General features: G+C 38.5%; 1 protein-coding gene and 1 pseudogene across 3 annotated transcripts; both read right to left on the bottom strand.

The window, feature by feature from the left end:
• Positions 1–35,364: 35,364 nt before the first annotated feature.
• LOC105733180 (regulator of microtubule dynamics protein 2) lies at positions 35,365–110,692 on the bottom strand. 3 transcript variants are annotated; one of them, XM_012475480.3, is made up of 11 exons: positions 110,550–110,692; positions 102,440–102,913; positions 72,136–72,310; positions 70,878–70,980; positions 68,348–68,408; positions 63,585–63,660; positions 62,230–62,307; positions 55,995–56,093; positions 49,554–49,607; positions 49,377–49,457; positions 35,365–35,772 (listed from the first exon to the last, which is right to left on the bottom strand). In XM_012475480.3, the coding sequence occupies exons 2-11, from the start codon at positions 102,889–102,891 to the stop codon at positions 35,677–35,679; spliced, it is 1,275 nt and encodes a 424-aa protein (XP_012330903.2). In that variant the 5' UTR covers positions 102,892–102,913; positions 110,550–110,692; the 3' UTR covers positions 35,365–35,676. The 3 variants fall into 3 exon arrangements, with proteins under 3 accessions (XP_012330903.2, XP_012330901.2, XP_012330902.2); XM_012475478.3 differs by lacking the exon at positions 110,550–110,692 and adding an exon at positions 105,943–106,388; XM_012475479.3 differs by lacking the exons at positions 35,365–35,772; positions 110,550–110,692 and adding exons at positions 38,616–38,986; positions 105,943–106,311.
• Positions 89,086–90,736, bottom strand: LOC110569037 (uncharacterized; annotated as a pseudogene).
• Positions 110,693–144,179: the final 33,487 nt, after the last annotated feature.

Raw genomic sequence — 144,179 nt, 5'->3', positions numbered from 1 at the left:
GCTTGGGAACTTCACTTTAGCAGCCAGAAGATATGGCTATGGAGTGGTTTAAGAGAATATTCACTAGTTTTCCATATGGATAACAGTAAGATCTTGGAAATGTCAGGACAGTTCAGAATAAGTGAAGGAAATATTTTCATGGGAAAAATATTCCTTTAAATAATTATAATTGGGGCCAGGGTTTGCAAAACTGTCTAGCAGAATTGGATTCTACCGAATCAATCCAACAGAGTACAAGACCGGAGTACAGGGTGGGAAATGAATGCAGCTTTGGACATAAGTAAGACAGGCGTGGTTGTTGGAAACTTACAGAGGTTGTTTCTTCAACCTCAAAGCCAGTCTATTTTTCTGCACAAGTGCAACAGAAGTTAACTGGCTGTTAACTCTCCGTTTTTGGCTCAGTAACTCTCACATGCTCTTTGCTCTCCAGTTTCAGTCTATTAACTAATAAATCTCAGAAAAAGAAAAGGAAAGAAGAAAAAAAGATTAAATATATTCAAATACATTCAAAAGCAATTATTTTTAACCTGAAATTGTGAAGGAAAATAATCTAGTTTACATAGATATGGACACGCTATAGGTAACAGCTCATGCTCGTAGCCCCTCTGCGAAGCTACATACAGGCTTTGAGGATGAATGCTGTGTTCTTCATGCACATTTTTCAACATGTGTCAGGTATGCAGGGAAGAAATGGAACTAAGATGTGTTGAGCACTTACAATTTTTGCATCACTGTGCTAAACTCTCTAATGCACTATTGCACAACAGTCTTCTGGGGAATGTGATAAAGTAATGGGCCAAAATTGCATATTTAGAAGTATTCTTATCCAGATTTTCCCTGGAGATGAACTAATTCAAAGCCCATTGTCTTTGTACCCCAGTTTGTCCCTTCCTAATGTGCCTGTGCTTGGATTTATTTACAGGATAGTACATCTATTTTTTTTTAGGCCTTAAGATCCTGGGAGTTTCGCCAGCAATTTACTTCCTTTGTCTAAGGCACATTCCACCACACTACAGTCGGAGTAACTGACATTGTGTGGGAGTCCTCACCATAGTGCTCTCTTCTGAGAAAAGCCCCTTTAAACTGTTCCTTAAGCAAAGACAAAAACCAACCATACAGTCATGCTTTGTCTTATAATCCTAAAACTTTTGTCCTAGAACCTGTCTGGACCAAGGATCCTTGTTGGAACCAGGGCCATCCATAGGCTGGCCCAGTTTCCTGGGACATGGCCTGTCTGTCTGATAGCACATCACACTAGGTGTTGGTGCAAGTGGCTCATCAGAACCCTTCTGTCTCTCAGAGCCTGTGAGTGCTGGCCAGAGTGAGAGACAAGAACCAAGGCATGAAACAGGCCTTTTGATGGGAAGTTTGCCTTTGCAAACAGAATTGACTGGACCTACCAGAACTAGTTTTGAATCACTTGAGGCCCCTTAGGTGGGACAATGTTATATAGCAGAAGCCTATCAGGTCTAAGATCCTTTTGGTTCAGAGCTAAAAGTCACTGAGCAAGCCTGAAAAATCAGCTAGCCTCTTTTTTTTTTTTTTAATTTATTCCTATTTCTTTACATTTGTTTCTCTCCCTCTCAATGGATAAGTATTACAGTGTGCTTAATGTGCACTTTTTCTTTGCATGTTCCAGCAACATTTGTAATATTGTTTTGCATATAAATGTTTTGCTTTATGTAAGTGTTGTACATATCTCATCCTGTTGCTTAATCTTTTCTCAGCATAATATTTTTAAGCTCCATCCCTGTGTAATTCCATAGCGCCTAACTGCTGCCTAGTACTCCGTGGTACTCATCCACCACATTTTCTCTATCCACTCTCTTGGGAATAGATACCTGGATAACTTCCAACTTCATGAGGATCCTTTATGAGAACTGCATGTTCTACAGAGAGATGGAAGGGTTCTGATGAGCCACTTGCACCAATGCTGCTATCAGACAGACAGGCCATGTCCCAGGAAACTGGACCAGCCTATGGATGGCCCTGGCTCCAATAAGGATCCCTAAATGATGGAGCAAGGAACAGCTTGGTATGTGTTTCCTTGCAGACCTATGTAAACTTTGTAATGTATGCCATACCCATGATTAGAAGTGTTGGGTCAGCAAGTGAGTGCGTACGTAATTTAAATATTGCATGTTCTCCAGAATGCCAAATCTGTCCACCCTCCTATCAGCTGCGCATGAGGGGAAGCTGTACCCACTTCCCCACCAACACATGGCATGGCCTCTTCATTTTATTTTATTTATTTTTTTTGAGATGGAGTTTTCCTCTTGTTGCCCAGGCTGGAGTGCAATGGTGCAATCTCGGCTCACTGCAACCTCCGCCTCCCGGGTTCAAGTGATTCTCCTGCCTCAGCCTCCTGAGTAGCTGGGATTACAGGCATGCACCACCACGGCCAGCTAATTTTGTATTTTTAGTAGAGACGGGGTTTCTCCATGTTGGTCAGGCTGGTCTTGAACTCCTGACCTCAGGTGATCTGCCCGCCTCAGCCTCCCAAAGTGTTGGGATTACAGGTGTGAGCCACTGCGTCTGGCCATGACCTCTTTATTTTTAAATGAAATATGTTCTCTTGGGAGAGAGGTGCATTACATAGAAATTTTTTTTAATGAGGAAAAAGACATCTACACTAATTTTTCAATACTTCCCATAGCCATACTTGTGTTTACATTGTATCTCCTCTATTAGATTGTATATTCATTGAAAAGCAGGGACTAAGTCCCAACAATTTTGTTATGGAACCATATTGTATATACAGAAGCATGGGTGAAAAAAGTGGAGTGAGTTCTGTCGAGCCTGCTTCTCAGCACTGATGATCTCTTCACCTTCCCCGTGACTCAGTTTTCAATTGGTACCCTTGAAGTCTAATCTCAGTTTCTTTTCCTTGCTTGTAAATTGAGCTTATTCAAGGTTTTTAGGTTTCTGCTTAGTCACTATGAAGAAAGCAGAAATACCAACTCAATAGCTTTCAAGTTTTTTAAACCATAACCTCACAGTATGAAATATATTTTACATGCTTTAGTACATATCTATGCATGTGATTGTGCGTATTTCATACATATATATATACACACATATACACATACACAAATAGGATTCACTATTGTTTTCTGTGATATAATTTATTTTTAAAATTTTTTCATAAAAATGCAGCACAATGAAATATTACTACAAACCTATCATAGTGTGTAAATTTTTTAAGAAATGACAAAACTGATAATATATACCAAGTACTGGAGAGGATGTGAACCTACTAGAACTTCCATCCCTTGCTTGTGGGAGTGCAAAATGCTACAGTTTGATGCCCCTCCTGGATATTTACCCTAGAGAAATGAAAACACATTCGCACAAAAGCTACACATGAATGTGTACAGCAGCTGCATTCATCACGACCTCAAACTGAAAGCAACCTGAATTTCCTTCCAATTAGTTCAAAGAGTTATACAAAATCTGCTACATCCACCCAAAGGAATACTACTCAGCAATAAATAAAATGAACCACTGATACACACAACAACTTGAATGGGTCTCAAGGGAATTATGTTGAGTAAAAGAAGTCAGCCTCAAAAGGTACAATTCCATTGCTATGACAGCCTGTGAGAGACAAAAGTGTCATGATGGAGAGTAGATCAGTGGTTGTTGAGGGTTAGGGGGGAAGGAGGGTATGATTACAAGGGGATAGCCTGGTGGGGTTTTGGGGGTTTTCTTATTGCGGCAGTGGTTACATGCATGTATACATATGTTAAAATTCATACAACTACACCAAAAAGTGATGAAAAAATGTTAAAAGGGGGGTTGGTGCAAATGAGCATAAGTGAAACTGAACCGAAGTTGGCAGGTAGCACGGCAGCTGCTGGAAGACAAGGAACGAGATGGCAACACTGAACGAAGAAAGTCAAGCCCAGATGTGTGAACAAGGATCATGGCCTGTGCTGAAGTCCTTGCAGGGGAGGTAAGGGTGGTGCCAGATTCTCGGGGCAGAACAGGAAGCAGAACATCAGCCTCTGGAATGAGCAAGAGTTGGAACCTTCCAGCTGAGGCAATTTTAATTCAATGCCATAAATGTTAATTGATCACCTATTAGTTGGCAGACACTGTTGGGGTACTGATGATATAATAATGAACAAGGCACCCAGGCCCTGACCTCATGGAGCTGATATTCTAGTGGGATGGATGTGGGAGGAGAGAAAATAAGGTTTCAGTTAACTGTAAGTGCTGTAGAGACAAAACAAAGTGGGGTGTGTGTGTGTGTGTGTGTGTGTGTATGTGTACTGTGTGTGAGGGGGCACCGTTTAGAATGTGTAGACTGAGTAGTCAGGGAAGCCTTTCTGAAGGAGGCAATACCAAGGAGCGGGCATTAAGGACAAGCTTCCTCTTATATCCTCCCCATGTGAAGGAAATACAGGCACTGAGTTATCAGATAATATAATTACCTTAAAAGCTGGTTGCAATTCATTAAATTGATTTTTATGGTCACAAAATCAGGGCAGTCTGAAGTAAAACAATCTCAGCACACTCCACGGCAGATGACACAGGCCCATAATCAGCACTGGCTTCTGTCTTGGCCGATGGCATTGGTGGGTCCAGACCATTTCCTGCCAATGGCTCCCAAGCTCACTCCCAGTTATGATCCCCCTGGAGCACTGAAGCAAGTCTGAAAACTCAGTGCCTGTATTTCCTTCACACGGGGAGGATGTAAGAGGAAGTTTGTACTTAATACCCACTCCTCGGTATTGCCTCCTTCAGAAAGGCTTCCCTGACTACTCATTTGCTCTTAAAGTATAACCAGAGAGGCTGGGCGCAGTTGCTCACGCTTGTAATCCCAGCACTTTGGGAGGCCGAGGCGAGCAGATCACAAGGTCAGGAGATTGAGACCATCCTGGCCAGCATAGTGAAACCTTGTCTTTACTAAAAATACAAAAATTAGCCGAGTGCGGGTGGTGCGTGCCTGTAGTCCCCGCTGCTCGGGAGGCTGAGGCAGAAGAATCACTTGAACCCGGGAGGCAGAGGTTGTGGTGACCTGAGATCGCACTACTGCACTCCAGCCTGGTGACAGAGCAAGATTCCAACTCAAAAAAAAAAAAAAAAAAAGGAATAACCAGGGAACAGACTCCTGGAATGAACATACTTTTCAACAATGCCTTTACATACAATTTAAAATGGCCTGCTGATTCTTTAATTTTATGTGCACCAAAGGACTCCCCATTGATTCTTTTAAGCACTTAATGGAACTTCTTCTGGAACATTTTATAGACTATGTCTAGCCTTTGAGTCAAAGTTTTATTACATCTGATTGAAAAGGATTTCCACCCTCATCTCAGTGGGATTGCTGAGAAAAGCAGGCAGCCTCATGTTCAGTTTGGGGGATCTCCTATCCCCTAATGTTGTACTGTGTACTCAGCATGCTTTTCTGGCTGTCTCTAGCTTTCTTGTTTAACCCCACAGCCCTTGGCTATTGTCTAGGCCTTTGGACCCCACAGGTCAGGTCACATCAGCTTTGAGAGCACCACCCAGCTCCCATACCCACATTACTGAAAGCTGCTGACGTCCACTGGATCTGGTGGATGTTTGCGAATCCCAGGATGCTCTGAGCTTGCCTTTCCTGCACCTCCTCTGTCACTCTCCCCATTCACATTCAGGAAGGCCAAAGGGCCACCTCTGTTCTCTTACTGCATATCCCAGCAATCAGTATTTAAATTTAAGACTCTGCTTCTGCAATTTCCACAGCCCACAAGCAAATCCAGTTGGCATTCTAGAAGTTGGCACTGACATTGAGGAAAAAGGTGGGGAAACACAGGCTGGACAAAACGGTGGAAGAGTAAGTTTGACTTTTCACTGTGTGTTTTCCAGGAACCTATTGCCGTAAAAACAGGGCAAGCCTGCTTGCTGCCTTGTTTTGATTTCTAACTTCAAGAGGTGGCTCTGGAAACATTTATCAAGGCTTTGTTAATAAAAAACAAAATAACTGTTCTTCTTCAGTGCCCCGCCAGGGCTTATTTTCTTTCTGACAGAGTGTAGGGTAGTTTAGGTGATGATACAGATCTGCCCTTGGCTCTGCAGAGGTCAGCACCTTTCTCATTTTCTTTGCTCAAGTCCCTACATCCATCTAGCTTGAGTTCATCTCTCATCTCTTCAATGAAGCCTCCTCTGATCACACTGTTTAATACTTAGCCTGCCTCCATAAGCTCTCTCAACATGCCTACTTGCTCTACTTTTTCTGTTCCCTATGCCCCCAACACATAAAACATTTATTCCCTGTTAATATAATAACCTTTAAATTTTAATGATGGTTTACTGTCTGTCTCCATCCCCACTCCAGTCCCCAGGATATAAACTCCACAGGGGTGGACATTTTTACATTCCTTGGAAAGTGGAATATCCAATCATTTTGCCGGATTTTCTATACAATATCCAACCATTGGTTTGCGTTATATTTTAAATTCCGATGGTATGATCACCGCCCAAATAATCTACTCACAAAAAGAAATTAGTTAAACCAGCTGTTTATTGTCCTATTGACCTGTGCTGTACAATGTAGTAGTCACTAGTCACATGTGGCTATTTAAATTTAAATTAATTAAAATTAAACAAAATTTAAAAATCAATTCCTTATTCACACCGGCCTTATTTCAGGTGCTTGGAAGCCACATGTGGATAGTGGCTACTGTTGTGAGAGGCACAGATACAAAAGGCTTCCATCATAGTGGAAAGTTCTATCAGACAGTGCTGCTATAATTGAATCAATTTCAATTTATTGGATGTTTTACTTTTATTCTGTTGGTAACTATTTATTATTACTTTGGGTAAAACACCATGATAAGAATCATGAGAAATAGGGAGGATTCAGGGGCCCTGCCTCTGAGTATGTGAGTGTGAAGATCGATAAAATAAATATAAAGATACATACAAAGGGTCTTCAGGTAGTTTCCAAAACGTGCTTCAAGGAAATGAGAGATTTGCATTTTCCATTTCAGGATAGGGAATTTTAAAAAAGCTTCTTGGAGGAGGTAGGTCTGAAATGGAAAACTGCCCATAACCTGAGTTCTGAAGCACAGAAAACTCAACACCTTGATGTAAGTAAAGAAGAGAATACACATAAGGTTATATTCTGGTGCAAAAGTTAACTCCAAACAAGGAAATCCAAAGCTATGGTTTCCTGTGTTCCATGGGCTCTGCTGTTGCTTCTCCCTCATCTTTGCCTTGGGACAAGCAGCCCCCACACTTGCAGAAACAAATACTTCTGGTCCTGATGCCCCCTGCCTGAGCAGAGCTGAGAAAAGCTCATGGGGGCTAACAGAATCTGGATGGTTGCTTCTCCAAGCCTTCCCTTCCAAGGCTAGGAATTAAAGTTCAAAGAGGGTCTTCCCCTCATGCCACTTATTCCTGCAAGGCAAAGCTTGAAGGCTTGACCTAAAGAGCTATGTCGATGGATAATGAGTGATTGAATGTGATTTTTCAGATACCTGAAACTTTCCTTCCTGGGCTCCTTCACTCCTTTCCCTAGCCCACAGGGCTGACTCATATGGACCTGCCTTTTCCCCATAGGCAGAGGAGCCAACATCTCCAGTGGAAGATAAACTCAGGTCAAAAGAACAAGGCGTGTGAGGAGCACAATTATTTCCAATGAAAAAAATTAAATTTCCAAGAGTTAAGGTGGCTTTCTAATGCTGCTATTATGAGTCGGACATTTTCCTGGGTAATTACTCTGATACTGTTCAGATGGCCTCAGTGGGCTCTGTATTAGTGCGTTCTCACACTCCTATAAAGAAATACCTGAGACTGGGTAATTTATATAGCATAGAGATTTAATTGGCTCACCATTCTGCAGGCTGTACAGAAAGTATAGCAGCAGCTTCTGCTTCTGGGGAGGCCTCAGGAAACTTACAATCATGGCAGAAAGCAAAGGAGAAGCAGGCATGTCTTACACAGCTGGAGCAGAAGGAAGAGAGCAGGGGAAGGTGCTACACACTTTTCAACAACCAGATCTCTTGAGAACCCACTCAGAGGGATGGTACTGAACTATTCATGAGAACTCCACTCCATGATCCAATCACCTCCCACCGTACTCCACCACCAACACTGGGGATTACTATTGAACACGAGATTTGAAAAAAGGTTGTAATTCCAGGATTTAAAGCCCTTGCTTAATTATTTTCTTCTTCCTAATTGGGTCTCCATCATTTTGTATGGGGACATAGATCTAAACCAAATCAAATAAAGTGATTTGGGCATTAGGCTCCACTGGCTACCAGCATCTTGGTAAGATGAATCTCCTGTGGTTTACAGCAGAGGTCAGCAAACTATGGCACATGGTCCAAATCTGGTCCACCACCCGTTTTCCATAGTTTGTGAGCTATGAATTATTTTTACACTTTTAAATATTAGAAAGAAATCAAAAGAGGAAAAGTATTTTATGACATATGAACATTTTATGAAATCCAAATTTTAGTATCCATAAATAAAGTTACACTGGAACACAGCCATACTCATTTGACTACCTTAGTGCCTATGGCAGCTTTTGTACTATAGCAGCAGAGTTGGCTATTTGTAACAAAGACCATGTGGCCTGCAAAGCCTGAAATATTTACTACCTGGCTCTTTACAGGAAAAATTTGCCAATCCTGGTCTGTGCCATCTATTTCTCGCAGCACCAACTAATAATGGTAACAACCTCTTTGTGTTTCTAAAGCCCTTTATGGCTGACAAATCACTTCTATGTGCATCATTTCCACCTCCATTCTGAATGACCCTGGACTGTGCTACAGCTCTTGATAGCTGATACTGCTTCACAGACAGACATGAACCCACAAAGCCAAGGCCCCAAATAAGACACTAGGAAGCAGAAACAGGTCAAAGGCATTTTTCACAAAGGCAGTATTCCATTTTGCAAGCGGAGGCATTTTAGAATAGCCTAGAGAACACAGCAGTTAAATAAAGGGAAAAATTCAGACCCATGCAGTATAATAATATAACTAAAACAAAATTGGAAAAAGGTTGTAATTTCAGGACTCAAAGCCCTTGCTTAATTATTTTCTTCTTCCTAATTGGGTCTCCATCATTTTGTATCATTTAGGAGTATGTCATAGTTTCACAATTCTTACACGTAGCCTAAGATAATGCAACAAATCAAACAAAATTCATCCTCTTATCTAGTCACATGAGACACCCTGAAATAAGTTTGGGAGAATTATCATATGTTCTTACATGCAGAGCACGGTAAATCAAGTATAATATAGTTTTATGTACATTCAGATCATCCAGGCCATCATTTATTCAGCATCTATTATGTCTCTAAGCATTGTTAAGCACTACTAAATACTATTCTAAGATAAAATTGTTATAAAAATAAATACATGACCTGATTCAGAGGTGTTCATTCCCTGTCTGAGAAGACACACTGGCATGCCCCAACACAGTGTGATTGAAGTTGTAACAAGTGGTGTATGAGGTGCTTTGGGAACAAAGATTAAGAAATACATAATTCTCCTAGAAATTGTGTGGACATGAGGGCTAGGAAAGGCTCCATAGAGGAGATGCCCTATGAGCTGGGCCAACATGCTTAGGGGTTGACTAGAGAGACGCAATACCAGGGAGGGAGGATGACAGCATCCTGGACAAGGCCCTCAGTGATGAAAGGGCTTGCTCCCCACCGGATCCCTGGTACATGGCACAGTGCTGCCCCCTCATATGTACTCAGTCATAAAATATCTGTTGAATGAATGAATATGATGTGCTTGGGAGTGGCAATGATCCAGGTGAGATGAAGAGAACACATATATGTTTGCAGGCAGTGCATGTGCATATTTTTATGTGTGTTGCAATGGGGGAGTGTGGCAGGCACTATTAATGTCTACCCAATATCCATCACCCTACTTGTTAACAGAACCTTGATTTTTCTCCAGTTATCCAGTCTTCAGGGAAGATGATTCTGTCTCAGCTCAGAGTAAATCCTGACTAGCCTAAATCAATCATAAAATTCCTATCCCCCTTGCAGTAACTGGCCTAGACAGGGGCATGTAATCCATTCTGGCTGATGAGTTGCAAGGGGAAGGTCTATTAAAGTGCTGCTTGAAGGGTTTCATTGTTCTTTAAAGAGACACACACGCAAGTAAGAGACATTGTCGAATGCTATTGTGTCTGGGTGTGACTCCTGCAGTGATCTTGTAGTTATGAAGGGTGCTAACCTGAGGACCAAGCTGATACTTCAAAAATGACTGTATGAAAAGACGCAAAGATCTTGTCCTTGATGGGGTCGGTCATCAAGCCATTAAGTAAACCAACTTAGAGCTCCCTACACTTCTGATTTTCCTTCAAGGTGAGACAACTAATTTCCTCCTTTATAGGACACAACTGAGTGAGGATTTTCTATTTCTGGTTCTGAAGGCCAAAGATATTTTAACAGACGAGTCAGCTGCATATATAGGGTGAAGGTGATTGGATATCATAAATACCCTGATTTGATTATTACATATTGTATACATGTATCACAATATCAGATGTACCCCATAAATTTGTACAAATATTATGAATCGATAAAAAATTTAAAAAAAGAAAGGTCACTCAAAATTTTTCCTTCCCTCTGATTGCATTGTACACAGGGAATTTGAAATTCTATCACCATTCACAAGTGCTTCCAGACACATTCCAGTTGAACATGAGGGCTGTAGTATGTCTTAAACACTCCTTTTACAATTTTGTTTTTATGGTGAATTTGCATGACTCTGAAGAAAGGGTTGGCAGACTCAGTCTAGTTGCATAAATTCCAGATTAATGAAGCCTGAGTTATTGAGGTTTCATGCCCTCAAGTCTAGCTTAATCCTTGTCACCAGTGTCAGTGATGTCTTTCCTAAAGAGGCTCATTCCTCGGGGCACAGCCAGACCCACTAGGCCATGTTGCAACTTGCTCTTCCTTCTCCACAACTCATATTCTAGCACTTGTACATAATGTGCCCTTCATGACACTTTCCAGGTAATTTTTCCAGGTGGAAGATTCACAAAAGCAAAGGATTGCTCGTGCTCCTTCTTCGTGTGGTGCCTTCTCTCTTTTATCACCTCTGACTCAGGCATCACCCATTCTTGCCCAGCTTGAGTTCTAAAATCCAATGAATCGCTCTCATACCTAGGAAGCTGGATTCATTCACATAAAGAATTACAATTCAGCCAGGTGTGGTGGCTCATGCCTCTAATCCCAGCACTTTGGTAGGTCGAGGTGGGCGGACCACCTGAGGTCGGGAGTTTGAGGCCAGCCTGGCCAACATGGTAAAACCCTGTCTCTACTAAAAATACAAAATAAATTAGCTGGGCATGGTAATGCATGCTTGTAATCCCAGCTACCTGGGAGGCTGAGGCAAGAAAATCGCTTGAACCTGGGAGGCGGAGGTTGCAGTGAGTGGATATCGTGCCACTGCACTCCAGCCTGGGTGACAGTGAGACTGCATCTCAAAAAAAAAAAAAAAAAAAAAAAAAGAACTACAATTCTATTTCAAATTCTGATGCTTCTGTTAGAATACTTTAGGAAGAAAATAGTAAATTAAAAATATCGGCATAGTCACCAAAAATGAAATAAGAACCTGTTTCAGTTTCTTAAACTCATGTCTTTTAATTTGTATCTTCTTTTCTGAGAGTATGCCTAATTCTTAAAAGTCTTTTTATATTTGTTGCCTAATTTTATCTTTACATAGCTCCTGTAGATTACAACATAAATCATAACAATTCAATAGAATACTGTTATTATATAAATTCAATAGATGAGGTTAATTGTTAAAACCATATAGTGAGATTGTTCTTTGTTCTTATATTAATATATGTGTTCATGAAGAATTGTGTTTTCTCTCAACTCTAAGTTCTTAGGAGCTCTATTGGAAACTGAACCATGGTATAATATCTAGGTCAGCTCTTCTGCCCAACTAAAACTATATTGCATCCCAGCCTGGCAGCACATAGGTCCTATGGGCTTTTTAAGGCTCTGCAAAAATGTCTGGGACCTGAAAAACATATAATGGGCTAGTGACATTGTTTGCTTTTTCTGGAACGCAAGAGAAGAATGAGAGAAATTGGGGCTATATGTGGGAATATGATCAGGGAAGGTATTTCTTTTTTTTTTCAAAATAGGAGATACTTAGGCATGTGAGTACACTGGTGAGATTGGTGCAGCAGGGACAGAAGAAAGGATGAGGCAGGACAGAGAAAAATTGGTTGTAGGAGTTAAGTCCCTGAGAAGGCATGAGAGGAGGGGAGGCATGTCAGGTGGGGCCAGGGTGCGAGGTCTCATAGAGTTTACATAATGTAGGCTTAAAACCTTTCTCAAATCTTGAGTTCAAATCCTCTCTGCCAATTTGTAGAAATGTGTGAATTTGTGCAAGTGAACCTCTTCAAGTGGCTGTTCCCTCATGTGTAAAATAGAGATAAATAAGGTCCCAAATTCATTGATTGATGCGAATATTCAAGTTAATAATACACACTATTAGCTTAAACACAGTACTTACAATAAAGTAAGTGTGCAGCAATGATTAGCAGTAACAATAATAATTATTGATAGTATTAGGCACAGGGTTGGGGAAGCAAGATGATTAAAAAAATGTATGAACCACCAATAATCTTGGAATCACTTACAGTCCTAGCATTTTGGGAGGCTGATGTGGGAGGATCACTTGAGGCCAGGAGTTTGAGACTAGTCTGGCAACATAGTAAGACTCCATCTTTACAAAATAAAAAATTAGCTGGGCATGGTGGCATGTGCGTATAGTTCTAGCTACTTGAGAAACTGAAACAGGAGGACTGTTTGAGCCCTGGAGTTTGAGGCTGCAGTAGGCTATAATTATACTACTGCACTCCAGGCTAGGTGACAGAGTGAGACCTTGTCTCTAAGGTGAAATAAAAAATTTAAAAATGATATTTAAACCACAGAACCATGGTCTTTGACTGAGGATGTGAAAATACAGTGTTTGAGAGAAATGTGTAATAAGTGGTAATACAAAACAGAATTAAATCATCACTTCGACAGCCTTCACATTTCACTCTTAGCAGGGATTTGAATGTCTGTGAGAAGCCTGGGCTGTCATCTCTGAGGACACAGGACAGGGCCTCTGGGTGTCCATTTGATCTTCCTCTTTCCCATTCATAGTGGAATGGTGCAGTCCACCGTGAGAGCTTTGCTGCTCTTGCTGGTTCTCTGCTTGATGACCCTAACTTTCCTTCCTACTTCCCTTCCTTCCTCCTACTCCCTTTTCTTTCTACTCCATGGAGGGGGAAGCCTCCTAATGATGTAGATTTTCCAGGTTTGACTTGCTCCATCCTAGGTGACTGTGTAATAAGAAACAATCCCTCAAACTAAGAGGGAACTAGACTTGTTTGACAACCAGCTTCCTGGGAAACAAATGGGACTATATTTTCCATATTTTATAGACTAGAAAATAAACAGAATGATTTAAAATGTCAACAAGCATGCTCCTAAATAGCATTGGCTAAGTTTAATTCATCTTACAGCCCTATCACCAAATACCATGTCTAACAGTAAGCAGGTACTCAGTACCTGTTTGTGGAATGATGATTATGAGTTAGTCAATCAATTAAAGCCATATATAAAATCTTTTGTGCAACTGCACATGGAACTCAGGTTTGCCAACTCATAGATTTGTACTTCTTCCTGCATCTAAGTTGCAACAGTGCTAATAATCCCCACCCCTTCTGTATCATCCATGTGGGATGGTGAAATCCAGATGTTTCTATGACTTGCTTCTTCTGCAGATCAGTCCCTAAGGTAGCAGATTTCACTGGGAAGGATCCCTGACTACCTGGTGATTCTATTGTTTGTTGGAAGTTGTTTTCCAGATGTGTTGACTCCAACTCTGAGTCCTCAGATTTCTGTTTACAGATGTGGTCTAGATCCATACTTTCACAGATCAGCTCTGGGCCTGCTGTACAGGAGAAGGGCAGGGCCAGTTCACATGCCAGGTAATTTCTAGGACACATTGGTTTTCCTGTGCCCCTCTCTGGAGCATGAAGCCACAGTAATACTGAAAGCTTCCTGAACTCTCTGGCAGCTGTTTACCTTTCTCCTTTGGGGGCCACAGAGGAGACAGGGAATGGGAACAAGTAGAAATTTGTAAAGTCCTGCCCAAGAAGTAGCCACTTCAGCAAAGCCTGGTGTTCTTCTAGGGCCCTGATCCCAGGCCTGTTATTGGTTTATGTTTTAGCACCTGCTGTATACACTCAAACCAAAATGGACCCAATTATTTCACTCTACCTTTAGGAAGAAGGAGTGTAAGAAAATGCAGCACATACAGGAGTCCCAGGCGGGGAGGACTGTAGCAAAGCCAATTTTACTGCCGCCTATATATCCTAGCATCTCATTTCACACAAACATATTTGCCAAAGAAGGAGAAATGAAGTTTAGAATGATAGATCTGATACTTTTACCTCAGCAAAAGGAAGTTGTGTTACATCTCAGGTAATCAGTACATTTGGCTAACCTCAACCCTTCATTTCAATGAATTTTCTGATTAAAATGAAAGCGAGCAGAGTATTTTTGGTAAGAAATAGCAGACAAAATTTCTGTCCCCCACAAGTGCAGTGAACCACGTAAGGAACGGGTGGGGGATATAGCTGACTTGAAACAGCACTGGCAATCATCTTGATATAAATGATATAGAATTCTCCATCCAATACAGCAGAATATACATTTTTCTCTAGGTCATATGGAACATTCACTGAGAGAGACCACACTCTAGGCCATATATATACCTTAACAAATTAAAAAATTTTAAATAATACAAGCATATTCACAGACCATAATGGAATGAAGCTAAAAATGAATAACAGAAAGATAACTGGATAATCCCAAATATTTAGGAATAAATTAAACATTTATAAATAACAAAGTAATTAAAGAAGATATCTCAGAGAAATTTTAAAGTATTTTGAACTAAATGATTTTAAAGGGGTCAATTCTCCAAGAAGAATGAAATGAACATAATATTAAATGAAATGAAAATAAAATTAATCAAAAATGAAATGAAATAAAAATGAAAATAAAATTAATCAAAACTTGTGGGATGCAGTGAAAACTGTGCTTAGAGGGAAATTTATAGCACTGAATGCATATATTACAAAAGAATAAAGATCTAAAATCAGCAATCTAAGCTTCCACCTTATGACACTAGAGAAAGAAAAGCAATATAAACTCAAAGAAAACAGAAGAAAAATAATAATAATAATTAGAGTAGAAACAAATACTGGTGTTAAAAAAATAGAGAAAATGAATTAAACCAAATCCCAGTGTTGGGTGTGTGTGTGTGTGTGTGTGTGTGTGTGTGTGTGTGTGTGTGTTGTTTTTTGGAAAAGATCAATAAGATTGATACCTCTCTGGCCAGGTTTACCAAGAGAAAAATCAGAGAAGATACAAATAACTAATATCAGAGATTGAGGAGGGCTTATCAGTACTGATCGAGAGGCATTTAAAGGACAGTAAAGAAGTAGAATAAATAGCTTTCTGCCTACACATTTGATAACTTAGATGAACTGGACCAATTCTTTGAAAAACACAAACTATCAAAACACACACAAAGAGAAATAAATAATTTAAGTAGGCCTATATTTACTAGAGAAATGCAATAAATAATAAATAACCTTCTGAAGCATATGGAAGCAGACTCAGATGGTTTCTCTGGTTAAATTTACCAAACATTCAAAGAAAAAAATTATACCAATTTTATACAAGCTTTTGTAGAATACAGAAGGAACACTTCCTAACTTATTCTATGAGGCCAGAATTTCCAAGTATCAAAGTCAGACAAAGATAGTACAAGAAAGAAAAACAACAAATGAATATCTTTTATGAAAATGATAAAATAATCCTTAAGAAGATATAAGCAAATTGAATCTAACATTGTATAAAAACAACTACAACTATACTCTGTGGCCAAGTGAAGTTTACTCAAAGTTTGCAAGGCTTAATTTACATTTAAAAAGTAATTAATACAATCCACCACATTAATGCACTAAAAAGAAAAATTCATATAATCATATCAATCAATGCAGAAAAACCATCTGACAAAATCCAAATGATAAAATCTGTCAGCAGAAACTCTCAGTAAAAAGGAGAAATTTTCTCATCTTGATAAAGATCTACAAAAGGCCTACAGTTAACATCATAGTTAATCGTAAGAAACTGGGTACTTTCTCTCCAATATTGGGAACAAAGCATATATGTATCCTCTCACTAGTCTTATTCAACATCAATTGGAAGTCCTACTTAGTACAATATGTCAAAAAACCAAATAAACAAAACCACAAATGAGGAAGGAAGAAATAAAACTGTCTTTGTAGATGACATATCTGACTCTAATGCATCATGGACATAAGTATAAAATTTGAAACTATAAAACGTCTAAAAGAAAACAGGAAAAAATCAAGGAGGAATAGATGCTAAGAAGTAGTAGAAGGAGGGGGGCAGATAATAGATACAGTGTTCATTTATCAGACATTTTGCTGGGTACCTTAGTGTTTATTGTCTCATTTAATTCTTATAGCAAGGCCTGATTCTTGACATCCTGGATCAGATGGTGAAATTGGAGAAGTTAGTCTATGTAGAAAACCCCCCAAAATGGACCAAAAACTCCTGCAACAAATAAACAATTATAGCAGGATACAGGTTAATATACAAAAGTCAATTGCTTTCCTATATACTTGTAATAAACAATTGGAATTTGAAATTAAAAACACAATAGCATTTCCAGTAGTACAAAAATGAAATAACTAGGTAAAAATCTAACAAAATGTGTACACCATCTATATGTGCAAAAGTACAAAACTCTGATGAAAGAAAAAAATATAAATAAATGAAGAGATATCCCATGTTCATAGATTAAAAGACTCAATAGTGTTAAGATGTTAATTCTTCCTAACTTGATCTGTAGATTTAATACTATTCCACTCCAAATCTAGGCAAACTATTTTTAAATAATGACATTCTGATTCTAAAGTTTATGTGGAAAGGTAAAAGACCCAGAATAGCCAGTACAATACTGAAGAATGATGTTAAGAACTAAAATTACCTGACTTTAGGACTGTCTTAGTGTGTTTGGCTATTGTAATAAAACACCTTAGACTAACTAGTAATTTATAAACAACATAAACTTATTGTCTACAGTTCTGGAGGCTGGGAAGTCCAAGATCGAGGTACCAGAAGATTTGGTATCTGGTGAGGACTTGCTCTCCTTCATAGATGGCACCTTCTTGCCTTGGCCTTACATAGTGGAAGGTACAAAGGAGCTTGCTTTAATAAGGGCACTAATCCTATTCATGAGAGTAGAACCCTCATGACTTAATGACTCTCCAAAGGCTCCACTTCTTAATACCATCACATTGGGCATTAAGTTCCAGCATGTGAACTTTAGGGGGATGTCAACAGTCAGACCATAGCTTAAAGTAACTATACAGCTATAACGTTATAAAGACAGCATGGTATTGATAAAAGAATAGACACATAAATCAATGGAAGAAGCAAGAAAGTTTAGAAATAGACACACAAATATAGTCAACTGATCTTTGACAAATAATGAAAGGCAATTCAATAAAGACTGGCCTTTTAACAAACAGTACTAGAAAAATTGGATGTCCATATGCAAAAAAGTAATAATGAATGTAACACAGACCTTACACCATTCACAAACATTGACTCAAAATGCATCATGGACCTAAATGTAAAATTCAAAACTATACAACTTCTAGAAGAAAACAGGAGAAAATCAAAGAGGAGGAGATGCTAAAAAGTAGTAGGAAGGGGCAGGTAGGGAACACAGCGTGCATTTGTCAGACACTGTGCTGGGTACCTTCGTGCTTATTGTTTCATTTGATCCTTATAGCACGATCTGATTCTTGACATCCTGGGTCAGATGGTGACACTGGAAAAGTTAAGATTCATGAGAGGGCAGAGCCAGTCTGGCACCCTTTCCCTCTGTCCCTTCTGACCCCATGCACACCTTCACTTCCTTCAGGGAACCCATTCTGCAGCCTCAGACATTGGATAATTTTCTGGCAAGGGAGTGAGATATTCCTTCTTCCGTTCTCAAACCTAATTTCTCTCCAACTGGAGTCAGGGCCTTCTACTTAATGATAGAAGTGAAAAGGAAGAAAAACGACAAAAATCAGGGTGAGAGTGAATGTTCCCATCAAAGCAGAAATAATATATCAGAACCTTTTGTATTTTCCCAGAGAAGCAAGGGCCGTAGATAGCAGGGAATGTGCTCTTTAAATAAAAGAAGGGTCAGCGACTTCTGAGAAGAAAATGGAGTGCCTGGGAGTGCCCAAGAAAAACTGAAAAGACTGTATGTTGGCTTCCATCCGAGGCTGATCTATGAGCTTTGGAACCAGCCAAGTGTGAGTTTGAATCCCGTTTCTCTGACTCACTGGTTGTGTGAATTTAGGCAAGTTCCTTATTCTCTCTGAGCCATAGTTTTCTCATTTGCAAAATAAGGACAATCCCAAGTGACTAAATGATTTTAGGATAATCATATGGATTAAAGCTAATCCATATGATTATAGTTAAAATTATATAAATATATAATCAATACATGAACATATAAGGTAATCAGTGTGTGTGTGCGCGTGCGTGCGCGTGTGTATGTGTGTATACCATCTGGCTTTTAAACTGTTGCTCAAAAAATATTATTATTCATTGTCACTTGCAAAGTTCAAATCAAAACTGGGCAGAAGGGAACTCCCTTCCCTGTTTGGCTGCCAGGCGCTACACCTCTATGGGAACCACTAGCCTGGCCCTCCGGGTGCTGAAAGTGGCGGAACCTCTCAGGGCAGGGATGGGATGGGAGACGCCAAGAAATGACCCAGTGGTCCTCCCCAGGATCTGATCTGGCCAGCCCAAAATGTCTCTGCCCTTACTAATGCCAGAATACTTGTACTTGCCAGTCCCAATCCTGTGGGCTGTGAGAAGCACCCAGTGTAATCAACGCACCTTCCATTCTGAGTCCAAAAGGCTTTTACTGGGTGCCTGCCATGTGGCAGGTTTTATTCTAGATGCTGTGAATAGAGGTTGATAATGCGTGGTTGGCTCGGCGCTAGCATAGCTCAGCAACACACAAGAGTGCAAACTACGCCTTCAAAAGCTGAGGCTTTAGCTCCCGGCGCAGCGGGCTCCCCGGCGGGGGTTGCAGGCAGCGGTAACCGGGCCTGAACTGTGCAGGAGACAGTTCAGAGTTTCCCAGAAAACAGCTTGCTAAATACGGGGTATCAGTTTTCCTCCTGGCACTTTCCGCTTTGTATCGAGATAACTGAACCAGCAACGCAGAACTCAGCTTATTTAATTGTTGGGGAATCCCAAAAACACCCCAAGGGAGAGAAAGACAAACTACTGCACAAAGAGATTCGCAGTCAGCGTCCGCCCTCGCTTGACCGCGTCCCCCTTGCGCCCCGGGGACACTGCGCTCCCTCCAGGAGGGACAGCTGTGTCTAAGCCGAAAAGCCTCCTGTGGAAAGTCCCCGAAGCCCTCCCCTGGGCTTGAGATTTTTGCTGGCTGAAATGGAGCCTGGAAGTGCTTTTCTGTGGTTTAGATGGGGAAGAAACGGGGGAAAGAAAAGGTTGGGGAAAGGGGAGAATGGAGGTGAGAAGAGGGAAGGAAGGTGGCAGGAGCCCCGGAGGTCGGGCTTACAAACAAAGTAAGCAAACACCAGGCCCCAGAGGCTTTTGTAGGCTACAGAACACCGAGTTTCGAGAGTATTGTATGTTTATCTTTTCTTAAAATTCTCATTCTGAACCATCTGGATGTGACTCAACTCACGCAGTCGCTAGCTGTGGCGCCGTATGAGCTACTTAACCTCAGGGGGCTTGCGTTTCATCACTTGTAAAACGGGCATCATGACATTGTGGAGAGGATTAAAAAAGCCAAAGTGCGTAAAGCTCACGCGGTATCGTTTATAAGCAGTTTGTGGGTTTCCTTCCTTGAATTTCTTTCAAGCTCCCGATAGCCAATAGGAAGCTGAACACACTATCACACTAAAAATGGGAATTCAGGGACGTATCACCAGATTCTCTACTATGTTTTAAGACTTCAATTAAGTAAAGAAACAAAACAAAACAGAGTCACCATCTCATGGGTGTGCAGCACGTGCGAGGGGCAGTTTGCTGTGTGATGACTTGAACGACAGCTCCTCTCTCCTGGGACTTGCATAAAGTTTCCCTGCTGTTGCCACACACTGATGGGATTCTCCACAATGAGCCCACTGCTGAGCCTGTTTCTGCAGATGTTTCTTAAACAAGCAGAATCTAGGGGAATAGTCAGCAAGCATTTACCAAGTTCTTGCATGTGGGCAGCTTTTGTGTTGTGGCCAGGGTATGAGGATAAAAAGCAACTTGGAAAAATCGGGAGAATTTAAATAGCTGAAAGAGTCTCTTGTTCCAGAAGAGGAAAGCTGAGAAATTGTTTCCATATTTATGTGTCAATTGCTTTACATCTATTTATTTCATCTCTTTTACAAAATCTTGCAGAGTAGAAAATTTTATCCTCATTTTACAGATGAGGAAACTGAAGCTTAGAGAGCCTAGGTCATTTGCCTAAGTGCATCCAGGTAGCAAAGTGTCAGGTCTGGATTTAAATCAGGTCAGGTTAAGAGTCCAGTACCTTTTTTTTTTTTTTTTTAATATCATGCTGCCTTTCCCTAAAAGCCAAAATTTCTAGGAAATAAATGGACTGCAGTGACAAAGCAGCACATTTTCTCATGTTCTTTGCTCTTTATTCCTACCTACTCTTTTCCCAGAAATAGGCAATAAAGCCACCAAGATACCTGAGACAGCCCTGGTCATCTTTGTATTGTAGCCAGCACAGTGGATTTTTGCCTAGTTACTTTCCCATCTGATTTTAACAGAAAGAACACTGTATTTGCCAGCTAAGTACAGCATATCTCTGGCTCTGTTTTTTCCCCAGTAGGAACCCGAGGGTCTGTCTCTGTATGTGTTATCATCAGACTGGCTAAAGAGTTACATGTGTCAGCACAGAAGAACAGAGCTTTGATGTGAGTTCAGCATGTAAGAAAGTCTTCACTGCTGTCATGTTCTGGCTTGAGCTCTTTCATCAGATTCCCCATGACCCATCACTGCCTACTAAGATGAATGTAAATGAAGCAGAAGGTTCACAAGGTAAATTCACCTTCCCAAGACCTGCAATTGGACAGGGCAGCAAGGAGATGCTGATCATTCCATGGCTCCCAGCTTAATTTCCCTTGGGGAAGGGCATGTGGGCTCTTGCTAGACATACATAGTCCATATCATGCAGGACTCCTGTGAACGTAAAAGTCAACAACAGTGAAGTGAGTACATGTTACAAACAAGGCTCAACTCAAAGCTAACAATTCTTCATTTGGATACCACTGATCAGAGCTGCATATTCACATTTGTCATTTCATGTCATTCTTACATAAATCCTGTAGCTGGGCACAGCAGGAAGAAGCATTCTCATCATGGGCACATGGCTTGCTTGAGACTACACAGAGCCATGCCTCTGGGTTCCTGGTGCAGTGCTCCTGCAGGTGACGGACGCTCCTGGGTGGCACATCATGGATCTCTCTGAGATGAGATCTTCATGATTCTATATCATAGGCACCTCTTTCTTTATCTTCAAGTTAGGCAACATCAACAAGGTTCCCATGAGTATGTGTCCAGCGAGTCTTTTCTGTTCTTCTCATCTTTTTATTCCTACGCATCCTAATTTTTCCTGAGTTTGTATTTACTTCCTCGTTGGCATACCTTTCCCTGCTGTGGTATTCAGAGCTAAATAGTGCTAAATAGTGTGTGCACCTATTACCTCTACAGAGTAATTCCTGTTTGGTACCACGGTAGACTTACTGTGTCCAGATACAGTTGTGAATGCTTGGAATGCACTGTTGGGAAAGACAGAATTATTGCTTGTAAGTGGATTTGTGGACATCATGGTGCTAAGAGAAAACGGAGATGCTCTTGCATCTTGCTGGTTAAACTAGATGTAAACCAGTTGCTTAATAATTCATAGCCTATCCCATCTGTTTCCTACCCTCCTTATCTTCCAGGGACTCAATTACTAAATAACTCATTTCACATGCCTCTTTTATCATATACATTTTTATGTGTAATAGGATGTATTTGTGGACTTTATATTCTATTTCAATGATTTGTCTATGCATTCATGATATTTTTTGAGTTTGATAGCTTTATGTATTTTTTCATATATAGTAGGTATCGTTGCCCCTCATTGCTTGACTTTTTCAGAATTTTCACAACTACTCTTAGTTGTTTGATTTTCCATTTGAACCTTAGAACATAAAAAGAATCTTGTTGGTATCTGTATTGGATTTATATCAAATTTGTAGATTAATTGAAGGATATTGGATAATTTTAGCCTGCTGTCTTCCTAATCAAAATATAATATGTCTTTTTATTTGTTCAAACCCTTGGGGTTCCTTCAATTTCTGCTTGCTTATCAGGCATGATTCTAAAGTTTATTCCTAGATATTTCGTCTTGTTTTGCTGTTAGGGTAAATGAGGTATATCTTCAAACTGGCAGTCATCTGTATTTGTCATGGCTATTGATTCCTATATATTAATTCTTTTATTGTGGGAGATCATTTTGCAGTTAGTTCTTTCAGGTTTTTCACGCATGTGAGTTTATTTGCCAACATAAATGATACTTACCATACTCTGTTAATACTTTCAAATATTCTAATTTATTTGTCTTTTCTAATTAGAGCTAGTATATCTAGAACAATATTAAATAATAGTAGTGGTAGTGTTATTTTTCCTGTCCTTACTTCAGCATAAATGCTTCTAAATACGTTGTTAGTAGGCATGATGCTCAGATAGAAACCTTTTTTTTTTTTTTTTTAGATGGAAACTTGCTCTGCCGCCAGGCTGGAGTGCAGCGGCATGATCTTGGCTCACTGCAACCTCTGCTTCCTGGGTTCAAGCGATTCCCCTGCCCCAGCCTCCTGAGTAGCTGGGACTACAGGTGTGCACCACCACGCTCAGCTAATTTTTTGTATTTTTTTTTTAGTAGAGATGGTGTTTCACCATGTTGGTCAGGATGGTCTCAATCTCCTGACCTCGTGATCTGCCTGCCTTGGCCTCCCAAAGTGCTGGGATTACAGGCATGAGCCACTGTGCTTGGCCAAAATGCTTTTTTCATAATAAAATGGTATTCCTTTATTTCTACTATAGGAAATTTTAAAATCAATAAAACATATTCTTGCCCTTTAAAATGTTTTTATATTTGTGTATGTTTCATTACAAACATTTTAGTAGGGTATTAATATGTATAATTTATAAATAAATATAAATATATTAGGGGATGCCAATTTTAAAAACTGATTCAAGCATACAATAAGAAAGTTTGGAGACTATAGGTTTAGAGGATTATAATACATTTTTTAAGTTAAAATATCATTGTTTATCACATACAATGGTATCTTCCACATTTTTGATAATGTGGAAGATACTTCAGGATCTTGAATGCTTTAGGATCAGCATTAGGGATATTGTTTATCTTATCAGTTGGTTGCAGGTTGGTTAACTGAGAATAAGTCACTGGAAGTTCACCTGTTTGCCTCTGAAAAAGTCTGATGTTCATGGCCCTCTGAATGTCTTCCTCTATGCCAGACAGTTCCAATAAAGAGGCTGTAACCGGGCTCCCCTAACCCTCCTGATCGCCCCATTATGCAGGAACCTAAATATGTCCAAGATAGTGGTAGAGGGTGAGCCTATGTGGCCTGGGCCCACCTCTCTGGATCATCCTCATACAAGTTGAGTGTTATGGCTGAAGAATGCTCTTCTCGGCAGAAGTAGGGTAAGAGCTAACATGTCTACAGGCAGAGCAAAGGGTGGGAAGAAACCAGACCTCCTAAAGACACACTGACTTGTCTCAGCACAGTGGTGACTTCCTGTCGAGGCCACTGCTAGAAAATTCTGAGGAGATGATCTGAAAAGTAAAGAAACACTAATATTCTTTGTAGTTACAAAAAAGGAAAATTTAGCTGGAGGGATAAACATCAATGGATTCTTTTTATGGGATGTCTGGCTTTCTACAAATTTTTACTGAACCAAGACATGAGTTCTTGGTAGATTAATACATGCAGTGAAAAAACTCAAAATAATATGCTGATATATTCCGTAAAGATAATTCCCAGGCTAACTGTGGTTTGTTTTACATTGTCAGCAAGAGCAGGAGGTTTGGGGAGGAATCTCATGAACTCCTGGACGGGGAAAGTTTGGATTCCCATGAAATAACTGATCTGAAATCTAGAGTAAATTTCATCTCAAATTCACTCTCTCTTAATTATGTAACGAATATTGCGAATTCAATTCAACTTTAAAAGTATTTATTTATACCTGTGAAAACACAGAAGCAAGATCAGATGTAGTGTTTTAATCTATATGGGGAATGAATATGTGTCCATATGGAGTAGATAACAATTCAAAAATATAGAATTGGATTACAATGTAAGAGACACAGATGGTGTTGTGAAAGGTCACAGAACTCATGACTGATTGATTGATGGGACTGTATCACTAGAAGTTTATTTAAGTACGGCAGAGTGAGAGAGGAAGGACAGATGACTTTCATGTCCCTTCCATCAACAATGTTCTGAGACCACAGGCTCAATCTACCTGCTTGAATTTCTATAGAGGGGGTTTCTGAAGGTCTGTTTTGATGATCTCACCCTGGGATGGGAAGGAAAGGAGAGCTACTTTTAGCTAGTTTATGTACTGCCAGTGTTAAGGAAAGAAAGAGAAAGTAAAAATCTACTAGCAACTGACGAAGGTGCTTTTGGCTGTAGAATTATCACATTTGGTGTCACTGAAACTCAATGAGCACATGAAAGGATGCTTGACATCACTGGTCAGGGAAGTATGAATAAACCACAGTGAGATACTACTATATATTTGTTAGAATGGCTAAAATTAAAGACTAATGCTGGCCATAGCGAGTGTTGATGAGAATATGGAGCAACTAAAACTCTCATATATTTTCAATGGGAATGTAAAATGGTATAGCAGTTTGGCAGCTTATTATAAAGCTAATGTATACTTACCATGTGACACAACAATGCCACTTCAGGGTTTTTATGTTCCCCCTCCCCCACCCCAACCCAAACTAAAAACATGTCTGCAGAAATAATCATATGTTAATTTTTTTTCTTTTTGAGACAGAGTCTCACTCTGTTGCCCAGGCTATAGTGCAGTGGCCTGATCTTGGCTCACTGCAACCTCTATTTCCTGATTCTCCTGCTTCAGTCTCCTGAGTAGCTGGGATTACAGGCATCCACCATCATGCCTGGCTAATTTTTGTATTTTTGTAGAGACAGAGTTTCACCATGTTGGCCATGCTGGTCTTGAACTCCTGACCGCAGGTGATCCGTCCACCTCGGCCTCCCAAAGTGCTGGGATTACAGGCATGAGCCACTGTGCCCACGCTGTATGTGAATGTTTATGTCAACTTTATCATAATAATGCCAAACTGTAAACCCCAAACAGGTGAATTTATAATAAAATTATGATACATTCAAGCTATGCAATACTACTGAGCAACAAAATGGAATGAACTATTGATATACACAATATCATAGATGAATCTCTAAAAAATGTTCAGCAAATGAAGACAGACTTAAAAGAGTGCACATTGTATAATTCTATTTATATGGTATTGTAAAAAATAATCTATAGTGACAGAAAGCAGATGTGTGGGTGCCTGAGACTGGGGTGCAGGTAGGTAGGAAAGCAAGTGGGAAGGAAGCCAAAGGAAGTTTTTGGAGTAATGTTCATGCTTTATATCTTGACTGTGGTAGGGAGTTTGATGTGTAATTTACACGGGTGTCTAAATTTGCCCAAACCCATCAAACTGTAAAATTAAAATGTGTGCAATTTACTGTCTATAATTTACACCTCAAAAAAGTTAATGTAAACAAAACAAGGCACTCTTTCTATGAATGGGTTTTTGGGAAAGGTAAACTAGTGAGAGAGAGTGTGCACCCACTTTTTTTTTTTTTTTTTTTAAGACGACTGAGGCTGAGTTATAGGCAGGGCCACTGTTGTGCACAATCTGCTTTGTTGTATGATTCTTTTGAGACCTGACTCAGTTTACGGGCTTCTTCCTTGGACAAGAAACTTAAGTTGGGGTCTTACTATTGTGTTCTGGGAGTGTTAGGTCACCGAATTCCTCATGGGCTCCAGGCGTCCCAAGGAAGGCATCTGCTCAGGAAGCATGCCAGCCTTGAGAAGGGAGGTCAAAAGAGGATGTGCAGCTACTGCTTCTGCACCTCCAGTGAGTTATCCTCTTTATAAAGAAGCCAGGTGTTAATAATAGTCACTAATACTTAGTTGAGTAGATGTAGAAAACCCCAGATAAACTTTCTTCTCACCCCCAGATTTCTCCAGCCAGTTCAGGGAGACAAATGGAAGAGTTCAAGTTTAGGGGAGGGGATTTGTGATGGTTAGGTAGATCATAATCTCAACTATTTTAAGAAATGTAAATTACAGTTCTGTAAAAGTGATAATTCACATCATTACATTGAAATAAAAGAGGAAACAAAGCCCTGGTGGGGGAGGCTGGGAGGTGGGAAAGGGACCTGTAGTTCCAGCTACTTGGAGGCTGAGGTGGGAGGATCACTTTAGCCCAGGAGTTCAAGGCTGCAGTGAGCTAGGATTGCATCTGTGAATAGCCATTGCACTCCAGCCTGGGCAACATGGCAAGAGCCCATCTCTTAAAAAAAAAAAAAAAAGAAATGAAGTATGACTATGAACAACAACTTCTTGTGGAGGAATGGCCAGCATCATGTGCAAGTAAGGGTTCCTTAAGTAGTACAAGGCACCTTACTAGGCCATTCTCATGAATTTATCTCATATAGAAACCAAATTTCCTAACCAAGGCCCATCTTAAATTACTGTTTTCCATTCCAATGAACCATTCTGTCTCCCTATGGGAGAAACTTGAATGTTCTTGGCCAATTAAACAAATTTTAAGAAGTCTATTTTTTTAGAAGTCTATCTTTTTTAGCTGCCTTAAGCACTTTTTAGAAAAATGAAAATAAAGGAAAAGGAAACAAATAAGAAGGCCCTAAGGACATTAAATGTTAAGTAATTTAAGACGTTGTATGGCTCTGAATGTGATTATTTCCTTGCTGCACAGGCCAGAGCTGGAAGTCAGTCACCTGGCTTGGTCTTCACTATCTTAGGAACAAAGTGTGTGATCTTCAGAAAATCTAACCTTTGTGCCACTGTTCTCCATGTCAAATGATGGTGATATCATTTTCTTAACCTATCTTCGTGAGTAAAAAGGTTTCATTGAAATACTGGATGTGGTAACACTTTGAAAATTAAATGTTTAATAAAAATTCATACAAACTGAGTTTTTTGCATTTAAAAGAAAATCTTTAACATGTTATAAACATAAATATATGCGCTTTCACTATATGGACTGGATCTCTAAAGCAATAAAATCATCAGTCATCTTTTACTTTTCCAATACTCTTAATAGGTTGTTAAGAATGATCCTCTGTGACTGCACTAAATCTTTTTTAAGTTTCATACTGAAGTGTTGCAGAAGTTACTTTATTATTAAAACAATAGATTGGGAACTGAAGCCTAGAAATGGGATAAGAATTATAATTTCAAGACAGAAGAAAGCAACTGGGTCATAGAAATGATACAATGATTAACCTTCATATGTGGTCTGTACTCCATTCAATGAAGGCTGTAGCAGTAAAACATAAAGTAGAATGTACACAGATCTGTACTGTTTTGGGGGGGAGTAAGAGCATCATGAATTTGGTCTAAGGTTGGCACTGGCATTGTCACGGACTCACTGATATGGCTTGGCTGTGTCCCCCCCGCCAAATTTCATCTTGAATTGTAGCTCCCATAATTCCCATGTGTTGTGGGAGGAACCTGGCGGGAGATAAATGAATCATGGGGTAGGTTCCACCATACGGTTCTCACTGTAGTGAATAAGTCTCACGAGATCTGATGGTTTTATAAGGGAAAACCCCTTTTGGTTGGCTCTCATTCTCTCTTGCTTGCCACCATGTAAGATGTGCCTTTTGCCTTCCGCCTTCTGCCATGATTGTGAGGACTCCCAGCCACGTGGAACTGTGCATCCCTTAAACTTCTTTTTCTTTATAAATTATCTAGTCTCAGGTATGTCTTTATCAGCAGCATGAAAACAGACAAATACACTGTCTCTTGTGCCTGATCTGCTAGGCTTCCCCACTTCCTGCCCCATCCTCCCCTCCACTCACCCTGCTACCTAGTCCTCCTCTCCCTCTTTCTCTACTCTCTTCTTGTCACATCACATCAGAGGGTAGAAATTACTTTTACTTTTTTTTTTTAAGGAAACTTAGGAACACATGGAATGTTTTTCTTTTTCTTGAGTTGTTTTATTTGGCTTAACAAATGTTAATTGAGCACACGCTGCCAGGCAGGAGATACAAGGTAAATAATACGAGGTACTTGTCCTCACCTTACTGAAAATCTTAGGGTAAGTCAAGCTAAATAAAGATGCAAAAAAGTGCTCCAGGGCATTGAGGTGGGTGAGAGCACAACTGGCTAGGTAGATCAGAAGGTTTTGTGGCAAAGCTTCCATCCCTTGGGTCAGGCCTTGAGTGGGAGGGGAGATTTCCCTGAGTGGGCACGGGGGATGGCAGAATAAAAACCAAGCAAAGGGCAGCACTCAATCCAGTGTGCCTGGAAGGTAGACAGTGTGTATGTGCGCAGTTGGGGTTGCTGGAGATCTGCTGAAAAGGCAGACTGGGTGGGAGTGTGGGGTACACGAAAGCCTTGCTGTAGGCAGTGTGGAAGAAGATGGCAAGATATTGCTGTTAGTGTGCTCTTACTCACAAGACTTTATTTGCATGGGTATGTGCCCACCCAGTCTCCTGTTCTTTGCCTTCCTGCCCCACATAAAAACAGCTGCAGCCTCAGGAAAGTGGTTTGAGAGAGCCATGGCAGATTTGGCTCTGGGGATGATCAGCAGGCAGTTTCCAACCTCCACAGCAGCTGGCTCTAGTTACAGCTTGTTTCTGGGGGCCTGCATTGAGCTTCAGACACTGACTTTGAAGGATATAAAGAGGGACTTGCTTGGTTCCCTGCTCAGAGCCCACAATGACTAAGGCTCCAAGGCTCACTGGAATCCACCCACAATTGGAGGTGAGATGGGCACCTCTCACTGGAGGTGCAGAGGCTGGGCAGAGCTGGACTAGGGGTTGCAGCAGGGCCATCTGATGCACCCAGCTCAATGGACTCGAAGGGCTGGAGTTCTTGGAGGGCTCACCCTGGGGAGACGGGCTGCTGAGGAAGTTGCTGCACACTATTACCAACAAGAAGTGAGGCTAAGAGGAGCTTTTCTAAATGATCCATAATAAGAAAAAAAAAGTCAATTAATTGTGTTAGTGGAAAAACCAATATTTCATCCTCTATTCTTTCAATAGAAAATGACATTAAAAATTAATGCCATATGATGAAGTGAACAAAGAGCATGTGGCAAAATGTAGAAGAAAGTATTCTAGAATTGTACTATGCAGTTATTAAATAATAATAAAATGTTATTTTTCTGGATGTGGTAATTGTGGTATTTGTCAGCTTTGAAAATTTTATAATTTGTCATGATGTCTTTCGCATTCTAAACAATAGTCACTTTCATACTTAATTTTCTGTTTGTAATTTTGTTTTCTTTTTCTTAAAGATTCTCCAACTTGTGTAAGCTTTGGGATCCCTGAAACTTGGATCAGCCTCTGAATGGTCTCCATAATTTTGGCTCAATAAATGTTTGATTAATTACGATTACAAAGTACACTGAGCTCCGAGAACTGAAGAACACAAGGGAAATAAAATGCATTTCAAACTAAGAGACAAAATATATAAATGAATTAGTGGCTTGGCTGGAAAATCATTGTCGTTGTAACCGGGACGTTTTAAAGATCAGGACAGTCCATGTTGGGCTCCAGATGAATTCCACACCCTACATGGTGGGGCCTGTCTGCCTGACTGAGAGTGGCTGTCCACTTAGGGCTTAGCTAGTAATGCCACAGTCATGTGCAATGATAATTTCCAATGGCATTTCCACATGCAATTTTCAGCAAATTATTTTCCCAATTAGGTTTCCCAATTTTAAATTAGGTGGGTTGTGTAAACACAAAGTATTCAAGAAGGAGGAAAACTATAATTTAACTCTCCACATGCAATTTTGCCAAAGCACAAGGTTACTACTAAAAAATGTAGAAATGAAAAGTTTTCTCAGGGCTCTAACCAGAGTCTAATTTAATAAGTAATTCCATAGTACAAGTCTGTCAATTTGCTTTTTTTTTTAGCCTAGGGGAAGCATTTGAAACATTGCAAAAACTTGTTTAAAAAAGAAATGTGATACTTTTGAAGTTTTTTTAAATCTATAAAATAATGGTTTATAGGACTGGAAAGTGTGGTGAGGAGTTGATTTTTAAAATATTACAATGCTGCAAAGTTACAACTTTCAAAAGTTACAACTTCTGGATTTCAAAATCTAAAACAGAGACAAAACGTAAAACCAATGGTTTTCAAGATATCGGACAGCAAGAAAGAAAGTACAGTGAGCCCTGAGAGACGAGTAACAAAAAGTTGAACCTCCCGATTGCCCCAGCTTACTGCTTCAAGAGAGCTTCCAGGTTAGTGTATGGAGCAGGAGCACAAAAGGAGTCCAGCAAGCTCTTTGTGCTGAGGAGAGACAGAGCTGAGACTATGGGGAGACCAAAGCAGGTAGAGGGCTTGAAAGACACTTGATATAATTCACCTTTAAAGAATATGCATTCTGTTTCAGTGTACATGGAATGTTTACCAAAATAGAACATATTCTGGGCCATGGAACAAGTCTTAACAAGTTTGAACAGATTCAAGTCATACAAACTGTTTGCTGACCACGATGAAATTAAATTAGAAATCAATTACAGAAAGATACTTGGAAAAAAAAAAGCTGAAAACAGACTTTTAAATAACCCATGAGTGAAAGAAAAGAGCAAAATGGAAATTAGAAATTATTTTTCAATGAATGAACATGAAAACATAACATATTAAAATTTGTAGGATACTGCTAAAGTGGTACTTAGGAATTTATAGCACTAAATGCTTGTAATAGAAAAGAAGTGGCCGGGCGCGGTGGCTCACGCCTGTAATCCCAGCACTTTGGGAGGCCGAGGCGGGTGGATCACGAGGTTAATAGATCGAGACCATCCTGGTCAACATGGTGAAACCCCTTCTCTACTAAAAATACAAAAAATTAGCTGGGCATGGTGGCGCGTGCCTGTAATCCCAGCTACTCAGGAGGCTGAGGTAGGAGAATTGCCTGAACCCAGGAGGCGGAGGTTGCGGTGAGTCAAGATCCCACCATTGCACTCCAGCCTGGGTAAAAAGAGTGAAACTCCGTCTCAAAAAAAAAAAAAAAAAAAAAAAAAAGAGAAAAGAAAAGAAGTAAAGTCTTACATCAATGACTTCAACTCCCACCTTAAGAAATTAGAAGCATAAATAAAACCCAAAGAAAGGAGAAGGAAGAAAATAATAAAGTTGAGAATGGAAATCAATAGAATAGACAATAGAAAAAGAGCAAATCAATGAAACCGAAAGCCATTTCTTTGAGAAGCTCAATAACATCGATAAACTTCCAGCCATTGGTTATAGTGTTACCTGTAGGTTTTTTTGTAGGAAGAAACAAACATGAAACAGGAAAGAGAATAAACACAGATTACGAATATCAGGAATGAGAGAGGTGGCATCACTACAGATTTTATAGATAATAAAAGAATAATAAGGGAATATTATTACATTTGTGCCAATAAATTTGACAACTTAGATGAAATAGAAATATAGACAAATTCTTTGAAAGATATAAACTACCAAAGATCATTTCAGAAGGAAGATAATCTAAATAGCCCTGTATTTCTTAAAAGAATTGAAGTTGAAATTGTAGTTGAAAACTCCCCCCAACAAAGAAAACTCCAGGTCCAGATGGGTTCACTAGTGAATTCCACTAACTATTTAAGGGAGAAACAATATCAATTCTACATAAAGTTTTCAAGGAAAATGAAGAAGAGTGGATACTTCTCAACTCATTCTCTGAAGCCAGAATTACTCTGATACCAAAATCAGAAAAATACTTTATAAGAAAACTACAGACCAATATAAATTATAAATATTTATGCAAAAAATTAAAATAAAATTTTAGCAAATCCACTGGTACAATAAAAAGAATAATACATTAGGACTAAGTTCATTTTATCCCAGGAATGCAAGGCTGCCTTAATATTTAAAAATACAATCAAATATAATTCATCATATAAACAAACTAAAACAGCAAAACCATACGATCATCTCAATGAACACGTTTGACAAAATTCAGCATTAATTCCATTAAAAAACTCAGCAAAATAAGAACAAAAGAGAACTTCTCAACCTGTAAAATGTTATCTAAAAAAACCTGCAGATAACATTATAATCAATGGCAAAAAATGGCATCTTTCCCCTCAGATCAGAAATAAAATAAGAATGTTTGCTTTCTTCTATTCAATGGTGTATTGAAAGTTCTAGCCTGTGCAATAAGGGAAAAATGAAACAAAACCTTCAGATTAGAAAGAAGTAAAAATGTCTTTATTCACAACTGACATAATCACAGTAGTAGAAAATCTAATGGAATCTACAAAAAAGCTACTAGAAGTAATAAGTGAGTTTAAAGAGGCCACAGGATGCAAGATGAGTGTACACAAATAAATAGCATTTCTATATACAATAAAAAATCAGAAATTAAAATTAAAAATAGATAATAGCATCAAAATATGAAATACTTAGGAATGAGTGTGACAAAAATGTGAAAGACTTGTATATTGAAAGCTGCACAACATTGCTGAAAGGAAATAAAGACCTAAATAAATTCAGAGGTATACCATATTCCTGGGTTGAAAGATTTAAAATTAATAAGATGTCAATTTAAATTGATCAATGCAATCCCAATCAAAATCACAGCCACTTTTTTCTTGATGGAAATTTAAAAAAACTAATTCTAAAATTCATATCTAAATGCAAATAACCTAGAGTACTAAAAACAAAACAAAAACAAGGTTGGAGGAGTAACACTACCTGGTTTCAAATCTATAAAGCTACATTAATCAACACAGTATGGTATTGGTGTTGAGATCAATAAATAGATCAATGGAATGAAATATAAAGTCCAGAAACAGACCCGTGCATATATGAAAAGCTGATTTTGACAAAGGTACAAAGACGACTCAGTGGAGAAACAATAGTCTTTTCAACAGGTTTGGAGGCATAACTTTGTTAGATATGTTATATAGAGTATTAGATAGATTGCCAGTTTGTAAATGTAAATGCTGAAATAATTAGATATCCAAGTAATATAACAAATGAACTTCAAGTCATACTCCAAATTATATACAAAAACCAAAACATCTCAATTTAAATCATGGTCAAAATATTTGAATAAATACTTCACCAAAGAAGATATACCAATGGCAAATAAATGCATGAAAAAATGCTCAACATCATTTGTCATTAGAGAAATACAAATTAAAACCCCAATCAGATATACTACACACTTAGTGCAGTAGCTAAAATTAAAAAGACTGACCCTATCAAGTATTGTTAAGAAAGTCAAGCAAGCAGAACTCTCAGACACTCTTGGCGAGAACGTAAAATGGTAAAACCACTTTGGAAAACAGTTTGAGCGTTTTGTAAAACGGTAGATATATATCTACCATACTTTCTACTCCTGGGTATTTATCCAAGAGAAATGAAAGCATATGTACATTCAAAGATATTTATGTGAATGTTCATAGATGATTTGTTTGTTATAATCAAATACTGAGAACAGCCCAAATGTCTATTAATAGATGAGTGGAGAAAAAAACTGGTATATTTCTGTTATAAAATACTACTCAGAAATGAAAAGGAATGAACTATTAGTACATGCTACCACATGGATAAATCCCAAAATAGTTATGCTGAGTGAAAGAAGTCAGATAAAGGGTACATAATGATAATTCTACTTATATAAAATACTAGAAAATGTAATCCATAATGACAGAAAGCAGATCAGTGACTACTTGGAATGGGGGTCAGAGAGAGAGACGCAAGAGGGAGAGATTACCAAGGGGCATGAAGAAACACTTGAGGTGCTGAAAATGTTTGTTACCTTAACTGTGGTGATGGTTTTGTGGATGTACACATGTCAACATTTATCAAATGATACACTTTAAATACTTGCAATTTTTTGTATATCAATTGTATCTCAATATTTTTAAAAACCAAATCTTACGATTTGGCTTCAAGTATCTAAAGCAAAATATAGGTCGAGGGGCTCCAAAATCACAATACTCAAAGTATTAACTTTATTGGTTTTAAAATGCATCTTGTGTTTGTGAAATCAACTACTCTTGTTAATTTCCCAGTCTACAGGCCACAAAGTCCATAACCAAAGCTTTCTCAACACACTCAGTTCAAGTAGATCAAGTCCTTAAAAACAGGCTTCACTACCCCATTTTTCTCTTTCCTTATCTTGAGGAGGGGAAGGAAGAGGCGTATGAAAAAAATATAAGGTAAGATATAAAAGAGGTTGGTGGAAATTTACGATGGAATACTAGAAAATGTCTATCAATATCCAAAATATAAGATTTTTCTTTACCTTTTCTCCTCGTTTTCCTTCTTTATTGCCCTCTGCTTTTAAAAATTCTTTTTCCTTTCCTTTGTTTCCTTTTTTACCTTCTGTCTTTCCACTTTCTTTCACTTCCCACATTTCAATTCCCCCATTTGCTGGCAGGATTGTACGGTGGCTGGCCACAGCATGGACTATGGAGCAGTCTGCCCAAGTTCAAATCCCTTGCTCACAGTGTTAGGCATGGTAATATCCTGCACTTTAGCTCCCCTATCTTAAATGGGGTAATATCAAATGTTCCTTCCTTATAGGTTGCTGTGAGGATTAAATATATCAATATAGGAAAAACACTTGGAATAGGTAATCACCAGGTAAGTGTTGTCATTCTAAGAGCCACCATTATACATCAGACACACTGGACTCCAATCAATTAAACATAAACAGCCCCAGGCTCAAAGAAAGCAGAAGTGAGGTTCCAAGGGCTGGAACCCAGTCCTGACTTGGTCATTACAGTTCTCTGACCCTGACCCTGTTACACATCAACGCTTAAACTGTTTATTGGTAAAATGAGAAGTTTAGTGTAAAAGCTGGTTCCATTCAGCTTGTACCACTGGTTTTTGAAATCCAACAGTATAAAAAATATTAACAAATGAAAAGCCTTTTGATAACTTTTAGGCACAAATGAGAAGTGGCATGGATTTTCATATTAAAATAAAGACCTTTTTTATTTAGTAAGAAAGATAACATCACAATTACATGGACATCATCAAAATTTTAGTGGACCACTAAATTACCTCTTTAATGTTTTATGAAAAATTGCAACATACAGTTTGATTCTTATCTTCTGGAATCAAACATATTCAAAGTTTGGGTCAGAACTCCCCCCTTTCCAAAGTTGTACATGAAGTCTCTTGAGAAGTTAGCAGCTTGTGTACTTCATCTGTGAGTAGAGAATGTACCATCAGCTTGGACTTTGTGATCCAGCAGGAACAATCCTCATTTCAGGAACACTCTGCAGCTATTCTGTCTTCTCTGAGTTGTCAAGCAGCATGAGTGGTGAGTGAAGTAACCATTGAAAACCAGAGTCCTCATGGCTCACTTTGTGTGAAATTCCCTGGAGTAAGTGTAATATTCTACATGAAATCCTGTCATTCAAGAAATCACTCAGTAGGGTTATTTAATACAGAAACTGTTTTTACTTGGCCTCATTACACATAACTTTTTTTTGTTTCCTTGTTTTTATCTATACAGTACCTTTCATATATCTGCTGTGAGTAACTAAGACTAGATTAAGGAGTCAAAATAAGCCATGTTTAAGTACCAACTCTTTCTACTTGTTAAGAAAGGCCTGTGGCAAGTTATTTATCTATTCCAAGCCTCAGTTATGTCATTACCTATATGGAAACAATAACACCTCCCTCACTGGATTGGACTGAGGATTAAATGAACAAAATATCATATGTATCCTCTATAGCAGGGATCCCCAACCCCTCAACTGAGGCCACAGACTGGTCCTGGTACTAGCAACTGGCTGGTGGCCTGTTAGGAACTGGGCCTCACAGCAGGAGATGAGTGGTGGGCAAGTGAGCAAAGCTTCATCTATATTTATAGCTGCTCCCCATTGCTCATCTTACCACCTGAACTCCTCCTCCTGTCAGATCAGTGGTGGCATTTGTAGGGCGAACCCTACTGTGAACTGTGCATGCAAGGTATGTACGTTGCAAACTCTTTATGAGAATCTATTGCCTGATGGGTCTGTCACTGTCTCCCTTCACCCCCAGATGGGACCTTCTAGTTGCAGGAAAACAAGTTCAGGGCTCCCACTGGTTCTACATTATGGTGGGTTGTATAATTATTTCATTATATATTACACTTTAATCATAATAGAAATAAAGTACACACTAAATGAAATCCATTTGAATCATCCCGAAACCAGGGAAATATTGTCTTCCATGAAACTAGTCCCTGGTGCCAAAAAGGTTGGGGACCACTGTTCTATAGCACATCCTTCTAGGTTATCAGATTCTAGTCCTGTTCATGGGTTTTGAGCTATTTAGCAATTATTTGCAATGTTTTTAATTTTAAAAAATTATTTTTAAATTAAAAAAATTTTTTTGAAAGAGTCTCACTCTGTCACCAGGCTGGAGTACAGTGGCACAATTATAGCTCACCACAGCCTTGATCTCCTGGGTTCAAGTGATCCTCCCACTCAGCCTCCTGAGTAGCTGGATCTATAAGTGTGCACCACCATGCTCAGCTAATTTTTATAGAGATGGGATTTCACCATGTTGCCCAGGCTGGTCTTGAACTCCTAAGCTCAAGCAATTCTCTTGCCTCGACCTTCCAAATGTAACTTCTCTGATTATATGGCTTTATGAGGACTACAGATTGATGACAGTGTAACTCTGGAAGGGGGCATACAGCAGGGAGTTAATGCTCCTTTGAAGGGTTATTTCCATGATGATGAGGGGAATTCCTGCTTTTTATACTCATTTGGAGAAATTGCTAAATATGTCAGAAACTTCTAATTCTCTAAAGATTGAATTAGGAGTACTACATTTCCATTGGGTCAAGCTCATATCCAGAAACTACTACACTGATTACCCAGTCAATAGGCATCAACTTGTCAATTGAAGACATATGAGAAACAATTAAGAATTTTGTCAAAATATAATAAACACTGATTAGGTCTTATGTCAGGTTCCAATTATGAGTCAAATCCCACTGTTGCCCACCAGGAATGTTTCTTGATAGTCCTCATAATTCCTAGAGGAAGTGTTTACACCACTCTGCTGGAATGAGTTGCTCCCACGAAACCTACAACATGGTTGATTCTATGTCATTTGCTGCTAGTTGGATTCACCTTTCTATACTTACATATTCCTTTAGCTGTTTAGAGATGGTCAGAGGTATCCACAGCCTCTCTGCATATCCATGAGAGAACCTGCAAGACTCTTGTCCCATCTAGCCATGAGTTTTGACATTAGACCAGTTGTCAGAGGAAAGTGGGTGAGAACTAGCTGGACTGATTCAGTATCTTGATTGACCATTATAGAAGATGGGGTTAGAGGGTAGCTTAATTTACCTAACTAGAATGTCTACATTAGGGCTTAAAATTTTGAGTGTGTGTGTGCGCACACCCATGTATTTGGAACAATAAACAGAAAATCCAAGTTTTTACTCTGATTTCCAAGATGAGGCTGATTAAGAGGTAGCAGGGAATCTTTATAACTCACTGCTAAGTACAACCTAAAAAATAATTTTATTACTAAAAACTGGAAAATGTAGGAAATAAAATACAGCTCCACAGAAATATAAACTACTACTATTTTAGTGTATTCCCTACTAGATGCTCTTCTGTGCTTATTTTTATATTGTTGAGATCCTATGTATGTGGTATTTTTAACTTGTACTTGCACTTAAGATGTTCTGTGCATTTGCCTATATGTGTAATTATTTTTAATGGCAAAATGTTATTCAATTGTAGTTATATTTCAATGTAGTTAACTGCTTTCTTTTTGTTGGACATAGTATTATGTTGTTATGACTATCTGTACGTCAGTCATTGCAGTTTTCTCTTTACGATTATTTCCATAAGAGGCTCTCAATAAATTTTACCAAAGGCTTGTGCCAAAATACTCTTTAAAAAAATTTTAAAAATATTTTTATATTTAGTTTACCCAAGTGACAAAATATTCTCCTGCTAACTGTGTATGAGAACGCTCCATGTCATGTCAATATTGTCAGCATTAAATGCTTCTGGAACAAAGAAAAAAGTCCTTGCTAGTTTGATGGTAGAACAGTATTTTATTGTAATTTTATTTACATCTTTTGATTACCAGTTACATTTCTTTTTTCTCTTCTGCCAACAACTTGTTCATGTCCTTTGCTGTTTTCCATTTTTCATCCACATTAATGAAATTATTTTGTTTTATTAAGTCTCAATTGAAACAGTACTTATGAAAGTTTGTTTTATTGGATTTAAATATTTTATTTAAACAAATATTCTGAAGGCTGCAGTTTATTGATAAGAAAAATATAAAGCATACATGTTTGTAGATTATGTATTGACATTATAGTATATAGATTCTCCAAATAACATAATTTTGTAGTGCTACTAGTGGAATGCATTCTGTGGAAACATGCCTTTACCTTCAAATCTGAGCACAATACCCTTACATCAAAAATGAACAAAAGGATAATAAAAGCACGACTTTGATTAGTTTAAGTTTTGGTAGACCATATCTGATTTGTTGAAGAGTAAATTCATTTATTTACCTCTTCAAGGAAGTCATTATTTTTTGCATTTCTTTCTGTGCCTCTTTATCCTATAAAGAAAATACAAATACATAATGAAATTTCATGCATTCATCTTGATACTCTAGTGTGCTGAAATAGACTTTTGTTTTGAAAGACCATTACAAAGAGACCAGCTGGGTGCAGTGGCTCACACCTACAATCCCAGCATTTTGGGAGGCCAAGGCAGGGGGACTGCTCTAGCCCAGCAGTTCAAAACCAGCCTGGGCAACATAGTGAGACCCTGTATCTACCAAAAAATAAAAAAAAGAAAAAAAATTATCCGGGCATGGTGGCATGCACCTGGTAGTCCCAGCTACTTGGGAGGCTGAAGTGGGAGGATCGCTTGAGCCTGGAAGGCTGAGGCTGTAGTGAGCCATGATCACACCACTGCACTCCAGCATGGGTGAGTGAGATCCTGTCTCAAAAAAATAAAAAAAGAAAGAACTGGATTTTTAAAGACCAGATCCAGATCTATGATAATGTGGGCAACGTGGATAGCTATTTCTGGGCTCTTCCTTCACCAGATCTGGAGTAATGGGATTCAGGACAAAGAGACTTCCATGTAAGCTGACAATGGATCTGCCCTTGTGTCAATCTATTATGGATTTTTTTCTTCAGCTGTGAGATGTGAAGAAGTACTAGACCTAGCAGCAAGATTTGAAGAAATCTGAGATTCTGTTAGAGCTGGTCAACATATATTTCATTATTGACTTTATTAGGAAGCCTATAGTTAAGACTAAAAATCATGTAATATGTTTTATAGGACATTACATCTATTGTTATTTCTTTACAATGAATGTGGATTCAAAAGAGTGGCAATAAATTCAGATGACAGGGTACTTTTATGCATTTTTGCATTTGACAAACATTTTCTGAGCACCTATCCAAGCATTTAAGAGATGTAACATATTTGAAATAATCAGATGAAGACAACAGGACAAGGGTAAATATTTGGAAGTAGTTGTTAGCTAAATTATTTTTGAAATTGTAAGTTTTCTAACACTTTTAATCATAAACATAAAACACTGATTCTATTGTAGTGATCAACTAAAGTCTATCTTCTATTAAACAATATTTACTGAAGGTTGTGAGAAAATAAAATTAATGGTACCTGAGATACTAGTGTGATATTTAGAAGAACTGATTAAAAAATCAGTAATTCCAGGTATTGAGTTCATGTTTATCAAACTGTTGGGCTATCTCAGTGCTTAGCAGATGCCATCTATCAGTAAATAGATGGTCCTACATAAACGTCTGCTAAATGAATGATTAGACACTGAAACATGGTGGCAAGTTTCTATATCTAGGAATTAATTTCTCACAGCAGAATTACATAGATGAGAGCATTATTTTAACTAGATGGCTAAAGAAGTGAATATTCACAAACTGTAACAGAAGAGGGCCCTCATGTGCTCCAGATCCCATTCTCTCTGGCTTCCCCAGGCCCTTATTCTATCAATTATCTCCTTTTTCTACAATCTTTCTTGAACCCTTCCTTCTTTGCCGGCTTTTCCTCATAATCATTTAAATGTGCTTCTATACTTTCCATCTACAACAAACCCTCAACTCAAGCATCCCTTTAACCTTATGTCGTTCCTCCTTACCCCATGAAATTCTTTGGAAGAGTGTCTACATACACTGACTATATTTTCTCGCCTCCTGACTACTTGGAATTCTGGTTTCCACTCTCTGCTGTTCTACTAGAACAGTCTAGTTTAAGATCACCAATGATATCCACATCATTAAGTTCAACACTCACTCCAGTCCTTGCTTGCTTGACTTCTCCAGAGCATCTAACGGAGTTTACCATTTCCACCATCCCTTGGCTTCCAAGGTCTCACCTTCTCTGGCCACTTCTTTCAGTCTCACTTGCAGGTTTCTCTTCCTCCCCCATTCCATTATGTTAGTGTTTCTCAGGGGTAGATCTTTTGACTTATGCTTTCTATGTACTACATAGTCTCTTTGGATGACTTCTTAAATAGCGCGGCTTCAGACATTGTTTATATGCCAAATATCCAATTACTCACTGGACTTAAAAATCTCACAAACACAAACTCAACATTTCAAAACTGAAGTCACCTTCCCCACCAAACCTGGTTTTCCTGTATTTCCTGTGTTAATAAAGCGCATCTCCATCTATCCTGGTCAGTTTCCCAAGCCGGAAACCAAGATGTCATCCTTGAGTCCTCCTTCTCCCTCAATAACCAATCCCCAAGTCTTATAGAGAATACTACCTACAATTCTGTGGAATCTGTTCTTTCCTCTTAATTCCTCACTGCCATCATCTTAGTCCATGCCACCATATCATGTCTGTGTCATTGCAGTTGTTACCTAAATGATATTCCTGCTTCCAGTTTTGCTCCTCTCCACTCCAAGCCAGTCTCCATATGGTGGCTATTGTGCTCTTTTCTAAAAATCTCATTGTATTATCTGTTGCTGAAGACCCTTCAGCAGTTTTCCTCTGCTTTAAAGAAAAAGGCAAATAAGGCTCTCATCTCTTCTCCCCCTCTAGTATTCAACATTTCAGTCAAATCATATACTTGATTCAGTACTTTCATGTATTTCTCTTCTAAAGGCATTTGTCTGTTTTCTAGTGTTTCATAAAGTATGGCCTACATACTATGTGCTTCAGTATCATTTGGGATATTTGATGCTGTAATGGATATTTACCTATATTTCCATTCTAGCCAGAGAGATACATATTTCAATACTCACATTATAGTTATCACACATTATTTTGTGTTCTACATTTTCCAGTTACATTAAAAGTAATTTTCTGGCCAAAGTCTTTGTAAACATGTTTAGAGCTGCATAAAAAATGGAAGCTGATCAATTGATAACAGTGACAAAATATTAAAGGAAAAATGGCCCAATTACTCGGCATGTTTCATTTGTTAAAAGATAAATATCAATGGATTATATTCCACTTTTACTTCATTTTTAACATTCCATTCCAACTTTCACTACATACATATTCTCTAGGACTAATCTATTAAAGAGGGGTTATTTCACTGCTTATTAAGTATTACCAAATTCTATATTCTACACCTCTAAGAAAGAATCGCAATTCTATACCTTTATGCTACATTTTTTTTTAAGTAATACATCACTGGGCAAAAGTCTCAATTATTTGTTGAATTGTGTGCTAAAGCATTCTTGGTAGAGTTTTTTCCCAGTATGAGTTGCATAAAATCCAGGTAAAGGCATTTTCTACATTGACTTGAGGCCTGGGGAACCTCCCCAACATAAGAACTTTTAAGGTTCACGAAGGTATGTGCAATCGCTGAAGACTCTCCCTAATTCAGGACACTGACAGTGTTTTCTTTCTTTATTATTATTCTTAATAATTTTCTTTGTTTTCTCTCATTTTAATAAGTTGCTTTTCTCTTAGAGAGTGTTTTATACAGCATGAATCCTCACGTCCTGGAGTGCTGCTCTATGAGTAAAGCGTTTATCATGTTTATTTCATTGAATTGCTTCTCCAGCATGAATTATTATTTTTCCAACAGGGTTCTTCCTCCTTGAAAAAACTTGCCACTTTCTTTCTGGTTTTACTCTAAGTTTTTTTCTGCATATCAAGGCTTGAGCTTTGCCTAAAGGGTGTAGGGTTTAGCCCCGTGGGAGCTCTCTGGTATCTAAAAGCAGAACCCAGATAGATGGAAACTTGAGAGACCACCTATAAAGGTTAGGGCTGAGGCTGAAGGTTCTTCCAAATGCTGTACATTTATAGGGTTTCTCTCTATTGTGCATTGTCTCATTATGACTAAGGTGAGACCATTAAGGGAAGGCTTTCCCACATAGATCGTATTCATGTGGTTTCTCTCCTGTGTTAATTCACTGTGTTGTTTAAAGGATAAATGGTCCCTGAAGGCATTTCCATATAGATTACAGGCAAAGAGTTTCTCTCTTGAGTTCTCTGGTATGAGTAAGAATTAGCTCTCTAGTGAAGTGTTTCCTACATTCATTATATTTATAGAGTTTCCCTCCAGTACAAGCTAATACATGTTGAGTCAATGTTGAGCTGTGAGTGACAACTTCCTCATACTCATTATATTCAAAGGGCTCCCCTCCACTGTGACATCTCTGCTACTGAGGCCATAACAGGCTGTTAAAGCCTTGCTCACATACCTTCATTTATTCATTTATTTTCCCACATATGAATCTGATGCCAAACATTCAGTATAGTCTCTAGTTAACATCTTCCACTTTGGTTACATTCATCTGGTGTGTTACTCTCCTTTGCGTATAGAAGTTTTCTCCTTTGTAGTAGGTCAGCTGTATAGCAATCTGACTAGTTTTAAGGTTTTCATTATGTTTCAAGCACTTAATATATTGGCTATATTTATGCAATTGCCCTCTTATAAGAACTCAGGTTATGATTTTGAGCTCAGGTTATTCCTTTTCTCCCAAATTTGAATTATCCACACCTTTGAGCTAAGATAGCACACTTTCTCTAGCCTCAAATTAAAGTCATGTGATTGTGCTGCATTCCTAATTTGCCCTCCCCAGGCCTATTCTACTGTGGAGGAACAGGGTTCACCCCCAAGAATCTCGGTATTGACATGTTGTTAGATGGCTCCTTCCTGTAGATATTCTACATGGAAGTTCTTTGTTTTTAAGACTTTCCTAACAGACAATTCCATCAAACAGTGGGTGAAGGATATGAACAGACACTTCTCAAGACATTTATGCAGCCAACAAATGTATGAAAAAAAGCTCATCATCACTGGTTATTAGAGAAAGGCAAATCAAAACCACAATGAGATACCATTTCATGCCACTTAGAATGGGGATCATTAAAATGTCAGGAAACAACAGATGCCAGAGAATTAGTTCAACTATCATGGAAGACAGTGTGGCGATTTGTCAAGGATCTAGAACCAGAAATGCCATTTGACCCAGCAATCCCATTACTGGGTATATACCCAAAGGATTATAAATCATTCTACTATAAAGACTCATGCACACATGTTTATTGCAGCACTGTTCACAATAGCAAAGACTTGGTACCCACCCAAATGCCCATCAATGATAGACTGCATAAAGAAAATGTGGCACATATATACTGTGGAATACTACGCAGCCATAAAAAGGATGAGTTCATGTCCTTTGCAGGGACATGGATGAAGCTGGAAAACATCATTCTCAGCAAACTGACACAAAAACAGAAAACCAAACCACTGCATGTTCTCACTCACAAGTGGGAGCTGAACAATGAGAACACATGGAAACAGGGAGGGAAACATCATACACTGGGGCCTGTCACAGGTTGGGGCTAGGGGAAGGGCAGCATTAGGAGAAATACCTAACGTAGATGAGTTGATGGGTGCAGCAAACCATCTTAGCACATAAGACTATGTAACAAACCTGCATGTCCTACGCATGTATCCCAGAACTTAAAGTATACTAATAAAAAAAAGTAAAATTATTTTTAGAGATAGGGATCTTGCTATGTTGCTCAGGCTGGTCTCAAACTCCTGGGCTCAGGTGATCTGCCCTCCTTGGCTTCCCAAAGTGCTGGGATTACAGGCGTGAGCCATCACACCCGGCCACATTATTCTGTATATCTAAAATAGTTCTAAGATTAAATGATGTTTTTAAGAACAAAATGTATCTACCTACATTTTACCCCTTCTGACCTGTCCTGACTGTTGTATCACTCAGGATCATTTGTGAAATATTTATGGGAAACTAAATGTAAACTAGAGAAAGTAAAAAAAAAAACAAAAAACAAAAAGACTTTCCTGCCTAGATGCTGGTTTTGAGGATTTTTTTTCCAGAATCACATCTCTGTGCAGCTTCCTCTGAGATGGGTCTAGCAGGGTTTACTCTTTCTGAGTAAAATCCAAAGCCATATCCTCAAGGGTCAACATTTCCTGTGGATGTACTGTCAACTCTGTAATCTCACCCAGGGACTATCTGAGCACTAAGCCAGAAAAGCAGAACCCAGATAGATGGAAGCTTGAGTGAAACCACGATGACATTGAGGTTGGGGGCACCACATTCTACAGCTCAGAGCTTCTTTTTCTTTCTAGAAAAAGCCAGGAACCTGTATTTTTAATGAGTCCTCTACTGTCCAAGCAAGTCTTAAATATTTAAACAACTGTGTTTAACTTCTAATTTCCTTAGATTTTATAGCAAAACCTCAGGATGACCTTTCCTACCCCGTGGCCCAGGTTGCAGTACCAGTTTTATTTTCTTATAAATCTCTGTGCTTATATTTCCAAAACACTCATTACATTTTATTGCTATGACTTTTTCAGTGCCTGCCTTTCCCACTAGACCACAGAATTCATGATGGCAGAGGTGTCTGGTTTTTTCTCTTTGTATCCCAAGCCTCTAGCAGAGTACACCTCCACATTTGTAATATAAGTGAATAAAGATAATCTCTTTCACTCACTCAAACACACACATTAAAAATACAGATTTATTTCATCTGATAATGTTGGAGAAATACAGTTTAGAAAAATATATCAATGCTCTCTGCTAAAGACTTTGGATAAATAAGAGACTTATTTACATTAAATTGTCATTATTCTCCTAGCATTGGGGTAATGATTATCAAACACCAACTTCATAAGACGAGGTACTGGTTAAGAACAGCTATTCCCAAACTAATGCTGTATCATTAATTATTTTAAGAAAACAAATAAATAAAAGGGGTCTAAGAAACTTCTTTAGAGTGTTTTTAAGATCAATTTAAACAATACACCAAGGCCATTACAAATATTGCAAAATCTTAAGAAATAATACATTTTAAATGCAAATGACAAGAAGGTAAGAGTCAAAAGAATAGAAGTAGGGGGTTGTAAACAGACTTCCTGCAACTCACGAAAATGTCTGTTCAGACAGTAGGAAAAGTCTGCCTATACTATAATGGCCTAATTTTTAAAAAAAGTACTAGAAATAATTCTCCAGGCATGGATAGCATAGATGAGTTAATTTACAAGAAATAAGTTTTAACCAGAAAGAAACGGGCAAACAAGAATTTCTAGCAAATGAGACAACATTACTGGATTTTGGCAAGCAATCCATTTATTACTCTGAGCAGTAGCATTCCTATAAGAGGAAGGCAGAGGAAATGTATATAAACTCTGTTTCATAAAGCTATCCAGAAACCAATGTCTTAATTAAGATAATCAAATATGATATCTTAATTAAGAAAGAAAATTTAAAGCAGAATTAGGATTTTGTTACTAAGAGCAGTTACCAATGAGAGTTATGCTTCTCAACCCATGTAACAGGCTGGAAATATATAGCTCAGGACTTTAATCAAAAGGCCATTTTGAAGACAACTATACCACGTGCTAAACATAATGTGTTCTTAAGTTTTAGCACTCCCAGAGTACACTTCTTCTTGTGGTTTGTTTCTGGTAACACTGCGTTTACTATTCTGTAAGTCTGTTTGTCTCAGAAAGGTGATTAATGCCATTTCAAAATATTTCAACAACCTTAAAATATGGGTTTTTCTTTACCAGTTTAGCACATTTCCTATCGTAAAACAAAATATTACATAATGCTTTTTATATTTGATCTTTCTCAGTAGGCTCCAAGTCAATGAACTTTAATACTGCCTCCAGGCAAACAACTTTCAGGTTGCCAGTGAAGTCATTATTTCATTCAGCAATCATTCTCACACTGTCTTAGACGTCGACATTCCTTTTTTAAAAAAGAAATGTTTCCAAGGATCTGAGATTACTTTCCCAGGGTCAAGAAAAGTCCACATGAATAATAAAAATACTGCAGTTTCAAATTCTGGGAATGTAAAGCTGCCTACACCTATGAATCTGGGCTCTAGAGACCAAATGGCTGACACTCCCAATAGCAAGCAGCAGTGTGATGAGCTGAGAGTTCCCTAATAGGGCACAGAAGACATGTCCACAAATGACTATAATGCAAGGAAGAAGCTATAAACGCTACAAGAAACAAACAAACATGTTATGAAATTTCAAATGAGAGAGAAAACTGATGGCTAGGTTGTATTCACTGTAACTAGTGGCATTGCTAGACATTTTGGAAATGAATAAACTTGGTTAGTGAAATCACTAATGGGGTATATTTCAATCTGAAAAAACTTCATAATAGAGATGGATAGGCACTACATATAACTTAATTGGTCCTATTTTCTCATTGAAAAAGAAATGGAAATATTCCTTACATAGCTTTACTACTTAGAAAAACATTGCTAAGAATACAAGTGGAGACATCACTGAGAAAAAAAATGCAATGCGGGAAATATTTGTTCATATTAGTTTGCTTATTACAGAACTACTTCCAATGTCTAGCCTTCTTAGTTACATTCATTACTAGTCCTCTTATTACTATTGACACTATTATTTTTATATGTATGATATTAATGTCTTGGTTCTTTCTACCAACACTTACCAAGCGCTTATTATATGCCAGGCAGTATACTCAGGATTAGGGGTACAGTGGTGAATGAAACAAACCTGGTTGTTACTTTCATGAAACAACTACATTAATAATGACATAATCACAACTTTGAAATGATAGCAAGGAAAAGTATAGGACGCTTTCTTGCCAACGGGTGTCAAGAAAGTCTTTCCTGAAGAAACGGCATTCATGGTGAGACCTGGAGGATAAGGAGGAATAAAGCCAGTGGAAGGAGTGGAGGGTGGGTAGGAGTGTTTCAGGAAGTAGGAACAGTATGTTCTAACGGTGAAGGGCAGGCTGGATGGTGCAGAGGAGGGGAGAGCGGGGAACAGATGAAGCTTGAGAGACTGGTAGGAGCTGGATCAGAGCCTTGAAGGACATGCTAAAAATTCTGAACCTCATCCTAACAGCAAAGGGTTTTGAGCAGAGAAGTGATGTGTTGACATTTACGTTTAATCTGTTGCTTGGGCTGTCACTGGGAGTCAAGGGTGGCCTGGCAGGAGGCAAGGAAGCTGTGAAGAAAAAGGGTGGGAGGGTGGCACAATTCGTGGTCCAGGGGAAAGTGGGCACACTCCTTTCACTACAGACAAACAGAGCTTTGCTTTTTCACTTTTGTGCCTCTGTTCGTGACCTGCAACGTACCTGCCCATACCTCCACATTATACAGATCTTTCAAAGTCTACCTCTGATGCCACCTAGCCTCTTCTAGGTGAAAATAATTTCTCCCTTTTCAAAATTTCCAAAACTGATAATTTGTAATTCTCTTAGTACTTTCTGCTTTGAGCTATAGTTACGTGGACACACATCATATGTTCCCTTCTAGGCTATTGCCTCCTAGAAGGCAACAGGAGTGTCTTATTTGTTTACAGTTCAGATCACAATAAATATTGGAACCTGTACTGCTCCAACACAGAGAAAGAGGAGGGTTTTTGTTTTTTCCTGAGGCATTTCTTTTCTGTTATGATTTAGAGGATGATAATGTTTGGTGGTGTGAGAAGAGCAGGAAAAGATGTACCTATTTTTGTTTTTGTTGTTCCCACAACACCAGTCAATGGCTCACAGTAGCAGACTGAGTTGTTAACCCTGTGGAATGCTTGAAACTTACAGCATACCCAGAATCCTGAATTATTAAATAAAAAGGCAAGAGACAGGGCAATAGTTTCTTTTTCATTAATGGCTAGTGTCTAAAAACCAAGAACATGTTATTACATATTTTTCATCTTTGTCATGGCCTTGGATACCCACACTTGTCGTGAGCTGGGGACTGAGGATAGCAACCATGGATGCTCATGTTGCTCTAGGCTGGGCCACCTGTCTAGCTTGTTTGCTGCCTAGTTAATCCCCAGGTCCCCGGAATTATGCTGCGCCCCCTCCTTCCCAGTGGAGGAATTATGCTTGCTCCAGTCCCTGCTGTCTTGCATCCAACAAGCATCAGGATGTTTTAATTGCTAGGGGCCTCCTGGTGACAGGTTATCTTACAGAGATACAGCAAATTCTAAAACTTCATAGTACATGTAAAATCCAAGTCAAAGGTTTTGGTAAAAAAGAAAACTCCATCATAGAAGGAGAGAGTAGAAGGGTGGCTGCCAGGGGCTGGGAGAGTGGGAGAATTGGGTAGAAACTGGTCCAGAGTACAAAGTTTCAGTTATACAGGATGAATAGGTTCTGGAGATTTAAAGGACAGCAACATGACTATAGATAATAATACTGTATTGTATATTTGAAATTTGCTAAGATAGTAGATCTCAAATGTTTTCAACCACAAAAAAAGTAACTGAGGTGATGTGTTAATTAGATTGATTGCGGTAGTCATTTCATAATGTATATGTGTATCAAAACATCACGCTGTATACCTTACATATATAGTTTTTGTCAATTATACCTCAATAAAGCTAGAAAAATAAAAATAAATACATAAAATTGAATAAAGAAAGAAAACTACAAATGTATCTAGCAAGTTGTTCATATTTTGAGCTTGAATACTACTATAAGACAACAGCACTCACCGTTACTTTCTGGACTTACCTCTTTAGTAACAGTAGGAAGCAACAATGCCAAATTACAGAACTTCAAAGCATTCTGGTTTTCCTCAAGATCAGTATAACACTGGAAATGAGAAATAACCAATATTAAATGTAATCATGTTTTTATGGCTTTTATGGCTTCAAAGTGATCTTAAAGCAAAACAGTGGTCTTCATTACCTTTGCTAAGTACATGTAGTTGGGAATAGAATAACCAGGGCATAGTTCTTCAGCCTGATTTAAGAGAAAAATACAAGAGAATAACAGGGCAATATTAATATAACAATAATCACAAGTGAAGAAAATATATTTTAATAAATCAACTATTTTGAACCAAATTGCCCTAAGAATTTAGGTTGGTTGTTTCACATGTGAATCACTTAATCAGTTTAAGTATCTTTTGGAAGGAAACATAACTTTTGCATTTAGCCATTAAAATAAAATTGATTACCATGATCATAAAGCTTACAAAGCAATGAGATACTTTGCGGTTTTCAGATTTCTTTACATAATCATTTTCCTCAGTTTTCTTTCTCTATCCTTTTCCTTTTAAGAACAAAAATAACTAGTGATATGCCTAGGACAAGTCCCATCCATCCATCCATCCATCCATCCATCCATCCATCCATCCATTGACAGGGTCTTGCTCTGTCACACAGGCTAGAGTGCAGTGGTGTGATCTTGGCTCACTGCAACCTCTGCCTCCCAGGTTCAGGCGATTCTTGTGCCTTAGCCTCCCGAGTAGCTGGGATTACAGGCACCTGCCACCATGCCTGGTTAATTTTTGTATTTTTAGTAGAGAAGAGGTTTCACCATGTTGGCCAGGCTAGTCTCAAACTCCTAACCTCAAGTGATCTTCCCCGACAACCTCCCAAAGTGCTCGGATTACTGGTGTGAGCCACCACTCCTGGCCTCACTATCTATTTAGAAAATGAGAGTAGTGCATGACTGGTACCCCATGGCAAGCATCTTCCACTAGATTAATATTTTTTTTCTTACGATTTCAACATATTCCACAGGAGTTAAATAATATCTGAAGTCCATCACATCATGGACTATTAAAGGAAAGACAGATCCTTGAAACAACCAGTCCAGGTAGTAGACATGAGTGAGTAATATAAAGGTACTTTTCTCCTATCTACTAATCTTTTATGTACCAGTTACTTTATTTCTGGGAAATAAGAATTCTTTCAGGTATGGTATTGTTACTAGACAGCTCTTCTTAGAACCTAAGTCAGTCTAGCTTCAGAGTCAGCTTTTGCTGTTTTGAAGGGCCAGGCAAGCAAGCTTACAACCTGCAGTCCCCCCATTGTAGGGGGTGTAGAACATAAGATAAAAATATACTTTTAAAACTTTACAAGAATATGCTTGTTTCACAAGATATAAACAATCTAGACAGTTCCAAAATTAAAAAGTGAAATTAGCTCCTTCCTAATTTTATCCTCAACTTCAATCTCATGCCCCAGGGGTAACCACTATCAACAGTTTGACATGTGTCCTACCAGATTCTTTGCCAAGTACAGGCAAATAAAAAAAACAGATGTTTGGTTTTTGAAAATAAAACAAAATGGAACCATTTTACATATACATAATTTACATATATATAAAATTCTTGTCAATTATACCTCAGTAAAGCTAGAAAAATACAAATAAATACATAAAACTGAATAGATGTACATATTGACAGAAAATCTACATATTGGCCCCAAACTTGTTTTTCCCATATTACAAACACATTTTCACGTTGGCATACAGATACACCTCATCGTTTTTAAGAGCTGTATTTCATATTCTGCGTGCATCATAATGAAAGGAAGCATTCCCCATTGGACATCTTGATTTATTCTCAATTTTCATTATTACTACTAATAATCAATGAACATACTTTTCCCCATATGCTTGTTTACATGTGTGTTTATGCCTATAAGGAAGAGTCCCAGAAGTTGAATTGCTGAGTCTAAAGAATATATTTTTAAAGACAGATACTAATGAAGATGAATCCAAATTAGAGTGCTGAGGAGTGGTCCAACACCTTATGAGAGCACATCCCTTGTAAAAGACATTTTATTCTGTACAGAATCCAGAAGAGAAGGGTTTTAGAAGGAGAAGAACAAAAATCTCTTAGGGTAGGGAGCCAGACTTGATATAAATCTTTAAGACCAGGTAGGTTTACATTGTCTGGACATGGAATGGAACCTGCTGGAGAGACAGCAAAGCTACCACAGATTAAAGAAAGTGGCCAATTTCAATCAAGTCAGAGCCTTGACCATCCAATAGTTCCATCCATGGATTCTGGTTCTCCTGCTTCTTTTTTTTTTTTTTGTCTAATCATTTCCATTTCAAGGTCTCTCATTTGATAAGTGCATTTCTTGAGCCATTCTAATAAGAGGGACTTAAGACTGAACTTTATTCAGTTATACCTTCTTCTATGCCCAGTAGTTGCCTCAGCTCTGTCCAAATCCCATATTGGGGATAATTGCCCCAATATACGCATGTAAACAGCTTATTTTTTTAATGCTGGCATTTTAATTCTGCATATATACCTTAAAACTTATGTTTAGTTAAGTAAAGTGATTATAAATCAGAACACCTCTTTCTGTTCTTATGGCTTAAAAAGCTAAAGCCCAACAGAAGAACACAGACAGGCAACTAACAACACTGAATTCCTAAGGTAAAAGAGATTCTGACCTTTCACAAAAGGCCTTGGATGAATTACAAGGGGTGTAGCGTTATTCAAATGCTCATGTTTCAATGTAATGTTCCAATGATGAGGCAGTTTCTAGAGAGGCCCTTAGAACACTCTTTATCATAACTCCTGGCAAAGAATATTATACATGTTTAATTTCTCTTGGCTATCCAAGTTCCTTGAAGGCAAGAGCTGTGTTGGTCATTTCTGTGTTACCAGTATTTGATGCCATGTTTGGTACTAGTTATGTGCTTAATAAACACTGTTGAATAAATTAACTCTTCTTTAAAACATCTTAGAAGCTCAAGAAGCAGCCTTATACCATATCAGGACACAGCAGAGAGCTCTGCAGCTGGGGAAACCACTAGTACAGACTCAGGGATCATATGATTGCAAACAGTAAGTGCAATCAGGGTAGCCTGTATCCCAACATTGCCACACCTGTCATTTACTCCACACACCCATCCTCTGATCCAGTGGTTTCCAGCTATGCCATCAGCTGCCATTGGAATCAATAGCTTTATGATCTTTAAAAACACTGATCAAGGTTTAAAAGCACATACCATATGACCCAACAATTCCACCCCTAGGTGGTTACCCAACAGAAATAAAGATGTCCACATCAAAGTTTGCATTTGAATGTTCACAGAAGCTTTATTCAAAATAGCATCAAACCAGAAACAACTCAAACGTCTAACAGTAAGTTAACACAGAAACAAATTATGGTACATACATATAATGGAATATTACTTAGCAATGAAATGGAACTGCTGATACACTCAATAAAACGAATGAGTCTTAAAACATTATGCTGAGTAAAAGAAGCCAGATATACGCAAAAGTACATGTTGTATGATTCCATTTATATTAAATTTTAGAATGGGCAAAACTAATTTATAGTAATAGAAAGAAAATCAGTGGTTACCTGGGGCAGGAGGTAGGGGAAATTAACAGCAAAGGGGCAAAGATAACTCTCTAGGATAATGAAAATGCTCTCTTGAAATGGTGGTGGTTACATAGATATATAAGTTTGTCAAACTTCACTGAACTGTACACTTAAAATGGGTGCAATTTATTGTTTATAAACTATACTTCAAGATACCCAGAGGTTCTATAACAATGAGTCTGGGTCATGGCCTGGGCTGACATTTTGTAAAGTGCCCCAGATGACTGCAGTGCACAGCCAAGGTGGAAAACCACTGCTTTAGGGAATCATGCCAGAATTTTGGATGAGGTGGAAAGCATGCTATAGTTTGCAAGAATTTCCCCAGGGGATTCACAGATGACTCCTACAGGTGTTTAAAACTACTTCCCTAGATGCTTTGAGGCTGTGGAGGACCAATTTTCTCCTGCTATAATAGTAAAATAAGAGTAGCTAACATTGATTTTTAGTTAGAACATTTAACATGTTAGACCCTCGGCCAAGAATATCAAATGTATTATTTTACGTAACCTTCAAAAAAACTGTACAAAGTAGGTATTATTATGGCCATTTCACAGATGAAGAATTTGAAAGTGTGAGAACTAAGGAAATGTGTCCAGGTCATACAGACAGGAAAGGCTCAGGTCTCAACTTCACTTGTCTGACCCTAAGTCAGTGCTCTCAACATCTACGGGACCAAACTGGATAGCTCTAGAGACACATTCCTGGCCCCTGTGAATGCTCTTTGGAGAGGTGGGTTTGGGGCAGGAGTCCTACAGTCTGGGTCCCATCGACATGGCCTCCTGTGTTGTAGGACCCAGGGGGTTGCAGACTCTCCTGGGTGTGGGAGCCAGGGTCTTTGCTGTTTCCCTTTCCTCGCCTCCACCTCCCAGATTTCTTAGTTCCACCACAGCCTTAGCCTCAGCACTCCAGGCCCCTCAGTCCCCTCAGTCATTCTAGTAAATATGGCGAGAAGCATTCCTGATGCCTCCTCTCTTTCCTTTGATAAACACTATGGAATGTGTTTTCAGACTAAAGTCTAAGTCATGATTTAATGTGGGGTTCCCCAAGATGGTTTTCCGAGGTGTTTAAATTTTAATGAAATTAAAATTCTGTGACTTTTTACTGAGGACTTACTGGGCACCAGGCATACTCTAAGTAATTTACTTGTAGGAATGTAGATAATCCTTACAATACCACTGTGAGGTAAGTACTATTATCTTCATGTTATTGATTAAATTGAGAGAGAGGTTAAGTGAATTGCCCAATGTTACTCAGCCGGTGAGTGGTAGAGCTGAGATTTAACCAGGTAGTCTGGTTCTGGAATTTGCATTCTTTACCTTAACATTATTGGGCTACTTACCACTTTTGATTTTATCTGTGTGTTATTTTAGACACATTAGCATCTCAAGAACTTTTCTACAGTGTTCTGAAAACCTGCTCCTCAATTACAACTTTGATATTATGAGGAAACGAGTTTTGAGTACAGATAACATTTTTGCTGATTAACGTGGCATCTTTTATATAAATCTTTTATCTCAGATATATCATAATCTACATTTGTATACAATTTAAAATGAGGCAACTAATTTTCAGTGGTAAGAAAAAGGTGAAGAAATGGGAGTGATGCAGTCTTAGCCTTCGCTCATATTTAAATCAAATCTTTGAATGTCATTGTGTGAAATGAAACAAATTAAGTCCCTGAGGTCTTGACTCCCTTTTAAAAAACATACAAAAAAGGGATCACATTACATAAAAAATAAGAAATATACAGCCCTTTTCTTTTTATTTTTTAAACTCTTTTCTTCTGGGCTTGTGCTTGATTTCAGGACACTTATGTTTTCACTTGAGGCAGCCACTGGCCATTGGTGGTGAGAGATAGAAAGTGAGAAGAAACCTACTTGCCATCTTAGACTTGTGATCTATAAATTCCCTCTTAGTTCTACAAAATCGATCCCTGAAATACAGCACAAATATTAGCATGTACAAGACATATATTTTATTTTATTTTTGAGAAAAAGTCACGCTCTTTTGGTTAGGCTGGAGTGCAGTGATGCAAGTATGGCTCACTGCAGCCTTGAACTACTGGGCTCAAGTGATCCTGCTGCCTCAGCCTCCTAAGTAGCTGGGAATACAGGTGCATGCCACCATGCCCAGCAAATTTTTTATGTTTTGTAGAGATGGGGTGTTGCTATGTTGCTCAGGCTGGTCTCAAACTCCTGGCCTCAAGCAATTCTCCCATCTCAGCCTTCTAAAGTGTTGGGATTACAGAAGTGAGCCACTGGACACGGCCTTATCTATATTTCTATAAACTTGAAATAAGTAGATTGGGAAGGAAAACACATTTAGTAACTATAAGATTTTGAAGGTGGTTCCAGAGAAAGGATTATTACCCCAACAGGAAGTTGATTATATGGGTGGCTATATTATACATTTACATGTGTGTTCATACACACACATATTACTGCTTAGAGTTGTATTAGTATAGCGATTATACATTTTCAGACACAATTGAGAATACTGATTTGGTTTGATGCCCCAAGAATCTTCCAGAGAAGTGTCTGCAACTTTAGAAGGTAGCTTTTAAAATAACTCTTCCTTTTGGCACTTTTATTTCTTTAAAATTAAACTGGTTCTATGTTAGGCTAATCGGGAGTACTGGGACTATTTCTAACCATCAGGGTATGACTGCTTCTGCACATGCTCATGTGACCTGGAGAGCTGTTCTTGGACTTAGTAGTAAGGGCTGTCATACCTTTCATTTAGGCTGCTGAGTTATTTTTTAAAAGTAGCTTGTAATTCCTAGAACCTAGGGCATAACTAGCTGTTCTAGGAAGTTTAGATTTAAAACATATTAATAACTTTTATTATGAGAGGCTTAAAACAGAACGTGCCAACACTAGGATTCAAACTAAGGCTTCACATGGAGAAAATATTTCTTTGACAATGGTAGCAGTGATTGGTGCAGATGGTAATCAGTCTGACACTAAAATAATGGATAGACAAAATGTACCTTAAGGAAACTGTGTAAAGCTTCTTGTACAGTTGAAGATGGTACTTTTCCAAACAGAGTAGCAGCCATTTTTTTCTCAATCCAGCTCAGTCTGGAGACCTGCAAATACATAACAACATCACTCTTAGAAGTTGTTCACCTTTTGAAGGGATTCTCTCTCCCCAGTTAGATGTGTGTGTATGTGTGTGTGTGTGTGTTGTCTGTATATAAATATATACAAATGTAAATATATAGCCATAAATAATATATATTAGTGATATCACCCTCATGGTATTAATGTTAATATGTTACCTTCCTTTTTCACAATTCTAAGGAACCATGGGCTCCAGAAGCACTGGTTTCAAAACTAACTTGAAATATTCTTGATAAGAAGATTTGTGTTGAATCAGAGGAAAAAGGAGTGGAGTGGGAAATAATGCTGATCCTGTTTGTTCATCTGATTCCGCATTCTGAGATGACTACGGCATATTTCTTCGTACAGCACATAGGAGCTACAAGACTCTTGCCTTTGCTCTCCTCTTGCCTACTCCATGCTGCCAACAGGCCTCCTGACCCAGAGGTAGCATCTCAGGTATGTAAATAGAATAAGAATCCTTAAGCCAGGAGTGTCAAATGGGGGCTCAGTATACATATTTATAATCCAGAAGATTTTTTTTTTAAATCAATAACCACCAAAACTAAATTTCATATTACCATTGATTTTTTGCTTTTTTCTAAAAAGTTTTCTTTTTTCTCCAAATATAAATATTAGATGTTCATTATAAAAGATTAAACTGGCTCAAAATGAATACTTAAAAGGGTATTGACCCAGTTGATGCTCTGTCCAACCCCATAAAGTATCTTCATTCTCAGCCCAATCATCTAGATTCCTAGGTAGCCAATGTCTTCTTTTTTTTTTTGACAGTGTCTGACCTTGTTGCTCAGGCTGGAGTGCAGCGGCACAATTACGGCACACTGTAGCCTCGACCCCCTGGGCTTAACAATCCTCCCACCTCAGCTGCCTGAGTAGTTGGGTGGGACTACAGGTGTGCATCACACGCTCAATTAATTTTTAAAATCTTTTGTAGAGACAGGGTCTTCCTATATGGTTCAGGCTAGTCCTGAACTCCTAGGCTCACGAGATCCTCCTGCCACAGCCTCTCAAAGTGCTAGGATTATAGGCATAAGCCACCTTGCCCAGTCCATTATCCTCTACTAAAAAATTATTTCCTTATTTTTTGACATAATTTCTCTTATTGGTATGCTTATTTTTGCTTTGTTTTGAACTTTGTAAAAAATAATATACTGCTTATTTCCTTGTATGACTTGCTTTTTCACATAATGGTACGATTCTAAGATTTCATCCAGGATAATGAGTATGACAGTTCAGTCATTTAAATAACTGAAATATTTCATCATTTCAACAGACATCAGCAATGTTTTTACCCACTCTTTTGTCAATAGACATTTGGGTTTTTCATTTTTTGCTCTTAGGACCAAGGGTGCCATAGCCATTCTTGCACATGCCTTCCGGAGCACATTTGTGAGTCTCTGTAGGGTAGGCACGATCATATGGCAGGCAAATAGTCAAATTTAAAAGATAATACTCAATGGTTTCCAAGGTAGTCATGCTGATTTATGTTTCCACAGCAAAGTAATAATTCCTGCTGCTCCATATCCTTGCAACACCTCACACTGAGATTTAAAATTTTTTATCAAATGAGTAGGAATAAAATGGCATCTAATTGGAGTTTTCATTATCATTTTCTATAATTTTGTTTTTAAAATTTTTAGTTTAATTGCATTATGGTCAGAAAAACTGCATGTCATCAATTCTTTGAAATTAATTAAGACTTGGTTCATGGCCTCATATATGGTCCATTTTATTACACATTCTGCATATGCTTGAAAAGATGTCTATTCTACAGTGGTTAGCAACATGGCTTCATATTTATTAGATCCAGCTTATTAAATGTGAGGCTCCAATGTTTTACAAACTAATACTTTTTTGTTTTCTTGTTCCATTAATTACCAAAAGAGGGGGGTGAAAATACCAGTGCATGGTTGATCTGTACATTTATCCTTACAATTTGGTCAGTTTTTACTTTATAGCTTTGAGGCTGTTATTAGAAGCACAGTAGTTAATAAACACTTTCCTTGTGAAGTATAATTACTATATAGTTACCCTCCTTATCGCTAGATATACTTTTGCCTTAAAATTTATGTGTGTGTCTGTGTGTGTGTGTGTGTGTGTGTGTGTATAGTAGTCCTCTTTTCTTCATAGGGTATATTCCAGGACCCCCAACAGATGCCTGAAACGATATATATGTTTTAGTTTGATTATTATTTATTTGGTTACTATTTGATATAACTTTTCTACATGTTTACTTTCTATGTTTCTCTGTCACTGTGTATTTTTAAAATTGGCTTTACTGAGGTATAATTTATGTAAAATAAAATTTCCTCCATTAGAGGTGTATGGTTCAATGAATTTTGATAAATGTATACAATCCTGTAACTGCCACGACAATCAGTATATAGTACATTTTCATCATCCTAAAAAGTTCTCGCATATCCCTTTGCCGTCAAACTCCCTAACCTGCTCCTAGTCCTAGACAACTACTGATGTGACTATAATTTGCCTTTTCTAGAATTTCATATCAATGCAATTAGGTAGTCTTTTGTGAGCTTTCTTGGCATAATGCTTTGAAGAGTCATGCATGTTGTTATGCTGCTAAAGCTGCTATGAACATTCATACACTATTCAATGTGTGAGCATATATTTTTATTTCTCTTGGTGAATACTTAGGAATTGATCATATATTTATTTATTATTCACATATTTCCATCGAAACATATGAGTTTCAATTGCTCTATATCTTTGCCAGTACCTGGTATTGTCATCTTTTTAATTTTAGCCCTTTGGGTGAATATATAGCAGTCTTTCTCTCTGGTTTTAATTCTCATTTTTCTAATAACTACTGATAATCAATATCTTTTCATATGCTTGCTTGCCACTCACAGACTTTCTTTTGTTAAGTAATTGAAATTTGATCTGGAAAACAGTCAAACATATGTGGAAACACTTCTACTTTTCTTTTCAATTTAATTTTACACTATAATTGGTGTTGGACAAAATGCTTTAATTAGCATAGGTAACGTCAGAAAGACTGCCTGGCATCCTGGAGTAAGAGAAAAGCTCTGTCAAGTCCTGTTGAAAGTTCCAGCGTGTCTTGTTGCATGGCCATAACTAACAGTTTATTTTCAGAAAGCAGCACTGAACTTTGCTCACGCTGCTCATCCATTCCCTGCCAATTCCTCTTATTTTAAAAAACACATTATATATAGCTATTTAATATTCTGTATCCCATAGTTCCAAAATCTGAAGTCCTTTTAGATCCACTGCTGTTTTTTTTTTTTTCTGCTGGCAGTCATTACTTTTGGCTTGTTTCTTGGCATAGTCTATAATTTTTGACTGTGAACTTATCATTGTTGGGACACTTTACAAAGCCTATCTAAAGGTATTTTCCTCTACAGAGGATTAGCATGTGCTTACTTCCCTATGGCATGAAGATCAGAGTTCATTTTGAATTAAAATTTCTTTCTTGGGCCTTTAAGCCTAGATAGGTAATGTACATTCAAGCTCCAGACACTTGTGAGGTTGGGTAAATGACTTTTAAATCTTAGGAGCGTTTCCTTCTTTCAGCTCTATCTTCCCAATAGTTAAGGCTGAGAATGAATTTTCACTGCTATAAGCTTCTGCTGAATAAATTTCATTTAAGTTCATCTTTTTCCCCCCCTGGGCATTGTGCTTTTTGAGTCCTAGATACACTGTGGCAGTCTTCAAGCTGCTCTCTGCTCTGCTCAGGTCTGTAGTTCCCCCAACCCCAACAAAGGTCTACAGATCTAAGCTTTAGGTTACCAGCCTTGGTAAATACCTCTGACTATCAGGTGGTTTCAAGGCTGTTTTACCAGTCCTTGGAACTGGTATTCTTGCTTTGTTTCTGGCCTTTGGCTGTTCTCCTTATCTTTTTTTTCTATAGGTTCTTCCACTGATCTGATTAGAAACAGACATACACACTTCAAACTAACACACACTTTAAGATATTGTGTGGCCAGAAAATTTTGAGTTCTTTGGTCTGCATATGCTGGAAACAATGTTTACACATTTGCTCACACTTGCTTTGTTACCTTGAGGGAAGCTGATTCCCCCTGATGGAAAGAGTTCCAACTTCCTCTCCCACAATTCATATTCATTATCTAGACTTATAATTTGTAGGCAGTAGAGCATACTAGTTAAGAGCAAAGATTTCAGAAGCAAACTGCCTGGGCTGAGTGTGGTGGCTCATGCCTGTAATGCCAGCACTTTGGGAGGCCGAGGTGGGTGGATCATTTGAGGTCAGGAGTGTGAGGCCAGCCTGGTCAACATGGCGAAAACCTGACTCTATTGAAAAAAAAAAAAAAAACCCAAAAAACAAAAACTAGCCAGGCATGGTGGCACAAGCCTGTAATCCCAGCTACTTGGGAGGTTGAGGCAGGAGAATCACTTGAACTCAGTAGATGGAGGCTGCAGTGAGCTGAGATCACACCACTGCACTCCAGCCTGGGTGACAGAGCGAGACTTGGTCTTAAAAAAAAAGAAAAGAATAAAGAAACAAACTACCTGTGTTTGAATCCTGTTCCACTACTTATTAGCTGAGTCACCCTGGGCAAATTAGAGAGTTTTTGAAAAAGTGAGTGAGCTACAATATATAAAATGTTTACAGCTATATAAAATGCTTACAGTAGCCATGTACATGTTAGTCATTATTACTACTGCTTTTCATATTTTTTTTTTTTGCACTTTTTCTCTACTTTTAGTGAATCAATCATTTAAGCAACAAATACTTGTAGAGGCAGCTTATTTTAAGTGCAAAAAAACCTGAGCTAGATGCTAAAAAAATACCAAGAAGTATAAAATGTGGACTCTTTCCTTGAAGAGCTTTCAGATAACTTGGTATCAACAGAAAATAAACAGTAAGTAAAACGTGAGTTGTTGTAAGGTAATACAACCTTAGCAACTAGTGTGCTTAACAGTACAATATTCAGAAAATGAAGACATCATTGTGTATTTTACAACATTAAGTAGATCATAAAAATTTGAGTGTTGTAACCATTCTATTATTTGACTTTGCAGTCTTACAACTAGGAAAAAATGAGAAAAACAGATGATATACCTTTATACCTTTTTCCTTAACAAAATGTAGGTTTTCTTCATATGTAACACAATAAAAAGAGCATAAATTTTGGAATTAAATTTGAATTTCAATGCTGCCTCTTTCATTCACTAGTTAAATGGGACTTTGGGAAGGTTCTTAACATCATGAAGACTCAGATTCTTACTCGTTAAAACTGGTATAAAAATAACTGCTTCACAGCACTGTTTTAAGGATGAAATGCAACAAGAAATATAAAGGACAGAATCCATATTTGGGTACAGCAGCAGGTGTTCAATAAAAGCAAACTTCCTTCTTCATCTCTAATTCTCTTTCAGCTGCAATGAAGAAGTTATCTCTTTGCCTACCCTAATTTTATCATTCAAAAATGGCATTTCCCTTTCATGGTAATTTTTTTCACACATTCTTAAGATATATTTTCACATTCTGTAATTTTCTATAAACTAATAGTGTCATTTAAGACATGGATCAGCTGCTTTTATTTGAACTGTATCTATATGTCACATATCTCTTCCAAATTAAATTCCTTAAAAGCAAGGAGTGTTTTATTCATCTCTGGCCAGTTAGTAGTTAGCACATAATTTGTGCTCAGTATACACTATTTGATGAAAAAAAGTCCTCCCACAGAACTGTGAGTAGTGTACCTAGATACAGGGCATGGGTGTGGATGGTTGATCCCAACCTGAGACAGCCACAAAGGGAGGGAATGTGATTATTGCAAAAAGAAATGAAAAAGCAGGAAAGAGAAAGATCACATATATATAAAATGTGACATATAACATACACATATATATAAATTACAAGTTTATAAATTATAAAATACATATGTTATAAATTTTAAAATTATAATGTATAAATTATAAATTCAAATAAAATTTTAACATATGTATTATACATTAAAATAAAATTTATATTGCTATTAAAAATTCTCCCTAAATCAGGCACTGGGTAAAAATAAAGCAATGAATAAGGCACTGAAAATGTATCCTATAATCATAGTATATTCAAATAAAGTTTAGAAATAAAGGCATTCAACTTACAGTATAACAGTATCTTCCTTTGAGGTAATATTGAAAGGGTTCTTCTGGTAAAAGTTTGATTGCTATATCTAGATGTTCCTGAAAGAAGCATCCAAAGGAAAATGATCTCCCAAGTTTCAGATATTGTCAAATGGAACTATGCCAAAGCCTAGTAACCCAAAAGTGGTTTTAAAATGTTGTCTCAGTCCTCCCCATCCCTATCATTAATACATTGAGATCTTATCAATAATTAAACTACCAAAATGATTGCTTACAACCAGAACCAGAACTGTGACTAGATTTAATAATTTAAATTATTTAAATTAATGTGTAATTTAAAGCCAAAATACTATTATAAAAATAGAAAACATCAAAGTCATATGTTTGCCTACCCATGACTTGACTACTGAATAGTTACTGATTCTGAGGTGAGCTTACAACTATGGAATGACATGGAATGGGGGATAATGGCAGAAAAAAATAGCAGAGCTAGATGGGAGAGAAATCTATTCCTCTGGCATTATCAAATGGTTATAGAGAGCTGGAAAATAGGGAAGAACTGTTTACTTATCGCTGTAATTATTGACGTTGAGGGGTTATGTACTGACCTCTGGAGGCAAATAATACATTATGTGTGTGTGTATTACTCACTGTATTCATCTATCATGGTAAATTTAAATCCTAGATTGGATCCTGCTTTTCCTCCACCAAATCAATATGCAGAGATTGTTAACTACTTAGTGCCAGTTACACTTATGATATTAGTAAGCTTATGATCAAAAGGCTAGTTCTTTTTTTTTTGAGATGGAGTCTCGTTCTGTTGCCCAGACTGGATTGCGGTGGCACAATCATGGCTCAATGAAACCTCCATCTCCCTGAATCAAGTGATTTTCCTGCCTCAGCCTCCTGAGTAGGTGGGATTACAGGTGCCCACCACCATGTCTGGCTAATTTTTGCATTTTTAGTAGAGATGGGGTTTCATCATGTTGGCCAGGCTAGTCTCGAACTCCTGACCTCAAGCTATGTGCCTGCCTCAGCCTCCCAAAGTGCTGCAATTACAGGTGTGAGCCATTGCACCCGGCTGGCTAATTCTTAATCTTTGAAAAAGCAATACTCATCTATTCTGTGACTTCTTTCAGATTAATAATAATCTTTAATCACCCAAATAATTTCTTTTTGTCTTAGTACTATTTAAAGAATATCATTTCATTTTCTAATGTTTAAACAAACAAAAAAGCAAATTTCCAGAGCTTAATCTGTTGAATAATCTGGTTTATACCTGTTGATGGAACATATGGCCATATTAAAGCATTTTTAATATTAAGAAATACCCTTCTATAAATCTGGATCTGAAAAGAAATATTTTTTAAAAATACCTTGAAGAGGTGCCCATAGCTGATTTTGTTTTGTAAACCCTCAAATTCAGATACATAGCCACACAAAACTGCATACCTGAAAAGGATAAAAATAGTCACCATTGTGTACATTTTTAATAAACTGCCACCAAAGCATAACATTAAAAGAAACTCTAAAGCATTTATTAATATTTAACAAGAGTATTCATATAAATATGAGGGCCCTAACAATAACAAATACTTGACATTAATGTGAGGTCAGTTCTCTCATCTATAACCAGGGATACTAACAATATTTACATGAATACTGCAAGGGTAAAATAAGCTAAAACAGGTAATGTGATTAGAACAATGCCTGGGATATAGGGAGCTTCAACAAATGTTACCTGCCACTGTCACTATCATCATTTTTAGAAGGAATCTCAAAAGAAACTGTCAGAAAAAGTCTAATCACATTAATTGTTAAATTAGAAAAAATATTGTCAACAGATTTATAACATTAAAAACATTGTTAAAGTCAACTTTAAGGAATTTATTCTCTCCTTTAAAAAACTTAGTTTCATGAGCTCCTTTAATATCAATGAAAATGCAAATAAATACTATGATTATAACAAAATCAAAGGTAATTTTAGAGTATGCTTTTTTAAAAAATTTCCCCTTCTCCCTCAACCCTTCCTGGAAACACTTTATTACTAGAATAGTGCATCCCATAGGTCATTACTTGTTTCTACTGGGAATATGAAATTTACACAAATATTATTTGACTATAAGTTGCATGCAATTTTTGTTCAGCAATTTGCTTATTTACTGGAAAAACTGCGGATATGTTGTTTTTCACATTCAGAGCATTTCTATCTCTACAAAAATCTTCAGAGTATTTCAAAGTGTTTTTGTCTAAGGTAAAATATCCATTTATCCAAATATTTCAAGAGTAGGTATTAATTTATACTTGCATTGTCATAGTAACTAAGATGAAAAATATAATTTTGGATGTTATTTATCGCAGTCACTTCTGTGAATACATATAACTTCCACATACGAAAACCAGTGAACAATTTTAATTTGGAACAATAAGACCATTCCTAGACACAAAAGATGCCATCATTTTAGTATTTGTGTTTTTCATATTTTTTTGGAATCTGCTTCTTTAAAGTTTAAAATACTATTCATCTTTTTATGTATCATAAATTCAAAGGTACCTGGTCACTTTCTCCCAAAGGGTCATTACTTCTTTTCTGTCAATCAATTCTACCTATGTTTGCATGTGTATATGATTTTTTAAATACTGCTCATTTAAAATACATAATTTTATGCTTTATTTCTCAAACACTCAGGTTGACAGAAATTCTGAAAAAGTTAATTCAAACTATGGTGTATTACCTCCATCTAGAGGTCATTCTAACTACATACGTTTTGACAAGAACACTGTATTTTCTTTGCATTGATAGTGAATATATCCTTAATAATTGATTATCATACTGTTTCAACAACCACTAAAACAACTCCATTAATTTTCCTGCAGTATTTCTGATTCAGCACCAATGCTGTTTATACTACGAAAAAGCAGAGGCAGCATACTGTTAATGGAAAAATGATTAGGTAGATAAGAATACAAAACTGGGTTCTAGTTTCTGGTTTTCCACTTATTGCATGGCTCTGATTACTAACCAACACACACCCATGTGTGCGCACACACACAGAGTACCTTGCTTACCCCATCTACAAAGTGAAAACAAGCTGTTCTGTGAACCACAAGCTATAAGACATGTGGATACAATTTGCAAACAGTAGAGCACAACAAATATGTAAGACATTACTTATAATTAAGGTCAGGCTTATTTGGCCAACAAACTCCAAATCCTTTGGTGACTTTATTCTCATTCTCTTGATTCCAGAAGTATTAAATACTTTTTGTCAGAACAACAAAAACAACTGAATCTTATAGAAACCATATATAGCTTTAAAGTTAAAAAGCCATTTCATTTTAGAAAAGACAGAGATAAAACCAAGTCATTAAAATGATCTTCATTTTTCAATCATTCCTAAATAATATTAAGCCTTTATGAAAATTATTCTTAAAGATTACATCTTTTGTTTCAAACTGAAGGTTTATAAACCATCATATAACACTGTAAACCATGGGTCTGCAAACTTTTGCAGTAGGGCCAGAGAGTAAACATTTTAGGCTTTGGGGCCAGACAGTCTTTTGCAACTACTCTGCTGCTATGCAAAAATGCATGTGTGTGGCTGTGATCCAATAAAACTTTTTTTACAAAAACAGGTAGTCGAATTCATCTGCAGGCCACAGTTTGTCATTCATGCTGAATGAATGAGAAAATATCTTATTAACATATTAATAAACTCAGTTTTAATTCAGTTTTAACATACTTAAAGAGTACCCAACAGAATAAAATTTCAACATTTTATTACAATTAATTATAAAATCAGGCCACCTAAATTTCATCCATTGCTTTTCAAGTCAAAGTTTAAATTTCTTTTTTCATTCCATCAAACATCTACAATTTAATTTAAGGAGAACTTTTGCAGTCAGTAGGATATAGTATAAGAATTAAGATTAAATTGACATTTAAATTTCTTAAATTTTAATCAACTGAGATTTTAATTTTTTTTTAATTCAAAACTGATAGTAAGAAATTAGGTGAAACACAATTGGATCACTACTCTGTGTGTGTTTTGATAAGATTTAATCTTGGGATTAAATGCTAGGGTTATAAACAAAGTGTTTCGTTCTCAACAAACAGTGAAAGAAGATGAACAAAGAGATATAACCAGATTAGTGGAAGACAGACTGGGAAACCCACTAATGGAGAGCTCAGCATAATCTATGCTCACAAGATACATTTCAAGGTACTTACTGAAACCCTCAGAGAAAATTCAACATGGTTCCTCTATGAAAATTTGGAAACTCACACTGATAAATAACCTCAAATTAAGGATTTACACCAAATGCACATTTTAAATGTGATTCTTCATAGGTACAGATGCATGTAGGAGAGAAGGAAGAGGACAGGATGGGGAAGGAAGAACAATAGAGGACAGGGAGAAAGAAGAGTAGGAAAAGGAGAGGAGGGAGCAGAGAAGGGGGAGGTAAGAAACAGGAAGAGTCGGGGAGGAAAAGGAGGAATTGAGAGTTCAAAGCAGGACTTGGGTGTTCTTTCTGCATTCTAATTAGGCTAACCAGTTCCCAAATGCCTCCATTATCAAAGATGAAGAGAGAAAGGCTTGATCACCACAAATTCATTACAGTTACTACTAAAAGTAAAAGAACAAAAGTACTTTAACATGTATGTTAATTTACTAGTGTTATTATGTAAATTAGATGATCTAGGTAAACCTGGCTAATATAAAAAACAGCCAAAACCTTCTGTACTAGGGAAGTGATCTTGAAAATCTGTACCAAACTGCTATCTGGAAAATTACCTTTTTCCCTAGAATTCTGGCAGAAGCACTCAGAGTACAAAACAATACTTTATCTATCAGGTACTCCAATCCCTAAAGCAAGATTCTCTACTACCCATGCGTGACATACTAAGAAATTATTCACAGGTTCTGCCAGATTTAGCCCTTCACTCTACTCCAGGCTATATAAGAGAAGGGAAAGAATTCGCAGGAGGGAGGAAGAGACTGGGAGTGAGGATTTCTTCAGGGTTGGGGTGCTGTGGGTTCCACCTTCTACCCTCTCATGACAGAGGGCAAGTGACAGGCTTGCATCTCATCTAAAGCCATCCGATGGCGAAAAGTCTATTCATATTTTGGCAAGTGTCCCTTTGAGTCTGGACAAATAAAATGTTACCAGATTCCTGCCCAAGGAATTTTAAGTGAGCGTTTGTGAGTGGAGCTCCCCCTGCTGATAGCAGAGTGAAAAAACAGGTCTCCTTTGGGAAAAAGGTTTGTACTTCAGATTTTGGTGGGGCAAAAATGAGATAAATGTGGACCTGTGGATAGGGAGCCATTTTGAGAGAGATTTTGCCTGAGTGCCCCTACGTCATAGGGATGGGAAATAAAACAACTGCAGAGAAGGGTGGATTTCTGGAAACTTAGGGCTGAGGAAAAGGTCATACATTTATTATTGTATTTTCCCACTATCTGAGTTACCTGCATTGCTGGGGAGAAAAAGAAACCAAGGAAGTACAAATGTAAAAATGCAACTATAAGTAAAAGGAAGAATAATAACTAAAACAATATATTTCTACTTGTGTTTTATAATAATTTATATTTATAAAATAATGTTTACATAAACATACAAAGGGTCCAAACACAACACGATTAAGAATGATTTTTTTTTGCTCTAAGGATATTTACCTATACCCATCTAACTAATTAAATTCTCTTTGAGCTTTTTATATCATAAATGGCTTTTCCTTGATCTGTGGAATTTGTATATTATGATACATCAATGCTTAAGAAATGGTTGATGTGCTTTTCTATATTTCATTTAGAAACATGCCATCATTTTAGTATTTGTGTTCAAATAAAATGCTATACTGAACTAGATTTTATTATAATTTATCGTCTTCAAAGCCAGTAGACTTGGTAGATTCATTCATGAATTTTTCAATAAAAGTTTCCCTTAAATATATTTAAAAGAATGCATAATAAAAATGTGAATAAACAGAGTAAGAACACTTACTGTGCTATTATATATATTTTTCAAGGAATGTCACTGACAGATTAAATGTGGGCCAATAATATTTTGAAAAATCCATTTAATTTAGAAAGAGGCAGATTAGAATTTAAAAGACTGATAAATCCTATATACTTACCACAGATGACAATGTCCATTCATGGGTGCTCTATTCACCGCTCTTTCACTTAAAGTTTTTCCTGAAAGATAAGAGTACTTACACTTAGTATCTTCAAGTGAGTTGGTAGGAGGCGGATTCTTGAATTAAGTCAATGCTTCCCAAATTTCTTTAAATATAAGATTCATATCACAGTACTTCAGAAACATATTGCATATACTCACTTTGAGTTTTATCAAAGAATTCTGTACTCTCCAGTGATCAGATCTTTCCTAAGCATAACAATCTTAAAACATGCTATTATAAGAAATCTGTACTTCTTCCTCCCTCATGCTGAGTCCCAGCATTCTTCCACGGCTGGTCTGAGCCCCTGCCTTGCTCTCAGCTCCAGTGTCATTACCATTAACAAGCACTTACACCTTATACACTGAATATAATTGGCTGCCCCTTTATTATCTTTTCCATAGAGTAGTTCCTTAGTGTTACGCAGCCTTCATCATATTTATGCCTCTCCTCTCCCTCCTCTCCTGCTCACCACCCTCCATTTTCACACTGTTCCTCGACAAAATAATTTTGAATAAATATTTCTTAAATGGATAAAGGAATTCTTTTACATTTATTTCAATATCTGAATGAACACATCTGAGCCTTTTTTGACTCCTTTCTCTTTGGCACTATAAACTCCTCTCTTTTTTTTTGGATATATCCTATTTGAATCCTATGCTTCATTTTTGCCCCTGAATTCCCTTCAACCTATTGCTTTCCGAATTTCACCATCTAAGACATTAACTCAATTAAACTCCTATTCCATTTAAAAATAGAGATCCAGATTGATTTTACCTATGGGAAACTGTAACTTCCATAAGAAAGACTTCCCTGCATCAACCTCCATCCTCTGCCATCATATCCTTCTTTCTGCTACATGGGCTCACAAACGACCTGATCTGTCTGTCTCTCTGTCTGTCTGTCTGCCTATCTGAGACAGGGTCTCGCTCTGTTACCCATGCTGGAGTGCAGTGGTGGGATCATAGCTCACTGCAGCCTTGATCTTTTGGACTCAAACAATCCTCCTGCCTTACTCATGTGTTATTTTTAGTAGAGACAAGGTCTCCCTATGTTGCCTAGGCTGGTCTCGGACTCCTGAGCACAAATCATCTAGCTGCTTTGGCCTCGCAAAGTGCTGAGATTACAGGTATAAACCACTGTGTCCGGCCTCTGTACTCTTCTTTAATTAGAACTTATTTCCATTCGTTTTTGTATATGTATGATTATTTGAATGGTGCTGCCTCCCCTATAAAGCCATAAACTTCCCGGTAGTCTGAAAACACGTCTATTTTTCTATCTTATTCTTACTTTAGCACATAATACCCAGGGTAGGGCAGGTACTTATGAAAAAAATGTATTTAATATTGATGAATGTTGGAACAGTTTACACAGATATACTTTGATTTTCTCAGTAGATATGAAAATAAATCCCCTTGTTCTCTTTTGTTATATTTTTATTTACCTTGAAATTAATACATCTCTTCTCTAGAATTCTGTTTTGTATACGGTCTTCAAACTGGATTGCTACAGAAAAACTCCACAAAGCTGATGATGAATATGCCAAAAAGAGGGGGATGCCCTCTCATCCTCCTCCCACTGGGGGGAACTAAAGCACAGAGGTCATTCAGCAAATAAATCTCCAAGTGGAAAAAATATAATTACAAGGAGTTTGGTAAAACTTTCTACTTGGAAACAAAAATAACAGAGAACTAGACTGGGAAGAAATGTTTCCTGCTGTGTCTTCCTCTTGCTATCTTTTCCAGAAGAAAAGACTGGAAAAGAGAAGCTTTTGGAATAAATGAAGAATTAAAAGGATTTTGATGTCAAAGTACTATACTGACATTCAGAGAGATGGCGGGTAGGGGCTTTTGCAAGAACACATTTGACATTCAGTGAGAGTCCAGGTGAGATACAAAAATAACAATGTGACATTCTGTCTATTTAGTTGTTCTTGTTGTGATGAAAAATTTCAAAAACATACAAAAAGGTATAGATGACAGAATAGTGAACAACCATGTAATCATCATTCAGCTTAGACAATTACCAAACAAGGTTTTTAACAAGGTTAATCTTGTTTCATCAAGTTACATTTGGAAAAAACATTAAAGTCTGAGAGTTTATTCTTTGTGGTCCCTGGAGTTCTACATTACAGGAAGTAAGATGTGTTACTTTAACTGTGGTTGACAACTGCTGAAGACACTTCTCCTCTACCTGTTATTATTTCTCAAACACTGCCACTACATTTCTTGTCTATGTTTTATAAAGTTAAAAGGTGAAATTTGAGTGTTTTCAGTTACTTATTCTAATATACTCAAATATTTTTGAAGAACATATACTTTAGTCCTAAAATGCCTTTCTGTTCTGTGAATTTTTTTGTACCAGAATATATTAAAACAGATTAAATATATTGGTTTTAGCTAAGATAATTTAGCTTTAGTTAAAATTCACTAGTGATTTAGTATAGATCTTAATGGCTACTTGAGAATTATCTTTATAAAATGCTTACCAATATTAGCATAATGTTTCTTTTCTTGTGTGTCTGTAGATAGTTCATACATGTCTCCATAAGCACGAGCAAATCGCCACATAAACTCTATTTCATCTCTAAACTGAAAAGAAAAGATAGAGTTGCCTGTTAAATTAACTTGGTAACTCGGCTATTCTATTCTTGTTTTCTTTTCTTTTTTTTACTTTAAGTCCTGGGGTACATATGGAGATTTTGCAGGATTATTACATAGGTATACACATGCCATGGTAGTTTGCTGCCTCCATCCCCCTGTCACCTACATTAGGTATTTCTCTTAATGTTATCCCTCCCCAATCTCCCCAGTCCCCTGCTATCCCTCCCCTAGTCTACTCTTGTTTTCTACTGCAAATTTTTAAAAACTTGGGCAGGTAAACTGGTATTTACAGATTCTTGAATCTATGTACATGCATATCTCAGTGTGAAATATTTTGGAATCCAAATACTCATGCTAATAAATATGACCTAATGTAGTGTTACATTCAGATCTTAAAACCAATTAATATTATCCAGACACTAGCTCCATCTATGCAGAGGAGACATTTGATAGGTACCAAAATCTAGAAATTCTTCCTGGGCTGTGGCATCTGTTTCTTCTTTTCCTTTCCAAATTATCTATTATCAATAAAACGAGCATCCCAGTTAATATCTGTAAGTTGAAATGCATATACTCAAAAGAGCAGTAACTGTTTTTACTTAAATTACCTAAACATAATCCTGAAGATCTATCAAGTTTTAGATAATGTGTTTAGAGTTGCTAAATCCTTAGACAAATAAAGTATTTATTTCTCCTTGGGACACTGCAAACTCTTTTAATTTTTTAGTGGTGGTGGTGAGAGCACTGGACAGGCTTTTCTTTTCTTGTTCAGGCCTAACATTAAACACTGCAAAATGAACAAATGACCATTGGCAGAAATAGCTTTAAATGCCCTTATCTGTCTCAAAGTATTTATTAAATATACAAATTAATCAAATTAAAGTAAATCTGCATAATTATAGCTCTGGTTCTCATTTTTATGACCTTAGAGTGTAATAAACTTTTACATTTACTTTTTAAAAGTTTTAGTTATTTTAAATAAAAAATAAATTTTTAAAAATTTTAGTCATTTTATAGAGAAATTTTACATCAATCATTTAGCTTGTGTGAACCATGACACAATTATTATAGTCATAACTGAATGAGATGGTGGGTTAAATAAAAAATTGAAACTATACAAAGTGCTATTGTCATGTCTCTTACCTTTTCTTTGTGGTCACAAAGTAGTTCAAAACTCTCCGACTTGCCAGACTCACTCATACGCAAATGATCTACCTTCTGAAGAAGGACATCTAAATTTAATTCCTCTACATGTGTGTTAAATGCCTTAGGGACTGGAAAACTCTGTTCTTCTGTGTCAGTATTAGCTGTAATATACCTAAAATCGCAGAAATAATAATAAACTCCTTTGAAAGTTACCTATAGTAGCCAGAGCAATGCCTTTAAAATGCAAGTCAAATCATGCTCCTCTTATGTTTGAAACTGCAGTGGCATCCACTTTCACTCAGGAAAAGCTCAAGTCCTAAAGCAGTCTACAAATCCCCGTGTGATTTGCCCCCAATCCCATTACGTCTTTGATCTCATTTCCTACCACTCTTCTTATTCATTCAAATCCACATAGTTCACCTAGCTGCTCCTTCAATACTCTAAGAATATGCCTACGTCAGAACCTCCACTTGTTGTTCCCTCTAATGAAATGTTGTTCCCTTAGACAGCCACATAACTCACAACCTCAATTCCTTCAAGTCTCTGCTCCAATTTCATTTTCTCAATGTGGCCCATCCAGACCATTCTATTTAATACCGCAATCCCCACATCCCCTTCATCTCTAACCTCCCTCATCACACTTGAGTTTTTTTTCCCATAGCATGTATTACCTTCTAACATACTGTATAATTTACTGATCTACTACATGTGCTGTTTGTCAGTATCCTCCCCATTAGAATGCAAGCTCCCTGATGGTAGGTTCATCAACTGATGTATCAAATGCCTAGAACAGCACTATTCACTGAATGTTGCTGAATGGATGATATATAGAGTTGTAGGAACTCAGCAGGCATTCAAAATTGTGAGTGCGTGTAAACTCACACAAACACATATTTATGGTTCAAGATGATGTTCTAAATTTTAATTTTAACTTGGTTTTAAAAAATTAATACTATTGCCCACATTTCATTTTTGCCAGCAAACAATGCAAACAACTTATTTTTATTTTTATTAAATCGGATCCTGCCTGTCCTAAAAAGGTTTTCGGGAAGTATATAAGGATATATAACATAAAGAGAATAAATTAGAAGTAGTGAAAAAAGAGAAAGGCCAAATGTGATCGAAGTCAATATAAAAAAACACGAATTTTAGATAGCTATATCTTTGCTACAAAGGATACAAATGCTCTTCATTTTCTAGCAGCCAATGCAATCAGTTTCACAACTTGCAGCTCTCATTAGATACAAACAAAAATACTAACAAAGCAAGTTCTTAAATTTCTTTCATATGCCTTATTAAGAAGACATTATATGAACTGATCTCCAACTTCTTCAATAACATTCTTTACTAATGGAAACCTTATTCTTCCAATTTCTCAAACCAAAAAACTTGGACGCATCCTTGATGCTTCTCTTTTCTTTCTCCTAAGCAATACCCAGTCTGTTAGCAAATCCTGTTGGTTCTATCTTCAAAATGCATTCAGAATCTGGCCACTTCTTCCTACCTCTCCCCACTACCACCTTGGTCTAAGCCTCCATCATCTCATCTGGATTACTATAATGGCCTTTTATCACATCTCTTTGCTTTTGTCCTTAACCCTTATATTCTATTCTCAACACATTAGCAAGAATAAGATCATGTCAATCCTTTGCTCAAAACTCTCCAACAGATGCCCAAATCGGAGTGAAATCCTAAGCCCTTTCAGGGGTCTACAAGACCTAACATAATCTGGTCCAATACCTCTGACTTTATCTTCTATCACTTTCCTTCTTGCTCACAATATTTCAGAAACTCTAACTTTCTTGATATTCCTTGAACACATTAGTCAAACAGAAAGCAATAACATCAATATCAACAAAAAGGACACCCATGCAATACCCCATCCTAAGGTGCTCAGAATCAAAGATCAAAGGTAGATAAATCCACAAAGATGAGGGAAAACCAGCACAAAAAGGCTGAAAATTCTGAAACCAGAATGCCTCTTCTCCCCAAAAGGATCACAACTCCTTGCCAGCAAGGGAACAAAACTGGATGGAGAATGAGTTTGACGAACTGATAGAAGGTGGGTAATAACCAAAGAAGCCTGTTCTAACTCAATGCAAGGAAGCTAAGAACCTTGATAAAAGGCTACAGTAACTCCTAACTAGAATAACCAGTTTAGAGAAAAACATAAATGACCTGATGGAGCTGAAAAACACAACACTAGAACTTCATGAAGCATACACAAGTATCAACAGCAAAATCGATCAAGGGGAAGAGAGGTTATCAGAGATTGAAGATTAACTTAATAAAATAAAGCATAAAGACAAGATCAGAGGAAAAAGAATGAAAAGGAACGAACAAATCCTCCAAGAAATATGAGACCATGTGAAAAGACCAAACTTACGTTTGATTGATGTATCTGAAAGTGATGGGGAGAATGGAACCAAGTTGGAAAACACACTTCACAATATTATCCAGGAGAACTTCCCCAGCATAGTAAGACAGGCCAATGTTCAAATTCAGCAAATACAGAGAACACCACAAAGATGGTCCTTGAGAGTAACCCCAAGACATAATTGTCAGATTCACCAAGGCTGAAACACACACACAAAAATGTTAACAGCAGCTATACAGAAAGGTCAGGTTACCCACAAAGGGAAGCCCATCAGACTAAGAGCAGATCTCTCTGCAGAAATTCTACAAGCCAGAAGAGAGTGGGGGCCAATATTTAACATTCTTTAAAAAAGAATTTTCAACCCAGAATTTCATATCCAGCCAAACTAAGCTTCATAAGTAAGAAGAAATAAAATCCTTTACAGACAAGCAAATGCTGAGGGATTTGGTCACCACCAGGCCTGACTTACAAGAGCTCCTGAAGGAAGCAGTAAATATGGAAAGGAAAAATTAGTACTAGCCACTGCAAAAACATACCAAAATATACAGACCAATGACACTATGAAGAAACTGTATTAACTAATGTGCAAAATAACCAGCTAGCATCATTATGAGAGAAACAAATTTAGACATAGCAATATTAACCTTAAATGTAAATGGGCTAAATTCCCCAATTAAAAGACACACATTAATCTTAAATGTAAATGAGTTAAATGACCCAATTAAAAGAAACAGACTGGCAAATGGGATAGAGTCAAGACCTATTGGTGTGCTGTATTCAGGAGACCCATCTCATGTGCAAAGACACACACACACACAGGCTCAAAATAAAGGTATGAAGGAATATTTGTCAAGCAAATGGAAAGCCAAAAAAAAAAAAAAAAAAAAAGCAGGGGTTCAATCCTAGTCTCTGACAAAACAGACTTGAAACCAACAAAGATCAAAAAAGACAAAGAAGGGCATTACATAATGGTAAAGAGATCAATGCAACAAGAAGAAGCTAACTATCCTAAACATATATGCTCCCAACACAGGAGCACCAAGATTCATAAAGCAAGTTCTTAGAGACCTACAAAGAGACTTACACTCCCACACAATAACAATGAGAGACTTTAACACCCCACTGTCAATATTAGACAGATCAACAAGACAGAAAATTAACAAGAATATTCAGGTCTTGAACCCAGCTCTGGACCAAGCAGAGCTAATAGACATCTACAGAACTCTCTACCACAAGTCAACAGAATACACATTCTTCCCAGCACCACATAGCACTTATTCTAAAATCAACCACATAATTGGAAGTAAAACACTCCTCAGCAAATGTAAAAGAACAGAAATCACAACAAACAGTCTCTTAGACTACAGTGCAATCAAATTAGAACTCAAAATTAAGAAACTCACTCAAAACTGCACAACTACATGGAAACTGAACAACCTGCTCCTGAATGACTACTGGGTAAATAGCAAAATTAAGGCAGAAGTAAATAAGTTATTTGAAACCAATGAGAACAAAGATACAATGTACCAGAATCTCTAGGAGATAGCTGAGGCAGTGTTTAGGGGGAAATTTATAGCACTAAATGCCCATATGAGAAACTGGGAAAGATCTAAAATCAACACACTAACATCACAATTAAAAGAACTAGAGAAGCAAGAGCAAACAAATCCAAAAGCTAGCAGAAGACAAGAAATAACTAAGGTCAGAGCAGAACTGAAGGAGACAGAGACATAAAAAAAAAACCTTCAAAAATCAATGAATCCAGGAGTGGGTGTTTCGAAAAGATTAACAAAATAGATAGACTGCTAGCCAGACTAATATAGAAGAAAAGAGAGAAGAATCAAATAGACACAATAAAAAATGATAAAAGGGATATCATCACTGATCCCACAGAAATACAAACTACTATCAGAGAATACTATAAACACCTCTATGCAAAAAAACTAGAAAATCCGGAAAAAAAAATGGATTAAATTCCTGAACACATCTACCCTCCCAAGACTAAAGCAGGCAGAAGTAAATCCCTGAATAGACCAATAACAAGTTCTGAAATTGAGGCAGTCATTAATAGCCTACCAACCAAAAAAAAAAAAAACCCCAGGTCCAGATTCACAGCTGAATTCCACCAGAAGTACAAAGAGGAGCTGGTATCATTCCTCTGAAACTATTCCAAACAATAGAAAAAAAGGGACTCCTCCCTAACTCATTTTATGAGGCCGGCATCATTCTGATACTAAAACCTAACAAAGACACAACAAAATAAGAAAATTTCAGGCCAATATCCCTGATGAACATCAATGCAAAAATCCTCAAGAAAATACTGGCAAACTAAATCCAGCAGCACATCAAAAAGCTTATCCACCACAATCAGGTCGGCTTCATCCCTGGGATGCAAGGCTGGCTCAACATACACAAATCAATAAACGTAATCTATTCCATAAACAGAACAAACGACAAAAACCACATGATTGTCTCAATAGATGCAGAAAAGGCCTTCAATAAAATTCAACACCCCTTCATGCTAAAAACACTCAATAAACTAGGTATCAATGGAACATATCTGAAAACAAAAAGAACTATTTATGACAAACCCATGGCCAATATCATACTGAATGGGCAAATGCGAGAATGAGCTCTCTCACCACTCCTATTCAACTGCAATACTGGCCAGTACTGGTAGTTCTGGCCAGGGCAATCAGGCAAGAGAAAGAAAATAAAGTGTACTCAAATAGCAAGAGAGGAAGTCAAATTTTCTCTGTTTGCAGATGACATAATTGTATATTTAGAAAACCTTATCATCTCAGCCCAAAAACTCCTTAAGCTGATAAGCAACTTCAGCAAAGTTTCAGTGTATACAATCAATGTGCAAAAATCACAAGCATTCCTGTAAACCAATACTAGACAGAGAGTCTGAACTCCCATTCACAATTGCTACAAATAGAATAAATACAAGGGATGTGAAGGACCTCTTCAAGGAGAACTACAAACCACTGCTCAAGGAAACATGAGAGGACACAAACAAATGGAAAAACATTCCATGCTCACGGATAGGAAGAATCAATATCATGGAAATGGCCAGACTGCCCAAAGTAATTTAAAGATTCAATGCTATTCCCAACAAGCTACCATTGACTTTCCTCACAGAATTAGAAAAAACTACTTTAAATTTTATATGGAACCAAAAAAGAGCCCATATAGCCAAGACAATCCTAAGCAAAAAGAACAAAGCTGGATGTATCACACTACCTGACTTCAAGCTATACTACAAGGCTACAGTAACCAAAACAGCATGATACTGGTACCAAAACAGACATATAGACCAATGGAACAGAACAGAGGCCTCAGAAATAACATCACACATCTCTAACCATCTGATATTTAACAAACCTGACAAAATAAGCAATGGGGAAAGGATTCCCTGTTTAATAAATGGTGTTGGGAAAACTGGCTAGCCATATGCAGAAAACTGACACTGGATCTCTTTCTTACATCTTATATAAAAATTAACTCAAGATGGATTAAAGATTTAAACATAAGACTTAAAACCATAAAAACCCTAGAAGAAAACCTAGACAATACAATTCAGAATTGAAGATTTAAAAATAAGATTTAAAACCATAAAAAACCCTATAAGAAAACCTAGGCAATACCATTCAGGACATAGGCATGGGCAAAGACTTCATGACTAAAACAACAAAAGCAATTGCAACAAAAGCCAAGATTGACAAATGGAATTTAATTAAAGAGCTTCTGCACAGCAAAAGAAACTATCATCAGAGTGAACAGGCAACCTACAGAACGGGAAAAAAGTTTTGAAATCTATCCATCTGACAAAGGGCTAATATCCAAAATCTGCAAGGAACCAAAAGACATTTACAAGACAAAAACAGACAACCCCATCAAAAGTGGGTGAAGGATATGAACAGACACTTTTCAAAAGAAGACATTCATGCGGCCAACAAACATATGAAAATAAACTCATCATCTTTGGTCATTAGAGAAATGCAAATCAAAACTACAATGAGATACCAGCTCACACCAGTTAGAACAGCAATCATTAAAAACTCAGGATACAACAGATGCTGGAGAGGATGCAGAGAAATAGAAAGGCTTTTACACTGCTGGTGGAAGTGCAAATTAGTTCAACCATTGTGGAAGACAGTGTGGCAATTCCTCAAGGATCTAGAACTAGAAATACCATTTGACCCAGCAATCCCATTACAGGATATATACTCAAAGGAATATAAATATTCTACTGTAAAGACACATATACACATGTTTATTGCAGCGCTATTAACAATAGTGAAGACTTGGAACCAACCCAAATGCCCATCAACGATAGACTGAATAAAGAAAATGTGGCACACACACACCATGGAATACTACGCAGCCATAAAACAGAATGAGTTGATGTTCTTTGCAGGGACACAGATGAAGCCGGAAACCATTATTCTCAGCAAACTAACACAGGAACAGGAAAACAAACACTGCATGTTCTCACTCATAAGTGGGAGCTGACCAATGAGAACACATGGACACAGGGAAGGGAACACCACACACCGGGGCCTGTCAGGGGATGGGGTACAGGGGAGGGGTAGCATTATGACAAATAACCTAACTTAGATGATGGGTTGATGGGTGCAGCAAACCACCATCTACCTACGTAACAAACCTCCACACTCTGCACATGTATCCCAAAACTTAAAGTATAATTTTAAAAAAAAGAAGGAAATGTCCCAAATCAACAACCTAAATCAAAATATTAAGAAACTAGACAAAGAAAAAACTAAACTTAAAGCTAGCAGAAGAGAGAAAATAAGATTAAAGCAGAAATAAACATAGTAGAGAAAAACAATAGAGAAAATCAATGGAACCAAGTTTGTTCTTCAGTATGATCAACAAAATTCATAAACCTTTAGCTGGACTGACTAAGGAAAAAGAGAGTATACTTAAATAAATAAAATAAAAAATGAAAGGGGATATTACTGATTTTATAGAAATAAAAAAGATTATAAGAGAGTAATATGAAGAATTGTGTGCCAGCAAATTGGATAACATAGATAAAATCAACAAATTCCTGGAAATACACAAACTACTAAGACTGAATCAGGAATAAATAAAAATTTGAATAGACCTATAACTAGTAAAAAGATTGAATCAGTAATTAAAAACCTCCCAAAAAGGGAATGCTCAAATGTTTGGTAGCATTTGACTGTGATGCCATATAATTTGAAGAACATCTGAAGAACAATTAACAGCAGTCCTCCTCAAACTCTTCCAAAACATTGCAGAGGAAGAAACACTTCTGAACTCATTCTATGAGGTCAGCATTACCCTGATATCAAAGCTAGACGAATACACTACTAGAAAAGAAAACTAAAAACCAATATCCCTGATGAATACTGACAAAAAAATAATCAACAAAATACCAGCAAACAGAATTCAACAACCTATTAGAAGGATTATATATCACAACCAAGTGGAATTTATTCCAGGAATGCAAGGAAGTTCAATGCAAGGAAGGCCAATGTTATATAGCTGTATTAGTCCGTTTTCAAGCTGTTGACAAAGACATACCAAAGACTGAGAAGAAAAAGAGGTTTGATCGGACTTACAGTTCCACATGGCTGCAGAGGCCTTAGAATCATGGCAGGAGGCGAAAGCCACTTCTTACATGATGGTGGCAAGAAAAAATAAGGAAGAAGCAAAAGTGAAAACTCCAGATCACCCCATCAGATCTCATGAGACTTATTCACTATCATGAGACTAGCATGGGAAAGACTGGCCCCTATGATTTAATTATCCCCCTATCCCTCCTACAACATGTGGGAATTCTGGGAGATACAATTCAAGTTGAGATTTGGGTGGGGACGCAGCCAAACCATATCAATACCACATAAACAAAATGAAGGGAAAAATAACTCATGATCATCTCCATTGATGCAGAAAAGGTATTTCATAAAATTTATCACCTCTTTGGGAAAAAAACATTCAACAAACTAAGAATAAAAAGAAACTGCTTCAACACAATGAAGGCCATATATGAAAAGTCCACAGCTAACATCATACTTAATGGTGAAAGGCTGAAAGATTAGGAACAAGACAAGGGTGCTGTTTATCAATTCTATTGAACTTAGTATTAAAAGTCCCAGCCAGTGCAACTAGGCAAGATGATGAAATAAAAGGCATCCGAATTAGAGAAGAAGAAGCAAAGTTATCCTCTGATCACAGACAACATAATCTTATAGATAGGAAAAAAACCCTAAATATTTCACAAACATACCCAAAATAAGAATTAATAAATTCAGCAAAGTTGCAGGATAGAAAATCAACAAACAAAAATCAGTTGTTTCTATGCATTAACAATGAGCTATCTGGAAAGAAAATCATAAAAATAGTTTCATTTCTAATTGCATCAAAAGTGTAGAATACATAGAAATAAACTTAACTAAGGAGATGAAAAACCTGTACATGGAAAACAACAAAACGCTGCTGAAAGAATTTAAAGAAGATACAAACAGAAATAGAAAGACATCCCATGTTTGCAGATTTGAAAGTTTATAATGTTAAGATATGAATCCTACCCAAAGTAATCTACAGCTTCAATGCAATCCCTCTGAAAATCCCAATGCTACTTTTTATAGAAATAGAAAAATCTATCCTGAAATTCATTTGGAATTTCAACACATTCCAAATGGCCAAGATGTTCTTGAAAAAGAAAAACAAAGTTGGAGGTCTCACACCTCCTGATTTTAAAACTTACTACAAAGCTACAGTAACCAAAACAGTGTGGTACAGTGTGGCATAAAGATAGATGTATAGGCCAGTGAAAGAAAATGGAGAGCCCAGAAGTAAACCACACATGTATGGTCATGACTTTTGACAAAGGTTCCAAGACCATTCAATGGAGAAAGGGTAATCTCTTCAACAAATGGTGTTGAGAAAACTGGGTAGCCACATATAAAGAATGAAGTAAGACCATTACTTAACATCGCACACACAAATTAACTCAAAATGCATCAAAAACATAAATATAAAACCTAAAGCTATAAAATCCATAAAAGAAAACATAGTACAAAAGCTTCACAAGAGTGGATTTGGCAATGATTTATTGGATATGGCACTAAAAGCATAGGCAAAACCAGAAAAAAACTGATAAACTAGACTACCTCAAAACCTAAAACCTCTATGGATCAAAGGACACAATAAACAAGTAAAAAGGCAACCTACACATTGGGAGAAAATATTTGCAAATTATATGTCTGTTAAAGGGTTAATACCTAAAATATATAAAGAACTCCTACAAATCAACAACAACAAAAACAAACAACCTGATTTGAAAAATAGTCAAAGGACCTGAACAGATATTTCTCTAAAGAAGATATACAAATGAGCAGCAGCCACACAAAAAGATGTTCAACGTCAATAATCATTAGGGATATTCAAATAAAAACTACAATGAGATACTACCACATACCCATTAGGATGGCTACTATAACAAAACAAAACAAAATAATATGTGTTGGCAAGGTAGTGGAGAAACTGGAATCCTTCTATACTCTTGGTGCAAATGTAAAATGGTGCGGTCACTGTAAAAAAACAATATGGTGGAAGAGTAGGCAGCCTGAAGATGGCCGAATAGGAACAACTCTGAAGGGCAGTTCCCAGCGAGAACAACGCAGAGGGTGAGTGATCACCACATTTCCAAATGAGTTTTTACTGCCCACAGACCAGGAGATTCCTGGGCTGAAAAGTGCCATGAGTTTCCACTTTGTTTCAGCCGGCGCAGCGGGTCTCCACACAAAAACTCACACACAAAAAAAACTCCACACAAAAAACTCACACAAAAACAAATCTGGGTGGCCATTTCAACTGGTGCTGGAATGCCTCGGAGACAGAGCTGCCCATTCAACTGAAAAAAAAGGGGGCAGAAATGGGGAGCTAGGAGATCTGGCTTGGCGGGTCCCACCCCAACAAAGACCAGCAATCTGATATGCTCTGGATTGAGAGTTTCATAGCAAAAGCAGCTGGACCCTGGATGGTCCAGCTCAGTGTGGGGAAGGGCATCCACCATTACCGAGGCAGTCCACCATTACCAAGGCAGTCCACCATTACTGAGGCAATCAGTCAATTACTGAGGCAGTTTGCCATTACTGAGGCAGTCTACCATTACCGAGGCAGACTGCCATTACCAAGGCAGTTCTAACTATGCCTCTGTAAACAAAATCACAAGGAAGTTCACATAGCAGTTGGGCAGAGCCCATGGCAGCTCAGCAATGCCTCTGCTGGTAGACTGTCATTAGTCTACTTCCTTGCTGGGCAGGCATCTCTGAAAAAAGGCAGCAGCATGTCAGGAACTTGTAAATAAATCCCCACCTTCCCAGGACAGAGCACCCAGTAAAAAAGGCAGTTATGAGTTCCACTGCAGCAGACCTAAATGTACCTACCCAGCAGCTCTGAATGGAACAATGGAGCTCCCAGCTCAGCACTTGAGCTCCTATAAGGGACAGATTGTCTCCTCAAGCAGCTCCCTGACCCCCATATATATAAAGAGACATCTCATCAAGGAGAACTCAGGCTGACACCTGGCGGGTATCCGTCTGGGATGAAGATAACGAAAGAAGAAACTGGCAGCAAACCTTACTGTTCTGCAGCTGCCACAGGTCATCCCCAGGCAAGCAGGGTCTGGAGCAGACCTCCAGCAGTTCTACAGCAGAGGGGCCTGACTGTTAGAAGGAAAACTAAAAAACAGAAAGAAATAACTTCAACATCAACATCAACAAAAAGGATGTCCACTCAGAGATCCCATCTGAAAGTCACCAACTACAAAGACCACAGGTAGATAAATCAACAAAGATAGAAAGAGGCCGGGCGCAGTGGCTCACGCCTATAATCCCAGCACTTTGGGAGGCCGAGACGGGTGGATCATGAGGTCAAGAGATCGAGACCATCCTGGTCAACATGGTGAAAACCCATCTCTACTAAAAATACAAAAATTAGCTGGGCATGGTGGTGCACGCCTGTAGTCCCTGCTACTCGGGAGGCTGAGGCAGGAGAATTGCTTGAACCCAGGAGACGGAGGTTGCAGTGAGCCGAGATTGCACCATTGCACTCCAGCCTGGGTAACAAGAGCGAAACTCCGTCTCAAAAAAAAAAAAAAAAAAAGATAGAAACCAGCCCAAAATGGATGAAAACACCCAAAACCAGAACGCCTCTCCTCCCCAAGGAATCACAACTCCTCACCAGCAAGGGAACAAGGCTGGATGGAGAATGAGTGTGATGAATTGACAGAAACAGGCTTCAGAAAGTGGGTAATAAGAAACTTCTCTGAGCTAAAAGAACATGTTCTAACCCAATGCAAAGAAACTAAGAACCTTGAAAAAAGGTTTGACAAAATGCTAACGAGAATAAAGAGCTTAGAGAAGAACATAAATGACTTGATGGAGCCGAAAAACACAACACGAGAACTTCACAACACATACACAAGTTTCAATAGCTGAATTGACCAAGCAGAAGAAAGGATATCGGAGATTGAAGATTAACTCAATGAAATAAAACGAGAAGCCCAGATTAGAGAAAAAAGAGTGAAAAGAAATGAACAAAGCCTCCAAGAAATACGAGATTACGTGAAAAGACCTAATCTACGTTTGATAGGCATATCTGAATGTGACAGAGAGAATGAATCCAAGCTGGAAAACACTCTTCAGGATATTATTCAGGAGAACTTCCCCAACCTAGCAAGCCAGGCCAACATTCAAGTTGAGCAAATACAGAGAACACCACAAAGATATTCCTCAACAAGAGCAACCCCCAAGACACATAATTGTCAGGGTTGAAATGAAGGAAAAAATGCTAAGGGCAGCCAGATAGAAAAGTTGGGTTACCCACAAAGGGAAGCCCATCAGATTCACAGTGGATCTTTCGGCAGAAACCCTACAAGCCAGAAGAGAGTGGGGGCCAATATTCAACATCCTTAAAGAAAAGGACTTTCAACCTAGAATTTCATATCTAGCTAAACTAAGCTTCATAAGCAAAGGAGAAATAGAATCCTTTACAAACAAGCAATGGCTGAGAGATTTCGTCACCACCAGGCCTGCCTTACAAGAGCTCCTGAAAGAAGCACTAAACATAGAAAGGAACAACCAGTACCAAATTGTAAACAGCATCTACACAATGAAGAAAATGTGTCAACTAATGGTCAAAACATCCAGGTAGCATCAAAATGGCAGGATGAAATTCACACATAACAATATTAACCTTAAATGTAAATGGGCTAAATGCCCCAATCAAAAGACACAGACTGGCAAATTGGATAAAAAGTCAAAACCCACTGGTGTGCTGTATCCAGGAAACCCAGCTCATGTGCAAGGACACACACAGGCTCAAAATAAGGGGATGGAGGAAGATTTACCAAGCAAATGGAGAGCAAAAAAAAGGAGTTACAATCCTAGTCTCTGATAAAATAGACTCTTTAAACCAACAAAGATCAAAAGAGACAAAAAAGGGCATTACATAACGGTAAAAGGATCAATTCAACAAGAAGAGCTAATGATCCTAAATATATATGCACCCAATACAGGAGCACCCAGATACATAAAGCAGTTCTTAATGACCTACAAAGAGGTTAAGACTCCCACACAATAATAGTGGGAGATTTTAACACTCCACTGTCAGTATTAGACAGATCAACGAGATAGAAAATTAACAAGGATATCCAGGAGTTGAACTCAGATCTGGACCAAGCAAACCTAATAGACATCTACAGAACTTTCCACCCTAAATCCACAGAATATACATTCTTCTCAGCACCACATTGCACCTACTCTAAAACTGACCACATAATTGGAAGTAAATCACTCCTCAGAAAATTCAAAAGAATGGAAATCATAACAGTCTCTCAGACCACAGTGCAATCAAAATAGAACTCAGGATTCAGAAACTAACTCAGAACCACACAACTTCATGGAAACTGAACAACTGGCTCTTGAATGTTGACTGGATAAACAATGAAATGAAGGCAGAAATAAAGATGTTCCTCAAAACCATCAAGAATGAAGACACCACCTACCAGAATCTCTGGGACACATTTAAAGCAGTGTCTAGAGGAAAATTTATAGCAATAAATGCCCACATGAGAAGCAAGGAAAGATCTAAAATCGACACATTATCATGAAGATTGAAAGAGCTAGAGGAGCAAGACCAAAAAAACTCAAAAGCTAGCAGAAGACAAGAAGTAACTAAGATCAGAGCAGAACTGAAGGAGACAGAGACACAAAAAACCCTTCAAAAAATCAATAAATCCAGGAGCTCGGCTTTTTAAAAGATCAACAAAATTGACCACTAGCAAGATTAATAAAAAAGAAAAGAGAGAAGAATCAAATAGAAGCAATAAAAAATGATAAAGGGGATATCACCACAGATTACATAGAAATACAAACTACCATCAGAACTTACTACAAACAACTCTAAGCAGATAAACCAGTAAACCTGAAAGAAATGGATAAATTCCTGGACACTTGCATCCTCACAAGCCTTAACCAAGAAGAAGTCGAAACCCTGAATAGACCAATAACAAGGGCTGAAGTTGAGGCAGCAATTAATAGCCTACCAACCAAAAAAAGCCTAGGTCCAGATGGGTTCACAACTGAATTCCACCAGACATACAAAAAGAAGCTGGTACCACTTCTTCTGAAACTCTTCCAAACAATCCAAAAAGAGGGAACCCGTCCCAAATCATTTTATGAGACCAACATCATCCTGATACCAAAACACAGCAGAGACTCAACAGAAAAAGAAAACTACAGGCCAATATCCATGATAAACATCAATGCTAAAATCTTCAATAAAATACTGGCAAGCCGATTGCAACAGCACATCAAAAAGCTTATCCATCATGAACAACTAGGCTTCATCCCAGGGATGCAAGGCTGATTCAACATACGCCAATCTATAAACGTAATCCACCACATAAACAGAACCAAAGACAAAAATCACATGATTATCTCAATTGATGCAGAGAAGGCCTTTGACAAAATTCAACAGCCTTTTATGCTAAAAACTCTCAATAAATTAGATATTGACAGAATGTATCTCAAAATAATAAAAGCTATTAACGACAAACCCACAGCAAATATCATACTGAATGGGCAAAAACTGGAAGCATTCCCTTTGAAATCTGGTACTAGACAAGGATGTCCTCTCTCACCACTCCTATTCAATATAGTATTGGAAGTTCTAGCCAGAGCAATCAGGCAAGAAAAAGAGATAAAGGGTATTCGATTAGGAAAGGAGGAAGTCAAATTGTCTCTATTTGCAGATGACATGATTGTACATTTAGAAGACCCCATCGTCTCAGCCCCAAATCTCCTGAAACTGATAAGCAACTTCAACAAAGTCTCAGGATACAAAATCAATATGCAAAAATCTCAAGCATTCCTATACGCCAATAACAGACTTAAAGAGAGCCAAATCAAGAACAAATTGCATTCACAATTGCTACAAAGAGAATAAAATACCTAGGAATACAACTAACAAAGAATGTAAAGGACCTCTTCAAGGAGAACTGCAAACCACTGCTCAAGGAAATAAGAGAGGACACAAACAGATGGAGAAACATTCCATGCTCATGGTTAGGAAGAATGAATATCATGAAAATGGCCATACTGCTCAAAGTAATTTATAGATTCAATGCTATTCCCATCAAGCTACCTATGATCTTCTTCACAGAACTGAAAAAATCACCTTAAACTTCATATAGAACCAAAAGAGAGCCCACATAGCCAGGTATAACCCACATACCTGACTTCAAATGCTACTACAAGGCTACAGTAATCAAAACAGCATGGTACTGGTACCAAAACAGGGATATTGACCAATGGAACAGAACAGAGGCCTCGGAAGCAACGCCACACATCTACAACCATCTGATCTTTGACAAACCTGACAAAAACAAGCAAAGGGGAAAGGATTCCCTGTTTAATAAATGGTGTTGGGAAAACTGGCTAGCCATGTGCAGAAAGCAGAAACTGGACTGCTTCCTGACACCTTACACTAAAATTATCTCCAGATGGATTAAAGATTTAAACATAAGAGTTAACACCATAAAAACCCTAGAAGAAAACCTAGGCAAAACCATTCAGGACATAGGCATAGGCAAAGACTTCAAGACTAAAATACCAAAAGCATTGGCAACAAAAGCCAGAATAGACAAATGGGACCTAATTAAACTCCAGAGCTTCTGCACAGCAAAAGAAACAGTCATTAGAGTCAATCAGCAACCAACAGAATGGGAAAAATTTTTTGCAATCTACTCATCTGACAAAGGGCTAATAACCAGAATCTTCAAAGAACTAAAACAGTTTTACAAGAAAAAAACAAACAAGCCCATTCAAAAGTGGGCGAAGGATATTAACAGATACTTTTCAAAAGAAGACATATATGAGGCCAACAAACATGAAAAAATGCTCATCATCACTGGTCATTAGAGAAATGCAAATCAAAACTACATTGAGATACCATCTCATGCCAGTTAGAATGGCAATCATTAAAAAATCTGCAGACAACAGATGCTGGAGAGGATGTGGAGAAACAGGAACACTTTTACACTGTTGGTGGGAGTATAAATTAGTTCAACCATTGTGGAAGACAGTGTAGCGATTCCTCTAGGACCTAGAAATAGAAATTCCATTTGACCCACCAATCCCATTACTGGGTATATAGCCAAAGGATTATAAATCGTTCTAGTATAAGGACACATGCACACGAATGTTCATTGCAGCACAGTTTACAATAGCAAAGACCTGGAACCAACCCAAATGCCCATCGATGATAGACTGGACAGGGAAAATGTGGCACACATACATTATGGAATACTATGCAGCCATAAAAAACGATGAGTTCGTATCCTTTGTAGGGACGTGGATGAACCTGGAAACCATTATTCTTAGCAAACTGACACAAGAACAGAAAATCAAACACCACATGTTCTCACTCATAGGCAGGTGTTGAACAATGAGAACACATGGACACAGGGAGGGGAGCATCACACACTGAGGTCTGTGGGGGCAAGCTAGGGGAGGGACAGCGGGGGGTGGGAAGTTGGGGAGGGATAACATGGGGAGACATGCCACATATAGGTGATGGGGAGGAAGGCAGCAAACCACATTGCCATGTATGTACTTATGCAATGGTCCTGCATGTTCTTCACATGTACCCCAAAACCTAAAACACAATAAAATATATTTTTAAAAAAGCATACTATTTCTATTGATTAGAGTATCATAAAAGAAGATACTACACTCTCAGAAATGTATTACTTTTAGAACGTCCATACATCGAGGGTTGATGTTATTTTCAGATAACAAAAGTATTACAATAGTCACTCAGAAATCTGAGATTAGCCCATCTTTAAGCAGTAAATCTGAAAAAAAGCTTGAAACAAAATTATCTTTGACTTCCATAGTCCAATAACATCAGTAAACTAACTTTCAAAAGTAAAGCAATTAAATTTATACCGAAATGTAGGAATCATTTTCAGAGAATGCAGTGAAGCTTGGTGAGGAAAGGGAAGTTTATGAGCAGTGAATTCTACAGACTATGAAGATGACTGGTGGGAAAACCATTTGAGGTGCCCTTCTAAGAGAGGGTAAAGTCTGAGGAGACCTTATTTTAGGAATTTCAAAAAGTGAAGATCTATCTTCATCTTCAAAGGAGCCTGAAGTTACTTCGCTTTCCAATGGGATAAAGCAATCAGAATCTTTATAAGATTAAGAAATTCCAGCTTTATGGAGGAATGACAAAGTTCCACTTTGAGAGGGATGCTGTTGAATCATGACTGGAGAATGATCTGTGCTGTAACTTTCAGAATCAGGAAGAAGGAAATCTTTTAAATCTTTACTTAATTGGCCCCTTTGTTGAATATCAGTGGCAATTCCATTTTGTTGATCACTTGCAAGAGAAAAGAAGGATGATGCGCTTTGTTGATAGGAGGCTCTATCAATACTGTTCCGAAAGGCTGGAGAAGTGGTGTTTATTTCAAAATTCTTAAAATTTTTAGTGCTATATTCAGGAGCAGAGACGGTTATATGTTTTTGAGCATCATTATTACTTGAGGTTTTAAAAAAGATTTCGATTTCATTTAGATTAAACACACTCTGGCCACTTGCTTGAGGATCAAAAAAAATCACACTTTTCTAACAGGAAACTATACTTAGTTTACGGGATGAGAAACGGCTTCTGTGGGACATAAGTCTACTAAAATGGTCTGAGGAAGATTTTAAATCAGTGAAGCTTCTGTCTTCTTCAGAATCAAAGTTAGCTCTACTTTGCTGCCAGTAAGAGGAAGCATTTCCTTTTTGAAATCTAGCAAATAAAGAACACCTTTCAGAGAAAGATGGACTTTAGATAGAGACGATAACCTTCTACTTGCTTTGGCTGAATTGACTTTATGTGTCACAGGGGAATAAGATGTTTCATGACCAAGAGATACATTTGGTTGTAAAATAGAAGAAGCTCCATGATGCCGGGCATTTGTAATAACTTGATCTTCTGGACAACATCGTTGGAAGCTCTGGTCCTCTTTGCAGCAGCTAGAGTGAGAAAAGGGTCAAATGAGGAAAAAAATAGGGAGCAGAGTGGAGACCTGCCAAGCCTCCTGAAGACTAATATCCACCTTTTGGTGGCCACCAATTGGTATTGTTTCCACATCAATACGGAAACAGCAGGGAATAAGAAGAATAGGGGAGCTAAAGTTAATGGTCACAAAGAGGTACCCAAAAGAACGCATAAGTCTAAAAGGTTATCTCTACCTATGCAGTTCCTACTCACACTATTAAACCTTAGGAAGAGAAGTTGAAAAAATCAGGGAAGCAGGTAGAAAGAAAGATCAGGGGAAACGTGCGAGATTCCCAAAGGAAAAGATAGAACTGGTTTTAAAGGTAATAAACCAGAATATCTGCTTGAGACTACTAAACTACTGTATTTAAAGGAGTTAAGGAGAATAAACTTATACTCTGTTGACTCATTGTATTTTAAAATAGTAACCATGGATGAAGCAGAATCTCTCTGGGGAGAATGTTTTAAGTGAATATCCAGATAGTCCAGTATATCCAGTTATCATGGAAAACTAAAGGAAGCACTAAAGCTTGGTTTATGAATATTTTCATGTGTTTTTAGCACATGTTAAAGTTTTTTTTCTAAGGCTTACCTTAAGCATTTTCCCATTTTGAATTTAATCCAAAGTAAGTCTCTCTCTTCCCTTCTAGGCCATCATCATTAAGCCATAAAATGCCCTGTGTAGGTGGAACAGGTCAGAAGACTGAATGCTCAAACTGCAATATGGAATTAACATGGCAACAACATACGAGTGTGATAACAGAGACTCTAAAATCTTGTGACGTCAGTTTAGAATAGAATTGCTCTGTAGCTAACCTTTCTCAACAGTTGGAATTCACATGGCTGTGGAATGTGTTTTTACCTTCACTGTTCGAGGAGTTAGCCAATAAATCCAGGGGTGGGAAAACAGCTGGATGAGGACAATAACATATATGACACCTGTACAATCCTTAATTTGGACCATCTCTCTCACCAGCTGCCTTCCACATCCCCGTCCTACTAACTCATTCTTCTTTCACTTGAATATTCTTTACGTCAGATTTTTGCATCCTCCAGTGATTCGGAAAAGCAACTGTTAGAGACTTTGGCCTAAAGGTACATTGAGAAGGGAAAAAAAGTTTAATAAGTAGCAAATGTCATTGTTCCCACAAATGAAACAAGACTCATCCACGATGGCAATAAAGTATGCCATCTGATTGCTTGGGCCATTTGCACAGATCATGGGGATATGCTATGCCACTATTTAGCACTCCTCAGAACAACTGATACTCACCTAAACACTACGTTAACAGAGTTATTAGAAAAGAAACACTGTCCTTTCTTATCCAAATCAATTTGGGCTATTGTCCCCATAACAGGTATATGTGTATGTGTATAGTTACCTATGACATGAAACACCACCTCAAATACTTTTATTTACTGTGAAATCTCCTGATCCTAAATATTACTACTACCTCTAGCCTTTGCTTCCTTTCTAACACCCTACTGCAGGAAATTCTTGAACAAATTCCTTTTTAAGAGACCCAAAGCCTCTAATGTTCACCATATGACGGTCGGATTTGTGATTTGATTTTACTCTATATGCAAGCTAATAAATTAATTTCTTACTGGGTCATGGATGTTGGCAGAAGACATGACATTACTGGGTTAGAGACAGAAGACAGAAGACTTATGTTACTTATGACACAGCAAAGCAGCATGATCATGAGGACATTTACATTGGTTCTGTTTTGTCACATATTGCCACAGGGGCAATGCAGAGGATTCAAGAAGACTTGCATTCACAGTGGATTGTGTTACAGAAAAGAACACTGAGCTTAGATGGTCTACCACTTCTACAGCAAGCAGTAAGCAAATCTGCTAAACCTGGTCTCGGTCCTGAAGGGAAACAGTAACTCATTCTTCAAGGTTGCTCACCACAACCCTGAAAATGGCCCACATAAAGAGTGATCAGGGCCTTATATGCTTGGCTCATGTAACAAGATGTCTGGGAGCACAAGAAGCCCAAGAAGGACTGTTTGTCTCTGTAACAATCTATTACATTTTCCCTCTCTTGTGAGATTACTGTCTTTTGTTCCTAAGCCACACTAAGATCTGATTATCATTTTCCAAAAGGATCTCTTTTGCACTTTGCAAGAACAGAATATGTAATGCTTATAAAGTTCCTATAAGAAATTTTTCTTTGCAAAATTGGGCCAGCTTGTTGTTTAACACTGCCACCAATGTCCTCTAAAAGAAGCATCTGCTTACTGAACTACCCAAAGGAAATAATTATTTATGACTAGATCTAAAAACTGTCAATCATTGCTACTCAGTGGAGGTAATAAAGAGGTCAGATCACTCCCCTGACTCTATTCAAGCAAATCTACGATTATCCAGACATAAAAGAAGGGGTTTGGGTGTGTGTGTATTTGGGGGATGAGGAAGAAGATCCAGATCTGCTCAGACATCAGAAAATAAATCTCATACCAGTACAGGTAATATCTAGAAGCTGTTTAATATTGTTCTAGACGAAGAACTTATCTCTCTAACTGTCCTCAAACTGCATCCTTTTGGCTTATTTTTAAGAGAACCAAAATTAGACTTAGCCCAAAAGCAAATAGTAACCCCTTATAATAACAAGCATCTAAAACATGTTCTTCCATCAATTCATTCCCAATTCTCTTTTATCATGCCCTGTGGCCACCCAACCATCCTCCTTTTCTACTACAGCTACTCTATTCTCACCAAGGTCAAGAGTCCATCATTATACTCACTATACCCAATGAAACTTTTGTTTATCTGTAACCATAATCGCCACTCATTAAACCCACAATTTCATCACGATCGCTCAGGTGGATGTTAGAAACTCTTCTAGAACAAAGCTTCTCAAACGTTAGGGAGTGTAAAAGTCATCCAACAGAGCTTGTTAAAATGCAGATTCCTGAGCACTACTCCCAGACATCCTGATTCACTATGTCTGGGATATGTCCTGAGAATGTGCATTTCCCACACTCTCACAGGCTAGATGGGATGCTGATGTTGCTGGTCCACAGACCACTGTTTGAGTAGCTCTGTTCCTGAACATATGGGTCACGACAATCCCGAATCAAGACAGAAGCGTCTTCTGAGGTACCTCACAGCAGCTGCCTATCTAAGCTGGAGTCTAGAAAAGACAGTGAGTAATACTAGGACTGAATGCCCTCCAATAAAAATCTATTGGTTATTATATTTATAGATTTAATGCTAACAGGGACACTGATGAGGAAGATAACAAAATGTAGAGAAGAGCTTACCCTCTTCCAAGCTAATACTTACTCCTTTACTAGGGGGCAGCAATGCTACTTTATATTGTCAGTTTCCATGTTACCAGATACTATCTTGAGCTTAATACAGTTTCTCTAGAGTCTGCAAGTGATACTATTCTTTCTTCGACATGTTACCCCAATACCTGAGGTGTACTGCTGCTAAAAGGGTCAGGTGACACCACCTTGTTTCATAGTTTATTTCCTTTGCTTTGTTTCTGATATTTTTTAAAAAGGCCCCTTTCCTGCATTTTTACTCTTGCCCTCTGTATTGGCTTCTTCCCTGTAGCCCATAAATATGCTCAAGTATCTCTCAGGTGAAAACAAACACAAAAAATAAAACATAAAACATACGTTCTCTGAAACTGATACCCCTTCTTAATTATACATCCTCCTTCCATCTAAAGTCAAGTTCCTTGAAATAAGCGTCTGCCCTTCTGGTGTCCACATCTTTACCTCTCTTTTATTTGTCCAGGCCTAGATCAGGTTTCTGTACTTATAATCACCCAGCAACTGATCCTGAAAGGTTTCTCAATAAATGACCTCCTAAGTCTCAAATCTGGCAAACACAGTTCAGTCCCTATTTTACCTGACCAAATACATTAGAAGTGAAAGGCTACTGTTATACGTATTTTTCTAGTTCAGGGGTTGGCAAACTATACCCTGGGGCCCAATCTACCAGCTACTTGTTTTTGTAAATAAATTTTTATTGGAATGCAGCCATACCCATATTGCCTATGGCTGCTTTCACACTACAATGGCAGAGTTAAATATTTGAGATAGAGATCGTATGGTCCTCAGAGTCTAAAATTCTTTTTTTTTTTGAGATTGGCTTTTTAAAATTGTGTTTTCAATGAGAAGTTCGTCATCTGTTTACAAAATAACCCTTGAAAAATCCAAGGAGTACAGATACTATAAAACAAAGCAAACTCCAGTTATAAGACACTACATATATCATGCAAAAACAACAGTTTCAGTTCCAGGTTATGAAAACTAAAATTAAAAAATCACTACACAGAAAAGGTCCAAGTTTTCAGCATGGCAAAACTTGGGTGTAGTTACACAAAACATTTAATAAACGGAATTGTTTTCCCCTATGCGTAAACAAAATGACAAGACTAAGTCTGTGCCTGGTGATTTCAATCTAACTCTGAAGCTGCACAAAATATGCAGACACCTTACATACTTCACCTGTTAGCATGACCATCTCTTTTTCTTAGGTGGTAGGGGGAAGGGCAAGGTGAATGTGCAGATGTGGGGAGTAGAAATATTGCATACTAGACATTATAAAGTCACAGTGAAAAGAAAGCCTCAATTAATGCATACCCTAAGGGGGAAAAGACTAGACTCCAACTTCGGAAAGTTAATTTAGAAGAATAGGGAGAGAGTTTAATTGCAGTTTAACATGAAAAGTGTATATATAATAGAATGGAGCACAATGAATGATTTATGAAATATACAGCTTAAAATTCTGACAGAAGAAGTTTGCCAACTCCTATTCCAGTACATTTAATACATCTGACCATTTCCTTCTAATTTATAAAGTAATTCATTATTTAAAAGAATTTATTAGGCCGGGCGCGGTGGCTCAAGCCTGTAATCCCAGCACTTTGGGAGGCCGAGGCGGGTGGATCACGAGGTCAAGAGATCGAGACCATCCTGGTCAACATTGTGAAACCCCGTCTCTACTAATACAAAAAAAAAATTAGCTGGGCATGGTGTCGCGTGCCTGTAATCCCAACTACTCAGGAAGCTGAGGCAGGAGAATTGCCTGAACCCAGGAGGCGGAGGTTGCGGTGAGCCGAGATCGCGCCATTGCACTCCAGCCTGGGTAACGAGAGCGAAACTCCGTCTCAAAAAAAAAAAAAAAAAGGAATTTATTTTAGACAGTGCAAAGCAACTTGATTATCTTAACTTTCATTATCATCTAAAAAAACATGAGACATGCATTATCAACCACATTTTAAGATAAATAAATTGAGGTTTGGAGAAGTTACACAGCTAAAGGCTGAATCAGGATTCATGCTTGGGTCAGAATGATTCTAAAACTTGTGGCTTTTACCACTATTCTGGAATTCTTGTCCTCTCTTGGTTTCTGTGACACCTTTGTCCGCTGGTTCACTGCTCACTTCATTGACCTGTCATCTCTCTTCTTTTGCAGGCTCATTCACCTCTGTCCATTCCTTCATTACTGGTTCCAGAAAGCTATATACTCCACTCTCTTCTCTTTTCCCATGCTATACCTTGTGGTTGTGCAATGGCATCTGTTCCCACAGCATCCAGCTTCATAATCATACCAGTGGGATGCCCAGAACGTGAACAACTTTCCAGGGAGAAATGCTTCTCAGCCTTTAGCAGTTCCTTCATCGGTAGCATGTGGATGGCTGCTCATGCTGGCAGTGGCTTCAATCTCTTAGCAAGTCCTGCTCAGGAAGGTCTAGCATCTGGCTGCAGGATAGAAAGGTGCTTGGCACTTATTGCTTTGTTCTTGGCCCTTAGGGTTCTAGTTTTAACTAGTTAAAAGACCAAGAGCATCACTCTTTAACATCCTGCTAGTTTTTTTTTTAATCTGTTTTACTTGCAAGACTTTGCTTTGTTTCCTGCTAGATCCCCCAGAGTTCAGACAGTGCCTACCACAGAGAAGACACTCACATTGAATGAATAAGGGGACTTCATTTGTTAATGTCAACTTTTCTTTTTTAAAAAGAAATTCATAGAAGAAATCTAAATGGCAAATGAATGATGAAAAGTTCAATCTCACTAGTGTTCAGGGAAATTGAAAAATAATTAGTTACCATTTCGTCTCCATCAGGATGGCTAAAATTAAAAAGTCTGACAATATAAGAATTTGTATGGGAAGATAAGAATTCTCATACACTGCTCATAGGATGGTAACTTGGTACACTTTAAGGAATAATTTAGCAATATATAGTAACAATATAGTCTATAACTCAGCACTTCAAATGTATACTTCCAAGAAATTCTTCCACATATTCCTAAGAAATTATGAAGGAAGGTGTTCAATAAGAGCAAAAACATGAGGATTCCCAGGCTGGCAGCAGAGCAGTCCGAAGTTGATCTGGAACACTTGAGCTTGGTGGGAGGAGGGGGTCTGCCATTACTGAGGCTTGAGTAGGCAGTTTTTCCCTCACAATGTAAACAAAGCCAATTGGAAGTTTGAACTGGGTGGAGCCCACCAAAGGGCCATAAAGCCACTGTAGCCAGACTACCTCTCCAGATTCCTATTCTCTGGGGACAGCATCTCTGAAACAAAGACAGCAGCCCCAGTCAGGGGCTTATAGATAAAATTCCAATTTGCCGGAACAGAACATGAGGGGGAAGGGGGAGCTATGGGCACAGCTTCAGCAGACTTAAACATTTTGCCTGTGGCTCTGAAGAGAGCAGCAGATCTCCCAGCACAGCATTCGAGCTCTGCTAAGGGACAGACTGTCTCCTCAAGTGGGTCCCTGATCCCCATACCTCCTGACAGGGAGACACCTCCCAGCAGGGGTTGACAGACACCTCATACAGGAGAGTACCGGCTGGTATCTGGAGAGTGCTCCTCTGGGAAGAGGCTTCTAGAGGAAGGAGCAGGAAGCAATCTTTGCTGTTCTGCAGCCTCCACTAGTGATATCCAGGCAAATAGGGTCTGGAGTGGAACCCCAGCAAACTCCAGCAGACCTGAAGAAGAGGGCCCAGACTGTTAGAAGGAAAATAACAAACAGAAAGCAATAGCATCAACATCAACAAAAAGGATGACCACCAAAAAACTCCATCTGAAGGTCAACAACAGCAAAGACTAAAGGTAAATAAATCCACAAAGATGAGTAAAAACCAGTGCAAAAAGGCTGAAAATTCCAAAAACCAGAATGACTCTTCTCTCCAAAGGATCACAATTCCTCACCATCAAGGGAACAAAACTAGACGGAGAATGAGTTTGACGAACTGACAGAAGTAGGCTTCAGAAGGTGAGTAATATCAAACTCCCAAGCTAAAGAAGCATGTTTTAACCCAATGCAAGGAGCTAAGAACCTTGATAAAAGGTTAGAGGAATTGCTAACTAGAATAATCAGTTTAGAGAAGAACATAAATGATCTGATGGAGCTGAAAAACACAGCAAGAGAACTTCATGAAGCATATACAAGTATCAATAGCCAAATCAATCAAGCAGAAGAAATGGTATCAGAGATTGAAGATCAACTTAATAAAATAAAGCGTGAAGACAAGATTAGAGAAAGAAGAATTAAAAGGAATGAACAAAGCCTCCAAGAAACATAAGATTATGTAAAAAGACCAAACCTACGTTTGATTGGTGTACCTGAACGTGACGGGGAGAATGGAACCAAGTTGGAAAACACACTTCACAAGATTATCCAGGAAAACTCCAACATAGCAAGACAGGCCAATGTTCAGGAAATACAGAGAACATCACAAAGATACTTCTCAAGAAGAGCAACCCCAAGACACAATTGTGAGATTCATCAAGGTTGAAAAGAAGGAAAAAATGTTAAGGGCAGCAAGAGAGAAAGGACAGATTACACACAAAGGGAAGCCCATCAGACTAACAGCAGATCTGCAGAAACTGCAAGCCAGAAGAGAGTGGGGGCCAACATTTAACATTCTTAAAGAAAAGAATTTTCAATCCAGAATTTCATATCCAGCCAAACTAAGCTTCATAAGCGAAGGAGAAATAAAATCCTTTGCAGAAAAGCAAATGCTGAGGGGATTTTGTCACCACCAGGAATGCCTTACAAGAACTCCTGAAGTAAGCACTAAATACGGAAAGGAAAAACCAGTACCAGCCACTGCACAAACAAACCAAAATATAAAGACCATTGACTCTATGAAGTAACTGCATCAACTAATGGGCAAAATAACCAGCTAGCATCATAATGAAAGGATCAAATTCACACACAGCAATATTAACCTTAAATGTAAATGGGTTAAATGTTCCAATTAAAAGGCACAGACTGGCATATTGGATAACGAGTCAAGACCCATTGATGTGTTATATTCAGGAGACCCATCTCACATGCACATATAGGCTCAAAATAAAGGGATGGAGGAATATTTATCAAGCAAATGGAAAGAAAACAACAACAACAACAACAACAAACTGGGATGGCAATCCTAGTCACTGATAAAACAGACTTGAAACCAACAAAGATAAAAAAAGACAAAGAAGGGCATTACATAGTGGTAAAAAAATCAACCACATAATTGGAAGTAAAGCACTCCTCAGCAAATGCAAAAGAACAGAATCATAACAACAGTCTCTCAGACCACAGTGCAATCAAATTAGAACCAGTACTTAAGAAACTCACTCAAAACTCACTGCACAACTACATGGAAACTGAACAACCTGCTCCTGAATGACTACTGGGTAAATAATGAAATTAAGGCAGAAATAAAGATGCTTTTTGAAACCAATGAGAACAAAGACACAGTGCCCAGAGTCTCTGGGACACAGCTAAAGCAGTGTTTAGGGGCAAATTTATAGCACTAAATGCCCACAGGAGAAAGCAAGAAAGATCTAACATCACAATTAAAAGAACTAGCAAACACATTCAAAAGCTAGCAGAAGACAAGAAATAACTAAGATCAGAGCAGAACTGAAGGAGATAGAGACATGAAAAACCATTCAGGAGCTGGTTTTTTGAAAAGATTAACAAAATAGACCACTAGCCAGACTAATAAAGAAGAAAAGAGAAGAATCAAATAGACACGATGAAAAATAATAAAGAGGAGATCACCACTTATGCCACAGAAATAAAAACTACCATCAGAGAATACTATAAACACCTCTATGCAAATAAACTAGAAAATCTAGAAGAAATGGATGAATTTCAGGACACATACACTCTCTCAAGACTAAATCAGGAAGAAGTCAAATCCCTGAATAGACCAATAACAAGGTCTGAAATTGAGACAGTCATTAATAGCCTACCAACCAAAAAAAGCCCAGGTCCAGACAGATTCACAGCTGAATTCTACTAGAAGTACAAAGAGGAGCTGGTATCATTCCTTCTGAAACTATTCCAAACAATAGAAAAAGAGGGACTCCTCCCTAACTCATTTTATGAGGCCAGCATCATTCTGATACCAAAACCTGGCAGAAACACAGCAAAATAAGAAAATTTCAGGCCAATATCCCTGATGAACATCAATGCAAAAATCCTCAATAACATACTGGCAAACTAAATCCAGCAGCACATTAAAAAGCTTATCCACCAAGATCAAATCAGCTTCATTCCAGGGATGCAAGGCTGGTTTAACATACACAAATCAATAAACATGATCCATCACATAAACAGAACCAACGACAAAAACCACGATTATCTCAATACATGCAGAAAAGGCCTTTGATAAAATTCAACACCCCTTCATGCTAAAAACACTCAATAAACTAGCTATTGATGGAACATATCTCAAAATAATAAGAGCGATTTATGACAAACCCACAGCTAATATCATACTGAATGGGCAAAAGCTGGAAGCATTCCCTTTGAAAATCAGCACAAAACAAGGATTCCTTCTCTCACCACTCCTATTCAACTTAGTATTGGAAGTTCTGGCCAGGGCAATCAGGCAAGAGAAAGAAATAAAGGGTATTCAGATAGGAAGAGAGGAAATCAAATTGTCTCTGTTTGTAGATGACATGATTGTATATTTAGAAGACCCCATTGTCTCAGGCCAAAAACTCCTTAAGCTGATAAGCAACTTCAGCAAAATCTCAGGGTACCCAATCAATGTGCAAAAATCACAAGCATTCCTATACAACAATAATGGACAGAGAGCCAAATCATGAGCAAACTCCCATTCACAATTGCTATAAGAGAATAAAATACCTAGGATTACAACTAATAAGGGATGAATGACTTCCTGAAGGAGAACTACAAACCACTGCTCAAGGAAATAAGAGAGGACACAAACAAATGGAAAAACATTCCATGCTCATGGATAGGAAGAATTAATATCATGAAAATGGTCAGACTGCCCAATTTATAGATTCAATGCTATTCTCATCAAGCTACCATTGACTTTCTTCACAGAATTAGAAAAAACTGCTTTAAATTTCATATGGAACAAAAATTTTATTGCAAAGCAAGTTACAAAACATGTGTACCATATAATGACATGTATGTAAATTTTAAGAACTAAAGACCATATATGCCTTGTTTATATAAAAATGCACATTAGTATTTTATTGCTAACAAAGGCACCCAGGATCAAGCAAGAGGGAATGTCTCTCCTGACATCAATCTTAAAGTTTGACATGTCTAGTTTTTCCAACTAGCTGTACATTACTGTCATTCATAAATTTCACAAATCCTTCTTGAACCACATAAAAAATTTGTGCCTATACTATTACTTGAAATTCATTAAGTCCCATAATTATCTTCTTATTTCTCCTAAACGAATCCTAAACTTATCAAAGTTTGCCTCTTTTTCTAGAATTTCAGAATTTCTTGAATAAGCCTATGCTCAACTTAACCAGTGTCTTTTTAGATTGAAGATCATTCACCCTTTTGGTCTACACTCCTTTAGCAGAACTGCCATTTTTCCTCTCAGTCTAGTGGACCTTCTCTGGTTAGTCCCTATTTCCATTAGATCTTTTCTAAAATGCAATTGCCAAAACTGCACACAAGGCACGTGATGAGGAAATATTACAGATTTACATACAGGCAGGATAACCATCTGGTTCGTCTTCAATAACTCTCAATGATGCCAAATGCTATGTTATAATTTTTCTCATTAGAGTACTAAGCTGCTGTTTTCTACACCCATAATAAATGACTACTAGGTCTCTTTTCTGAGTTACAGTTTCAAATGATTTAGAACTATTTTAGATTCCTTCTGAATATTTCCCTTACCTATTTTAAAACCAGCCAACAACCTTCAAGAACACAAATTTTGGAGAACTTCCTAGAGCTATCATTTGTGGCTCTGCCTTATTTGAAAACTATTCATAGTCATTACTCTGGTTCATTTACAAAGATGCTAAAGAATTCCAGTCCTAGCACTGATCTCAAAGACCTGATCAACTATTGACATTTTTTAATCTATGAAATTATGCTTTTATCCCTAGGACCTCCCTCCAGAGCCTTTGTTTCCTCCAGATCTCTTCTCCCAATTCCAAGGTAATTTAGCAAATCACTCATTCAAGAAATCTTTACTGGCATCTACTCTGTGCTAGGCACAGAAATAAGGTGTTAGGACTACAACAATAAAAACACAAGATCCCTGCCCTCAAGAATTTCAGACTGTATCATATTCACTAGTGATCCTTTTTTTAACCTGCCTATTTTATTCCTCAAAAACACTAGTCAGGCACCATTTCTTTATTCACACATTATTTGCTTTTCCCTAACAGAATATTTATTGATGTTCCTGGTGTTAACATTCAATGGACTAACCCATGCACAGATGAGACAGAATCCCCTATATATTCTCAAATCTTTTTTGACCTGCACTAAAATTCAGTAGCCACTAGCCCCAAATGGCTATTTAAATTTAGATTAATTACAATTAAATAAAATTACAATTTCAACAAAATAAAAGAAAAATTCAGTTCCTCAGTTGCAACAGCCACATTTCAAGTGCTTTATAGCCACAGGGGGCTAGTGGCTATCATCTTGGGCAGCACAGACTTGGACCATTTCCATCACTGCAGAAAGTTCTTTTGAACAGCAGTGGTCTAGAGAATTCTCATATAAGGAGTCACACAGTGGCCACATTAAAACAATAGTTTATATACTTTGGCAAATAATTACTGCCTTCTTCAATATTCATATAATACCACCTACTACTAGTAAATTATTTATATTCTTTTTGTCAATATCGTCTAAACTAGCTTAAACACTGACTACTGAATATTATTTTAATTATAATCTAAGTCAAAGTATCATTCCTTTTCATTTTATGTGAGCGGCAGAATATATGACTGGAATCCATAATGAAAATACCTAAATAATAGTAATATTGACAATAATCAATTCAACACGGGAAACATCTTAAAGAAACTTACCCTCCTTCGCTTTCTGCTTCCTCTGAACTATTACTTGTTGCTGAACTTTGAATTGTGGGGAGCCTTCTTTTTCTTGCTCTGTGCTGAGGGCTTATCTTATGAACAGTTACTTTCCCTCCAAGTTCATCTTGTATATATTCCTCCAGCTTTGGAATAGCTTCTTTAAGAAATCTGATTTCCTCTTTGAGTTCTTCCATATTTGTCAGTAATTCATTTAACTTCTCCATTATCTGAAGTTGCCTTTCTTGAAAGATTACTGTTGTTCCTTGGTCATTATACATTTCATCTTGCAAAGTTACTGAATTAAATGTATTACCCAGAGAAAGAAATTTAGGTAAATTCATTGCTATTCCAGGTTTACGGACCTTGTGGTACCACAAGAGCAGCAAGCTGATTCCAGCAGTTCCCACCATGATGCCAAGTATCAGTTCTTTGTTCATGGAATGAGGCATTTCTTGGTTTTGGTTTCTAAAACTAAAAACATAAATGTAAATGAATGTCATTTATGTCTTTGTCCGAGACAAAAATATAGGTGCTTTTTCAATCAACGTAAACCAAGTTTATATCACAGGATTTATAAAAAGTAGGACAATAGCCCAAAGGATGGGAAGGGACAAATGGAAGTATACTGTTGTAAGAGTCTTAGATTACAATGAAGCATTATCATATTAAGTTAAAGATGCATAGCCATAAACCCTAGAATAATCACCAAAAAGCAAAAATCCAAGGTAATATATAATAAGACAATAATAGAGATAAAAATGGAACACTAAAGATACTCACTTGGTCCAAAAGAAGGCAGGAAAAGGAGAAAAAAAGAACAGATGGGCAAATAGAAAACAAATAGAAGAGAAATTACACCATTATAAAATGGGAAAACGGTGCCAAAAGATCAAGAAATAAGACTTTTGTTTGTCAGCAGAAAGATCCCATAAAAAGAAAAGAAAAATTGATGAAATACAAGTATAGAAAACTGCATAGCAATAAACTTGAGAGGCAAAGGAGATGGGCTCTGTTGCACAAGTACAGGGGTTGACCTTTGATGGGAACACAAACCATTCATTCATAGTAATAAAAGGTAGATTATGTGAGCAGAGAATTTAGGTAGGTCGGTAGATACGGTGGTGGGAAGTTATGCAAGCTCTCTTTGATTGCTTCACTCTTAAGTGAGATAGGAAGAAAAGTAAATAGCTGGGAGTGAGAATTGGGGAAAAAATAGCAGTAAGATGAAAATTCTGAATTAGGTTATATACCTGAAATTCACCATCCTCTGCTTTATATCCTATGATTCCACATATTCTAATCAAGCATTGTTTCTTACACTCTAAAGGGCCAACTAAATGTTTCAAATGCTTCCCTAGTGGTCTAGTGGTTAGGATTCGACACTCTCAAATGCCCTGTGGAAGAGGGTCTGAGAGAACAAGCAGCCATAATCTATTTCTGAAAAGTCTGCTTAAAAGAAAAATATCTCTCTTGTGATTCCTATTTCACTAGATTATATGCCTGGAATACAGAAAGTATCCTATTTGGATGCTCTACAGTTCACTACAGGCCTAAGTGTCAATGAGAACTGAATTTAAAACAAATCTAGAAATTACCTCAGGTAGTGAATATCATATCCAGGAGATTTAAGAATACCTTCTTTTAAACCAAAGGTTTCAGAGAAAGCCTTAATACTTAATCTGGCCTGCTTGACCTCAGAGAAATTTGTCTGGAATTAACTTAAAAAAATTTTTTTCCACTTAATTGGTATAACTGGGAACTATAAGTCTAACCAACGGCCCACTCCCAGCTCATCCAGGAGACATGCCAGCAGCAGAATCCGATCAATTTGTAACTTCAGCTGAAATTGTAGCTTATTATTACTAGATGTGTAAATCTATTTCTACAAAAAATTGTATCATGAAACTAAATTATCCTGAAAGCTTATTGCAAAAAGATGATATAAGAAAAGTCACTATATGACCATTAATTACAACTGCATTACAGCTAATAATCACACATCAAGTTCAATCATCTTGATTTTTGTCAATCAAATTATTAAGGCAGGATGTCCATACGCTGATCTAGAGATCTATTAGAGGGAATCTTCCTATTCTGATTGCTTTCTTTTGTTCATACCTTGGCCTTCTACATTAAGAAATATAGTCTAGTTGGAAAATATTTTCATTTAATAAGCAGTAAAACTCTATCTAGGAAGGAGATCTTATTCTTGAGACAGGACCAGGTTTCAGCAGACGGGAAAGAGTTGTATTTTGCTTGGCCCTTTCTTTAGAAACTGCACCAATTCCAAATAATCTCTTCATGCAGGTCCTATTATTATCTTGCAGATAAGTGAACTAAGGCACACGGGTGTCAAGTCTTTTACCCAATGATCATCTAACTAGGAAGTGAAAACTGTCACCTCTGACATCCTGTTCCTAACTCTTGGATGCACCCACAACATGTGGAAGATTTGGAAAGCATCAACAAGGAGGTGAAGGAGAATGCTGACTCAGCAGAGATGTTCAGAGCTGAAAAATTATTTCAGAACCAAGAAAACTAACTAGAAGAAAAATAGAACTAATGGAGGTGATATGTTTTAAATAAACACAATTAAAGATAAATCAAGCTATGTTTTTTACAACAGTATAAAACGAATGTGCTTCAACAGATAATTTTTAAAATGACACATTAAAAATAATGTACAAAATACATCAGAATACTTGCTTGCCTGCAGAATAATTTCAAAGGTTGTAGGAAGTCATCTACATAGCTTTTTTTTGAGAGAGAGTCTCACTCCGTCACCTAGGCTGGAGTGCAGTGGTACAACCACTGCTCATTGTAGCATTGACCTCTTGGGCTCAAGCCATCCTCCTGCCTCAGCCTCCCTAGTAGCTGGGACCACAAGCGTGGGCAACCACACCTGGCTAATTTTTAAATTATTTGTAGAGAGTGGGTCTCCCTGTATTGCTAGGCTGGTCTGGAACTCCTGGGCCCAAGCAATTTTGCCTCCACCTCTCAAAGTGCTGGGATAGCGCCATGAGCCACCGCCTCCAGCATTTTCAGCTTTCATGCTTCTAATTATGTTAATAACATACACTTGTAGTACAAAAATATAGTAATTAAAAACTTTACCAAATGGATTTTATAACTCTAATAATCAGATGCAAAGTATTATTTGTTGCGTTTCAATCTGTAAGGTTAGCACCTTAAATAACAATGGAAAGGTTAGCACCTTAAATAACAATGGAAAATGGCAATTTAATACAGATATGGTACCCAAAATTAACGTGTCATACTAATCAAAGGTTATTAAAAGAGATGAGAATAAAATATTCTAAAATGACATCAAAATGTTGACTCTGAAGAGAATTAGAACATGAAAATGAAATGTTTTCTGAAGAAATATCTGGAGAAACATTTCATTTCCATGTTCTAGTTTTATTTAAATTTTTAGATGTAGAAATTATGTTTTACAAAATTATGCTTTCACCACATATCTAGCATATATATTCATTTACCTTATCAGCAGACACTTAGAGGAGAAAAATATAAAATGCATAACTCTAATAAACTCGGGGAATTTAAGAAAAATTCTGCAAGGAAAATGAGACATTACAAAAAAGTCCAAGGTTTAAGTGTCTTAAGGGAATTGAACTGAGACCTTGAACTAGCGATCAGATTTCCTACAGCGTCCCGGAAAACCTGGCACTCTCGAAGTGAATTCTCAAGTTCACTTCATCAGGCTTTCATGATTTTTTGTATTTTATAATTTATTTTAAATTTAGGGCTCCCAGATGTTTGGATTATTCGCCTTTGTTGCAGAACTGATAATCTGGCCTTCATTTTTGTGTAAACTAGTACAGACCAAGTCTGAGAGCAAAAAACCCCACACAAACAAAACACAAAACGTTTGCGAAAGGCTGAAAGATCCAAAGAGCCGAGGCGAGAGCCCAGCAAGTGTCTCTGCTGAAACTGAGGTTTGCAGGAACCAGCCAGACCGAGGCAGCAAACTGCCTGCTACCCACGAACCGCAGAAGGTGCGAGGAAACACCGGCGACCTCCGGGGCTAAGGCTTAGGTGGCGCGGAGTCAGCGAGAGATGCGCCAGGAAAACCACTACGGGCCGCTACTCCAGCCCCGGGGACGCAAAGAAGCACTCACTGGCGGGCTCAAGCTCCGCAGGGACACGCCAACCCGGAAGTGCAGTCGTCGCCACCGTAATTACTTCCGCTTCCGTCCGCAAGTCCCCGGCCCCGTCCGGCCCCCGCCGGCTGAGCCGCCCCGTTCTAAACTGCGCCCGCACCTGTGTTCACTGCGCCGGCCTGTCGGCGGTCGGAGAGCGGAGACCAAGACCTGCTGGCGGGCAGCGGCTGGCGGACTGGAGCCCCGGAGCCCGCGGGTCCTAAGGTCCCGTGCCGCGGCCGTCGCGTCCTGACCCAGATAGCGGAGGCGCCGGGGGAGGAGCCCGCGGCCGCTCGGCCAGCCACTCCCGCCCCTTCTCGCAGTGGGTTCATTTCCACCGGGACCGACGTCCGGTTCACATTTTCCAAAATAAAATTGCGCGCTGCTGGGTGCCTGGCTCGCGCCGGACCGTGTGGCTCGGGGCCGTCGCCTCCCTTCGAAGCCGGTTCACCCCAGTGCGTTCCCTCTCGCATCGCTGCCACTCCCCAAGCTCACCCAGCCCCCCGCCAGCTCGCTTCGTTCCCACTCCCTCTCCCCTAGATAACCCTTTTTCTGTGCCCTTTCTAGGCACAACCTTGCACTTTGCTCTGCACGACTGAGTTAAACGCAGACGCCTTGCACTAATAACTGATAACTGCAGCCCCGTTTTCCTAACGTTAACTCACGTTTTCTTTTAATGAGCAATTTTGCCAGCCATTCTGAGTTGCCTTTAGATGAAACCCTCTGTCTTTTCAGATGCCTGACATTTAGTTTGTGTAATGAAACCAATTCTGTTAAATACATTCTTAAAAATTGGGCCGAGCGCGGTGGCTCACGCCTTTAATCCCAGCACTTTGGGAGGCCGAGACAGGCGGATCACCTGAGGTCAGGAGTTCGAGACCAGATTGGCCAACATGGCGAAACCTCTATCTCTACTAAAAATATAAAAAGTTAGCCGGGCGTGGTGGTGGACGCCTGTAATACCAGCTACTGGGGAAGCTGAAGCCTGAGAATCGCTTGAACATCAAAGGCAAAGGTTGCAGTGAGGTGAGATCGCACCATTGCACTCCAGCCTGAGACAGAATGAGACTGTCTCAAAAAACAAACAAACAAAAAACTAAGTTGTATTTGAGAAAAGAGGAGACTAATCCATAACCTCTCAGATTTGAAACTGTAAAATATTACCTTCTACAAACCCACTTTCACTCTTACTATGTTTTACAGCAGTCTTGCAATATAGTACTAGTAGTTGCTTTATTTAACTAGAATACAATATGATATAAACCGATCATGCAAAAAAAAAAAAGTTTTTTAAAAAAGATTTAGATACCAAAGCAACTTTACTGTCTCTTCGCTAATACTTAAAAGGAGCTGTTTAGTATTTAAAAGAAAATTTAAGCTTTTCCAGGAGCCCACAGAATTGTTCACTGCTGCACCCCCAGCACATAGCACAGAAGAGGCTTTCAATAAAAATGTGGCATATGGGCTATGAACAAGGCCTTGCCAGTCTATTCCAAGAGGAACATGGCAGCTGATACTGACTTGATCTTCAAGTTCCGGACATAGAGCAAAATAGCTGGACTCCCTCTGTATTCTTATGTCACACTTGCTCCTTTCCAATACTTTTGTTTCTATTCCTTGATCAGTAAAAATTATCTGAAAAGTAGAAATTCAGGGACAGTGATGACCATTGACCTTGGCAAAGCTAAAATTAAATATCAAAGAGAGACACTAACTTTGCCAGGTACTGTTGCAGGGGTGATATAAAAAAGGAGAAATGATTCCCCTCACCACTGCTAGGAGTGTTCAGTCTAAAAGGAATATCTGAAGGAAAAATCAGAACACACTAAGAATCTCTTGAGTTGCTGTTATTCATCACAACCAGTACAGCATTACAATCATTTGGGAGGAGTAGGTACAGACCCTTCACGATTTGCCCCAACCTACTTTTCCAGCTTTTCTCCACTACTTCCACCAGACATCATTATACGCTTCAGCTCTAGCTAAGCTACTGATCCACAAGCTGTATCCTTTTTATCTTGCTCCTTGTGCCTGAAGTGTCCTGCTGTTTGCCGCGTGTCCAAAACCAATTCATCTACTTTAACCTCTTTCCCTTGAGAAGCTACACACTCTCCTTCCCCATAAGATGTATTCTTCCATCCCCCATCAAAACTTATGGAAGGATCAGGAATTTAAATGAATGCAAAACCCCTCCCTGCTATCTTACAGCAAACCTCTCTCATGTACACTATGTATAATTACTGCTTGCCAGTGACTGTGTTTGTGATGCTGTGAACATCTTCAAGGCTGGTAGTATTTATCTTTCTATCTTGGGAACCTGGCATGGTGCCCACCCTCTATATTAGAAAACTATTTGAAAAAAATTATTTGAAATAATGTACATTTGAGGGAAAAGCATTAGAAAATGTATGGTCCTTCATTATAGTAATGTGATATGGGTGTGTCAATAGTTTTTTGTTTTTTTGGGGGGTTTTATCTGAGTGGTTTTATTTCCAGGAAGCAATTGAATGACAAAGTTAGTTTTAACCCTGTAACAATACCAATATACTATATAGTTAACTATTCAGTTTTCTTGTTCCCTGTTGTTAAGTATTTCCAAATCTTATCAAACTTACAACCTGAATTTCTTTATTTGTAAACTGAGGGCTGAGCTGCAGATATAATTACTACCACTATGCAATCCCCAACCCCCACTTCAAAACAGCAGAATCAACCTTCTTCATTGCCAGGCTGGTATTAAGGAAGTATTTTAAGGAAGGGATTAAGGAAGTATTTTACTGCAAAAAGCTGGGGGCAAAAATTTAAATTAAGAACACCCTAACCATTGAGAGAGGGAGTTTGAGAGAGGGAGAAGTGCGCAGGCAAAGAGCAGGGGTGGAGGAAGAAGCCCGCCGGGTGTAACTGAAGCTCTAAGTTCCCCAAGTCATTTGTAGAGGAGAAGCAAACAGCAGCAGCAACAGCTGCAGCAAGACCATTTATTAAGTCTTCTACACAGTTTTCAAGCTTCATTCTTTATGAATTATCTTATTCAATTTTCCCAACATTTGAATGAAGTAAGTAACATACAGGTGAGGAAACCAAGGCTTCAAGAGGTAGAGAAACTTGTCCCAGGTCACATAGTCAGTTTTACAGACACTAATCAAACCTAGCTTTATCTGAGAGCCTTTTCTCTTTAACCCCACCCAGTGGACCCCTAGACCCTGCCTTTGATAGAACACTTGAGTGGTCTATTCATAGCACCATTTACAATTACATCATAGCCCTTCCAATGTGATATTACATCGTTTGTATCCACCACTTCAGTTATTTATGGTTCAGCTTTCACTGCTTCTGTTAGAGGAGAAACTGAATCCTCAAATCTGATCATTTACCCCATGGGGGTTTTCTGCAGTTTACCACAATCTCTAATCTACGGAGTATAAAATTACTTTGTTTTTATGATATTCAGGTTAGGCTAGGAATAGAATATGGGGAAAAGAGGAATATAATACTATGTCTGATGTAGTTTAAAAAAGATGAGGCGCTCTCTAGAACACAGGAAAATTACAAAAAAAATTTCTGAAAAGAAACTAACTTGGACTTTCTAAGGGAAAAATGTTTTCTCTGAAAAAAGCATTAGGATAAACTTATTAAATATTTTCATTTGTTCCACTAAATGATTAATGAAACAAATTATTAATCACTTAATAAATTCAATAAAATGGTTGGCCTACTATTTCTATACTCAACAAATTAAAAATGGCATTTTAGAAACATATGTATGAAAGAAAAATTAACAACAGTACATATGTTATACTACTTAGCAGTTCAATGCTGAATCAATTTATTAAAAATATACGTACCTCATTAAGATATAAAATTCTTATTAGAAAGTTTTTCTTTCATTAGAAAAATTAAGTTTTTGTCCCATGAAAAAAGTCATTTTCAGAAAGGCATGTACTAACCTTGTTCAGTGGTTTTCAGCAGTTTTTCTGTGACGGTTCAAGAAAAGAATGAAGTTTCTTTAGAAATTATGGAAGATTTTTTAAGTCACATTCCTTCACTGATTTTCCATGGCCTTTGTAAATAAAGCACAGCCTTGGATACAATCTAAGATGGAACTTAACAGATTCAGAGGAAAGAGTGGTTTTGCCCCTCCCTCTGCATTCTTTCTTCATCCTGGGAGATGATGTTCAGGGACACTCTTGACAGTATATACATCAACTTCACAAGCCAAGGTCAGTTTCATTGGGCTAATTAAAAACAGAGGTGAATGTTCATCATCATCAGACAAAATGTTGTTAACGTGTACAAAAATTCAAAATAACTGAATAGGCTTAATTACATATAAGAATTAGAATAAAATATTTCATGTTGGGCTTGGGTGGTAAGTCAATTTTATACAATATTCTGCTGGGAAAAAATGGGGTTAGCAGTATTCCAGACTTACTGTCTTCAGACTATACAAAGAAAAGTGATTTTCCCTTTAGGAGCAGATCCTGTTTAAGAAGTTGTTCAGTAGACAGAGCCCCTGGGTATACAAATAAATCTACAGAGAGAATCTACTCTCATATATTGCAATAGAGACACATTAATTAACCAACAATTGTTAGAACTTCTTGCATTTTATAAAAATTATACTATCATTATAATTAAGACACATATTTGAACTCTCAAAGAAGACAGTCTAGAAAAAAATGAAAACTGAAAAGCTACTGTAATGATTTTAGAAGAAAGCCTGACTAAAGAGAGTAATAAACCCGTATGTATTGTGATGCAAAATGATTTTAATTTGATTGGAACGTGGGACATATCTTATCATGAAAATTTTACTATAAATGGTGGTTAATTTCTGTGAGAAACCCATAAAACCATACCCTGTGTAATAACATACAGTATGGTTTTGCACTGACTTCTGACTTAGACCTGCTGATGTCAGGAAATCATTTATCTGTTGCTATAGCCTTGGCTGCTTCTACTTACAAAACAAAAAGCTGTACTTGTCCCTGCCAACTGCTGCAGCTGATAACTGTCCAATGTCCAATGATCAGAAAAACCCCCACTCTCCAGCTATGACATCCACTCACCAGCTAGTGCAGAAAGAATCCTTCCTACCATCAGCCACAGGCTCTGCCAGGTTTCCAACAAGAAGACAATGACCCATTCAGCCACAGCACTCTTTGACTTTCCCACATGAGGCAAACACCCTTAAGAAACAACTTCTTTAAAGAAATAACAACAACAACAAAAAGACAATTCTGACAGTAATGACTTCACATTTACTTCTCATATCACAAACCTTCCATTTCTCAAGCACAAGGGTGCTGAGAGGAACCTTTCTTCTAGACATAATGAGCAGCCAGTCACTCATTGTACAAGAAGCATAACTCAAGGAGTATCTATTTAATAAATGAAAAATTGTTAATAAACTAATGTGAATAATTCAGGTATTTACCTACAGAAATGCAGTAAGATTAAATTGACATTACAAAAGTTCAAAAGATTTTCATAAAATATTTAACAGTGAGAATCCAACATTAGACATCAAGGCACTTTCAGTATTTTCCTTTGCTAAAGCTGTGCAACTATGAGATGAGGCCGTAAATAGGCAGCAATATTTTCTCCCCTTTTAAAGAAGTAGAAACTTTAAAGATCTTTAATCAAAAGAATACATTGCTAACGTGGCTTAGGTGAAAGCTTCAAAGCCATCTAACATCTAAATGAAAAATAAAAACGTCAGTTGATTCAAACCCTTTAAAATACTGTGGTACCACCAATTACCCTTCCTAAAAGAAACTTCCAGTAACCCTGCCTGCCCTCTCATGTTACCACTTCCTTATTTAACAACCTTCACTAGGAAAAACCTGCAGTGTCCACTCACAGGCTTCACTTCCTGAGTTCTGTCCCATGTACCAACCTACTACAGAAACCACTAAAACTTCTCTTACCAAGGAGGGCAAAGATCTCCTGGTTTCCCTTTTGATCTCTTTGGAACAGGGTTTCTCAACTTCAGTACTATTGATTTTTTGGACACAGAATTACTTGTTTTAGGGAGAATTCTACATTGTAGGACGTTTAGCAACATCTCCGGCCTCTGCCAACTAATATATTTTAACATGTAATTTCATGGAATCTAAACCCTTAATTAACACTAAACAGCACAAACACAGGTACATTCTTCTAGAGATTTAAATAATGCTTATGTAGACTTGTTAAGCAATGCCCCAGGATTGAAAGAATATGCCATGAAATCTTAATCTCTAAATTTTGAATAATGTTTCTTAAAAGCATGGGATATGTCTTATTCATTTTTGTACCCTCAGTACATGACATTCAGTAATGTGTATTTTGAATGAATGGATAGATGAATAAATAAAAATCTAAATATCTGAATTCTTCAATTTCAACCAGAAGTTTTGGCAAATTTTCTGTATGTCATCAGCCTATGTGATTGCTTGTTCTTTTTTTTAAATTGGCTAATGACAAGTAAGATAGCTTACAGAGGAGAAAGACCTCTGTAAGCTTGGCTGTGGAGTATGGAATCGTAGAGGAACTGAGAAAGGAGAAATGAAGTTTCCAAAAATACATGGAAACTTTTTACTTTACCTTGGAGACCTAAATTTTCTCTAAAGTTATTTCTGTTTTTCGAATTACTTGTCAGAATTTACTATCTAGTGTTTTGCATTATTTCTAAGTATATGTATGCTTTAAAATATTTGTGTCACTGGTTCTGCTTTGCAAGGCCCATTAAATCTCTTATGCAGTATTTGTAATTAAGACTGCAGACTGAAAGATGGAATGGTTATGTGCATATAAACCGACTGGATTATTTATCCATCAGTCTGTCAGAAATGTTTGAACCAGAGCGACTCCATCTTGAATAAGGGCTGGGTAAAATAAGACTGAGACCTACTGGCCTGGATTCCTAGGAGGTGAGGCATTCTCATTCACAGGATGAGATAGGAGGCCACCACAAGATACAGGTCACAAAGACCTTGCTGGTAAAACAGGTTCAGTAAAGAAGCCAACCAAAACCTACCAAAACCATGATGGCTATGGGAATGACCTCTGGTAGTCCTCCCTGCTCATTATATGCTGATTATAATGCAATAGCATGTTAAAAGACATGCTATTGTAGGCTTGTTAAGCAAAACCATGTAGGATAACTTCCTGATGTTACCATGGCATTTGTAAACTGTCCCACCAGTGCCATGACAGTTTAAAAATGCCATGGTAATGTCAGGAAGTTTTCCTATATGGTTTAAAAAGGGGAGGAAGCCTCAGTTCTGAGAATTGCCCACCTATTTCCCAGAAAACTCATGAATAATCCACCCCTTGTTTAGCATATAACCAAGAAATAACTATAACTATCCTTGGTGGAGCAGCCCCACTGCTCTGCCTACAGAGTAACCATTCTTTATTCCTTTACTTTCCTAATAAACTTGCTGTCACTTCGTGGACTCATCTGGAATTCTTTATTGTGCAAGATCCAAGAACGCTTTCTTGAGATCTGGATCCAGATCCCTTTCTAGTAACAAATCCATTCATTCAAGAGATGTAGATTCTCTGACCACAAAACCTTTGAATTCTTACTTCTGAGATGGGGCCCAGAAAATTTCAGTTTAAAAGATTATTCTGAGTTGCTGTTGCAAGGACCATCCTTTGGAAAACGTTGCATGTAGCAGTATAGATGATCTTCTGATGAATTTCTAAAGAGCAGATGAGATAAAGCAGCATCATTCTTGAGGAACCACTATTGAAATCTGTTCTTCATTCATTCATTTTTGGTGTTTTATGCAAAACAAAGTTCAAAGAGCATGTTGAAAGGAACCAAATGAAATTGTGGTTTTGGAACTTTATTAGCCATTCTTGCAACTTTTCCTGCCAAAGAGAGGGAGAGAAGTAAGAAAAGAGATTCATTTTAGCATGATAGAAAACTGTCCCTACTTTTCTCAAACCTCTTTGAGTAAGAGCACTCTTGGCTCTGGGTCCTGTTTGGCATCTCTAAGAGCCCATGTGTTCTAGCAAGACTTGGCAGCCCGTGTGAGGCCATCATTATGAGCAACTCATACTCTTAAGAACTTGGCCAACAGGTTTATTGTTATCTTCCAAATTAATCATTTGTGTCACAATTGTTCTGTGCTTGCCAAATTCCTTTTCCCCCAGGAGTTAATTCTCAGGATGTATACGTCCAGTGGACATAATCAAAGGTTTGATACATGAGGTATGAGAATGCTTTCTCGATTCTCTATCGGACATGACAATTGCATTCACGGGGCACTTGGAGTGCTCAAAGTGCTTTCATGTGTTTGTGCTTGTCACCTCAACCTCTGAGGTAGGCAGAGCACATAATTTCATTCCCATTTTGCAGAGGAGGAAAGAGAATCTCAGTGGTTATATAATGTATGACTTGTCCAGGTCACACACTGCATAGAAGCTCAGATCCCTTCACTTACAATTGAGGGCTTTCTCATCTCCCGTGTGCAAGCCTAGTTGTTAGTGTGCATTTCTGGTGCTCGAGGTGACAAGATTAGGCTTACACAGTGAGTGCACAGAAAGGTAAGAAAGTGCTAATGCTAATTAATTTTTGATGTGCAAAAAAAAGAAGTTTAAGTTTCTCCATGTGCATTATTTTAATAGGAGAAGAAAATAAAAATGTTAATGAATAAAAATGCTACCCTTTATTAGTAAATGACTAACAAAACACTAGTTGCCTGTAGAGATGCTGAGTTCTTTATGAAATACGTTCAAAGCTTTGACCTTAAACAAACACTGATAAAGCACTTTCATTATCTTCATTTGGCATTGACTTCAAGTTGACTTGAGATTATTTCCAGTGGTTTTCTGGAAAATGTAGTTTGTTCACTTCTTTACTGTAATGTTCTGTAGTGTGTGTGCAGATTCACAGACTTGGAATTAGACCCTAAGGAGGTCACTTCGATTTTGAAAGACCTTCATACGACATTTGAAGTATTTTCAGTGTTCTGCAAATAAAGTGAGAGGCCTTGTGGAGTGTGGCTGTGCTTGTGACCTTTGTTAGTACAACTTGGAAGAAAACCCACCACACTGGCACCCAGGTGGAGTAAGCATTTGCACTTTCAAATGACAGCTTAAAATAACTGGCAAGGAAAATTTAAGTTTGCAAGTTCAAAGCCCTTGAGCAATTGGAAATTTACTTTTCAAAATGTAGTGTCAATTTCAAACAATTATTCTTGCAAAAAGTCAGCCTCTTGAAGCGTAAAAGAATAATAAAATTATTATCTTGTACATAAAAGAATAATAAAATCTGGCAGCTTTTGAACTTATACCATAACCAGTTATGATAAGAAAGGTCCACATTAGTTCTAGGAATCACTGAGAAACCGTTCTCAAGATTTCAACTCAAAGAAAACAGGCTCTTTGTACTTTTTGTTTATCCAGAACACTAGGACATGATTGTAGGAAGTTATTAGACTGACTCTCTGAGATCATCTAGTAGATCACTGAAGTAAATCACATGGGGAATGATTATTGAGAAGTATAGTAGGAAAAAGAAAAGCATAGAGAATGAAAATTTAGTTGGGGATGGGAGTCACAAAAAAATAGTACAGAGGCTGTCCATCCTTGTCCATATGTATGTTTACACTATCTAAATAACCATGATAGTGAGTCATTTATTTGATCTGCCATGGCGCTGTGCAAAAACCATCTAAAAACACTGCAAACAGGGTGTCAGAGAAACCTATATCAGAAGCAGAACTAGAATTGGAGACAAGTCACTGAGGGGATCTTAACTGAAAGGATGGTACTGAGCAGATAGAGAAAAAGAGCGTAGGGCTCCTGAACCCCCAGAAAGAGCAAAGATGCTAAAGGAGATCATTCTTGTTTTTCCTGGGGTTGATGAGGCGGCCCTTAGCTGAAAACAAGAACTGCTAAATAACCAGCCTCTAAGTTGAAAGAACAACACCTACTTCCCTATGGGCTTGTGGAGAGGGGTCATCTCAGCAACTGCCAGCAGACAGACCCCTTCCCCAATAACACACACTCCAACTTAGTTCTTAGGTCTGTGCAGGAAGAAATAACCCCCCAGGAGAGGGCAGTGCTTTTAAAAGAGAGGCTAGGTGCCCCCCTTCTACCTGTGGGGCTTGTGAAGGGTTGGGTGTTTGCCCAGAGAATTGCTTATAATGCAAGAAAGAAGGGTATCTGTCCTCTTCATCTCCTGTTGGAGGCCTGTGGAGTCAGGGCTCACTCTACTGCCTCCAGGCCTTGCAGTCCGAGAAGCGCCCTTGGGAGAATGGCAAGTAGTATGACCAGGTGGAGAGAGTAATGTTCCCAAGAAATACTGAAGATAGAGCCTATCAGTACCTATACTTACTATGGTGGTAGATGTGATTGAGGGCTACACAATCTGGGGACCATTATAGGGACGGGGGAAGGGCATATGCAGTCACAAAAAACATGGCCTTTTGCCTTCCCCTGGGTGGTGACTGAGAAGGTGCATTTAAATTGTGAAAGAGATTGCCATTGCTTAGGAGTGCTATTTTGGGTGTGTCCACACCATTAGGGCAACATGTACCCTCCAACTGTCCACACCCAGGGTACTAGTATGCCATGAATTAGATCAGCTGTGCTAAGAGAAAGGGGGGCAGGACCTGAATGCCCTTACTGACCACCCCCATCCCCAACTCTTCAGTTGGAGGGGAGTGTCGCCACTAACCAGAAAGAGGGCACCCAGCATGCCCTGGGCAGCCACCTGGGAAACCGTTTCTTCCCCTTCTCCTCCTACCCGCACTGATGGCAGAGGAGCAGGAAAGGGATAAGGTGAAGAGAGTGAAGCTGGAGAGAAGTGATGGAGAGCATGCCTAGCCTGATATAAAAGGGAAGAGAGCTGGGGAACTGGAGATTGAGATGCTGACTGGGCTACATTTCCATACAAAGACTTAGGAGTCAGGCTGACAGTGGTCAAGGCAACCAGCCATGCAGTAAGAAAAGGGAATTTGATAGAGCATAATTGACAGCAGTTTGGGGAACAAATTTATTCCACTTATTTATTAGGGTTCTCTAAAGGGACAGAACTAATAGGATAGATAAATACATGAAGGGGAGTTTATTAGGAGAATTGACTCACACAATCACAAGGTGAAGTCCCACTATAGGCCACCTGCAAGCTGAGGAGCAAGGAAGCCAGCCGAGTCCCAAAACCTAAGAAGTAGGGAGGAGGACAGTGCAGCCTTCAGTCTGTGGCCAAAGGCCTGAGAGCCCCTGGCAAATCACTGATATTAAATCCAAAACTCCAAAAGCTGAAGAACTTGGAGTCTGATATTTGAGGGCAGGAAGCATCCAGCATGGGAGAAAGATGAAGCAGAAGACTCAGCAAGTCAAGTCTTTCCACCTTCTTCTGCCTGCTTTATTCTAGCCGAGCTGGCAGCTGATTAGATGGTACCCACCCAGATTGAGGGTGGGTCTGCCTCTCCCAATCCACTGACTCAAATGATAATCTCCTTTGGCAATGCCCTCATAGACACACCCCAGAACAATACTTTGCATTCTTCAGTCCAGTCAAGCTGACACTGGACATGAACCATCACAGTGTTACATAGGTACAAATGAATTGACATTAGAGAAATCTATTTTATGAAATAATTTGGAGTCCACCATAAGAATTTATACAAGTTAACCATGAGAACTTGACTCAGCTCCCTGTTAAAATCGATTGTCTTGGTTTTCATTGTATAGGACTATTGATACTCTTCTGTATAGGAAGAAGAATGGATTCACTCTCTTCCAAGCTTAATATAATTTAGTAGCAATTAGTTACCTTAATGATTTTCAGAAACTCCAATGCTAATATTACACCCAAAGGAAAGATGGAAAAAATTATCTCTTTGTTAGCATTCTCTGGGAACTGTTACCTGAATCAAATTGGTCCCCGGAGGAATGGCCAAATTAAATTAATTTATTTTTACAATGTAATAGCATTCATGAGCAAGCTCTGGGATTGCTTGTATTTCTAATCAAGAAGAATTTCATTATTAAAAATTTAAAACCAACCATATTTGCTTATCATAATTTAAAAATATTTTTATCAATAAAAGAATTCAACATTTAGATTTTAAAACAAATAGAAGTACATTAATTGAAGAGTTAAAAGCACTCTGTCCTTTTCACTCTATCCTGCTCTCCAGAGGTAAACGCTGTTAAGATTTTGAGTACATGATAGTTTTGCATATGAATGCAAATTTCTATGATGTGTAAGCACGTGTGTATGTTATGCATACTGTTCAAACCGTATAATGTTCTGCAATTTTTTTCACTTAATGAATGGTTCATTTTTATTACTATTTCATTGAGAGAATATACTGTAATTTTTAACTAGCCTCTGAATTAATAGACATCTAAGTTATTTCTATCATTGGCTATTAAAAACAATGACTCATTGCAAGTACATTATAAGAAAGAAAAGTAAAATCGGTCCCTGTCATCCAGGAACAGATCTGACGTAGTAGGCCTCAATGTTATTATAAACTAATGTGATGCTCATAGCTAACCCATCCTGTTTTCACAGAACATCCGGTTCTCACAAGGATACTGTGCAACACAATGCCAAACACCTGCCTCTTTTGCTAAATGGGTGACTGCTTATTCTTTACCAGTTACAGCTTTATCTTAGCTCTAGCCTGCTTCCCGATGGATAAGATTTATTGATACCCAATTATTTAATTGTTCTGTGGAATGTCTCTAAAACTATCCAACTAAAACCCAAATTCTATGATCTGTTCATTCTAATGCCACCTTACTGAGACACCCTATAATCAACTACAGGTATGTTCCTGGTTGTCTATTGAAGGGCATTAACAATTTAGTTCTTCAAATATGTAGGTAACACTTTTAGAACTGAAATTCCTGAGTCAAAGAGATCAATGTTTAAAATTGTGATAGATATTGCCTAATTGCCCTCCACATATTGCACATTTTCTAAATGCTCAGCAACAATTTTTCTATTGGTTGCTAGCCTTTTCTTACAGTTATGTGACGTTTTCTTTATGATAATGGTAATGATTGCGATAAACTAGACACTTTGCTAAGTGATTTCCATGTAATAGACAACTTCTTGTTAATGCTCATAACAAACCTATGGTATCAGTTCTATTGTTTCCATTTTAGAGATGAGGAAACTGAGGTGGTTAGAGGGTAGGTAACTGCCCAAGGTCACATGGCCAGGAAGTGCTAGAGCTGGGATTTGCCCTGTCTAGCCCCAGAGTCCCTACTTGTGCCCACTATACCACGGGGTCTCATTACACTAGTAGAAAATGTGCTGGGTCTACATGAAAAAAAGTTAAACCATATTGAGAAATAAAAAGGAAGGCTGAAATGAATGAAAAGCATACCACACAAAGATTCCCTGTTTTAAAGATGCCATATTTCCTTATATAAATCTACAAATTTTCAACCAAAAACATTTCATTTTGTGCACTTGACAAAATAATTGTAATGTTTAACTGGAAGAAGAACATGCAACAGTAACCAGGAAAATTCTGAAAATTAATAATGAAATCAAACTAGCTCTCCCAAGTACTAAAATTTACTGGAACCAGTGCAAGTGTTAAAATTTACTAGAACCAGTGCAAGGACAGTGTAATTAGTGGAAGAGACTAGAGCCCCAAAATAGACCCAGATATACATGACATTAGAAGCCAATGTAAAATAGAGGAATCACTTAGGAAATAGCAAAGAGGTAATTTACTAGCCTCATACAAAAAACTGTAGCCAGATCCCTGCTCTACTACGCCAAAAGATTTAGCCATAAAATATTAAGCAATACCATTAGAAAAAAAAATTTTAAAGCTTTAATCACAGAGCAGGAAGATTTTTCCGATAATAGCATGAAACACATTAGCAATAAAGAAAAATGTGACAGATTTGACTAAAGAAATCAAAAGCAGAAAATAACAGGAACAAAGTGAAAAACAAATGTTTCTAAAACATACTAGAAGAAATATTTCTCACATTTTCACATTTTGTGATATTTATTGTAATTTTTATGATCGTTAAAGGACGTGGCTCATTGTAAAAATAAATACAAATAATTATTAAGAAGATAAAAATTGTTACCAAAAAAGTAGCAATATTTTGGGTACCCAGCCTTCCAGATGTTTTTTTGTGCTCACATATGTCATATGAATGAAATGTATAAGGTCTACTGGAATAATATTTATAATGTATAAATAATGTCTATATTTTTAATAATAATATATTTTTAAAATATTTTTAAAAATAATAATAATGTAAAAATAAATGTCTATATTTTTAATAGCATCATACAATGTAATCAACCACTTTTTGATTATTCAACAGTATATTGTGACCATTTCATACATATAGAAAGATACGGTTCTCAGAGAGCAGTCCCCAGGCCAGCAGCAAGAGAGACTGTCAGTAGCTTGGGCAACATGGTGAAACCCCATCTTTACAAAAAATACAAAAATTAGCCAACTGTAGTGGCAAGTGCTTGTGGTCCCAGCTACTGAGGATGCTGAGGGGGGCGGATGGATTGAGCCCGGCGGGTGGAGGCTGCAGTGAGCTGGGACGGCACCACTGCACTTGCACCACTGCACTCCAGCCTGAGTGATAGAACAAGAGTCTCAAAAAAAAAAAAGGAAGAAAAGAAACTGTGAGAAGGGCACCTCCTTAAGGCCCATGGCAGATCTATTGAGTCAAAAATTTCTGAGTTTTCACAAGCACTCCCTGTGATTCTGATGATGCTCACTTATGGCACCTCTTTTGACCACATAGTATTTCATTGGTTGTATGGCTTCACCATCATTTATGTAACCAACTCCCATTGTTGATTTTTTTTGCTGTTATAAACAATGCTATGGCAATCATTCTTTTTTTTTTGTAAAGTCTTTATTGAGATGTAATTCATACGCCATATAATTCACCCATTTAAAGTATACAATCCAATGGTTTTTAGTATATTCACAGCATTAGGCAGCTCTCACTACAATCTAATTTTACAACATTTTTTATCACCCCATAAAGAAACCCTGTACTCATTAGCAGTCCCTCCCCATTCTTCTCATTCCCAGCAGCTAGTAACCACTAAACTATTTTCTGACTCTCATGGCATTGTCTATTCTGGGCATTCCATATAAATGGAATCATACAATACATGGCCTTTTGTGTCTGGCTTCTTTCACTTAGTGTAGTATTTCAAGATTTACCCATGTTGTGGCATGTATCAGTACTTTATTTTGAAAAATAATTCTTTAGGCCAGGCCTGGTGGCTCAGGCCTGTAATCCCAGGGGAGGCTTAGGTGGGTGGACCACTTGAGGTCAAGAATTCAAAACCAGCCTGGCTACCATGGTGAAATACATCTCTACTAAAAAACAAAACAAAACAAACAAAAAAAATTAACAGGGCATGGTGGCTCACGCCTGTAGTCCCAGCTACTTGGGAGACTGAGGCAGGAGAATCTCCTGAGCCCAGGAGGTGGAGGTTGCAATGAGCCAAGATCATGCCACTGGGCGATGGGGGGAGATTCGGTCTCAAATAAGAATAATAATTTTTTATTTTTTATTGTGTGAGTACATAGTTGGTGTATATATTTGTGGGGAACATGAGATCTTTTGATACAGGCATGCAATGAATAATAATGACATCATAGAAAACAGGCTATCCATCCCCTCAAGCATTTATCTTTTGTGTTACAAATAATCTAATTATACTCTTAGTTATTTTAAAATGTACAATTAAATTGTTATTGAGTATAGACACCCTGTTTTGCTATCAAATACTAGGCTTTATTCATTCATTCTAACTATTTTGGGACCCCCTAACCATCTCCACCTCTTCCCCAACCCCAACAACCCTTCCCAGACTTTGGTAATGATCCTTCTATTCTCGATCTACATGAGATCAATTAAAAAAAAATGTAGATCCCGTAAATAAGTGAGAATATGCGATGTTTGTCTTTCTGTGCCTGTCTGGGTTATTTCACTTACCATAATGTCAGTATTTCATTTTTTAAATTACCAAATAATATTCCATTGTATGAATATACTACATTTTATTTAGCCATTCACCAGTTCATGGATATCTGGGCTGTTTCCACTTTTTGGTTCTCATGAGTAATGTCTCTATGAATATTTGATTTTGTGTCAATGAGCACTATGTTTTTCTTTCCAAGCACCCTTTAAAAAAACAGTTTTGAGACATGCCATAAAATTCAGCCATTTTTGACATGCCATAAAATTCAGCCATTTTTAAGTGTACAATTCAATATATTTACTAAATTTACAGGCTTGTGTAACCATCAAGACAATTCTCAACAAGCATCCTTGTCCATGCATTTCTTCATTCTTGAGAAGATATTTTAAATTAGTTAAACATTATCACTTTCCCTATCAGAACAATCGAAGCCTCAATATTTGCCCTCCCTGAGACTGGAGGTGGTTGAGACCAGAAAACACAGATTTTGGAAAGGCATAAAGTAAAGCAAGGATCTAGCTAATTAGTTGGGTAATTTTCTGGATTCCAAAATGTAAAATACCCCACTCCTGTCTTCTGGGACATTCTCCTTTAATTACTTAACACATTGCCGTTTGAAACTCAGCTTTGCTTGTCTTGTCTCAGCTGCTCAGCTGTCAGAAGATTAATTATGCTTTTTGTTTTTGTTGTTCAGTGAACTGTAGAGGGGAGAAAGAAATTATGGCAACTTTAGTGAGGAAAAAACCTAACATAGTGCTGAAATAAGTCATTATCAAGGTATTATAGTCTGAACCTTTTTTTTTGTTTTTGAGACGGAGTCTTGCTCTGTCACCAGGGTGGAGTGCAGTGGCGCAATCTCGGCTCACTGCGACCTCCACCTCCTGGGTTCAAGAGATTCTTTCGCCTCAGCCTCCGGAGTAGCTGGGACCACAGGCGCGTGCCACCACACCCGGCTAATTTTTTTGTATTTTTAGTAGAGACGGGGTTTCACCGTGTTGACCAGGATAGTCTCGATCTCTTGACCTCGTGATCCTCCCTCCTTGGCCTTCCAAAGTGCTGGGATTACAGGTGTGAGCCACCGCGCCCGGCCTAGTCCGAACCTTTTTTAACTGTTAGTATGACAATGTAATCAGTGTTGCCATCTCCAAATTGTCAACCCCACTCCCTGCTACCCCCAGAGATGACCAAGCAAATCCCACCTGCAGGACATTCCAGGCAAATCACACCTGGAATGCTATGAACCCTGGCCCCCAATATCTGTGTGTTCCTGTTTGAGATTTGGAACTGACTATATGTAAGCTGCATGGACTCCTCTTATCCTGAGAAGAACACCAAAAAACTCTCTGACTTCGGTTTCCTCCTGGTCTTCTGACAGTTGCTCTTATTTATTATTATTTTTTACAATATTTAATTTTGAACTCCGGCAAAATTGCTAAATAAATACAAAGATTGTAGATCACAGAAAAACACCACACACTCAATATTTTGGGACTATTAAAGATCCACTTCATAAAAACACTACCAAATTGTTCCCAGCTTGCCAAGTAAGCTAGGTTTGTTTTTAGCTTCCTAGTCTCTCTTTCTGCATCCTTCTCCCTACTCCAGTACTCCCAACCCATCGAAAGCCCTCCAGAAAAGATATGACAGATCCTCTCTAGCCATCCTCTCTGGCTGTCCTTTTGCCTTATTCCACCCGTTGCACTGTCCGTCACTGCCCAGGCCTTCCATTTGACACTTGTCTTCTTCTCCATTTGGCTTCCCTCAATGAGAGAAGCTCTCAAGAATACACACTATGTCTGTTATATTCTTAGCTCTTTTTACTGACTCTGGTGCTTGGTATCTACTGAATAATTCACTGTTAAAAAAATGAATGAATTATGAAGTAAGAGTAAAATTAGACCACTTCTAGAGAAATTTGCATTTTAATATCTCTTACTATGGGTTTTTAAGCCCTAAGCCGTGGTTCTTAACCCAGTGGCTATTTTGCCCTCCCAGGGGACATTGGCAATTTCTGGAGACATTTTTGGTTGTCACGACAGGGGAGGAGCTACTAACACCTGGTAGGTAGAGGTCAGGGATGCTGCTAAACATCTTTCATTGCCCAGGACAGCTCCCCACAGCAAAGAATTATCCAGCCCAAAATGTCTGTAGTACCAAGTTTGAGAAACTATGTCCTAGAAACATTTTAGGGACAGGATGGGTATCATAACTCCTGAAATCATCTCATTTAGGCACTATATTTAAATAGTCCTTATGCCTGCAGACAGATACTACTGAATGTTGTTCATGGAAATACCTCCCTGATTTCTTTGTGAAGATTTTATATAAATGTATTCCATAGGCGTGTCTTTTGGATCTTGGATGAGTAAAAGAAAAAAGGGTATGGCTACGTCACTTAAAAGATTTTGCTGCAAGTCTGAACTGGGGCTCTCTATTTTTAACCTAGGCTGTGTCTAAGTATCCACTCGGCACCTACTATGTGCCTGGCATTATTCGAAGTCTGGAATTACAGCACTGAACAAGACACACAAGGTCTCTGCTTACTGGGCAATGACATTCTCATGGAGATAGATGCAATAAACCGGTGACTCTAAAACATGTTGGCAAAGCTAAGGGCTATTGGTAAAACAAAATGGAAAATATGGTAAAGGGGCAAGTTTAGATTGGATGATCAGAGAAAACTTCATGGAAAGGAGATCTCTAAGCTGAGATCTGCCTGTCATGAGAAGATCAAAGTGAAGAACAATAGCAAAGGGAACACCCAGGGCAAAGGCGCTGTGGTGGGAGGAGCTTGATGTGTCAGATGAACGAGAAGGCTCGTGTAGTTTCACTATTATAGAGGAGGGTCAGTGGTGCAGGATGGGGCTAGAGATGTAGTTAGAGGCCACACGACGGAGAGCATATAAGCAGTATGGATTTCATTCTAAGTACAGAAGGGATCGAGGGAATGCAAGGACCTGGTTTTCATTTTTAAAGGATCATCCGGGATGTTCTGTGAGAATGGAGTAGAAGAAAAAAGTAGGGCAGAGTCCTGGGGGAGCCCATAGTATCCCCTGGGAGATGTTTTTTGTTAGATAAGGTCATATCCTATGCTGATGAGGCCCAGCAGGAGAGTGTTTTCTAACAGCAGAAGTGGTATGCTTGTAAAATCATATAAGATACTTTCTGGTGTTGGGGCACAGAAAATGGTACCCCAAACATGGCACTTTGGCATGTTGAGTACTTTGAATTATAAAGAAAAATAAAATGTCTGGATCCTCTAAATGTATTATGCCAAGGGGGAAGTTTATCCCTGGAAACTCCGTCACCATAGCATGTTTGCTTCTTTTGCTTCTTGAGTATAGATTAACACTCTTCCTCGTTGCTCCTGTTCGGTAATTGACTAGGAGAGACCAGAGATCAGACCTCCTCTTCCAATCACTGGTCTTTGTTAACAGATTAATTGCTTCCTTTATTGTCCTGTGCCTGACTCAGACCTGACTCACAAAAGATCCTATGACTGTTATATCTTCAGTGTGGAATGTTAAATATACCTTTTTCAAAAGGAAAAGACCACCTCAACTAAGCAAATCATTGTAACTGTGCATTAACCCTTATATAGAAAGATGTTGAAATCTCCGCCTCTGGGTTCAAATGATTCTGCTGTCTCAGTCTCCCGAGTAGCTGAGACTATGGGTGCCCGCCACCATGCCCAGTTAATTTTTGTATTTTTAGTAGAGACAGGGTTTCACCATGTTGGCCAGGCTGGTCTTGAACTCCTGACCTCAGGTGATCTGCCTACCTGAGCCTCTCAAAGTGCTGGGATTACAGGCATGAGCCACCAAGCCTGGCCTCTCTGAGCCTCTTTCTTTCCCAAAAAAAAAAGAGGCCTCTCTGAGCCTCTTTCTTTCTCTCTGGAATTTCCTTGTCTGAATATGAAAGCTTCTTTCCAAAAGAAATGCAGTTGTCTTAAGACCCCCTTCCTAAGGATCTCATCATATAACCAAAAAGGTTCAATCACTGGAGGCCCAGCACAGTGGTGTATGCCTGTAATCCCAGCAATTTGGGAGGCTGAGGCAGGCAGATCACTTGAGGTTAGGAGTTCAATACCAGCCTGGCCAACGTGACAAAACCCTGTCTCTACTAAAAATACAAAAATTAGCTGTGTGTGGTGGTGGGCACTTGTAGTCCCAGCTACTTGGGAGGCTGAAGCATGAGAATTGCTTGAACCTGGGAGGTGGAGATTGCAGTGAACTGAGATCACACCAGTGCACTCCAGCTTGGGTGACAGAGTGAAACTCTATCAAAAACCAAACCAAAACAAAAAACTAACAAAAAAACCCATATATATATATATATATATATATATATATATATATGAGCTGAGATCACACCAGTGCACTCCAGCCTGGGTGACAGAGTGAGACGCTATCAAAAAAACAAGAAACAACAAAAAAACCCATATATATATATATGTATATATCCATACATATATCTGTATCTATATCTATATCTATATATCTCCAGTGATAGTCATATATATATATCATTGGAGAAGTGAAGAGACTGGAGGGTCTTCACCACACCCAGCCTTTTTATCTATTCTTCTGAGGGCAGTTCTGAGAGATTACCTGGAGGACTTTATCTGCATAATAAGACAACCTTTGTTTATGGTAAAGTTCTGCCCCTCACCTGCCTGACCCCTCCCCTAGAGCTCAGGGGAACTTTGTCCCAGGCCATTGTTCTTTGGGCTCATTTATTTTCCCTGAAAATAATTTACTCCTATATCCCCTGTCTCCCCATCTCCAGTGAAGAAGGGTATGTAAGTATCTGGACCTCACTGGGTTATTGGGTAATCACACTCCTGTCATTTTTCTCTCATACACATTAAATAAATTTGTATGCCTTTTTCTCCCGTTAATCTGTCTTTTGTCAATTCATTTTCAGCAAAACTGCAGTGAGCAGAGAGGAAGCTTTCCTTCTGCTCCTACACTGGGGACTTATAGAAATGCTTGGGGTATCCTAATTTTGGGGAGACTGAGATCCTGTATTAGCAGCTGAAGGTAAGAAACCATCAATAATGAGTATATTAATGCAATGTTATTTCTACCCAAAATTTAGGGAGTCTTGGTAAAATGTGGGTTATATTTAAGCTAATATTTTGAGTCAACAGAACTTCTCCATTGCCCACATGGCCTCGCTGGTTCTGCCAGAGTCTTAAAATTCAGATAGTAATGTGATGTGTTTTCCCTTGCCTATAGAAATTGCTGCTTTCTAAACTCAATAGTTGGAATACTTCTTATTCCACCTCTGAATTCTATATATGCAGAACATTTCATTGCTGAAAGTCATATGCTCACTATTAGCCATTGTAAATCTCTAGGCAAAGGATGATGATACGAGGATCAAGCATTCACCTAAGAGGAATTACGTATCTCAGATTGATGTAGAGAATGTATTTGACACTTTTGTGGGTTTGACTGCCCATGTGCTCTAAATATAATGAGCCTGAGACTTTTTGTCTGAAGGAGAAAGTACAAAAATATTGAGGCATCAGTAAGAACACTTCCAACTACAAGTAACAACAGCAAGATGGTCTGACTAACAGTAGTTTTCAAAAAGAGGCAAGTGGTTGCTGGCATTGATTCATCAATCAATGATGCCATCAAAAGTCAGACTCTGTCTTTCAGCCGTATTTTTCTCAGCATTGACTTTTTGTCCTAGCACTTTTCTTGCTTAAGGCAGAAAGAAGGGAGAGAAGGATGTGGTGCCAATTGTCAGGAAAGAAAAGCTATCTCGGAAATCCCCATGAAACTTATCCTTTCAACTCATTGGCCAGAAACAGAACATATGGCCTTTCCCAGCTGCAAGAGAAGCTGGAAACCAGGTATCTGGCTTTCTGACCTCAAGAGTAGGAGAATGAAAGAGAGAAAAAGGTTGGGTATAGTTTTGGGTTAATTGGCTAACAGAGTCTGCCACACTGACCAAGGGAGAGTTGGAGGGAATGTGTAGCCAAGACAAGATGTAGAACTCTGAAAAACACAACAGTGGATGTAAAGCACATAGGGTATACATGGGACAATGTCTTCTTCAATCTCTCCGTAATCTTTCTATATGCTGTCTTTAGTGCTTCATGTTGTAATGTAACACATTAACTAACTATATTAAGAGATATCTTGCACTGAAGAATTTTAAAGCAATGTTATTATCTATTCAATCACAGTATCCTAATTTTTAGGTTCAATTTAATGCTCAATTTTCATATATTATGGAGTCCAAGAATATCTTAACAGGAACTGCCAATGGCTGGCATATTCAGGCAAGATTTTTAAAAAATATAAATTCTCATGTATTCTATAGTTTGTATGAAAGCCCGTAGTTTGAGATGCCTTCAGCAGGGTTGGAAGAGTGGAAAGAGAAAGAGAACAGGAGAAAACAGCAACTAGGTGGAGAAGCTCTTTTGAAAGAAGAGAGCTCTCTGGAATATTGTCTTGAGGGCATTATAGAGGGTAGACACAATAAAACTGTAAGGAAAGAAAGTGGGTCTGGGAAAGTATGATTTTTTTTTAAAAGGAGGAATATAATTTTTAAAAGTAGAAAGTCAAAGCATTGAGAGTGTAACATTTGTATATCCCCTACCCAACTTCATTTGTTGAAGTCCTAACTCCCAACGTGATGGCGTTAGGAGGTGAGGCCTTTGGTAAGTGATTAGATCATGAGGGTGGAGCCCTCATGAATGGTATTAGTGCCCTTATAAAAGAGACCCAGAGAGCTTGCCTCCCCTTTTGCCATATAAGGTTACAGTAAAAAAGGCAGTCTGTGAACCAGGAAGTGGTGATGGGGCCCTCCTCCAGTTTAATGATAAAAATCCAGTGACTCTGGACTTTTAACTCCTTGAACCTAGAGGGAAAGGTCCCTTAATTCATGCAGATTAAGCTACAGTGACCCTAGGACTTTATATGTACTTTTTGTGCCTTTTTCCCTTATTTATCTAAATAAATAAGAAGTTTATTAACATGTATGTTTCATATGGAGATGGGAGATGCCCAGAGAATGAGTAATTCTCAGAGAGGTGGCTCTGACTTTCAGCTTAGATGGCACCTTCCACAAAGAAAAATAAAATTTTAAAGAAGTGACAAGAAAAAAAAGGACTGAGTCTCTAGAGGCAGCAAATTAGGAGAAAGTGAATAAATGGCAGAGAATGACGACTTAGTGAGGCTTGTTAATGCAGCTTCCTCTGGTGCCATCTCCAGGCAGGTAAGGGTCCAAAGTTGTCTTCAGTGGTTATCCTCCTGGTAGAGAGGGTGGGGCAGGCTACATCTATCTTTGTAAATCTATATCCTGCTTTTAGGTAAATAGATGGAGGGCAGAGAACTTTCTTTCTTGTATCTGCTTCATTATAATTGCCTTCAGCTCAAAACAATCTGAAGGCCAAAAAGGCATGTTTTTTAATGGTGTATTCTGGTCTCCCACAATACCAAGAAAAAAAAATCTGTCATTTCATTGAAGTTAAATTATTCTAGGATGCTTCTGGATTAGATTTGCTGTAAGACAAATATAAGACATGATGACAACTCCCTTAGCTTTGTTGGGGGTGGGGGGAATAAATATTTTGGCTGGGCGCGGTGGCTCAAGCCTGTAATCCCAGCACTTTGGGAGGCCGAGGCGGGTGGATCACGAGGTCAAGAGATCGAGACCATCCTGGTCAACATGGTGAAACCCCGTCTCTACTAATACAAAAAATTAGCTGGGCACGGTGGCGCGTGCCTGTAATCCCAGCTACTCAGGAGGCTGAGGCAGGAGAATTGCCTGAACCCAGGAGGCGGAGGTTGCGGTGAGCCGAGATCGCGCCATTGCACTCCAGCCTGGGTATCAAGAGCGAAACTCCGTCTCAAAAAAAAAAAAAAAAAAAAAAAAATTTATAGACATTTACTAACATCCCTCAATAAAACAAAACATGGCTAGTATAGCAGGTAAGGTTTTCACAGTCACAAAATTAAAATATGCAGAAATGTCACTTTATTTCTTTATTCATCCATAACTGTACTTAGTGGTGAAACACTTAATTCTGGCTGGCAATACAATGGAAGAAATTAAAATGGCCAAATCAAAGTAACTCAGTTACTTTCAGAGTTTTTTTTTTGTTTTTTTTTTTGAGACAAAGTCTTGCTCTATCACAGGCTAGAGTGCAGTGGCACCATTTTGGCTCACTGTAGCCTCAGCATCCTGGGTTCCAGGGATTCTTGTGCCTCAGCCTCCCCAGTAGCTGGGACTACAGCCACATGCCACCATGCCCAGCTAATTTTTTGTATTTTTAGTAAAGATGGGGTTTCATGATGTTGGCCAGGCTGGTCTTGAACTCTTGATCTCAAATGATCCACCTGCCTCAGCCTCCCAAAGTGCTGGGATTACAGGCATGAGCCACCACGCCCAGTCTACTTGCAGATTTTAAAATCTCTGTTGGGTAACCACTCAGTCAAATCTGGGACTCTTCCTCTCCTCACTCTCTTTCTCTGCTGTTCCTGGGGGTGAGCTAAGCTCTTGGGGTGGCTTATCCATGTGGCCATGCTCTGTTCTCATTTACCTCCCATGAAAGGAGTTTGTTTCTGCTTCCAGCCCTCACCTCCACTTCTGTCTTTGGGTTCATGCTCTGGCTTTTGCTACAGATGTCTGTGGTCATTTCTGTGGCCTTTAGTTTCAAGGTCTAGCATTTTGTTCCTTTTTTGGCCCAACCACAAGCTTTCTCTAGTCTCTGGTCCTCTTAGCACTTGTGCTTCCCTGGCTCCCAACTCCATCCCAGAAGGTTTCAGGAGCTCTTGCCTGCTTTTCTAACTGCGTAGGTACTCAGAACTGTCTGAGACGAACAAGCCTATTTGTAAAAATAATGGTGACACAGTTAAGCATAAATATCGAACAAGAAACTACCTCCCCACAAGCTCTTGCAAAATCCCTAATTTACTTTTACAAAGTTGTGTGAAAGTTGTGATCTTGACAGAAGAAAATAAGAAATCAGTATTGCTTCTAACAGTACAAATACTGCTCTGGGAAAGCAGGAAGAACTGGATTCTCTTTTCTTAGATAAGGGAGGAAAATGTCAAAGATAAGATAGTGTTGCCTTGGGAAAAAACGTTGGCCTTCAGGGTTAGTCTCTTCTGGGAGTCTGAGTGGCCCTTGAGGATTCGATGCTAGGGGCTGAGCCAGTGTTGATTCCTGTGCCAGTGAGCTTTGTGTATAAAGCACACAGCTTCTAAAATGAAGAGCTGCCAAATTCTAACCACCCCACACTGAATCAGTGCCATCAGGGCCTGCTTAGTGTGTGGGCTGTGTATCTAAACTGCAGTTTCTAAGTTTTTTTTTTGTTTTGTTTTTCGTTTTTTAAATGGGAATAAAAAGCTGACAGATACAGTTTCATCACGATTTCCAAATGCTCTTTTGTGTCAGTTAAAGGAGAGTTTTGCATGGTGATATGCTACATGTTTACATACACACAATTTTGAAAGTTAAAATGTCAGTGAAAAGGAGTTTTGCACGGATACAAACTTATCCGGCATGGCGGGGGCACTGAGGGTTGTTTTCTTCTTGGACTGTCTTGATGGAAGAAAGCTGGTTGGAAGGGCTGAGTTGCTGTTTTGGCCTCTGAAATTGATTTACTTTGTGACCTCAAGTAAGTCACCCTTTGGAATCTGTGTTTTAGATAAGTCAAGAACCTAGCCTTGAAATTGTACTGAGGGATAAAGCAGACTGTCTGAATGACTGGACTGTAGCTTCTCAGAAGGGCGGTGCAAATCTAAGTTTCTTGTTTGCTGGTGAACCTGATGTTGAAACATCAGAGCTGGAAGGGGGCTTCTACACCACCCAGCCTAGCTTTCACATTTGGCAGATAAGGAACCCAGGGAGGGGAAAATGACTTACAAAGATCATGAGCTAAAGACTGTGGAGCTGGGGCCATAACGCAGGCCTTATAATTATTGTGAAGTTATCCTTCCCCCCCGCCCAACATCTAATTATGAATAATTTATTAAGTGGTTAACTGCAAGGCAAGATTGCTCACAGTACTCTCAATGACTCTTCAGGCTCTGTGACCTAGAGGAGATGGAACAGAAGGAGGATTTAAGGAAACTTCTCCAATAAATCAGGCAAAATTTGCTTTGAGTGTGAATTCTCATCAATGCTGTCATCTCTAGAAATGGGCCATATCATCAGCCCAGGGGTTGCTGCCTTCAAGTAGGAGGTAACCTCTCATAGAGACTTGGGAGGATAGGAGGAAGAAAGCATTGAATAAACAAAGCAGGATTAAAGGTAGGAGTAGAGGCCTTCTAGGGGTGCTGAACTTGTGCACAGAGAACTTCCTAACAGAGCATTATCAGCCTCTTCCTCATATCTACCCCTGGGTTGATTTTATAGGCAAGGAAAACAAATCTTGTCCCTCTAGCCATCTTAGGTTCTTCCACGAAGACCCTGTAAATTAGATGAACAGAAGAACCTTCACCAGAGAAACACGTGGAAGTTTATTAGTGTGTGTGTCACACATGTACATGGAGGTACTCAGAGATGAGAAACTCAAAGGTGTGGTTAGAACTTGGGCTTATATAACATCTTAACAAAAAAAACAATTATTTTGTAGAGAAGTGACAAGAGAAAGGAAAAGCACTCTGGACTTCATGGGGTAGCAAGTCGTGGGAAGATAAATGGGAAACTCATGGACGATAAGGGCTGGTTGGTCAAGTTTGTTCCTCTAGCCCAGCGTCTGGGATCTAGGATCTAGAGTTGTCTCTGGTGACGAAGAACTGTCCTACCCTTCCTGGTAGAAAGGAGAGCAGAGTGTTTCTTCTGTCCACTTCTTAATTACCGTCAGCTCAGAATAATCCTTATATCTGTTAAAGCAAACTAAATATGGCCTGAGAAGGGCTCCGTACTTCTACATTTGAGTCCTTGTGGATGAACTGCAACCTAGCTTAATAGGTAGACGAGATTGAAAACCTTACTAGGAGTATGTGCCTGTGACAGTCGCTGAGTCTTGGCCAATCCCAGCAGCCATACTTCAGCCACTCATACACTGCTTGACTGTTCAAATTGTGTTCAAATAAGGCAAACACCAAGCTGTAACCAGTCCAGCTGTTTCTGTACCTCACTTTCTATTTCTAGTTGTCATTTTACCCTTTTTGTCTATAAATTTATTCTGACCACAAGGCACCCCTGGAGTCTCTCTGAATTGGCTGCCCAATTCACAAATCATTCATCGCTTAATTAAACTCCCTTAAATTTAATTCGGCTGAAGTTTTTTTTTTTTTTTTTTTTTTAACATGTCAAGGTGGCACATTTTTAATATGTCAAAGTGGCATAATCTGCTGCTGCCCTTCTCCCTGAAGAGTTTCTTTGAGGAATTCAATCACTACATTTGAAGCATGCAACTATGGGACACCTAATGAGAAGTTGTGCTGATTCAGGAAGCCTCAGTCCCCAGACTGAGTGACAGTAGATGGATGTGGATAAAACAGTATCTTATTCTTGGCAGCTGAAAGTAAGTGAGAGGAAAGGGGTGGTGGAGGAGAGGAAGCCAGCAGGAGAATAGAAGAGAAAATGGGGTGCACGCTTGTGACTGAGCAGGTCCTGTCACTGACTTGATTGACAGGGTGAAACTGAGGAGGGGCAGTATGATCTCTGCATGGGAGGTCAGAGGTTCCAGCCTCTAGGCCAGAATCATGGTGGAGTTGGAAGAAGAATGAAGTTTGAATGAAGTCCAACTTCATTCCCTAGAGAATTCCCAGGGACCTGGCTTTTCGGAAAGGAGCCTTGGGCAACTGATGCCGCCAGGGCTCCAGGTGATTCCACCCATGACATAGAGTCCTTTGAGACCTACAAAGTCTAGACTTCATAATTAATAATAGCAGTGCCTGTTAAGCGCTTCCATGTTATGAAATGTGATAAGCATTTTAAAAATGCAGTGTCTCATTTAATAATCACAATCTTTGAGTTAAATATTTCCAGCCCACTTTACAGATGAGGAAGTTGTGGTTTAGAGATGTAAAAATAAGTGGCCCCAGCCTACCCAACATAAAAGCAAACAGAGATCCCAATCAAATTATCATTCCAAATTCATATTTTTAATCATTATACTGCACTGCCTTCCCTTGGGTGGGTTATGACTTTCTGGGGAGGAGCCTTTCTGAAGGTCAGTAGCCATATGTTAGAGCAGGATATAAATTTAGGATTCACACAGTGTCTGAGCTGGGGACAGAGGTAAGGCGAATGAGTGGGGACTCTACATGCTTGGAATCGGCCCCTGAGACCTGGTCTAGGCTCTTCTTTGAGTGATACCAATTTCCTGGCTTTTTTTTTTCTGAGTAAACCTGGCCATTTCAAGCTCATTGTCAGTATCAGAAACCCTGACAGATCAAGGAGGAGAAAGCAAAATGGAATAGGAAGGTGAATGGGGGTAGGAAAGCAGTAGGCATGGAGCATGTTTGACTGGGTCCTGGTCTCAAGCGTTCATCTGCCACAGAACAGCCCTGGTCTTGTGGAATCAAGGGACAGAGTAAGATCATCCAGCAGAGACCAGGAGCAGGGGTCTGGTTAGACCATAGATATTTGTTCAGGCAGAAATGAAGCCCAGATAATGTAGTAGAGGTGTGTGTGTATGACAGGTGTGGGTGGGGAGGCGAGCCCAGAGACAAGGGTCTCCTGTGGGTAGGGGGGACCAGGCACCATGAGGGTTTGGAGCAGGCAGGAAGGGTCTGTGGATCCATAGGACTTCAACAAAAATAACAGACTAGTGGGTTCTAGGCGTCATGCTTTGGCATCTGGCCCAACAATGCGACTCCTCGGAGCCACCACCAAATCCAGACAGACCCAGAACATACTCTGTCTACTCTCTTGTGCTTGGCTGTCAGACTCTGCCCAGTTTAGGTAGAATAACTGGCCACAAGAGGGCAGTAGGAAGCCACGGATGCTGGCGGATTTGCAGAGGGCTGGGTGCTCTGGGGTGGTCCAATAGGTTTAGATAGAAAATGACCTGGGGAAAAATGACCAGAGCACCCCTGAGTGCCCCTGGACACTGCTGCCTCAGCCCCACCCTGGACATTCCGATTCTACAGCCTGGTTATGGGCTAGCAGTCTGAATTTTTAAACAAAGCCCAAGTGACCTGGGAACTGCTCCCCCAAAGTATGCAGAATCTTCCATTCCACTCCCTTAAACCAGAATGACAAATAGGATTGTTAGGAGAATAGTATCTGTTAAAATGTTTTATGGGGAAAATAGATAACACAACAATGCATATATAAAATATATGCTCATTTCAAAGAATAAACACAGCAAATAGCTGTGCAAACACCTCTTAGGTTAAAAAATAGAATGTCGCCAGCATCCCTGGGCACCCCTTCCATGTCTCATTCCCTCTTCTCCCCATAGCTAGCTTGAGACTCTCCCGTGTGGATGCACGTATGTGAAGGTTAGTGCCTTCTATGGACAACTTACATGCTCTTATCTCTTATGTTGATGGACATTTAAGTTTTTGGGTTTTTGTTTGTTTTTTCCTGTTAGTGACAATGCTGCTAAGGACAGTCTTGCACCTGGAGAATTTTTCAAGAGATTTTCTACCTAGGAGTAGAATTGCTGGGGTTTTGTGTATACATGGTAAGCATTTGATCACATAAATATTAAGGAGTTTTTTGTTTTTTTGTTTTGTTTTGTTTTTGAGACAAGGTTTCACTCTATTACCTAGGCTGGAGTGCAGTGGCATGATCATGGCTCACTGCAGCCTCCACCTCCCAGCCTCAATGAATCCTCTCACCTCAGCCTCCTGAGTAGCTGGGACTACAGACACGTGCCATCACACCCAGCTAATTTTTGTATTTTTTTTTGTAGAGATAGGATTTCCCTATATTGCCTAGGCTGGTCTTGAACTCCTGGACTCAACTGATCCTCCCAGCTCTGCCTCCCAAAATGCTGGGATTATAGGCAGGAGCCACTGCACCTGGCTGGGACTTTTTAAAGAGAGTGCAAAGGCAAGTCTAGTGGGGTAAGATCTTTGCAATATGTATAATTGATAAAGGACTAATATCCAGAGTATATAAAGAACCATAAACCATTTTTTTAAAGGCAGATAGCCCAGTAGGAAAATGGGCAAAAGTTGCGAGCACTTTGCAAACAGGAAAATCCAGAAGAACACTAAAAATATTAAAAGATGCCCAACTTCACTGGTTATCAGGGAAATGCAAATTAAAGCCACAAGGAGATACCAGCACATAGTTTGTCGATAGGTCAAAATTAAGGATTAGTCAATACCAAGTATTGTTGAGGCTATGGAATAATAGAAACTCCCAGTCATTGCAAAATAAAACGGATATAATCACTTTGAGAAACACCGATATTATCTAGCTAATCCTCTGTGGGAGCCCAGGTTGGAGAATGCAGTCGAATCCAAGAAGCCAAGTGTTCCGTGCTGAAGTGGCACTGTTAAGGGAGCTTGCAGAGAGGTCTAAGGAAAGCAGTTACCTTGGTGCAGCCATGGCCTCCGTGGGTTCACAGCCAAGCACCGGCAGGGAGGCCTGAGGTGCTGTGGGCCAGCAGGGCCAGCAGTCTGGAAGCAGAGCTAGGCACGGAGCAGTGGACAGTGAGGTCAGCCTGGACCCTGTGGGGGCATCTTATCTCATCACAAAGCACTCCAGAGAGGAATGGCTCCTGCTTCACTCTCACTTCCCCAGTCTCATCTAAATTGTTCCCCAGTCTCATCTAAATTCTCTGACCAACTCTAACAGAACATACAGGAAAGAGGATTCTGGGGGATGTAGTTTCCATCTGTATGAATTTTCTATTAGTGCTATAACAAAACACAGACTTAGTGGCTTAAAAATGCAAATATATTAGCTTTTAGAGTTCTGGAAATCAGAAGTCCAAAATGGGCTTCACTGGACCAAAATCAAGGTATTGGCAGAGTTGGACCCCCTCTGGAGACTGGGGGAGAATCCATTTCCTTGCCTTTTCCACTTTCTAGAGACTGACTGCATTCTTGGTTCAAGCCCCCTTCCTCCACCTGCAAAGTGCATCGGCTTCTGTTTCTGTGGTCACGTTCACTTTCTGATTCTCATCCCCCTGGTTCTCTAGGACAAGGACCCTTGTGATGATATCAGTCCCATCTGGATAATCCAGGATATCTTCTCATCTCAAAATCCTTAACTTAATCACACTTGCTAAATCCCTGTTGCCATGGAAGGTAACATAGTCCCAGGTTCCAGGGATTTGAATGTGGATGTATCTGGGGCTGTTCTTCAGCCTAGCACATTATCAGACCAAGTTGACAACAGCACAGTCCAGCCATCTTTCCCCATCGAGTGGGAGCCTTTCTCCCTGAATGCTTTTTCAGTTTGCTCACATAGATTCTCACACAATGTATAGTCTCCTCCTTTCATGGGGAGGTTTTGTTGGTAATTTATAGATTCTGTGGCTCATACAGTATTTCTGAACTTTCTTTGCCCTCTCAGCTCCTGCTGCAGTCTCATGTTTTGGTTCACCCACCCATGTTCTGGAGTTGTGAGAATTCCTTTTCACACAGTTTTGTTGAAGATGACCTCAATGTTCTTTGATCATTCTAGTTTCTATGTCTGTTTTATTATGATCTGGGGGAGATTACATGCAACTATACCACTTTCAAATTCTTGACATCTGAATGATCTCTACTCTTGCCATAGTTTTGAACCAGTGGATGGAGCAGCATTATTTATATTAAAGTTGGAAAATAGGTACTACAGTAAAGATTAATGAGGGTTTTCAAAAGACCTGTAATCTCAGCACTTTGGGAAGCCAAGGTGGGTGGGTTGCTTGAGTCCAAAAGTTCAAGACTAGCCTGGCAACATGGCAAAACCCCATCTCTTTAAAAAATACAAAAATTAGCTGGGCATGATGGCACACATCTGTAGTCCCAGCTACTCAGGAGGCTGAGGTGGGAGGATTGCTTGAGACTGGGATGTCTCATTGCTGCAATGATCCAATATCGTGACACTTCGCTCCAGCTTGGGAGACAGAGCAAGATCCTGTCACAAAAAAAAAAAAAAAAAAAAAAAAAAAAAAATAGACCCTTTTGGAGGAAGATTTCCCAGCCAATCTCTTTCCAAACCATCCCTTAAAATATGACTCAGCATTAAACTTCAAAGGTGAGTGATTATTCATATTACTAGAAATAAAATTGGATAGGAGGGTGATGTGACCAAGATATTCCTCCATTATGGTCAGAAATGAAATTGCAAAGGTTTAGGGTCAAGATGTTTTCCCAGTTGAAGTATGAGTTACAAATACCTGTTTTAAAGATTCTCAAACAAAGTGGTTTCTTTTCTTTTTCCTGCCCTCCCCTTCCCTCCCCTTTCCTCCCCTCCCCTCCCCTGTCTTCCCCTCCCCTTCCCTTCCTTTGAGTCTTGTTGTGTCACCCAGGCTGGTATGCAGTGGTGCAATCTCAGCTCACTGCAACCTCCACCTCTTGGGTTCAAGTGATTCTCCTGCCTCAGCCTTCAGAGTAGCTGGGATTACAGGCACATGCCACCATGCCTGGCTAATTTTTGTATTTTTAGTAAAGATGGGGTTTCACCATGTTGGCCAGGCTGGTCTCGAACTCCTGACCTCAAGTGATCCACCTGCCTTGGCCTTCTACAGTGCTGTGATTATAGGTGTGAGCCACTGTGCCCAGCCTGCTTTGATTTCTTAATGCTCTTCTAAGAGTTTAGCTTAACTTCATCCTAAATGAGACTTCAGACTGTGAACCATGCCGAAGGAATCTCTTGGCCCACCTACCTCAAAGTTTCTGCTTGCAACCACAGAACACACACGCCCCACACCATTTAAAATATTCGCCTAGCATGTGACCATCTTTGTGGTTATAATTTTCAAATATCTATTTCTGTACCTTTTTAATGGAGAATTTGAATCTCTAGTAGAAAATCCTCTTCCAACAAAACCTTCCCATTGCATTTGAGCAACCCACAGACCACTTGGAGAACTTTCAAAGACCAGCCTTTGAGAAACTGTAATTTAGAGCATCAAAGGAATCATGATGTCTTGAGTTGAGAAGGACCAAAAAGATACTTGGTACAGTCCCCTCCCAAATTTAAAAATGAGTAAAGCAAGCAATTTATATTTATTTAGATATGAAAACTGTCTTAAAGTGATTAACTGTGGAAACTAGATGTCAGCTGAGACCTTCCCTGCCATTTGGGCGTTTGGGAAACTTTCTAATCAGACTCTACTAGACTTCTGCATTCACAAATATTGTTTCACCTTCCTTCCATCTGGAAACTTATACTCCTTGGAGATTTCTGTAACTGGTCTTTCTCTTAATTGTCTCAAAAAGCTAACGATGTCATAGAGAAGTCCCAGGGAGTCACATGACACCACATTCCACATTCTGCCACCTCCTATGCTCTCCTTTCTCCTCTCCTTCCTCCCCCACTTCCTAACCTCACCTCTACTCCATCACAAGGGGCAAATGATCCTGCCTCCTCTCACCGTGTGCCCTTTCCAGACGGTCTTGGCACCAGCTAAGATCCACCATCACCCTCCCCAACCCCTCAGAGACTCACCAGCTCGAGTGGCCCTATTGAGAATTTTTCCAACAAGGATGAGACTGCTGTGAAGAGGACATTATCTACCAGCCACTGAAATGATAAAAATATCGTCATCTCTTTATGTATACGGCAGACAAAAAGATCATAAAATCATGAAACTACATGAAAAGCTATTTCATTTCTTTATATATATATATATTTTATTGTACTTTAGATTCTGGGGTACTTGTGCAGAACATGCAGGATTGTTGCATAGGTACATACATGGCAATGTGGTTTGCTGCCTCCATCCCCTTGTCACCTATATCTGGCATGTCTCCCCATGTTATCCCTCCCCAAATCCCACCCCCAACTGTCCCTCCTCTAGTCCCCCGCAACAGATCCCAGGTGTGATGCTCCCCTCCTTGTTTCCATGTGTTCTCACTGTTCAACATCCGCCTATGAGTGAGAACATGTGGTGTTTGATTTTCTGTTCTTGTGTCAGTTTGCTGAGAATGATGATTTCCAGATTCATCATGTCCCTACAAAGGACACAAACTCATCATTTTTTATGGCTGCATAGTATGCCGTGGTGTATATGTGCCACATTTTCCTTGTCCAGTCTATTATCGATGGGCATTTGGGCTGGTTCCAGGTCTTTGCTATTGTAAACAGTGCCACAATGAACATACATGTGCATGTGTCTTTATAATAGAACGATTTATAATCCTTTGGATATATACCCAGTAATGGGATTGCTGGATCAAATGGAATTTCTATTTCTAGGTCCTTGAGGATTCGCCACACTGTCTTCCACAATAGTTGAACTAATTTACACTCCCACCAACAGTGTAAAAGTGTTCCTATTTCTTCACATCCTCTCCAGCATCTGTTGTCTGCTATTTAGTTTCTTCCTCCTCACCTAGGCCCAGAGCATGCCTAGGTGATGTCAAAGCCTTCTCCTCCATAATTTCTTTCCTTAGAGGGATCAGCAAATGTTAATCATCTTAATCTTAAGCCTCTCTCAATGCTATTTAAGCAGCAGGAGTGACTTAGCAAGGCGGCAGGGCTAGGAAGAGTCTGAAGTCCCCTGCCACAGCAGGCATTAATCCTTCAGTTGTATCATGGGGTGATCCAGGGAGAATGGAAAGGGGCAGAGAGGCCTGAACAGTGAGGGTAGGGAGGAGGAGGCTGGAGGGAGTCTTTAGGGGAGTTGGAAACTATACAGTTGGTGCAAAGGTAATTGTGGTGTTTGCCACTGAAAGGAACTATGTATTTCTACGTAGAAAGAGCTGTGCTGGAGTCTACAGAAGGCACATGCAATGGAAAGCTCTGGCTTTAAGGAGGCTGCAGGCAGAAACTGACAAAGGTGTTGTCAGAGGGATTCCAGGAATTCTGAGGAGCTGAGAGGAGGTGGGGGGCAGGGAGCACCTCAGGCTGATGTGGAGGTAGACAAATAAAGGCTGGTAAAGACACACACCCATCTGAGAAAAGATGTGTCTCTGTAGGTTTGCAGGTAATATTAGATGAAACCAGAGAGCTCAGCATTGAGAGTAGATGCAAATGGTGGCAGCAAGGCAAGACAGGAGCTTCCAACTGTTCTTAGAAGGAAATCTTACGCTGAAGGTGAAAATACAAAATGGACTAAAGCAGAACTATGCAGCGGGGCTGGGGTGGGATGAAAATAGTCTAAGAACTGCTGGTTCAGACGAAGACCCTCGGTGGCAGGCTGCTTTGCTGGAGAGTTCCTGACCAAGATCCCCACAAGGTAGGCTTCAGACTCATGAGAGTCTGAGAGACCATCAGGCTAGAGATCAAGTGCAGGAGATGGAGGTAAACACCAAATGTCAGCTACTCTTCCTAGTGAGAAAAATGGACTGGACTCTTTACAATTTTCTGTGGTTAACTATGCGGCAAATTAAGTCATAATCAGAAACCTCTTTATTAATTTAGCATAAGAAAGCATGATCATCAGTCCGGAACTGTGATTCAAAGTCTGTTTGTATTCTTAACATTATCTTTTCATATAGACATATGGAAGGACATAATCCAAATGAATCAATTCAGGGAAAATTAAAGAATGAAATCAAATTTTTAATCACATCAGCTAAAATATTCTGATATTTCTATCTTCTAAATCAACAGACTCCAAATTTTGTTGATAGTACACCCCAATCAGCAAAAACTAGTGGGGCCCACATCGCCAGTATATGCATATTTATTTATGAATTATGTGTATCTTCTACTGACATTTTGAATATTAAACATTAATCAAGATTAATTTTAAAATGGGCCAGATGCCGTGGCTCATGCCTGTAATCCCAGCACTTTGGGAGGCCAAGGTGGGTGGATCACCTAAGGTCAGCCTGACTGCCATAGTGAAACCCCACCTCTACTAAAAAATACAAAAATTAGCCTGGTGTGGTGGCGGGTGCCTGTAGTCCCAGCTACGTGGGAGTCTGAGGCAGAAGAATCACTTGAAGCCGGGAGGCGGAGGTTGCAGTGAGCTGAGATCACACCACTGCACTCCAGCCTGGGAGACAGAGCGAGACTCCATCTCAAAACAGAAAGAAAGTTCTTGCATTTTCTTTAGTTGTTACAGTGGGATATTTCAACTATCATTTAATAAAATAAATAGATTTTACATACATAAATTTCCTGTGTATGGCTCTTTTTTGGATGGTTATATTGAAAACATTCTATAAAACACATTAGGCGTGTGGTGATGACTTTCCTCAGGTGTGCTATAATGAGATTATTATAGTAACTGTATGGTAACTATGGTCATCTCGATATGTAGAAACTCTCCAAGCTCCTTTTGTGTTTGCCCTTTGATCTTGTCTACCTTTGAAGGGTATGCTGTTATCCTTCCTTGCATAAAGGTATCATGCTCATTAAAAATACTGAAGACATCAAACAAGTAAGCAAATCTGACTGTCCATTTCATATCTGCCAAAGTTAGGTCTAAACTGGTTTCTTATCTTGCAGAAACATAATTATAATTTCATTTCAGAGTTCAAACATCCTTGACTTGATAGAATGCTTCCCTTCAATGACCATCCCACCTCATCAAGAAATGATTGTTATTGTTTGGATCAGTATCCATATTAACACATAATAAAGAAAATGATTTGAATTGAACGTATTGGCTGTGAGGTCGTTCAGTTTTTACTGTATCACTAAGTACGCTGTGTGGTTCAGCTGACTTGTAAAAAGTTTTTTACAGGCTTTTCTCAATGAAGAAAACTAGAAATTGATTAACAGTCACTAGCACAACCTCCTTAAGCTGCGTAACCATTCCATAATGTTTTCCTGTCATTGGAATTATTCCCCCAGAACATATTTATACATGAAACTTGAACTCTTCATCATAGTTATTTATAATATAGTCCTTCCTGGTTGAATATGGTTCAGAGCTAGTTGTGTTTCTTAGTGATTAAGTTGCTAAACACAACTATTCCTTTATACCAAGTTGGCAATATGTGTGTATTCGTCAAGTTGAAACAGACAGCACTTTGTTAGCAGTATAGACCAGCTAGAAAGGTGAGAGCCTGTACCAAAGCAATGAGAGTAGGGATACAGAGAAATGAATACATCAAGGCAATATTCATGAGGCCAAGTTGAAGGAGTAGGAAGGGGATATGGGGTGAAGGGGTAGAAAGAACATGTTAGAGACCGCTTTCAGGTTTCTAGCTTGGATACCTAGATGGATGGTGATATTAGTAAATACTATAGAGAATATGGGAGAAAGACGAGATTTGAAACAAAGTTGATGGGTTTACTTCTGTGCCACATGCTGAGTTTGAGGTTCTTGAATAGATGGATCATTCATCATGGTTTGCCTGAACTGTGCGGATTTATGCCTGTTTTCCTAGTTTAATTAGTAATTGCACCCTCTTTCCTCTCAGAAAGAAAAGAAAAGTTCTTGACTGGCTTCATTTGTCTCAGAGTTGATCTCCTAGATCATCAGCCGCTTCCTGAACGTGTCAGGTTATGGAGTCATTAGAAAGTGGTACTAGAATTACCTTCTTGGCTACAAATTCATCTGAAATTTCCAAGCAAACATTTTTGATGCAATTTTTCACTGCCTTCTTGGCAGTTATGTATAGAGTTGTAG

This window comes from Aotus nancymaae, unplaced genomic scaffold, assembly GCF_030222135.1.
Source record: "Aotus nancymaae isolate 86718 unplaced genomic scaffold, 86718_ANA_hifiasm-v0.15.2.pri h1tg000057l, whole genome shotgun sequence".
NCBI lineage: Eukaryota > Metazoa > Chordata > Mammalia > Primates > Aotidae > Aotus > Aotus nancymaae.
This window is presented reverse-complemented; position numbering and strand designations above follow the sequence as displayed.

Bases quoted from the DNA above. Each gene is read 5' to 3' on its own strand.
- LOC105733180 (XM_012475478.3), bottom strand. From the start codon at position 106,037: ATGTCTCATTTTCCTTGCAGAATTTTTCTTAAATTCCCCGAGTTTATT. The intron at 102,914-105,942 runs GTAAATGAATAT...TTATGTTTTTAG, and splicing joins TCTAAGTGTCTGCTGATAAG to TTTTAGAAACCAAAACCAAG. The intron at 49,458-49,553 runs GTAATGAAGACC...TCTCATTTCCAG, and splicing joins ACTACATGTACTTAGCAAAG to TGTTATACTGATCTTGAGGA.